This window comes from Rhineura floridana, chromosome 4, assembly GCF_030035675.1.
Source record: "Rhineura floridana isolate rRhiFlo1 chromosome 4, rRhiFlo1.hap2, whole genome shotgun sequence".
Classification (NCBI taxonomy): domain Eukaryota; kingdom Metazoa; phylum Chordata; class Lepidosauria; order Squamata; family Rhineuridae; genus Rhineura; species Rhineura floridana.
The window spans coordinates 92,239,064-92,347,130 of NC_084483.1; the positions used below are offsets into that span (position 1 = coordinate 92,239,064).

At 41.7% G+C, this 108,067-nt stretch overlaps 4 protein-coding genes across 13 annotated transcripts; 2 read left to right on the plus strand and 2 right to left on the minus strand.

Moving 5' to 3' along the window:
• Positions 1-15,684: 15,684 nt before the first annotated feature.
• Positions 15,685-18,625, plus strand: DHRS1 (dehydrogenase/reductase 1). Its single transcript, XM_061623678.1, has one exon. The coding sequence runs from the start codon at positions 16,230-16,232 to the stop codon at positions 17,226-17,228; it is 999 nt and encodes a 332-aa protein (XP_061479662.1). The 5' UTR covers positions 15,685-16,229; the 3' UTR covers positions 17,229-18,625.
• Positions 18,626-21,833: 3,208 nt separating this feature from the next.
• ZUP1 (zinc finger containing ubiquitin peptidase 1) lies at positions 21,834-49,157 on the minus strand. Of its 5 annotated transcripts, none has more exons than XM_061626297.1 (9): positions 48,766-49,157; positions 47,609-47,719; positions 46,057-46,166; positions 32,977-33,145; positions 29,779-29,967; positions 24,824-24,992; positions 23,968-24,119; positions 22,109-22,326; positions 21,834-21,999 (listed from the first exon to the last, which is right to left on the minus strand). In XM_061626297.1, the coding sequence occupies exons 1-9, from the start codon at positions 48,860-48,862 to the stop codon at positions 21,952-21,954; spliced, it is 1,263 nt and encodes a 420-aa protein (XP_061482281.1). In that variant the 5' UTR covers positions 48,863-49,157; the 3' UTR covers positions 21,834-21,951. The 5 variants fall into 5 exon arrangements, with proteins under 5 accessions (XP_061482281.1, XP_061482285.1, XP_061482282.1 ...); XM_061626301.1 differs by lacking the exon at positions 48,766-49,157 and adding an exon at positions 48,593-48,694; XM_061626298.1 differs by lacking the exon at positions 48,766-49,157 and adding an exon at positions 48,447-48,542 and having other exon boundaries at positions 29,779-29,895.
• Positions 49,158-50,108: 951 nt separating this feature from the next.
• On the plus strand, positions 50,109-79,212 carry KPNA5 (karyopherin subunit alpha 5). 6 transcript variants are annotated; one of them, XM_061623679.1, is made up of 14 exons: positions 50,109-50,129; positions 53,767-53,900; positions 55,047-55,148; positions 55,230-55,329; positions 59,998-60,092; positions 61,450-61,581; positions 63,692-63,780; positions 64,190-64,289; positions 64,558-64,721; positions 66,531-66,609; positions 68,259-68,384; positions 72,954-73,081; positions 73,784-73,962; positions 75,600-79,212. In XM_061623679.1, exons 2-14 carry the CDS (start codon positions 53,772-53,774, stop codon positions 75,785-75,787), a joined length of 1,611 nt encoding a protein of 536 aa, XP_061479663.1. In that variant the 5' UTR covers positions 50,109-50,129; positions 53,767-53,771; the 3' UTR covers positions 75,788-79,212. The 6 variants fall into 6 exon arrangements, with proteins under 6 accessions (XP_061479663.1, XP_061479667.1, XP_061479668.1 ...); XM_061623683.1 differs by lacking the exon at positions 50,109-50,129 and adding an exon at positions 50,577-50,808; XM_061623684.1 differs by lacking the exon at positions 50,109-50,129 and adding an exon at positions 50,986-51,151.
• Positions 79,213-87,636: 8,424 nt separating this feature from the next.
• FAM162B (family with sequence similarity 162 member B) lies at positions 87,637-101,104 on the minus strand. The gene is made up of 4 exons (XM_061626302.1): positions 100,891-101,104; positions 98,083-98,194; positions 89,063-89,171; positions 87,637-88,287 (listed from the first exon to the last, which is right to left on the minus strand). Exons 1-4 carry the CDS (start codon positions 101,054-101,056, stop codon positions 88,195-88,197), a joined length of 480 nt encoding a protein of 159 aa, XP_061482286.1. The 5' UTR covers positions 101,057-101,104; the 3' UTR covers positions 87,637-88,194.
• Between the last annotated feature and the right edge of the window lie 6,963 nt (positions 101,105-108,067).

Sequence of the window (108,067 nt, forward strand, 5' to 3'; positions counted from 1 at the left end):
TTCCCCACCGGCTGTAGTAGGACCACTGCCACTGCCTTATCGGATGCATTGGCCTCTACTATGTAAGGTCTGGTGGGGTCAGGTTGTTGAAAGATGGGTTCAGAGGTAAAGGCTTGTTGGAGGCGCTGGAACGCCTGTTGAACGGCCTCTGTCCAAACAAACTTCTCTTTGCATCGGAGCAGGTCCGATATGGGTGCTGTTAATTCCGAGAAGTGGGAAATGAACCGGCGGCAATAGTTGGTGAAGCCCAAGAGGCGCTGCACATCTTTGTGGCTTCGAGGAGCTGCCCATTGGAGGATGGTCTCAATTTTGGCTGGGTCCATCTGGATTCCCGAGGGAGAGATCCGATGGCCTAGGAAATCCACAGTAGTGAGGTCAAATGCACATTTTTCTAGCTTGGCGAATAGGCGGTTCTCCCGCAGGCGCTGCAGCACCACTCGAACGTGTTCCTTATGTTCTGAGGGGTTCTGTGAGTAGATCAGGATGTCATCCAAATAAATCACCAGGAAGCGGTCTAGGAGGTCCCGGAAGATGTTGTTCATGAAGTGCTGAAAGACAGCGGGAGCATTGCACAAGCCAAAAGGCATCACTGTGTACTCAAAATGTCCATAACGGGTGCCAAAGGCCGTCTTCCACTCATCTCCCTCCCGAATACGCACCAGGTTATAGGCCCCCCTCAGGTCCAGTTTGGTGAAAATGCGAGCGCCCCGCAGCCGCTCTAGTAGTTCTGGGATGGGGGAAAGGGTACCGATTCCGAACTGTAATCTGGTTGAGGGCTCGGTAGTCATTACAAAGCCGGAGTTCCCCACATTTCTTTTTTACAAATAGTACAGGGGCGGCTGCAGGTGACGTCGAGGGGCGAATAAACCCTCGGCACAGGTTCTTGTCTAGGAACTCTCTGAGGGCCGCCAGTTTGAGTTTTGACAGGGAGTAAATCCGGCCCACGGGAATCTTGGCTCCGGGGAGCAGGTCAATGGGGCAGTTGTAGGGACGATGGGGCGGCAACTGGTCCGCCTCTTGCTTCCCATAAACATCCTGGAACTCCCGGTACTTTTCCAGTAATTTCTCCAGTTCTGAGCTTGCCTCCCGGGTAGTCAGGACTTGCTCCTTCGGCCCCCAACAGGTGGTTCGGCAATAGGGGGATCCAAGGGACAGTCGGCCCGTGGACCACTGGATGATGGGGTCATGCCACTGTAGCCAGGCCAAGCACTACCGGGAAGTGGGGCGTGGCAGCCAGGTAGAGCTGGAGGCTTTCCCGGTGCTCACCCAGGGCCATGTCTAACGGCACTGTCTCCTGTACTACAGGGCCTGAGGTGAGAAGCCGGCCATCAATAGTCTCCTTGAGGATAGGGCAACAAATGGGTTGACTAGGAGCCTGGTGCAGATTGGCAAAGGACACGTCCATGAAATTGCTGGTGGATCCCAAGTCCAGCATGGCTGGTACTTGTAGGGTACCCCTTCCGGGGACTGTCAGAGAGATCAACATGGTCAGATGCTTGGGTGGTGAGGAACTGAGCTGGTGGGCCCCCTGAACCACAAGGTTGCCCTGGCTCAGGGGCCTGTGGAGGCCGGGGCATGGGAGTTTCCCGAGGTAGTGGCTGTGGGTCGTTTCGCGGAACAATGGGCTGCAAAATGTCCCTAGGCCCCGCAATACAGACAGAGGCCCTGCTGCCTGCGTCTCAGCTTTTTGGCAGCAAAAAGATGTGGCCGAGCCCCTCCCAGCTGCATAGGTTCTTCTGGGGTGTAGGGTCCTTGACGGAGGGCTCCGAGGGCACAGCCACCGGAGCCGAAGCTCTGTAGACTGGCCGGGGTCGGTTGGCAGCACGCCTGCTTTCCAGCCTCCCATCAATCTGGAGACACAGGCGTATTAGGGCTTGCAGGGTTCCAGGGTGCTCCACCCTAGCTAGCTCATCCAGAAGCTCATCGGACAGCCCCTCCTGAAATTGATCCATGAGAGCCGCTTCGTTCCAGCCAAGGTTTTGTTGTAGTAAACGAAAGTCTGTTACATATTTCCCCAAGGGGCATCGGCCTTGCTGCAGCCTGCGTATGCAGCGGTTGGCTGTGGCTGATTTGACTGGGTCCTCAAACATAGCCTTCAGTTCTCTGGTGAAGGCGGCTAGGTCGTTGAGCACGGGGCTATGCTCGAGGAGCAAGGGCATGGCCCATCTGGCTGCAGCCCCGGTGCACAGGTTAATCAAGAATCCCACCCGGGTCTTATCATCTGGGAAGGCCTCTTCCCAGTAACTCCATGAAGAGCTGGGCCTGGGCCAAGAACGCTGAGAGCTGTTCTGAAGCCCCAGTGAATTTCTCTGGAAGGGTCACAGGGCACTTGGCTCTCCCTGTCGGTGGAGTGGGTGGGGCTGCTGACAGCTGGGCTTGCAAGCCTTGGATGGCCAACAGCAGCTGGTCTACTTGTGAGCTCAGGAGCAAGTTTTCCTGCTGGAATTGCTCCATGGTCAGCACTTCCCCCACTCACTCGTTGCTTGCTTCGGTTTAGGCTGACTACAAACTGTCAGCTCTGCACTGAGACAGCAGTGCAGGTGGAGCTCGAAATTCCTGGGTATTTACCAGGGCGGAAAAGTCCTTAGCTGGCAGCTTGGTTGTAAATCTGCCAGGCTAACAAGGATGAAGCGTGATAAGGGCAAGGCCCTTTCCAAGCTTACATGCCAAGCCAGGAGTCCAGAAGCGAGGTCAGTAGAGGTCCGGGTTCAATTGCTAAGGGGTCAGTCTGAGATAAGGTTCAGGGAATCTGGAAACACACGAAGCCACACCTGACGTTGTAGTCAGCAACAAGCTGAAGCCAAGGTTTGTCTTTTAAGGAGCAGGTTTGCCAGCAGGTGTGTGCCATCAGCGTTTTGGCCTTAAGTGGACAGGCCTGCCCCTCTTCTGCCTGACCTTCTGTTGTCTACGTCCTGCAGGTGAGGGGGAGTATCCTGTTCCCTGTCTGCGTCTGGCTGAAGGGCTTCAGCTGTGTCTGGGGTGCTCTGCAGCTGAGGGGGAGAAGGAGCTGGGTTCTCAGGAGTTTCCTCTGTTTCTCCTTCTGGGTCTGCTGCTGTTACTCCCGCGTCATCCTCACCTGATGAGTCCTCCAAAGGGGCCATGACACTAAGAGAGGTCTGTGTTTTCAGTTGTTCGAAAGAATGGCTGGGGCTGCAGGCAGGCAGAGAGGTGATCCCTCTGCACCATGGCTGTAGGATGCCTCCTGCAACCCAGATGGAAAAGCTGGATATTGGACTGCTGATGCTTTGAACCCCCTCCATCTTAAGCTCAGGTTGGAATGTGTGTAAATAAACAAACCATATTTCATAAAGACACCGCAGTCTCCGCTGACCTTCTTCCCAAAGGAAACCAAACCCCGGAGAAGCGCAGGGACCCCTGAAATGTCACCGCTTAGAGATTGGGGAAGCCCGCAATGATATCTTTCCCTTGATTTCATCAGACTTACCCAACTCTGTGGAGCTTAGTCAAATATAAAATGATCATTATGAGCACTGCTTTTTTTGTGATGGTACTCACCAGTACAGAATACTGGCGCCTCTTTTGTTGCTGCCTATGGCAGCTTTTGTGCTGGCACCCATGGCCTTTTTATCAAGATATGAGTACAAAATAAAAAAGCACTGATTATGAGCAACGTTTGGGTAGACAAACAATAATCTTCCCTAGGAAACAGTTATGGATCAGATTGCAGCCTTTCCCAACCCGTGTGCCTCCAGATGTTGTTGGACCACAATTCCCATATTTCCTGACCATTGGCAATGCTGGCTAAGGCTGATGGGAGTTGTGGTCCAACAACATCTGGAGGCACACTGGTTGGGAAAGGTTGGATCAGAAGGACTCTGTTGAAATAGTGCTTTTTTCCACGGGAGTTGCTTACTGAGATTGTTTCCCCTCCAGACAATTAGCAAGTACCTTGACCTCAAGAGTATAGCTGGTGAAAATATTTCTTAAACTAATGCTTGGATCCCCTATATGTCCTACAGTTAAAACAAAGGTGACCAATTAAGGAACAGGTAGGAATGGGGTGATTATTTGAAGCAGGGGTGTTTTAAAAAGTGTGCACTCTTACCTGAATTAAAACATACCCAATACTAGGTGGGCATTGGCCCATTTGAACTTGCTGGCACCCCATCCCCACCATTTCCAGCTTAGTTTGTGCTGTAATAAACAAGTTAGCCTTATAGATGCCAGAAGTCTCTTTGTTAGATATTTTTATTAATATCTCATAATGTCACTTTCTTAAAAACAAAGGGATTTGTGCCTTTGGCAAGAATACCTAATATTTAGTGCCTAACAATGTATTAAACCAAGGTCTTGGCTCCTAGAAGTAACCACAGGCAGCCTGAATGTCCCTATTGTCCTCCTCAATAAGTAATGCAATATTTACAGCAAAATCCTGTCCCTTTCTCCTGAACAGCTGCCATGGAGCAACAGACCTACATGCAGAAGCAGCTGGGGCCACAGGAACTGGTGGAGTAGAGAGGAGATGGAGACAATCTGGTGAGATAGTGGCACATTGGGTGGGATTAATTTAACATACATTAACATATTTTTAAAAATCCTGGCCAGGGGGGTAGCTGGAGGGAGAGAACCAAATCCAGGCAGAAAGGGTCTGGGATGGGGGCTTGGTGAGAGTACAGGGAGAAATCAGGGGAAATAGTTTGGAGTCCAGGTCTAACCTATTGAAAAACAGGAACACTTAGTCACATATAAATGGATCATTATCAGCCACATTGGGGTGGACAAGAAAGGACCTTCCCTAGGAAACAGTTGTGGATCAGAAGAAAACTGTTGAAAGAGTCCTTTTTTTCCACTGGAGACGCTAACTGAAATTGTTTCCCTTCCCGAGAATTACTACAAAGCAAATACCTTTCCCTCTAGAGACAGCTGGGGAAAATGTTTCCATTTATGATTCCCTTTATGTCCCGCAGTTGAAAACAGAGGTGACATTTTGCAGACTTGTGGAGTACTTTTGGACTCCAGGTGCATTTTTCATTGCATAATTTACACATAAGCTGATCTACAGGGATGTCCTAAAATATTGTCCTAAATTTTAATCTACAATGTCCCCAAATTTCAGCCAGTTACCAGTTACCATTTTCCTTCTTGAAACAAAAATAGCCCCACAAAAGGCCTTGAGGATAAATTTCTGCCTCAGGCAAACTTTTATTGTGTAATTAACACAGGAGTAGGCCTACAGGGTTGTCATTCTAAGTCATTGTCACAAACTGTCACCCATACACCATCCCCAAATTTTAGCCAGTTACCACTTACTGTTAAGGTTGTACCAGAATGTCATCTTTTCTCTATATGTGACAGATCATATTTTCTATTTTTTGTTTGTTTGTTTTTAATGAGACAGGGAGGTGGTGCTCTAGACGTGAGGGGTTTCCTGGTGACTACCTTATCATGATCAGAGCATTGCCTAGCAAGATTTAGACTGGCTGTGAACCTGTTCTTCTGTAGAGCCTGGGCTTTACTGACCCATAAGATCAGACCCTGTTTTTATCTGTATGAATAATCCTGTTTTTGTTTTATGCTTCTTTTTTACTGGATTTATGTTGAATTTTTGTTTTAATATTGTTCACTGCTTTTATGTTATACATCATCTGATTTTTAAAGTATTACATGGTTTGTAATGTTTTAAATAAATAAATAAACTCTCTGAGGCCGATGGATCCAGATGTACTCCTGAGAACTATGTTGGAATAGGCTAATATTGCATGGTCACTTTAAGGGATATTTGGGAAATATCCCATGTACCTGTTTACCATGATGTAACTTCCTAATGGGTGGGGTTTAGTTACCTGACTTCCTTCTCCTTTGTCCTGGGGGATTTTTGAGTAATCTCCATTCTTGCTGATTTTCTACCTTTGAGAGAGGCCGCATGGCAAGATGCTGTCTCTGAGAGCATCCATTACCAAACACCAAGATGGACTGAGACTCCTATATTTTCTTTCTTCTAAGCTAAAGCCTATGTTCTTCTAAACATATGACGTCGTGAGTAAACATTCTTTTTCTTTTACCTAAACGATTGTGTCTGTTGTTATTTGTATAGAGAAAGGGGGGCTGGTTTACATTCTCATTCCGCTGCTTGTATTTTTACAACTCTGCTAAGAAATAGGACCAACCAAATTAGTTCCTATTTCTGTGTGTGTATTTTTATAATACCGAACACTAATGGTACAGTTGGTCCTCTTAATGAAATGATCAGTCCCACATATTTTCCACTGGATAGAGCTTGAATGGCTACTTAGTTTTCCAGTTAACAGTGTGCATGAGACAGTAGTATTGCTAGGTTCAAGTAGATCCTACACACCACTCTGGCCACTCTCTGGGAAAGAGCTCTAGTTGAGACTTTGGACAGCCACAGTCAATAAGAGTAAACAATACTGGGATAAATGGGATGGGATCAATTGACCAATGATTTACAAGTATCAGTCATTTCCAGTGTTCATATGACCCATCTCCCTGGGTTGTTGTGAGGTTTACAATGTTGTTACCTACCCTGGAGCCTAAGACAGAATATGCTATACATCATGCAACTCAGTTCTAGTGGTTTAGTGATAAATGGGCATGTGTAATTCATAGAATCATAAAATCATAGAATCATAGAATCATAGAGTTGGAAGGGGCCTTGTAGGCCATCGAGTCCAACCCCCTGCTCACAGCAGGAATCCACAGCTAGAGCATCTCCCGCAGATAGCTGTCCAGCCTCTGCTTGAAGACATCCAGTGAAGGGGATCCCACCACCTCCCTAGGCAGTCGATTCCATTCCCGAACTGCCCTTACTGTCAAGAAGTTCCTTCTAATGTCCAATCTGAATCTACGCTCCTGCAACTTAAAACCATTAGACCTAGTCCTACCCTCTGGGGCAGCAGAGAACAAATCTGTACCCTCCTCTATGTGACAGCCCTTCAGGTACTTAAATAGTGCAATCATGTCACCCCTCAGCCTTCTCTTCACCAGACTGAACATGCCAAGTTCCTTTAACCTTTCCTCATAAGACTTGTTCTCCATACTGGCTATCATCCTCGTCGCCCTCTTCTGGACCCGCTCTAACTTGTCTATATCTTTCTTAAAATGAGGTGCCCAGAACTGAACGCAGTATTCCAGATGAGGCCTGACTAATGCAGAATATAGTGGGACTATTACTTCCCTCAACCTGGAAACTATAGCTCTGTTTATGCATCCCAAAACTACATTTGCCTTTTTTGCCGCAGCATCACACTGCTGGGTCATGTTCAACTTGCGATCCACTACAATTCCAAGGTCCTTCTCACACGCACTACTGCTAAGCCGGGTATTTCCCATCCTGTACCCGTGCATTTTGTTTTTGTGGCCTAAATGCAGAATCCTGCATTTGTCTTTATTGAATGTCATTTTATTAATTTCAGCCCAATTTTCTAGTCTATCCAGGTCCCTTTGGATTTTATTCCTGTCTTCCATTGTGTTAGCTATCCCTCCCAGTTTCGTATCATCCGCAAACTTCATAAGGCTTCCCTCCACCCCATCGTCTAAGTCATTGATAAAAATGTTGAAGAGTATCGGCCCCAGGACAGAACCTTGTGGCACTCCACTCGAGACCTCCTTCCAGTCCGAAGCAGAGCCACCAACGACCACTCTTTGAGTATGGTTTTCCAACCAGTTGTGAATCCACCTGACAGTATTTCCATGTAGTCTGCATTTGACTAGTTTGCTAATCAAAAGGTCGTGGGGGACTTTGTCAAATGCTTTGCTGAAATCTAGATAGATGACATCTACAGCATTTCCACCATCTACTAAGCTAGTGACCCGATCAAAAAAAGAGATGAGATTAGTTTGACAGGATTTTTTCTTGACAAACCCATGCTGGCTCCTTCTAATCACAGCATTGTCATCTAGATAGTTGCCAATGGACTCTTTTATTATCCGTTCTAATATCTTTCCCGGTATTGAAGTCAGACTGACCGGCCTGTAATTCCCCGGATCTTCTTTTTTACCCTTTTTAAAGAGCGGGATGACGTTTGCCCATCTGCAATCCTCTGGCACCTCTCCCGTTCTCCAGGATTTCTCAAAGATGATGGCAAGAGGTTCCGAGAGTACATCCGCTAGTTCCTTCAATACTCTGGGATGCAGTTCATCAGGCCCTGGAGATTTGAACTCATTTAGGTTAACTTGGTATTTCCTGACTATCTCCTTATCAATCTCGAACTGCAGTCCCGACCCCTTACTGAGATTGCTACCGATGCAAGGTTGCACACTGTTCCCTTTTTGGGAGAAAACGGAGGCAAAATAGGTGTTGAGCAGTTCTGCCTTTTCCTCCTTATCTGTCAACATTTTGACATCCTCACTGAGCAGCAGTCCCACTGTTTCCTTGGTCTTTGTCTTGCTTCGAACATATCTGAAAAACCCCTTTTTGTTGTTCTTCGTTTCCCTCGCCAGCGTCAGCTCATTCTGGGTTTTAGCTTTCCTTAGGCTATTCCTGCAAGCCCAAGCCGCTCGTCGGTACTCTTCCTTGGTGATGCGTCCTTCCTTCCATTCTTTATACATGCTCTTTTTTACTTTTACCTCCTCCACCAGACTTCCGTGTAGCCACATTGGCTTTTTCCGATGTCTTCCATTTTTCTTCCTCTTTGGAATTGTTTGCGATTACGCTTTTTGTAATACGTTCTTCATGAACTCCCACGCGTCTTGGGCTCCTTTTTTCTTTAGTCTATCTAGCCACGGGATCCTACCCATCATTTCCCTGAGCTTGCTAAAATCGGCTTTCCTGAAATCCAAAGTCCATGTTTGACTATATTCTTCTTTGGCTTTCCCCAGAATCCCGAATTCCAGCATTACGTGGTCACTTTCCCCCAAGGTACCAACAGCTTTAATTCCCGTGACCAATTCGTCCGTGTTAGTTAAGATCAGGTCCAGCATTGCCGATTCCCTTGTTCCTTCTTCTACTTTTTGAAAGAGGAAATTATCAGCAAGGCCCATCAGGAATTTGTTGGAGGCTTTGTGCTTCGCAGACTTTGTCTCCCAGCAGATATCCGGGTAGTTGAAGTCCCCCATCACTACTACTTCTTGCCTCCTTGAGATTTCGGAGATTTGTTTGTGAAAGGCCTCGTCTACCACCTCTTCCTGGCCAGGGGGTCTGTAGTAGACACCTACTACCATGTCAGTTTTATTTGTTTCTCCATTTATTTTTACCCAAATGGTCTCTACCTGACCCCTTTGTTCACTGTCTTGGATTTCCATAGAGGTGTATTTGTCTTTGACGTATAATGCTACTCTCCCTCCTTTTCTGTTGCTTCTATTCTTTCTGTAGAGTTTATATCCTTGAATGGCTATATTCCAATCATGGGAGTCATCCCACCAAGTTTCTGTTATCCCTATGAAGTCATATTTGCCTTGATGCACTAAGACTTCAAGCTCCCCTTGCTTGTTTCCCAAGCTCCACGCGTTGGTATATAGACACCAGAAGTCTCTTTTGTCCCGATTGGATTCCTCCGTTAATATACCGTGAGCTTTGCCGTGCATCCCTTTCTCCCTCCCAGTGTCCGCTGTACCCTCCAAATCGTTGCGTTTACAACCCGCTGTCTTTGGATCGGTATTTAAGCTATCATCTCCATCCCCCAGAGGCTTTAGTTTAAAGCCCTCTTGATGAGTTTTGCCATACTTCTGCCAAAGAGATTCTTCCCAGTCCTCGTGAGGTGCAGCCCATCTCCTGCCAACAGTCCCCCCTCCAAGAAGCTTAGACCATGGTCCCAGAATCCAAACCTCTCCCGTCGACACCATCTGCGTAACCAGTCGTTGACCTGCAGTATCTTCCTTTCCCTTTGTAGTCCTCTATCCTTCACGGGAAGAATTGACGAGAAGACCACCTGCACCCCCAAATGCTTGACCTTCCTACCCAGAGCCTCATAGTCCGAGGTGATCTGTTCCAAGGTGTTTCTGACCGTGTCGTTTGTGCCCACATGGATGAGGAGAAAGGGGTACCTATCTTGTTTCCCAATGAGCCTTGGCAGGTTGTCAGCGACGTCCCAGATGCGCGCCCCAGGGAGACAACAGACTTCCCAATTCATTTTGTCCGGCTGGCATACCGGCGCCTCTACCCCCCTGTATTAATTAATTCTGTAATTAAGCCTAGGGGCTAGCACGAGGAAGCTGGTGTACTATTTTCATAGAGCGTACTTTCCCCCAGACCTTGCATTGCACAACCACTGATATCTACTGATAGGCAAATCAACCTTGCAGTTTAAGAACATACCTATAGCCAACAGATATTTCTATCATGAGAATGGCTGTATACTATAGCCAGCATAGATTTTTCACATTCTGCAATGTTAAATTGAAAATACCCCCAATGCCATTCTGATGCTTCCCATAAGCTCACTTCAAAACAAAACCTTACAAAACTTATAGTCCTGACCTCAGAAACGCTTGCTTAACAACCCTCTAAATTTTCAGGCTGATACACAAAACAGTCAGAGAGAATCGAGAGTTCAAAATGTAAAAAGAGAGGGGGACAAACCAGACCCCCTTTGGACTTTTTTCAGTCAGGCATCTCCTAGCAACTCTCATAACTCATCACTAACTACACGTCCCAGGATTCTTTGGGGGAAGCCATGACTGTCTAAAGTGAAATAAAAGCCTGGTGTAGATGTGGCCAGGGACAGATTTGGTTTAAATTTGGGTGGGAGACTACATGGGCCTGCTGTAGAATAAAAAAGTGGAAGAAACTCTGGAAAATGATACTGTTCACAATGTTTTCCTTTTGGAAAGGGGCTTCCCCTCTGCCCAGTGCCCACCCGACCAATCTCCTTCCATCCCCCCTTCCTTCTTCCCCCTCCCCTTCCTGCCCTCTTCCTCCCCTCTCTCCATCTTCCCTGAGGTCAGTTTCACCTATTCTAAGAGTGATTGCACAGGAATAAATCCCATTGATCTCAATTGAACTCAATAAGCATGCAAATGATCAGACTTGTCTTTCCCGTCCTTCCCTCCCTTCCTCCTCCCTTCTTCCTTCCCTCTACTCTTCCTTCTTCCTCCTCTCCTGCCCACTCCAGCCCTCCCCCCCAGGGTCAGTTTTACATATGCTAAGCCTGAGTGCACGGGAGTAAATCCCACTGAACTCAATCAGCATGTAAATGATCAAACTTGCCCCCCTCCCCTCCCTCCCCCTCCTGCCTGCTCCCATCCTCCTCCCCTCTGCCCTTCCTCTCCTCCTCTCCCCATCCCCTGTGGTTAGTTTCACCCATCCTAACCATGATTTCATAGGAGTAAATCCTATTGAACTCAATAAGCATGCAAATGATCAATCCATTCTCACCAAACTTGCACAGGGTCCCATTTCTTACCTCCTGGATTAAAAAGCAGAGAAATTCACTAGTAGGTACAAAACCTTGTGGTTTAAGAATATACCTATAGCCAATAGATATTTCTGTTAAACTTTAAAAAGCAGGGAAATTGGGCAGCTATAGTGAATGCACCAGGGGAGCTGGAGATCCGACCTCCTCTCCGAGATACTGTACTGCCCTACACATTTGTCAAAATGCAAACACAATTTGTGTTGGTCTTTCACAGTCCAATCCACTCCCTGTGTAGCTTGGAAGTATTTATTAACATGTGTCTCTGAGCATATGGAGAGTGGTGGCAACACCTCCCATCTCCAAAGATGGAGAATTACATTTTTCTATGTTTGTTGGTGTTCTTTCTTTCCTGTGTTACTACTGTTTCTGCAAGAATCTAACCTAGAAAATTATATTTACCACAAATCGGCAATCTTGACTAAAAACGTGGAGCAACCAGTTGCAAAACATGTTAACACTGACAGCCATAGCCTATTGGACTTAACTATAACAGCTATAGAGACGCCAACAGATCCAACAGCATTGACTAAGAGAGAGAACTTCTGGATGTACTCCCTAGACACATTGGCACCACATGGCCTTAACCTGGAAGACAGTACAAACATAGAATCATAGAATAGTAGAGTTGGAAGGGGCCTATAAGGCCATCAAGTCCAACCCCCTGCGCAATGCAGGAATCCAAATCAAAGCATTCCCGCCAGATGGCTGTCCAGCTGCCTCTTGAATGCCTCCAGTGTCGGAGAGCCCACTACCTCTCTAGGTGATTGGTTCCATTTCCGTATGGCTCTAACAGTTAGGAAGTTTTTCCTGATGTCCAGTCGAAATCTGGCTTCCTGCAACCTGAGCCCATTATTCCATGTCCTGCACTCTGGGACGATCGAGAAGAGATCCAGGGTCTCCTCTATGTGACAATCTTTCATGTACTTGAAGAGTGCTATCATATCTCCCCTCACTTAGCCTCTGTAAATGAAGCCCATCTGAGCATTCCATTCTCAATGTTCTATAACTGCCACCTTGGTAACAGTATATGTATGTGAGCAGCTGATTAAGGCGGAAGCCAAAACGTTTTGGTAGTACAATAAAAGCCTTTGTTTTGTTAATCACAATTACATGTGTGTGTGTGTGTGTGTGTGTTTCTATTCCAACTTTAAGAAAAAATACAATTTTTTTCAATAAAATGATAGTCAGTGTGGTATAGTGGTTTGAGTGGGACTTGGGAGACCAGGGTTCAAATCCCTGCTTGGCCATGAAGCTCACTGGGTGACCTTGGGCCAGTCACTGTCTCACATCCTAATCTACCTCTCAGGATTGTTATGACGCTAAGATCTGGGATGGGGACAACCATGTTTGTACGCCACCTTGAGCTCCTTGGAGGAAAGGTGGGACATAAATGTAAGAATAATAATAAATAAAATCCATAAAACAAGTAAAAATACATCTTGTTGAAACAAGTGTCCTAGGTCTCACATTTTTCCTAATCTGGTGAACATGAGTTTGCAAACAAAAAAAAAAGTGCTACAGTGACTATTTTACATGTATCATATGAAAATAATTGCATGGTCCTGCCCTCAACTTCCCTGTGCTGAATCTGTTCCCAACACCTATATGTTGAGTGGGATTAATAAAAGGAGTGCCTATGTGTGGAAGCCCGACTCAACAGGAAACATTGCCCCTCCCCATTACTTTATGCATGATGGTGTTTATATGAAAGGGGCCTTAGCCCATGAGCAAAACAGAGAGGCTGACCTGATGGCAAATGCTGTTCTGCCTATAATTTTTGAATTACTTTGTACTGTAAACTGATCCTTGCTTCTGGATCCCCTTTATTTACGTATCTTCCTTTTCTCTCTTTTTCCAGGTGTAGGATCTTTTTATTTTGTGTTATTATTCTGTTCCTTTTGGATGGATACATTTGGGTTGAGGTAATACAAAATATTATTATAAATGAATAATATCAATGCTTTTTGTATGGAGTCAATTTTAATGTTTATTTTATTGTACCTGATGCAATCAATAATAGTGGAAGCTGGCAAACCTTCATTTTAAAAAATAATTTCAGTATACGGAGCGAGAAATGCCAAATGTCCAAGCTGGATTTAGAAAGGGAAGTGGTACCAGAGATCATATCACAAACATACGTTGGATAATAGAACGGACCAAAGAATTTCAGAAGGAAATCACCCTGTGCTTTATAGTTTACAGCAAAACCTTTGACTGTGTAGATCATGAAAAACTATGGAATGCTTAAGAGAAATGGGGGTGCCACAGCATCTGATTGTTCTGATGCGCAACCTATACTCTGGACAAGAGCCTACTATAAAGACAGAATATGGAGAAACCGATTGGTTCTCCATTGGAAAGAGTGTGAGACAGGGGTGTATTTATCACCCTGTTTGTTTAATCTATACGCAGAACATATCATACGGAAAGTGGGATTGGACCAAGATGAAGGAGGTGTGAAAATTGGAGAGAGAAATATCAATAATTTAAGATATGCAGACGATACCATACTACTAGCAGAAACCAGTAATGATTTGAAACAAATGCTGATGAAAGTTAAAGAGGAGGAAAGCACCAAAGCAGGACTACAACTGAACATCAAAAAGACTAAAGTGATGACAACAGAAGATTTATGTAGCTTTAAAGTTGACAATGAGGACATTGAACTTGTCAAGGATTATCAATACCTTAGCACAGTCATTAACCAAAATGGGAACAATAGTCAAGAAATCAGAAGGAGGCTAGGACTCGGGAGGGCAGCTATGAGAGAACAAGAAAAGGTCCTCAAATGCAAAGATGTATCACTGAACACTAAAGTCAGGATCATTCGGACCATGGTATTCCTGATCTCTATGTATGGATGTGAAAGTTGGACAGTGAAAAAAAGCTAATAAGAGAAAAATCAACTCATTTGAAATGTGGTGCTGAAGGAGAGCTTTGTGCATACCATGGACTGTGGAAAAGACAAATAATTGGGTGTTAGAACAAATTAAACCAGAGCTATCACTAGAAACTAAAATGATGAAACTGGGGTTATCATACTTTGGACATATAAGACATAATTCACTAGAAAAGACAATAATGCTGGGAAAAACTGAAGGAAGTAGAAAAAGAGGAAGGCCAAACAAGAGTTGGATTGATTCCATACAGGAAGCCACAGACCTTACAAGATCTGAATAGGGTGGTTCATGACAGATGCTATTGGAGGTCGCTGATTCATAGGTTCGCCATAAGTCATAATCGACTTGAAGGCACATAACAAAGTTGAAACTATTTTTTTAAATGAAGGTGAGCCAGTTTTGCTTGATTCTTTCTGATTTTGCCATTCAGAATGCAAGAATATACTTTCCAACTTAACCCTCACCATAAGAAATTTAACACAAAGGGTTTTTGAGGGATGTTTTCTACCCCAAACTACCATCTCAGGGTAGTAAAATGTCCCATAACCAAACCAATGGTATGGTATCAAAAGAAGTCTGATTCTCTGGATCAATTTGTTTGGAAAATGTTATGAAAAATGCATTATCCTAGTACGTTATCATTTGATGAGACATGGGAACATTTGAAGCTGCGTTACACTGAAGTAGACCATTGGTCTATCTAGCTTAGTACTGTCCACACTGGCAATGGCTCTCCAGGATTTCAGGCAAGGAGTCTCTCTCAGCCCTACCTGGAGATGCCGGGGATTGAACCTGGGACCTTCTATATGCAAAACAGATGCTCTACCACTGAGCTACAGCCTTCTCTTGTTGAGACAAAAAAAAGTACACCAGTCACAAACTTTGTGGGATATTTTTGGCACCAGACATAGAAGATCCACGACTGTGTTGTAGATTCTGCAAACGGGCTGTAATTGCAACCTCAAGTATGAAAAAAAACCAGCATATAGTATATAAATCTTTAAAATGTGCTGTGTTCATATTTTTGTCTTAGAGAAATCAATCCTTAGAGAAATCCAGAAATAAGCATCAGTGGTGGACAACATCCAGATTGCCAGGATGTCCTTAGTGTTGGACTTTGATGGAAGTTCAAATCCCATCCGAGCCATGAAACTCACTGGGTGACTTACGGCCAGTCACATTACTACAGGAAATAACCTCAGTGAGGAGAAAATAAATACCAGGAGCTGGAGAGTCATTTCCTGACTGGATTTGGGTCGGTATGTACACTGCTGCTGATCATATGACTGCGGCTGCAAGCGCTGACAATGTCTATCAGTGTTAGGGAAGGCTGTGGGGGTGCGCGAGCGCCCTCTACGCGCTAATTCGAAACATTCCTTTCATCTTCCGTCCCAACGAGTGATCAGCCCTATCCAATCAAACAACCCATTTCCCCACCCCCTTCAGGAAGGTCCTGCCCTGGAAAAACACGCGTGCAGCTGTCTTTTATTTGGACAGCTTGCATTGCGGTTAAACGAGTGCTTTCAAACAGATGTTATAAGTAGCCATTCGGCACCTTTTCCCGGTGTGGAGAATGGCCGGCTGGATTTCCACCTGCAGTGCAACTTTTCACGGCGAGGAGCCTTTGCACCTGAGAAGGGGGGGTGGAGGGAGACAGAAACCCGAAAGCCGGCAGTTCTGAAACGCAAAAGACGCAGAGGATTTGGCTGTGCTGTTTGGGGCTCGAACAGGGGGAGGTACCCTTCCTGGTAAAGGAGTCGTTCCCGAATTCCAAGCTCGGGAGGCGAAGCTCTGGCACGCGCTGATCGAGAAACTCCGGCACTTGAGCCTCATCAGCCTCCGCCCTACTCGTTCGCGGGAGGGGCAACGGGAACGGTATTTAAGCAAGGCGCCTCAACTTGCACTGCTACTGGCCCACCATCCACTGGTCCAACGCAATCCAGGCCTAGAAGTTTGCCAGTTGCCTTTTTTCACCGCCGCCGCCCTCGCCGCCGTAATGGCGGGTATCACTAGGCCTCTGTCGGGGCAAGTGTGCGTGGTGACAGGGGCCTCCCGGGGCATCGGGAAGGGCATTGCACTGCAGCTGTCGGAGGCGGGCGCCACCGTGTACATCACGGCCCGTCGTCTGGAGGCTTTGGAGAAAACGGCGGCCGAAGTACGAGGCCGAGGCGGGAAGTGCGTGCCGGTGGTGTGCGACTCTTCTCGGGAGGAAGAAGTGGCAGCTCTGTTCGACCGCGTGCGGCAAGAGCAGGCCGGCCGTCTGGACCTGTTGGTCAACAACGCCTTCTCCGGGGTGAGTGCCCTCTGTGAAGAGATGGGCATGCCCTTCTGGGAGGCCTCAACCTCCCTCTGGGACCAGGTCAACAACGCAGGCCTGAGAGGCCACTACATCTGCTCAGTCTATGCTGCCCGGCTCATGGTGCCTGCTGGGCGCGGGCTCATTGTCATAATCTCCTCCCCTGGTGGGCTGCGTTACATGTTCGACGTTCCATACGGGGTGGGCAAGGCTGCCTGCGACCGCCTGGCTGCAGACTGTGCCGTGGAGCTACGCCCTTTTAGTGTGGCCTGTGTGGCCCTATGGCCTGGCCTAGTTCGCACCGAAACCGTGCAAAAGGAAGCCGAGCAAAACCCCGAGCCCATCTTCCAGATGATGAAGAAGAAACTGGCCACCATAGGAGAAACCACTGAAGTAAGCGGGAAGTGCATAGTTGGCTTGGCCTCAGATCCCCATGTAATGCGCCACAGTGGTAAGGTTCTCCTCAGTCCAGACCTTGCCCGCCTTTACCAGTTCAAGGATGTGGACGGGAGGGATGTCTTCAACTATGTGTCACTACGAGAAGTCCTTACAGAACTGATGCCCAAATTGGCTGGCCTTCTCCGCCTCATACCTGGATTCATCACCATCCCTAAGTGGGTTCTAGCCCTCTATGCTAGCAAGTTCTCTGTGTATCCGCCCGTTAAGCCTGTTTACACAAAATCAACCAAAAAAGCCTGAGATGTACATTGTACAGAGTTATGGATATACCTTAACATTAGAATTTAGAAATGTTACGTTGGTATTTTCTTGGCTCCTGAATTGTTTTAATTCCTTTGTCATCATTGTTTGCAATGAGAAGTATTTCCAAATTTGATTTGGAAATGTTTTTAGCAAGAGTTTCGGAATTTGCCTCTCATACTAAGGGCTTACTACAAGTACGATTCCTAGAATCCAATCCTTCTGTCTGCACTATTCTCCTTAGTTTGTCAGAAAGCTGTTAACAGTTTCCTTGTAATTCTGTATTCAGTTATTAGTCCAGGTCCTGGGACTTTTGGATGTAACTTTAGTCATTCATGTATTTCAGATGTGATAGAACTAGCCAAGCTAGCTACTCTATTAAATATATTTGTTCTGGAAGATTTTGTAGTAACTGTCTTGACTGTGAAACAGACCTTTTTCTTGGTAGCATCGCTCCATATTTATCAAGGAGGAAATGCCTTTTGGATCTAGAAGATCACCCCAGTGCAAGAAGGGAGGATTCATTTTTGTGATATGAACAACACACACAAACTGCCCAGATAACCTAGAGTCTACAACCCTATGTAATCTGATGACATATTTGGGCAAAAAACCCTTACCAACTTCATAATCTCTTAAGCTCCATTTAAAAAGCTGTGTGATATTTTACAATTTATTTAGAAGACAGATCTAGGCTTGAGAGAAAAGATGTGCTCTGGGATAATGAGTGCTTAACTCTTATAACCTTGCACTTTCAAGCCTCAGCTCACTTCTACCATTACTTTGCAAGGGTAAAATAAGTTACACCAAATCCATCCAAACTATGCAACCTCAGTTAAACTGTAGATACAACACAGCTGTTCAGGTTTTAACCCTACCGATGGCTATGATTTGATTCTCATATTTTGCTTCCAATTACAACAATTAGACTATCCAGGTTTTTTTTTTTAATAACTGCATTAGAAAACATGGTATGAAGTTGCTCATAGCCAGTCCAGGGAAATGAGGCTGGTAAAACTACCTAGGGTATCTCTTTCCACCACCACCTGTTACGAGGCAGGGCCATGGATCCTACTAAACTACAATTCCCACCCCCACCTAAGGGTATGGCTGGTTATGCTTTTCCAAGAGGTTTTGTGCGAAGAGTAACAAGGGCAGTAATTAAGATACAAAACTAAAGCTACGGCATAAATGTTCTGCATAAATGTTATCTTGTTCTTTGGCAAATTTCCCTCACCTACAGTGAATCCCATTGTTTGTTAGGAGCCTTAGTTTTCAGGGTCAGTTAGAGATACACATACACAACATCACCAGACTTTTCTACCCCCCCTTGGCAGGAGGGGGAGAGAGGAAAAAGTCTTTTAAAAACCGAGGCTTGAAGGCAGAAAAAAAAGAAAGAGGAAGGGGGGCTGAGGAACATCAGAGCTCCCACACACGTGTACAACGCTCTCAAGGAATGCATCAAGGACTGCAAGGACAACTAGGGAGAGGGAGTCTCGGTGCAAAACCTTGAGACCAAGAGATTCCTTCCTGCTTTTGGATCAGAGCTCTTCCACACAGCTTCAGCTGTATTCAACCACCCACTCTGGGCATAGGATAGGTAATCTCTCCTACCTTTCACCTCTTATAGTAATAGGGTCCTTTGATTTCTTTAGTTTAAAGTTATGAATGGGTTAGGATATTAATGATTGATGCTGCCACGCACCCAAGTAATTCTGTAATGCTTTTCTACTCTTTCTCTCAATAAAAGAAAGCTTTGCTTTATTTTGGTTTGGACCTGCATTTCTTGGGTAAAATAGATACACCATTTAAGCACATTTCAGGGCAAAGCGCTTGTTTTATCCCTAGCAAAAGATCCCCTCCTCTCAAGGAGGTGTGTTTCATGGGACATGAGGGTGGCAAATTCACACACTCAGGTTCCCAAGAGCAGATGTCGTAACACACCCTTGTTTGGCCTGCCAGGGCATTGATTTCAAGCTGACAGTTCTGGGCTTTAGGAATACAGGTGATAGTAGTGGCAAGGCATCAAGCATAGGAGGACTGATACAAACTCTCCCTTACCTACTGCAGAGCTAGCTAACACGCCATGATGATGTTTTACATACCCTACAGAGATAGCCTTGCCAAATTTAGCACCTAAGACAGCAGCTGACTAGAAAAAGGATAATGAGGAGGGATGGGGATAAGCAGGTTTGATGGTCTTGAGCCTTGTAGCACCTCCAGGCTGCTACTGTCTCCTCTAAGAGAAGGCAGGAAAGAGAGGCTGGGGCAGGTCAAGCACAGTTCACGAGACAATAAATCTGGTCTATTTAAATAACAGCTGAAATCCAAAATGTTCAAGCAATACAATGTAAAAGCTTATAGGTGCATGTGTTAGCATTGTGTGCAACAGAACATTTTAAACAGGGATGCGGAAGTTGTGACCCTCCAGCTGTTGTTGGACTCTCATTTCTGTCAGCCTCAACCAGCATGGTCAGTGGTCAGGAATGATGAGAGTTGTAGTCGTAACAACATCTAGCTGGCTACAGGTTCCTCATCTCTGCTCTAAGGAGGTAACTAAAGAGGCGTTACTGAAGGCTCATTCACATGGTGACTTACTGCAAGATTGGTGCTACTTGTATCCCCATTTAATCTGCATGGATCACTTGATGTTGCAGGCAATCAGCAGCTATCACAGTTTCCTGTATCAACCTATCCAATTCTAATCTGAAAAGGGAAGGTAAAAAAGTCTCTAATTTTATCTCTAGGGTTTGCAGAGGATTGACTCCTATGCTTTTAGGTGGGTATGTCAATCGTTCTCCACACCACTCCCTCCTCCTCCTCCCTTTGTTCATGTCATTTCCTGCTGGTTCCCGTTCTGCAAACCTGCTGCAAACGCTGCTTTATTTTTCTTTCCCCCTAACTTGTGCAAAAAAGCATAACACTGTTCAAACAAATATTTGTATTTCAACTGGATTATAGCAGTGAAAATACAAATAATCGCACTTCAGGGTTTGTTTTTATGAAAGTTTCTCTGGAAGAAACTGAGCATGCTTGGTTGCCAAGGCAACTAAAGGAAGTGGTATTTTGGCCTTAAGAGGGCGTGGTCATTAGGAAGTGGGGTGATTGATCCTTTACCTTCAGTGTGAATGGAAAACAGCAATTGGAAGGTAGGAAGTGTGAACCTTGGAAATTAACACAATAGCAAAAGGTTCGTCTTTAAAATGAAGTTCAGCTCCCATGTGAATGAGCCCCGAATCTACATGGTACCACCAGTTTAAATATTGCAGTAGACATGATGTCCTGCGTGTCTACTTAAGCTACATAGAAAATAGAGATGAAGCAATAACTAGGAAGTTCACCCAAGCAGACTCCAGTTCAGCAGAGTAGGAGTGCACTAGCTCAAACTGCTGGCTCAGTTTAATCTTGAATAACTCCATCCAGACCAGTAATACAAGTTCTAGTTACTCTAGCATCCTACTCAATTATCTTGTACTGATTTTAATGGAACATCCTTGGTAAACAGATGCAGCCTAGCTAATCATTCCAAAGGAATGCAGACAAGTAGCTTTCAAAAAGCATTCCCCCCACATTTTAAGATTGCTTCTGGTCAGAGTGTGGCACTAGCCAAGTCATTGTGTTCTCACATCCTGACCTTTTTAATCCTTTCTTGTTAGCATCAACTCCTTTTAGGATTGATATAGCTTTCAAAGCTTTTTCCAAGTAGAAATGTACTTGGATTAAAAAAAAATCCCACAAATCTCTTGCCACCTTAAGGCCAAACTACATACTAAAACAAAATAAGCTTGATGCTACTAGTTTTATTCTGAAAGAAAAGAGCACCCATTGAACCCTAAATTTAGTGCCATACTTCCAATCCATCTTTGGGCCTATGCCAGTTACTGGCTGCAATCCCCCCCCCCATGCACACAAAGGTGCTGTTTACTGCAAAAAGCACATGTGGGAGCAAAAAGCAGTTGAGGTAGGGGAGGGGATTTGACAGAAAATTGGCACAGGACCCTCTGTGGATCAGTGCTGCTTTTCTTTCAAAATAGAAGTGGTGGCATTAATCAAGCTTTTCAAAAAGGATACTTAATGTAACTTGTAGCTCAGCTGTAAAATCCCTGCAGTTTTTAGAAAATATTGTTCTTACCTCAAGTGGTTGGGAAAACTAAGCACACACTATGCAGTGATGGGCATTGGTTGCAGCACTCAAGGCTTGTTTTAGGATAGTTTACTGGTGTCTCTACCATCCTTTGTAATCCTTGCATGTGTGAATGAATACTGGCTCCACCAACATTTCAGCTATCCTGTGATCTTCATGCCCCGTTGCCTTGGTATGTACAGCATCCCATAATACCAGAGACAAAATGTGCAATTAAGGTAAGTGTGGCCAAGATTACTTTACTGCAATAGGAACATGGGCTGATGCAATTTTAGCACAGATGTTTTTTTCCCTGACACACTGAAAAGAGCAGCACAGATCAGTTTTGTACTGTTAACTTTCATGTAGACCGAACATTTCCTAATCTGAGCACATTTTAATGTACTCTATGGTAATGAGTAATTCAGGATGAGATATTGCACTTTCACAATCTGGAATAATAGAGAGGTCAACGCAGAGACTTAATTTTTCCCCAACATTTATTTTGCTTAAAAAAATGTACTTCGCCCAAGAAGTTGTGTAAATGTACCAAGATCTCTCCTGCAACTTTCTTCTTAATATTCCTCAGCATTCTTTATTTCAGGGAATCCGCTGAGCTGTGAAGAGTTGAGAAGCCTGCCTATGAGCCTTAAGTGGGAGCCAAACAAGAGTTAGAATGTAGCATTATTACTTTTATTTGCACCATAGTAGATCAGTAAGATATTTCATCAGATGGGCTTGTTTTTATAATACTTACAACTTTTTCCTCAGTTGTCAGTACACCATCTACAGCCACTAGCTGGTACTGTTTATGTTTTAAGCTGCCCACAAATCTTCTAAGCAACCTGAGACTGTTTCCATCAATGCCTTTTAAGAGTTTTTGCATTTCCTGTGAGGGGCAACCTGGATCAAATATCAGTAGACACAAAGTTTTGTTCTTCCTTTCTTCTATTCCAAGAATAGTACGACTATGACCTAATTTTAAAAAAGACACAAAAAACACTCATTAAATGTACATACTTTTCTGCTGAACACATGATCTACAAATCCATTAGTGAAACCCTAAACTGGGGATGCTTACATACAGAATTGCAACAGTTATAAAAACAAACTATTTGTATGAATGTCCTTTAACAGTAAGTTTTATTTATAATAAAGTTTCTATCCCACAATTTTCTCTCCCAATGACTTTCAAAACGGCTCACAAAAGCAGACAAAAAAAACAGTTAAAGACACAGAAAACCACATAGCTTTAAAACAGCATAAAACCAGAACCGAGAGAAACCAAGCAGCATGGATTACAGTCTAATTAACAGTAAACTCAAAAACCCTGCTGAAGATATACAGGTTTTCTGACACCAATGAAAAACAGACAAGGAGACATCAAGCTTAATTTCTTGGGGCTCAGAGTTGTAAATACAGAGTGCTGCCACAGAAAAAGCCCTCTTGTGAGTTGTCACTAGCCATGCCTCATAAGTCAATGGAATGTGCTAGAGGCCCTCATCAATAGATATTAAAGGGTGGGCAGATGACCATGGGAGGAGTGGCCTGGTCCCAACCTATTAAGGACCTTAAAAGGTAATAACCAGCACTTTATATTACACTCTGATATGGACAAGCAGTTTTACCTCATTAACAGTGACACAACAGTGTAGCTGCTATAGCCTGAAGTAGAAAATGAACCTTACATAGGTACAAGTTGTCTTGCAAATAAGCTATACCTTTACTGAACATACACAGTATAACGACATACAGAAAAAGAAAAGACAGGGACCCAATGGAAAGAAATCTTCCTCAATTTGATTTTTGGTAGGAAAGTTTGGTGGATGCATTATTACAAAAGTGTTGGAACCTTGGGTAACAAATCTTTGGCATGTAAAATTGTTCCAGGACCGAGACTGTCCTCAGAACCTCTTGATGCAGCCCTTCAGGCAGTACAGATGCCCCTTGTCTACTCTGCTCCCATTCTGGCCCATCGTTTGCAACATTTAACAGGAACACAGTGCAAGGCAAGGCAGGAGATAAAATGAACACTCAAAATTACCAGAAGCTCTTGAGGAATCTTGCTTATAAACCAGCAAATACACAGATCAGTTAGAAGGAAAGCATGAAATATTCAGGGGAAAGCTAAGAAAAATTGCTATTTCCAGAAGAGTTATTCCACCACAAAAAGGTATTCAACTCCTACCTCCATCCCAACAGGGATGGGGCAGCTCAGTAGTAATACACTCTGCCAATAAGCATGGCTTTCCTATAGGGTTCTGCCAAAGGACGGGTATAGGAATGAACACGTTAGGCTCGATTCAAAGCTGCAGTACTCCCAATAGACACATTATATCTCAACTGAGACATAAGTCAGCTCCTAGTCAAACATGGGAGTTGACATAACTGATCTTTTGATAATCCCAAATTAAATATCCAAGCACTAACATTTGAGAATTACATTATATTTGACCATTACAATTAAGTCAAAAAAATTGCTCTGCTCTCCCATGATGAAGTATGATTCATTAAACAAGGAACTGGGCATAGGAACAGCAGTAATGAGAAGAGTAATGCATATTCATACTTAGAATATTTTTTATAAAAGAAAAGGGAGGGGGAAGTTGTGCTGACCTTGGTGCTGAAGATAGATTGGTGGCTTAGAGGTACACACAACTTTTGCACCATTTTCCTTGTCTGATGAGTAATAGTTTAATACCCACTCCAGCAAACGAGGATGTGTTCCTGAAGGGCCAGTTGGCTGGTAAAAGTCAATGACCTGACACCTATGAGGCAGTTAAATGAAGCCTCTATTAATTGTTAGTTTAAAATGTCAAATAGCATCTTTTGTTTAGTGTATTAGTCTCTAAGTTCTACTACTGTTAAAAATCTTACACCCTAGCACATATCAACTGCACATTTCTTAGTTTGTATTTGTATTTACCTCAGGTACTTAGCTCCCCCCAGTGTGAGAATGCAAAGTATAAATACTATGAATTGTTTTTCTTGATTTTTTTTAAAAACCACTTCTGCTATTTTAATCTGTTATGTTATTTTTACAACTTTTTATTTTCTATCTATCCTGGTTTGAAATATTGAGAGATAGGATATACATTTCATAAACAATCAGACATACTAGTTCATACTTTTCCTATGAAGCCCAAGCTATTGAAATGAACATCTGCATTAATAAGAACTTTGCTGCTGTCACAGGTTTTTCACACACAGGTAGACTAAGATAGTAATAGAGCAATCTTTTTTTAAGAAGAACAAGGAAAGATGCTATGAGGAAGGTTCCAGACAATTGATTCGCCAATTGCCCCCACAGATTTTCATTAAAGTATTTCAATATTTTATCCTTTGGGAAATACCATCTCTATATAGAACTTCAGTTTCTGTGAAGTTACATAAAATCACTCACAGAACTGGTGTCCTACGTTCAAACTAGCTCAGAGTTAAAAACTTCCTTCCTTTGATAGGCAGTACTTACTTTAGCCTGAGAGAAGTTAAGAGTGAATAAATTTCACATGCTCCTATCCAAGCCTTAGTTCCCCGTAATGTGCTGTTGAAGTGAGAAGCTCCTTGGGGGTCAAAACCTTCTTTCCATGCATCTTCAATCAATGACTGAATTTTTGGAATACAAGGAATTGATGAATTATCTAAAAAAAAAAAAAAACCCCAGAGGGCAACATTCAAGTTGTAGCTATGAGAAGGAAAAATTGAAGTTACCATAAATTTCTGTTCTATGGTTTTGAAAGTGCAGCAGTTTACTTTTGGGGAATTATCTCCTCTTTGTCATCAGACAAGGCTTCCAGCAAAAATGACACATGCAGAAAGGGCTTCCTCTCAGCTCAAGCATGGGTGAGACCTAAGGAGGTTATTGTCTGGGTGGGAAAGTTTAATCTCTTGCAGACCAATGGGTGCCTTAAACACTACAAGAACTTACATAAATACCCTCAGAGCTGAAAAGAGACAGCAGGAAAACTTCTCCATTGGAAACATTTGTGGAGACTGCTTTTCAAGGATATCCCTGCTATCATTAATTTCTTATGTAGTGAGTGGGCCGCTTCTTACAAAATCTTAAAAGGGCTGGATGTTATCATTCTTAGGTGTTCCATTAATTAATCTCTGACTGGGATGGTTCATCTTGAAGCTCAGCAGTTATCAGAACACAAAAATAATCTGTTAGGTGTTAGGAAGAGAAATCTAATTCTTGGAAATGCAATAAAACTGACTTTGAGTAATTGGGCAAGATGCAGGCCTTGGAGGCAGTTTTCAGCATCCAGTGACAAAATTATGACAGCTGGTGCTGTTGGATGCAACTTATGGCTGATGCAAGCCAATAAATCTGGGGTGGACTGCTGACCTCCATGTGCTGACTGAAGAGATTGCCACTGGTTGCTTCAACTGCAGCATTAAAATTGGTGTCCTCTATTGTGAGACACTGCAGAATGACATGGAGTATGGTTAGGCAGCACACAGAGTAAGTAGATATAACTGAACAGCCACTTTGCTGTGCTCCCACTCTAAATGAACAGCGGTGTCATGGATTTGGCACTGGATGCAAGGGTGGGAAGCCACACAGAAGCTGTACAAGGAAAGGAAGCCTGTTTCTCCTTAGGAATACTTTTCTCAGCTCACTTCCGGGAAGGGTGACTTAGCCTGTGCCTGCTTTTGAGACGGGCTCCTGCCTCAAAAGAAGCTTATTCAGATATATCAGTCAGATTTTTTTTTTTTTGACTGATTAAACTTCTCCCGGGTAGGGAGAAACGAAGAGATTAACCTCAAAGCCTATTTTTGTTGGGACGACCAGATCTCATTAATTTATGGGACGAGGTCCAGCCGACGAAGGTGGGACGGATTTTCAACAACAAGCTCTATCTGATAAAGCGAACGTTCATCTTATCTTCTAAGAGAGAACGCACTAACAGGCAAGCACCCTTCTTTCTATATTTTTCTTTTACTTGACTTAAATTGTTGCTGTTTAAAAGAGATTTGCCAGATTGATCGGTTTTTGACATCTCACTGGGGAGCCATAACTTCTCTCTGCTACTCACTAATTAATAGCTTATCTCTGTTTTTGTTGCAAAAAGCTGTCCTGGATTTGCATTCTAAAGATATACACAGAAGAGGGATTTCTATTCCAGATTTTTATTTTGAAGAATATTATATTGTCTGAGACTACTCTCTTTTTGGTCTATTTTATTTTGACGAATCTGTTTCCTGACGACCGCCATTAATTGTTTCGATCCTGGGAACTGCATTTTGTTTACTTAAGCATGGAGAGATAAGGCTGTCTGCTCTGTTTATACTGTGATGTCACCAAGTTTGGAGTATTAACCCAATTGTTGCTGAAATAAGAAGTGGTTTTCCTATATTTTTCTTTTAAAATGGCAATTAAGAAAGTGGCTGAGAATCTGGAAATAACTATGTTTCAGAAAATAATGGATGAGATTGAGATAACGAAACAAAACCTGCGACAGGGTTGTAAGGAGCTGAAAATTGAATTGAGTAAAATGAAGCAGGAGATTAAAGATATAGGGGTCCCTGTGAGAGAGGTGACCCTGGAAGGGGTCCCTGTGAGAGAGGAGATTGGAACAAACGTGGAACAGGAAAAAGATTTGGAGTCTATGGACTTTAGAAACAAAATCTATTGTTTGGAGACACAGGAGATTAAAGACATAGGGGTCCTTGTGAGAGAGGAGACCCTGGAGACTGGAACAGGGGTCCCTGTGAGAGAGGAGACCCTGGAGACTGGAACAGGGGTCCCTGTGAGAGAGGAGATCCCGGAGATTGGAACAAACGTGGAACAGGAACAAGATTTGGAGTCTATGGACTTTAGAAATAAAATCAATTGTTTGGAACTCAATGTTATCTCTGAAGAAATTAATGAAGATTCTAGAGATAAAGTTATCAATGGCATGGATAATCTTCTGGACTGGAATGATGTGATGGAGCCCAATATAGAGAAAATCTATGGAATTAACTGCAGCCATGTGACAATGGAAAAACTTTCAAGAGATGACCCAGTGTATTTTGAAAAAAAGAACAGAGATATGATTTTACAGCAGTATTTCAGCAACCTATTCAGAATGGATGGCAAGAAAATATTTGGGATAGAGGTAATTCCCATCAGACTCTTACTATATGACTATGGCTTTGACAGCAAGATTATTATGGAATACTGATAATGGAAGATTGGATACTGAAATTACTGGACTTAACAAGACTACTGAAGATGGAAGATGGAAAATGGAACTAATAGGGATAATAGAACAATGGCTACTGAAATTACTGAACCTAACAGATTCTGATGTGATGGATTAATTGAAATGTTTATTTTGACTATGGTTATGACAATAAGATTATCATAATTAGTAATGAGATGGATTAATCGATATGCTTATCTGGAAAAAAAAATTGATAGATATATTTCTTAAAGAATTGAAACCTCTCTTTGACTTTTTGTGGAAAGAATAAAGTAATGTTTATGAGATTTGATGATTAAGTAAGATAACTACTGGAGGAAAGTGATTTTATAATATGACTTAAGAGACAGGATTGTTATATATTATAGACTTATAACTGATTTGATCTTTGACAAATGGGAAGTCAATATTTTACTCTTTATTTTTTATTTTTGTTTTTTTTTCTTTTTTTCTTTTTGTTTAACTATTTTTGATTTTGTTTTTTGTCTTTGAATGTTTTATGATTTCGTCTTGTATGTTTTATGAAAATCTGAATAAAAATTATTGAAAAAAAAAAAAGGAATACTTTTCTCAGCTAAGCATGACCCGAGCCCCTTCTTGAAAAGGTGCTTCTCTTCTTCAAAGTGAATAAGCTGCTGAAGTAAAATTCAAATGATGTCAAAATTGGTTGGGTACGAGCTATGCAAGAAACCTGCTGACTGCTAGCTAGTGCTGGTCTGGGACCAGAAGGGACGCCCTTCCCTCTGGAAGGCTTATTTTGTCCACCAGGAAGAAACAGTTGGCTTAAGTAAAAACTGCTCCACCTCAGAACCACTAGAGAATGCCATATTTAATTTACAATACAATCCTATGATTGTTTACTGAGAAGTCAATCCTGCCAAGTTTAATGCAACTTACTTCAGTGTAAGGTCAATGAAATGAATTGTATCAATATTTTTTAATACATCAGCAGAATGACCTTGACAGTTGGTACAATATAGTGCCCCTGATTCAAATCTTATCTTAGGCATGAATTCACTAAATAGCATTAGACAAGCCACCACTCTCGCCTCAGCCTGCATTACTGGATTAATGCAGCATATAAGGTGATGCCAATAACCAACTAGATGGATCATTGGTCTGAATCTAGCCTAGTTCTCACTGAGGTGGAAAAATGTACAGCTGAAGATCATTTAGGTCTCATCTTGAATCCTGCGTCCAGTTCTGGTCTCTGCACTTCAAGAAGGATGCAGACAAACTGGAACAAATTCAGAGAAGGGCAACAAGGATCATCAGGGGACTGGAAACAAAATCCTATGATGAGAGACTGAAAGAACTGGGCATGTTTAGCGTGGAGAAGAGAAGTCTGAGGGGAGATATGATAGCACTCAAGTACATGAAAGGTTGTCACACAGAGGAGAGCCGGGATCTCTTTTTGATCATCCCAGATTGCAGGACTCGGAATAATGGGCTCAAGTTGCAGGAAGCCAGATTTCAACTGGACATCAGGAAAAACTTCCTAACTGTTAGAGCCATGCGACAATGGAATCAATTACCTAGAGAGGTAGTGGGCTCTCCAACACTGGAGGCATTCAAGAGGCAGCTGGACAGCCATCTGGCGGGAATGCTTTGATCTGGATTCCTGCATTGAGCAGGGGGTTGGACTTGATGGCCTTATAGGTCCCTTCCAACTGAAAACTTCTCCATACAGGTAAATTCCCTAAACATTGAAGACTAGACCAGAGAGAAAAGTTCTATAGCCTAACTGTCTTCCCAACATGTTTCCTACATATCAATTTGTGTGGGAGAGCATTCCATCATACAAGCTTCCACTCAGTCTGACACAGGTTTACCACCTCAGTAGAAGGTACCTTTACATGGCTCACAATAATTATGAAGTGAACACTTCAAGTGATTGTTAACTACTAATAGTACTACTACACAACAACAACAAGAAGATATGCAACTTTGGTATACAAGTCTGTATCATTCAGCTGTTACGTTCAATTCTGTTGACTGCATTCATATGAGTTTTAAAATGAATACTGCTGGTCAGTGACACCCAACATCATTTTCTATCCTATGAAAAAATCTCAGATACTGTTCTTCTATCCACTTATATGATTATTTTAAGCCCACATTATGCAGACATCGCAAAATGAGTTGTAACATAGGTCAACATAGACATACTTTCTTAGCAAGTGTTCAAGCTGACAGATGTGGCACTGGCAACACAATTCTATGTGAAAATGCATACCTTTCAAGCAATCTTCATAGGTGCTGTTTCTCAAGAGAGAAGAAAGCAGCATTTGGAAGTTCCTATAACCGCAGCCCCAACCTCTGTCTCCTAAAGAACAATGGAAGTGGTCCACTCCTGTAGAAAGCCACACATGCTTTATGTCCTTACATTCATTCTGATAGTACTGACACAGTGCTTCAGTAACTCCTGATTTTAAAAAGAGGACAGAGGGAGAGAAATAATATATACATTTATGCACGCCTGTTTACTGATGATACATCAACAACTGTCATGCAATTTACAAGATGCAACCAATATGGGGGAGGGGAATCTTGGCAGCAGGAACCTGCATAGCTGTGGAAAGAACATGGAATAACAAAGTTTAGTAGTTAATAATTTAATACATGCAGATGGAAGACATGAACCTGTTCCTCAGCTACAGATTTACTATATTGCCTTGGACAAGTGATCCAAGGCCTTACAGTGATCAAGAGAGCCTAAGGTACATGCAATTAAGAGTGAAAAATAAGTGGCATACTACGTTCCCCCTTATTTTAGTGAATTTAATAGAATCTCTAAATTTTGAAGCTAAACCAGTGGTGAAAATATTATAAATTCATTTTAAAACATGGCAAAATGCAAAAGAATGATAAAGTAGTCACCATAAGAATTACTGCTTGAAGCCAACAGCTATCATAAATTGTGGCTGGGGTCCCTAATGTGGCACCTGTGGGTACCACAGTGTTCTCAGATATCACCCCCCTATATATGTGTGTGTGTGTGTGTGTGTGTGCGTGCGGTTGGAGGGGGTGGCCTGCTTCTTTTGTCTGTGTTTTGTTTGTTTGGGGAGGTGTAGTGTTTTCTCTGTTTTGGGTGGGTCTGAACATCACCAGTTTTTCTTCAGTGAAATTATTTATTATTATTTTATTTACAACCTGCTATTCATTGAATATTTTTAATCCCAGAGCAGGAAAAAAGTAATAAAGATAAACAGAGAAAAAATGTTCAAAAATTACGAATCATAAAAACAGGTCCAACAAACAAAATAACAATTCTGTCATAAGGCAAACAGGCAAAACTACACCAAGGACAAAAATTAAATTTTCCAATTTAATCAAATACCTAGGTAAAAACAAACATAGGACATTCACAGACATTAAACAACCAATGGTGTTAAGGATATTTTATGGTGCGCACAAGGGTTCTCTCTCTCTCTAAGATATCTAAGTGTGTCCCTGGACCCAAGAAGGTTGGGGACTCCTTTGATATGGTAATGTCAATTTATAAAGGAAGCAGCAAGTATGCAGGGCTGGCAAGGCAAAGAGCCATCTTATGTTCCATAGCTGCCACCACTATACAGCTTTATTTAGCTAGACAAGCAGTATGTTACCTTTAAATCATTCAAGAGATACTTGGTATAATATATTATTTATTTAATTTATATCCCGCCTTTCCTCCCAGGAGGAGCCCAGAGAGGCAAACACCTTTAAAACATCTTTTAAAAACAAAACATTGTTAAAAATAATTTTTAAAACATATATCTAAAAACAATTTCAACACAGATGCAGACTGGGATAAGGTCTCTACTTAAAAGGCTTACTGAAAGAAAGTGCTTCAATAGGTGCTGAAAATGCAACAGAGATGGCACCTAATATTTAAGGGGAGTGAATTCCACAGGATAGGTGCCATGACACTAAAGACCCACATTCTATGTTGTGTGGAACAGACCACCTGATGAGATGGTATCTGCAGGAGGCCCTCACTTGCAGACTGTAGTGATCAACTGGGTATAAAAGGGGTAATGAGATCTTTCAAGTATCCTTCTCCAAAACTGAATAGGGCTTTATACACCAAAATCAGCACCTTGAACTTAGCCCAGTAGCTAACTAGCAGCCACTGCAATTCTTTTAGCAGCCAGGTGATATCCTGCCCCAGTAAATAGTAACACTGCTGCATTTTGCTTCCAGATCAACTTCAAGGGCAGCCCCACATAGAGCGCACTACAGTAATCCAGCCTGGAGGTTACCAGTGCATGGACAACAGTGGTCAGGCTATTATGGTCCAGAAATAGCTGCAGCTATTTTACCAGCTGAAGCTCATACAAGGCACTCCTACCCACTGTGGCCATCTGGGCCTCTAGCAACAACGGTAGATCCAGGAGCACCCCCACACCATGAACATACTCTTTCAGATGGAGTATGACCCCATCCAAAGAAAGCAAGTGACCAATCATCTGGTCTCAGGAACAACCTACCCACAGTGCCTCCGTCTTGCTAGGATTCAGACTCAGTTTATTGGCTCTCATCTAGCCCACCACCAGGTCCAGGCACCAGTCCAGACCTTGCACAGCCTCTCCTGATTCAGATGTTACGAAGAAATAGAGCTGACACCTCAAATCTCCTAATGACTGCTCCTGGTGACTTCATATAAATGTTAAACAGCATGGGGAACAAGATGGTACCCAGATTGCAATGGGCCAAGATAATCTGTTTCATCCAAGAGTGCTTGCAGTACTTGCAGTTGCTGCACCACAACCCTTTGAATCACATTCTCTAAAAAGGGGGCATTAGCTGTCACAAACCAAAGGGTCCAGGCAGTAGTTGTCACAAGCCAATAGGTTCAGGGTGGGTCTTTTCATGAGTGGCCTCTTTCAGGGTAGCTGGGACCACTCCTTCCTGCAAAAACACATTGACCACAACCTGGATCCATTCAGTCATACCCCCTTGGCATATATATTAAGATACCGTGAACCCAAGCAGAAGCAAGACAGCATTTGGTAGGAGTTATTGAGAGAGCTTTATGACATTATTAATCCTTAGGTAGACAGCAAACCTACCATATACACCAGAGAACTATATCATGTCTACTTGCAGAAACAAAATTTAGTGAAGGCAACCAAAAACACCTTGAAGACTGTCAGTTCTCTACTTTAAGCACCATGATTGAAAAATAGATTATAAATTGCCTGATTATTATGTGTAAATCCTGTGACAAAATGTCAATTTACCTTAGCACTATTATTTTAATATGGATTGCAGGAATCACCATTGTTATATCTCAAGGCCATATTTTTATCTTGCAGGGAAAAAAATCCTTTGCAATCTGCAACATGTTATCTGTATGACACAACACACTTAATCAATGGCTTTTCATTAAATAATTTTTAGACATCTCAATCAGACCTTTCAGGAAACTCACATATTCTTAATTACTGACCTGAAGTCTTTGTCTTTCCATCATCAATACCAAAAGCTAAGGATTCCATCATTTCAGCTGTTCTCTTATGATAGTCAGATGGTGACATTTTTCCAAAAGCCACTTCCTTTTCCAAGTTTTTTAGTGACTGCTGCTTGTATCCTCCAGAACCATCCAAACCATATTGCCTCTGTTAAGGATATAAAAAATATTAGTGGCTCTTGGAGGAAAAAGCTTTGTTACTGCATGTAATCCTGCCTCAACCTTGCATAGGAGAGGAAATACAAAAGAGCTATGGAAGCTGGGTAAGGAAAACTAAGCTGCTCATGCAAGACTTAAGTGTAATCTTTGTTTTAGATAATGTTAGGTCAAAACTAAAATTCTGAGCCGTCCCTTTACCTTACTCACCTCACTTCACCCCGGGAAGAGTGCGGAGCTGAGTCTGCATGAACCCACTGCCAGAGACCCAGGAAATAAGACAACAAGTACCTTTGGCAAAGGGAACCCACCCTGTCCAGCAAGATGCCTTCCAGAAATGGGAACCTCGTTTATTGAACGGGGTCAGATTATATACCCTCACAGAGAGGCTACAGGTCAGGGGAATGAACACCATAAAACATAAAGAACTACATATCGGCATATAGGTCATGGCAAGAGGGGGAGAAGGAGAGGAAGGGGAGGGGAGGAATTTGCCAGGGACGTGTTGCCCCTCTTGCAAATCAGTTGTGCGTACTGTTACAGCCTTGAGATAAGGGTTGGTGCCAGAGTGCCTAAAACAACTAAAAACATCAAAACAAAAGGGCAGGAGACAGAGATCATACAGAACGCATTCTTGTGGAGCAAAGTCTTTCATCCTTTGACACATTTCTGCTAAAGCTCAATAAACATGTGAAGGTGTGAATTCAGCTTGCAACCTGAGCCAAGTTCTTTCTGGGAGGAGAGATCAGGTTAGGGGCAAATAAACCGACATCAACTTTATTTCATCCTTAAGTCATTTTAACTCAACAATAACTATAATCAGGATTGGAATGTAGCTCAACCTTCTAGAGGGATCTGCCCAAAGGAGACCTATGCTACTTCCTCACAGCTAAATCAAACCTGGGGAACAATGAAGAATGTGATTGGACGCCAAAGGCTTTTTCCTGATTGCTGGCTGAAATCAGAGAGCTAGTGATAGAAGGCAGCTAGAAGGATGCCTAGGCTGAGAAGTGGATCACTCATCAGGGAAAACTCCCTAAGCTGACAAGCAGATTCTCAAGAGCCAGCAGCAAAAACTGGGGCAACTATCTGCAGAAAGACAACAGAGCCAGAGTAAGTCATTATAAAACAGTTTATAAAAGGAAGATCAACTATTTAAAAAGAAGCTTTGTCCCTAAAGTGGTTTAAGCCCAGGCTGAGCTTTCAAGCACATTTCAGGTTACTCAGAGGGCAAAAAATAGCCAGGCTGCTGAGCTACCACATGTATTACTTCCACTGCTTACTGACAAGAACCAGAGTAAACTTCTGAAGGAGGGCTGTTAGGTGGTTCTAGGTACCACCACTCTCTGTTTAAGACATTGCAAGCTGCCTCAAGACATGTACTCTTTTTAAAGTAAAGATTAAATTAAACCAACCATTTTAACAGAAAGTACAATGTTCAGGTTGGTGAGCATACACATATATTGCAAAAGGAAGAGCTGCCTCCAATGGAGCCTGAGATATTCTGTCCTTCTAGTTGTGTGAAAACACTTCCACAAATGCAGGCAGAGGTGAGAAGCCTTCCATCTTCAGCATCTCTTTGATCCTGCCCTCAGTTTTTGGTGTTAGTAATTTTGAGATGCACACCTTAACGTGGTGAGGGGGTTTGAGAGTGTTGAAGAAGCTGAGAGCAATGCAGTCAGGAGTGTAGACCAAGAGGCTAGACTCCTAGCAGGGGCACCTAAGGTGGATTGGTCAAAGCTGAGACACCAGACTAAGATGCATCCAAACTCAGAGGAAGGCAATGGTAAACCACCTCTGAATACCTCTTAACACGAAAACCCTATGAACAGAGTATCCAAAATGCAACACGAGATAGTGCTGGAAGATGAGACCCCCAGGTCAGAAGACACTCACCGGCTACTGGGGAAGAACAAAGGACAAGTACGAGTAGCGCTGTGACTAATGACGCAGCTGGGTCAAAGCCGAAAGGAAGCCCAGAGACTGATGCGCACAGATGCGAAAGGAGAGTCCGGAGTTGTACAACGCACACAATAGGAACATGGAATGTGACAAGCATGAACCAGGGAAAGTTAGAAATTGTCAAGCAAGAAATGGAACACATCAACATTACAATACTTGGTGTGAGTGAATTAAAATGGATGGGAATGGGACATTTTCAATCAGGCAACTACAAAATATTTTATGCAGGAAATGAGAAATTAAGAAGAAATGGGGTTGCTTTAATAGTGAGAAGTGATGTAGCAAAAGCAATTAAGAGCTACAATGGAAGGTTTGAACGAGTTATATCAATGAGATTAAATGGGAAACCTATCGACATAACCATCATCCAAGTCTAATGCTCCAACGGCAAACCCAGAAGAAGAGGAATTGGAGAGAGTTTATACAGAAGTACAGGAAGAAATTGATCACACACTAAAACAAGATGTGCTGATAATCATGGGGGATTGGACTGCAAAAGTAGGGAACAGAGAAGAATTAGGAATTGTGGGGAAATGGGGCCTAGGAGACAGAAATGAAGCAGGAGAAAGACTTATTGAATTCTGTGAAGCCAATAATTTGTTTCTTGCAAACACATTTTTTGAGCAACCGAAAAGACGACTGTACACATGGACATCACCAAATGGTCAATACAGGAAACAAATTGATTATATAATTGGCAGCAGAAGATGGAGAAGTTCCATACTTTCTGCAAAAACAAGACCAGGAGCAGACTGTGGTACAGATCATGAACTGGTCGTATCGAACATCAGAGTAAAGCTAAAGACCAACAAAGCAATCATAATGCCAAAATCAGAGCTTGGAAACGTTACTTTTTTGAACTACAACTCCCATCAGGCCCAGCCAGCATGGCCACTGGATTGGGCTGATGGGAGTTGTAGTTCAAAAAAGTAACTTTTCCAAGCTCTGACCAAAATACAATTTAAATAACATCCCAGAAGAATATAAAGATCAAATAAAGAACAGGTTTGAGGCTTTAAACTAAGTGACAGAGAACCAGAAGAACTATGGAATGAAGTCAGAGACATTATCAGGGAAGAATGCAAAAAGATAATATCTCTAGTTAAAAAGAGAGAAAGACCTCAATGGATGACTGAAGAAACTCTTAAAATGGTTAAAGAGAGAAGGAAAGCAAAAGCAAAAGGAGACAGAAACACAATCAGAACCCTAAATGCAACAATACAGCGACTAGTATGTAGGGACAAAGAGAACTATTACAATAGTTACTGTATAAAAATAGAAGAGGACAACAAAAAGGGTAGAACAAGAGCCCTGTTCCAAAATATTAGAGAAATGAAAGGGAAATTTAAACCAAGCGTAGGGATGTTGAATAATCAACAGGGGAACACACTGACTGACCAAGATGAAATAAAAGGAAGATGGAAGCAATACTCTGAAGAACTCTATAAAAGAGATGCCAGGATGACAGATTCATTCATGGAGGAACCATATGATGAAGAACCAGAAATTTCAGAATGTGAGGTGAAAGCTGCTCTTAAAATACTTGGAAGAAACAACTCACCAGGAACACACGGCATACCAATAGAGTTGCTACAAGCTACTGAGACTGAATCAGTCCAAATTTTGACTAAAATCTGTCAAGAAATATGGAAAACTAAACAATGGCCCACAGACTGGAAGCGTTCCATATACATCCCAATTCCAAAGAAAGGGGATCCCAGGGAATGCAGTAATTATTGAACTATTGCCTTAATATCCCATGCAAGTAAAGTAATGCCCAAGATTCTACAACAAAGTCTCTTACAATATATGGAGCGAGAAAAGCCAGACGTCCAAGCTGGATTTAGAAAGGGAAGAGGCACCAGAGATCTTATCGCAAACATACGTTGGATAATGAAACAGACCAAGGAATTTCAGAAGAAAATCACCCTGTGCTTTATAGATTACAGCAAAGCCTTTGACTGTGTAGATCATTTAAAAACTATGGAATGCTTTAAAAGAAATGGAGGTGCCACAGCATCTGATTGTTCTGATGCGCAACCTATACTCTGGACAAGAGGCTACTGTAAGGACAGAATATGGAGAAACTGATTGGTTCCCCATCGGAAAGTGTGTGAGACAGGGGTGTATTTTATCACCCTATTTATTTAATCTATACACAGAACATATCATATGGAAAGTGGGATTGGACCAATATGCAGAAGGTGTGAAAATTGGAGGGAGAAACATCAATAATTTAGGATATGCAGACGATACCATACTACTAGCAGAAACCAGTAATGATTTGAAACGAATGCTGATGAAAGTTAAAGAGGAAAGCACAAAAGCAGGACTACAGCTGAACGTCAAAAAGACTAAAGTAATGACAACAGAAGATTTATGTAACTTTACAGTTGACAACGAGGCCATTGAACTTGTCAAGGATTATCAATACCTCGGCTTTCAAGCTGCAAAAAAAAGTAAAAATATTAAAGTTATAAGAACTCATCATAGATGCCATATGAAATTTAAAAGACTTTTTAAGCTCCTAGAAACACCGAAAGACCCAACCAAAAAGAAGAAAAGAAAGAGAAAGAGAAAGAACCGCAAGACAAAGAACAAAATACCCTATGTTCTGGGAAATTCTCAATCAACGCCAACTGAAAACTTACAAGGAATATCAAATACAGATAATAAACCAGTTGAACCTACCCTTATATTGCAAAGTCAAGTTACAAAAACACAGGATCCGATAGCAGAGGTTAAGAAAAATAAAAACTTTTTATCTCCAATTCGAAATAGTAATGCGTGGGATCTAATCCTCAATGTGAAAAAGCTGGCCATAATAAACTATCCAAAGATATTTAACACAGAAAGAGAGAAAACAACATCTGATAAAGATCATGAAGGAAGTATCACCGGGAGCTATCCGGCTGGAAGATATTGTAAACATCAAATATCTTTTTTATAATTATATCAATGCAAGAGCAATAATAACATTCTTGGGGGAGGACAGAACGAGATTCTTTTATGGCAAAAGAGAACTACTATTAGAACATAACTTATACATCGCCCGGGTTTTTGAAAATCAAGCACTGCCGCAAAGATTAATGGCATCTTCCTTCAATATCGGTAATTCCATATCTCAAATGCAAGAAGTGTTTGAGGAGCAGCCGATTAGGGTGGATATAAAAGAAGCGGAAAATAATGATTTGAATAACTTCTTACCGGAAGAGATAACTCTGTTAGATACTTTTGCTACTCTATCTACCAAGGCAAAGACAGAAATATGGACTAAACTTGAAAAGCTAACAATCAAATTAAAAGAAATAGATTATAAAGGAGAATCCCAGAAGTTAACTGTTTCAAGGAATGTGAAAAGAACTAATCAAGAGTCGCACGAGCTGCCTGGAAACGAATTGAACATCAAAAGACCGATAGAAGACTCAACTTTGGCGTCAAATCTCTATCCTCAATGTTCTAAATGACAACATAGAAGCTCAAAACCTCCTTGGCTGAAGATTCTATCATGGAATATGGCCGGATGGTTGAATAAAACCATGGACCCAATGTGCATGAAATTCTTAGAGCAATTTGATATCTTACTTATACAAGAAACCTGGGTATTGGGAGAATTGGGTTTGGATGGCTACTCAGCCTATCAATTACAAGCCATACCTAGTAATAGAGGCGGCCGTCCAAGGGGGGGCATTTGTACGTTTATATCAACCGCAATTAATATTCCTATTATTAGGTGTAAATCTTTACCTGAATTAGCCATGGCTGTAATTTTAAAGCTTCCCAGCCATTCCTTGATTTTACTTAATGTGTACCTGCCGCCAAGTAAAGATAAAAAATCGGGCATGATTAAAATCGCCAAGCTGGAGAGTTACGTAATCAAACTAACTTCACTCCATCCTGAGGCTTCATTAATTGTAGCTGGTGATTTCAATGCCAGAATGGGTCCAACGGATGAAATACTGTTCACCAAATATCAAATAACGGCACCCTGTTTGGATGGTCCAAATAATATACCCACAAGACAATCAAAAGATAGAGGCATTAATTATATAGGCCTCTGTCTAATGCAGATGCTATTTAAATTAAACTTAACCCTTCTAAATGGGCGCACGAATGGTGACCTAGAGGGGGAATATTCATACCTCTCAAGTAGAGGAGCGTCCACTATAGATTTAGGTATTGTCTCTCAAGAATTGTATCAAATCGTCAGTAAATTCAGGATAATAGATCGACCTGAAAGTGACCATTCACCTATAAATATTGTGTTGTCGTTTGAAGAATGCCAAATATTTACAGATCCCCAAACATTCCCTAGCTCTGCATATGAAATTCGCCCAAATAGGATAAAATGGATACCCAAGATAGAAAAGGTGGTCACAGATAGATTAAACGCTCCCGACAGCTTGGCTTTAAAGAACCTTATACTGTCAAATACCCAAGAGATGAACCCCTATCCTCAATTTCAACAGTTAACAAATAAGCTCCAAATGACCTTGATGTCAAATACAAAAAGTAAATTCAACAATAAGATGAAATATTCTAAACCCTGATTTGACCAGGAATGTGTTGGAAAACAACAACAACTAATAATTACTTTTAAAATATACAAACTTAATCGATCTCAAGAGTCATTGCAGGCATACTGTGAAGCAAGGAGACAATATAAACATTTAATAATTAAAAAAAAGAAATTAGGATTGACTGAAATCTGGCGACGTCTCACTTATGCTTCTAAATTAAAGAATTCAACTCTGTTTTCGAGTTTAATTGGGAATAATTGGCCAAAAACATTTACCAATTCAGATTGTTATATCTCCCCGCGGGTATGGGAAAACTATTTTGCCAACATATATAAGAATGACTTGGAATATCAACCTAGATCCATCGGAAATAACCTGAATGTACCTGATTGGGAACCTGTAACTAAAAATGAAATTTTAGATCTGATAGCCAATTTGAAATCAAATAAAGCACCGGGTTCAGATAACTTCCCTGCGGAAATCTTCAAAACCAACGCTGAATGGTGGGCACCAGTACTGGCGACCCTATTTACTTACATCGATCATACTATGCTAATACCTGATGACTGGGGCATGGCCATAATTATCCCAATATACAAAAAAGGATCATTTTCCGACCCGGCCAATTTCAGACCTATAAGTCTGCTAAACATAATTAGTAAAATATATGCGGCCCACTTATATAGTAAATTAAATACCTGGGTAGAAAGTGAGGACATTTTAGCCCAAGAACAAGCAGGCTTCCAGGCGGGCCGTTCAACCATCGACCAGGCCTTGGTTCTTCAATATATGGTTGATAAATATACAGGGAAATCAGGGAGCGCCTTATTTGCAGCTTTCATTGACCTAAAGTCAGCCTTCGACTCAATATCTAGACCCAGATTATGGGAAAAGCTTAGTAACATCAATATGGATGCTCGTTTACTTGCATTAATACAAGGTTTATATGGGAACACATATCTCCGGGTAAGATGTAGTAATAAAGGCCATCTAACAAACCCTATACCCGTATCTAAAGGGGTCAAACAAGGCTGTATTTTGGCACCGCTTTTATTTAACATCTATATAAATGAGATAGTTAATTCCCTAGCTCCAGTTCTCTCCCACCCGCCAAGGGTTGCCGAAATTCCAAGATATATTCTTCTATATGCAGATGACCTTATATTAATTTCGAGAACACCCATAGGCTTAAAACGCCTACTCTCTGAGCTGGCGACATTCTGCTCTAATGAACACCTTAAAATAAATTATGAAAAGACAAAAATTATGATTTAAAAAAAAAACAAAATAGGCTGAATCACCTCTGGCGTCTAAACGGACACCTAATAGACCAAGTAGCAGCCTTTAAATATCTGGGAATAACTTTTCAATCTTCGAACTCTTGGCAACTGCATACGAAGATGGCAATTATAAACGCAAAAAGAACTCTGAAAGCCCTATTATCCTTTTTCTATAACAAAGGGGGACAAATTATACCTGCAATCATTAAAGTCTTTAAGGCAAAAATAATATGGCAGTTGGTATATGGCTCACAAGTTACGACATGCTTGAATTTTTCTGCCTTCGAGGCAGTGCAAACCATCTTCCTTAGAGCTATTTTAGCAGTCCCGCCCTGTGTACCTAACTTTGTTTTAAGACTGGAAACAGGATTACCAACTATTGAATCTCACATTTGGGCCCACAGAATCACTTGCTGGTTAAAATTAATATTTAACCCTACAGCACTGGCCTCTCGCACCCTAATAGATAGCTTCCAGTCTACATGGAAACAGATGTTGGTAGACAAAATATCATCTTTAGGTTTTTCCATCCCAATGATTTTAGATATGGGACATATAAAAGCTAAGGTAACTATCTTGCAGAGAGTCAGGGATATTGACTACGAACAACATTTGATGTTAGTTAGGAAACATAGGTATAACACCAAACCCCTGACTCTCATGTCATATTTATCCGATCTTACGCTACCTAAAAGGCGCAGAGCATTTACTTTGGCAAGATTCAATATTTTACCATCAGCGCTTCTAGAGGGCAGATTTAAAAAAGTACCATATAATGATAGAAAATGTCCCCGTGGAAATGGAGGAATCGAATCAGTCACCCATGTTTTACTACACTGTCCCTTTTACCGTGATCTCAGATCCCAGCTAATTATACCCATTTTAGATTCCTTACCCGGAAGGAATGAAACATTCTATATAGAATATCTGTTAGCTGATCACTTTACAGCTGTTACGGAGAAAGTGGCTAAATATTGTGCTGCAGCCATCCAATGTAGAAAAATTCTGATAAAGTGATTTTAAATATGATTCTTTTTAAATGTTTTTAAACTGTCCATGCCATTCTTAATATATGTATATTGGTGTATATATTTTTCTATGTTTTGCTGGTCTATGACCGTAATAAATGAAATCAATCAAATCAATACCTCGGTACAGTCATTAACCAAAATGGAGACAATAGTCAAGAAATCAGAAGAAGGCTAGGACTGGGTAGGGCAGCTATGAGAGAACTAGAAAAGGTCCTCAAATGCCAAGATGTATCACTGAACACTAAAGTCAGGATCATTCAGACCATGGTATTTCCAATCTGTATGTATGGATGTGAAAGTTAGACAGTAAAAAACGCAGCTGAGAGAAAAATCAACTCATTTGAAATGTGGTGTTGGAGGAGAGCTTTGCGGATACCATGGACTGTGAAAAAGACAAATAAAAGGGGGGTTAGAACAAATCAAACCACAACTATCACTAGAAGGTAAAATGATGAAACTGAGGTTATCATACTTTGGACACATCATGAGAAGACATGATTCATTAGTAAATATAATAATGCTTGGAAAAACAGAAGGAAGTAGAAAAAGAGGAAGGCCAAACAAGAGATGGATTGATTCCATAAAGGAAGCCACAGACCTGAACTTACAAGAGCTGAACAGGGTAGTTCATGACAGATGCTCTTGAAGGTCGCCAATTCATAGGGTCACCATAAGTCGCAGTCGACTTGGAGGCACATAACAATTTTGGGAAATTTTGCTGACATGACCATAATTAAGTCAAAATAATCAGCAGCTGGCTTACAGTCAGTGAAACCAGCTTGATAGAAATCCAGGATATTTTATTTATTATTTATTTATTTATTTGGTTACATTTATATACCGCCCTTAGCAAATAGCTCTCAGGGCGGTAAACAGCATAGGGTAAAATACATACATGGCAATAATAAAATCACAAAAACATATATGACATAAAAACAAATACAGTTAAACAGAAAATAAAAATAAAGACTTAGTATACAAGATTAAAAAGCTAAAAAGATTAGAGTGATTAAAATGCCTGGGAGCATAAAAAGGTCTTTACCTGGCGCCGAAAAGATAATAGTGTAGGTGCCAGGCGTACCTCTTTGGGGAGGCTATTCCACAACTCAGGGGCCACCACGGAAAAGGCCCTAGATCTAGTAACCACCCTCCGGGCTTCACAATGAGTTGGTACCCGGAGGAGGGCCTTCAATGACAAACGAAGCGAACGGGTAGGTTCATAGTGGGAGAGGCGTTCCACCAGGTATTGCGGTCCCACGCCATGTAAGGCTTTATAGGTCATAACCAACACCTTGAATCTCGCCCAGAAGCAAATAGGTAGCCAGTGCAGGCGAGCCAGAACAGGAGTTATATGCGAAGACCGACTGGTCCTCGTCAATAATCTAGCTGCCGCATTCTGCACTAGCTGAAGCTTCCGAACTGTCTTCAAGGGCAGCCCAATGTAGAGTGCATTACAGTAATCCAATCTCGAAGTTACCAGAGCATGGACAACTGAGGCGAGGTCGTCGCCGTCCAGATAGGGGCATAGTTGGGCTACCAAACGGAGATGGTAAAATGCATTCCGTGCCACCGAGGCCACTTGAGCCTCAAGAGACAAGGAAGGGTCAAAAAGAACCCCCAGACTACGGACCTGTTCTTTCAGGGGGAGTGTAACCCCATCCAGAACAGGATCCACATCCACCATCTGAGCGGGGAAGGCGTTCACCAACAGTGTCTCAGTCTTGGAATATAGGAATTTGGAGCCACTGGTTTCACTAGGAATTATTGCAAGTGTGTCTCAAATGAATAAATTTTAGAGTAACTCTCAGGGGAATAGATTCCTCTGTGAGTTGGGTCTTTTAGTGTGAAAGCATCTATGCTTTGAAGCTTCTTGGCTATTAACATTAGGCAGTCACCTTTACTATAGTGTTTTAGATGCTTGCTTAAAACAAAATCAGCAAGCCTATCCAGATATATTTTGTTATGGATACTTAGTTTAAAATTTATGCTGATGTATGTATTATTGATCATTTTGTATTCTTTTAAATACACCCCTTTAATATTATTTTATTATATGGTTTATAAATTTCCTAAATAAATATAGTTTTACAAATTGTATTGCTTCTGAACTAGACTAGTACAATTTAAAAAGCCCATGTATGTGATTCTGATAGTCAATAAGAAATAGCCAGTTATCTACTCGATCATTCTTTGTGATGTAATTTCTCAGAACAGAAATTAACCATGTTTCTATCCATAGCATTTAAAGGCTCTGTACACTTGTTTCTGTGTTTCCTTTCAAAGTGTGAAAACTCCCAGGAGAACTCAAGTCAAAAATTCTAAAAGCCTGTGCACAAGAAAACAAAGCTGCCAAACCGTGAGAAACTTAGGGACAGTTGTATGCTATGATACGATTGGCTTACAAGCAATCCAACTTGCTAGAGGCGGGAAGCAGCAAAGCTGGCGGAGGTGGAAATGGCGGAAGGGGCCACCAGCTGCTGCTCAGATGCCTCTTGGAGGGAAGGATGCTGGCTGCACCAAAGGGCGTAGTGAAAGGAAATAAATACGTATTTCCTTCTGCCACCCCTCTTCTTGGCATACTGGCTGCCACCACACAGGAGAGAGCTGAACGGGACCTGGATATCACATAAATCCCCCCAGCCACTCCTCCAACACACCCTCGGAGTGCCCCTTCTTCAGGCATTCTGCCAGCTTCCCTTATGCTGGGCTTCTCCAGAGGACCTTGGGCTGAGCTAGGATGAGGGACTTATGCCAGCGTAGCCTGACTGAGCAGGGACCCAGACAGCTAAGCCAGAGGTCTGCCACATCTAACTCCCCTCAACCCGGCATAAACAGCAGTTGGATTGGACCCTTACTTACCTTTGTTACAGTTTTGTAGCAAAGAAAGCTATGCCAATCATTAAGTTGTGTGTGTTAATAACAGAGCTTGGAAAAGTTACTTTTTTGGACTACAACTCCCATCAGCCCCAGCCAGCATGTCCACTGGATTGGGCTGATGGGAGTTGTAGTTCAAAAAAAGTAACTTTTCCAAGCTCTGGTTAATAAGGAGCAAGGTGAGAAGATTAAAATAATGAACAAAAATTCATTCAGAATAGCAGTGGTGAAGAAAATGACTCAGAAGATGCAATAGAAGCTTGCTCAGTGAAACATATGCAACTTGGGAATCCACCAGGATGATGGAATCCATGCTAAAGTTCTGCCACAGAGCAAGAAGCTCACTACACACACTAATGTGACTAAAAAAAACCCTAAATCTCCACTTTACATTGTTCCTGAGACGAGAAGGCTTACTGGATATCACATTCTCAAATAACAACTATTTGCTAATTTTTTCCATATTTAAAGAATATTCACTAACGGTACAGACATCTTTTTGGAACCAAATTCCTTTCAGCTGTATCATACAATATAGAAACAACACTGAAGCAATTAGGTTATAGCCACCCAGTGTATAAAATATATCCTGACCAAAAGAACAGGCTCTCTGCTTACGCAATTACTACCAAAAGTCAATTATCTATTACAATTATTTGTATGTGCACAAAATAAGTAGTGTTATATCTCAGTTAACAAAGTAGATGCGTTCCTGAACATTACTTCTTTAACAGAAACTTTGGTACCCGAGGTAGGAATAACATGAAAGAATAGGGATAGGTTCCTACACCTGCTCATAAATAGCGGGGGCAGCTTCTATGAATCATATTGGATTCTTCCCGCCCCAGCCCTGGGAGAAAACAAGAGATCTCTTTAATGCAAACACTCAGGCTTATCAGTTTCACCCTAGCAAAGCAAAGACACAGTCTGGTCAGTTTTAGCTTAAAGCAAAGGCACAAGCTTGAAAGTTTCTCCACAGCAAAGTAAAGACACAGTATGGTCAGTTTCACCCTTAAAGCAAAGGCACAGGCTTGTCAGTTTATCAATAGCTAAACAAAGCTGGTCAGTTTCACCTTAAAAAAGCTGTCCTTAAAAGGAGCTTTGTTCACTGAAGTATTACTGTATATAAACATACTGTACACTTACAAAACATTATCTCTGTATTTATCTACAAACATTATCAATAAGTTGGCAGAAAAGTCTACCAACATTGCAATTAAATCACCAATACCACACCTGTAGCTTTTGGAAATCTTCTCTTTCTTGTTTTGCTGCTGCTTCTCTTCTTTGTCTGTCTTCCTCATTCTGGAGATGCTGTGCCAATTCTAGATCAGTCAAGTTTCTTTCTATTGTTATGCAATATTATATAAAATAAAAGTCTAATGAATATTTCAACGCTCCAACTAACTGGTTATGTAGTACTTTTATGTTGTGCCACAGAAGACCTGCCATATTTGAAAGCATTGAATATTTCTGGAAATTCCAGAATTTTCAACCAAGTGTATGTTCTACACTTGTAGCACAATCGTATGCATGTTTACTGAGAAGTTAAATCCCACTTCTTGGGATTCTTTGGGGCTTTCTTAAATTCATTAATATGAATGCTTTACTTAGCTGTGTATCAACAGGACATTTCTGCCAAGCATTACTGCTTTCTGTTTCATTTCTTCTAATTAGTATATCTGTCATGTCTTGCTCTACATCCATCCTCAGCCCACAAATACACAGTAGTTGTACCCCAGACGCTTTGCTCACTGTCATGCATGTGCATCTTTGTCTGTTTTTTTCAGGATTTTTCAGAAGCAAGGGCTAGTAAATTAATTCCTGGGTAGGGCACTTTATTTTCATAAGATGAAACAAATGGCATTGCTTGCTTAAGGACAGGAAGTATTCATAATTTGAGAACTGAGTAAGTTGTAGAGCTTGGGTAGTTTAAAAATATAACTAAGATGGGCATAGCAAATAATCCTCCTAGTAAAAGGTATGCAATATGGAGCCAAGGGTTCAATCTCAGTGCCTGTGATGACCTACCAACCTTTGTCTTCCAGTATCAAAACCATGATATATATAGAGTACCTGACTCATTGTGTCATTTTTATAATACTTGATCTCAAAAATATATTTCTCCCATTTTAAGGCAGCCTTAACTTAGTGTAGTTGATTGATGATTCAGCTTTAAGGGTTGCTTATGCTTGCATTCAGATTTAACCATGCTATGCTAAAAAAGATGCCATTTTTTAATATGTATTTTTAGATGTTTTCTTTAAGTTATTTGCTTATCCATCTTGTATACAGGTATATGGCTTTTAAATGTTTGCACTGGTATAGTCTCCAGCATCAGAGGAAAAATGGAAATGGACTGCTTTCAAGTCGATCCTGACTTATGGCAACCCTATGAATAAGGTTTTCATGGTAAGCGGTATTCAGAGGTGGTTTACCATCGCCTTCCTCTGAGGCTGAGAGGCAGTGACTGCCCAAGGTCACCAGTGAGCTTCATGGCTGTGTGGGGATTCCAACCCTGGTCTCCCATTCTAACCACACCACATAAGACATGCAAAACAAACTTGGTGTTAATTCTGTAGCATTTTTTCCAGTTTCCGTGCATTATTTTCCATTACTCAGGATATGTAAATATGATATATGTAAGGGAATATGAAATCCTCTGACTTAATTACCTTACATTACTTGGATAAAACCAAGAAAAGCATACATTATCTCCTAAGCAAAACATAAAGTTTTAAATCAATAGACAAAATGTATAGTTCCTATTTTGGAATCTTCCCCTTACCTTCAAAAAAGCTGCATTCCTCCAAGTGCAATTCAATATGTTCCTGCAGTACTGCGTAGTCGGTACAAACAAGGTGACACATTGGGCATTCAAACAGCCCTTGACCATTTTCTGCATTAAAGCAAGGTATTCAGAATAAATGATGAAGTAAATTGTATTCTTCTGTTACAAAAAAATACTTTGTTTTCTAAACTCACATCCAGAGGAGTTCCGGGTTTGGGAGGTCCCTTAGTATAGTGCCTGCTAGTGGCCCCCACATGACATCTGCCAGCATTACCTAGTGGAAAGCAGGAGAAGCAGTGATGCTCATACAAGTGTGGGATGGCTTGGGAGCTGCCACTGACCTACAACACCCCTTATTGTTCCCAACATAGTATTACAGGAATCAGAATAGTGGCTCCAAGCTATCAGGCAGTCATTAGAACATCAAACTAGGAGGATCTTGGGCAGGTATCAGCAGTGCGCCATGCTACAGTCCTGGCAGCTGTCCACAGATGCCAAGTGCTGATACCAATCCTGCTCAAATCAGCATGAAAGAGCTTCTGTGGTCATGGGTTCACCTGTTCAGAGGTTAGAATCCAATTCCAGCACTGAACCAAACATCTGCACCACATGCATTTACAGTTGTTGGAATGACAGAATCACATTCCTCCACTCCCCAGTGAGATTTACAAACCTCCTTCCCAATGAATTTCTTTCTTCTCGAATATACCCTATGTTACTTTAAGCTGTAAACGTCTACTTGGAACCTGTTTTCTTTTTTTTACATTTTCAACCAGTACTCCAAACATGGAGTACATGATAGCCCCAGAAACTGCATACATATAGGGCATGTCACCTAAAGCCTCCTTCTTTGCCTTTTCTTTCTTCCATTTGTCAGGCTGGGTGAGAGAGAGAGAGATTGCGCGTGTGGCCCGACAAACTATAGGCGGAAGCATTCAGAGGGACAAACAGATATTCCGACAAGAGACCATTCCCACATACATATTCATCTAGCGGGCGACTCGCACGCGTGGGCGAGCGGTCTCTCCACAACCACCGCGGAGAGAACTTTCGCCTTGCCTCAAGAGCACAACGCCTTCCGCACTGTGGAGTCACGCAGCGAGGCTGATGCAATGATAATAAGCGAAGCGGCCCTCGAGGTCTCACTCACTCACCGCCGGCAGGAGGAGAAGGAGGTGCGCGGGCACCAGCGGGTGGTCCCCCCTGGAGAAGCCGCTGCTGTCCCTGTTGGGCTCTCACAGACAATTCCATCTCGGCGGGAGAAGCGCAAGAGGCACCAGCCGGGACCCAGGAAACAAAGGAGAGCCACGCCCCCTTGGCACGAAGGACCCAAAAATCTCACTCCGCCACGCCGGAGCAGCTGTTAGAAGGCGAACGCTTTCTTCTCTTTGCTCTCACGTTTCTCTCAGACTTAGAAAAAAAAAATCAAACATGCTCGCGCACGAAAAGATCTCCGCTTTCGTTTCCCAAATAGCAGTGGTGCATTCAGTCTCCTGAGCATGCGCAGTTTTCGTACTCTTCTCCACTTCACACTGGTAGAAAGAACAATTCTTCGTCCATGCTCTGGCAACTTAGATTACTGCAATGCACTCTACGTGGGGCTGCCTTTGAAGATGGTTCCGAAACTGCAGCTTGTGCAAAATGCAGCGGCCAGATTGGCAACAGGGACCAGACAGTTCAAACATATAAAACCGATTCTGGCCCGCTTGCATTGGCTGCCTGTATGTTTCCCAGCTCGATTCAAGGTGCTGGTTTTGACCTATAAAGCCTTACACGGCTTGGGACCACAATACCTGATGCAATGCCTCTCCCGACGCGAACCCACCCGTACACTATGGTCAACATCTAAGGTCCTCCTCCAGGTGCCTACTTGGAGGGAAGCTGGGAGTCTGGCAACAAGGGAGAGGGCCTTCTCAGTGGTGGCCCCCAAATTATGGAATGATTTTGCTGACGAGGTGCGCCTGGCACCAACACTGTTATATTTTTGGCACCAGGTCAAGACTTTCCTCTTCTCCCAGGCATTTTAGCATGTGTTTTTAAATTGCTTTTTTAAAAAACGTGTTTTTAAATTTGTATATTTATTTTTAATGTTTTTAATTGTTGTAAACTGCCCAGAGAGCTTCAGCTATGGGGCAGTATACAAATGCAATCAATCAATCAATCTACGGTCTATGTCATCTTTCACCAATTTAGTGGCCCCGGAGATGCTTTACTGTAACAGTTATCAGGAAGAGGAACTAATTATAAGCAAGCGAGAAAACTTTTCTCCAGATCTTTTCCAGCCTGGTGATCTAGAGATGGATTTAAAAGAGGATTAGAAAAATTCATGGAGGAAAAGGCTGTTAATAGCTATTAGCCATGATGCTATGGTCTGCCTCCATGATTGGAGGCAGTATGTTTCAGAATACTAGTTGCTGTAAACCGCAGGAGGGGATCCTACTCTTTGCACTCAGGTCCTGCTTGCGGGTTTCCATGTGCATCTGCTTGGCAATCGAAAACATCTCCAGCAGGGCTTCAGGTTAGGGAAAACTGAACTGCAGAAAAGTTATCTTTCTTGCTTATATTTAAGTTTCTTCTTCAAGGCCCTCAAGCGTATTGTTTTACAGAACGTAGTAGGCTGCAATCCCATAATAACTTACCTGGAAGTATCATTAAATTCTTGCTTCTGAGTAGACATGGTTAGGACTGCACTGTTAGTTATTATTTAATAGATTTCTAAACTGATTTTTTTGAGGAAAAATTATCTCGGTGTGGCATACAGTACTCCATAAAACAATATTGTGGAATTACATTGAAATAGCAACATTCAAATATTAAAATAACAGCAGCAAATATATAAATAGAGGCGCTGAGCCATCGGGATATAGCAACAAAGAACTGATGAAAGAGCCTTCAACAAAGGCAGGGTACATTTCCCTCACCAGTAGATTCTGCCCACACGTCAAGGATGAGGGGTGTGTGATTCCTCATCCGTGACGTGCTGCATAAAAAACAGCGATTTGTGGCAGCTTAAAAGATAATTTATTGTGGAATAAAGTTTCATGGATTAGAGTGCCGCAGTTTGGCTACGCCCGAGGGAAGAGCGGGCGGGTGGTTTGAAAGGCTTCGGAGCGCCTTCTAAAAGCTCGCACGCTCCCAGCGGGCCTTTCTTTTGGAAAATACTGCGGTACCAGAGAGCTTGACAGGCAATGGGGACGGTAGGTACTTTTTTTTTTTAGAGTAGACACGGCGGTGCACTGCGGACGCTGGATGACCTGCTCTCTCCCCTCGCTTTTCTTTTCTTTACAGCCGAGATGGAGAACTTGGGGCCCGCCAGATGTTGTTGGACTCCAACTCCCATCAGCCCCCAGCGAGCATGCCCAATGGCAGAGACGATGGGAGCTGTAGGCCAGCAATATTTGGAGGGACACAGTTTCTCCATCCGTGAAGAGCTGAAATTGATCAAAGTTTGGTGAAGCAGCCGATTAACCATTTCCCTTCCACAAAAAATTGACCTCCTCCTCTATCCCACTAATGAGAGCCCCTATATCTCCTTTACGGGTAGGCTAGGAGCTGGGAAGAGACATGATTTTGATCGCAAAACAGTTGAGCAATTCAGAACCCAAATGCATGCAAATTATTTTTGCGTTCTTTCTCTGTTTTTGTTGTTGTTTACGGTGGCTGTCGGAGCAAATGACCGACAGCCAAATAATCATTCAAAGCCAACCCGAATGTTAAGAATTGCATGTACCTAGTCTAACCTTTTTTCTAGCTCTATGGGCGTGACTTGTCTGGGCCTCGGGAAAACCCGACCCCATTCTCGTTACAGGCGGCTCGGTTTTTTCCGTGCGCTTGAGTGGTGCTGGGGAGAAAGGAGGGAGAGAGGCGGGGGGTTTCGGTGGGCTGGGAGCCGCCATCTTGAATTGCGAATCTGGCTACTTTACGAGGGGGAAAGCGGCGGTCGGCGGTTAGCGTCGCCCTCAATGGGTGCGTGAGCTTGTCGGGGTGTGAAGTATGGGGGAATGTTGTGGATGCGTGGTTGCTCCTGTCACTGGATGCAGGGTGGGGAGAATGGCTATTAATCCTTGTCATTTGAGGGGGAGCGCTTCTATGTCTCTTTCGCCCTTCCTCAGCACCCAAATACTTACACATTTTTTAAAGGAGGCTTCTCTCTTATCTCCTCCCGACCTGCCGGCACTGTGTGGGGTAGGGCTGCAGACAATCCCAATCTTTTCGGCTTCTGATTTACGTGGAAAGTCGACTGGCCTTTTGGCAAATGACGGCTGCGATCCTCTGCATGTTTGCTTTGGGGGTAATCCGCCCTGAAATTGGTGGGAGTCATTTCCGAATAAATATACATATACAGTGCATATATGTTATATTAATAACATTACAAGCATTATTATTCTTATCTTCCCGAACACACTCTTCTCATAGGAGCTAATCCTGGTCCTCCAGGAGGCGTGAACTTGGTCGTTTGTTTTGACAAGGATTCCCCTGGTACGGGCATTCTTCAGTGCTCTGTCTGACTGCTGTTAGATTTTGTTGATTTGTATTTCTTGATTTGCGTTTATGACAAGATGTAGGTAGGTTCTTGCAGTGAACAACAGAAAGGGGGCTCTGATGACATCTTTCAGACGGTGGAAGAATTCTTGTCTCTGTCTCTCCCCCCCCCTCATTTCTCAAGAGAAAGGCCAGCCCAGAGCATGCTGACAGGCTGTAGACCAATACACCCTTACCTGGGAGCAAATCCTGTTGAACCCAGTGGAGCTTACTTCTGAGTAGATATGTATTGGATTGCATCCTTGGGCATCTCAAGGCCAGAATGGGGTGGGGTTTTTAGATTTTTGTCCTGTGTGACCAAGGGCACCTTTGGTTGCACAGCTGGCAAAAATTTTCAGCTTTCCTTCCAGTTGTGAAGCTGGCAGGGATCACCATGTAACTGCCCAAATAATCTCCACCCACCTTTGCAGCTTCAGAGTTGGAGAGAAGTCTGGCTGCTTGTCACACTTGCCAGAGGGTAGCACCACACTCCCCCTTTTATCCAGTTCCTCTGGACAGTTTTTATCAGCAGCATTCATATAGAAAACCCATGGAAACTAATGGAAATGCATCTATCCTGCACCTATTACTTTTCATCCAAGTGAAAATCTGTTAATATATGCTTGAAAGGCCATTGAGAAAGACACACAAGTCGAAACGCGTCTGGCCATAATATACGCATCTTGCTCCATTGAGATACAGATTTAAAGTCTACAAGCAAGAGTACCAGCAGTTTATATAAAAAGCACTATAGCAGCTATGTATGTATTCATTCATGAGTATGGACTAAAGACTTAGACACTTTTGATTCAGGAGATACTCTTCCTGTCTCTTTACAAACCATATATGTATGAATTTAGTGTTTGTTATTGTATGTATTAAAAAACCTTTTTTTAAAAAAATATTTAAAAAATTGTTTTTGCATAAATTGTAATTGTAATGACCACATACCCTAACTTTCTGTAAGACACAAAGGAATTTTTGCAAACATGCAAGTATTCAGTTTATGATCATACAGATACTGATTATTGGAAAATACTAGTTCTCAAATTGTGTAATTTACTCTCTACTTTGGAGGAAGTTGAAGCATCAGGTTGTATCTGATTTTGAGGATTTTCAGAGGTAGTACATTGCCATCATGACTAGTAGCTGTTGATAGCCTCATTCTCCATGAATTTGCCTAGACCTCTTTAAAAGTTGTCCAAGTTGGTGGCCATCACTACATATTGTGCTAGCGAATTCTATAGTTTAACTGTGTACTTTGTGAAGAAGTACTTCATTTTACCTCTCTGCCTTTCATTGAATGACCTTGGGTTTAGCTATTATATGAAAGGGAGAAAACTACTCTTTCCACACCATGCATAATCGCGTGGTCACTTGCGGGTTTTTTTTTAATGAAAAAGCTCCAGATGTTGCAGTCTTTCACCACAGGAGATTTGCTGCTGTTCCTTGTTCAGGTATTGTAAAAGTGTAGTTGGTAGTAGCTGAAATTACTGTGTCTTCTTACGTATAACATCTTATTCATACATTCTCTCTAGCTTATTTCCTCTTGTTTCCTCAGATGTGACTGGCAATCTAGAGAAGATCATGTAATCAGTTCTGGGTTTGGTGTAAACTCTTGCTCTTTATTGTAGATACCATGGCAAGCCCAGAAAAGGATCGCTACAGAATGAAAAGTTATAAAAACAACGCCCTCAATCCCCAAGAAATGCGACGAAGAAGAGAAGAGGAAGGTATTCAGCTTCGGAAACAAAAAAGAGAAGAACAAGTAAGTCTTTAAATATTCTGGCTGCAGTCCTAGCTACCTTGAAGGCAAATCCCATTGAACTCAGTGGGACTTATTTCTACCTAGGATGCCTAGGATTGTGTTATTAAACAGTTGTGGTGTGTTAGTAGTATGTTAGCTAGTTTGGGAACCTTTTTTTGTCTGAGTTTCAGAACAAAATTTCCATTAATAAATAATGTAATAAATCAAGTAAAATTGTTCAAGTTAGGGGGACTATTTGTGTGGCTATATGTGGAAATATGTGGCCATGGAGCCAATATAACCTCACCTTTTGTGATGTACTGTCAGATACACTGTCAGTTGTTTTTACTGCCCACAGCAAGCATTATTTGCTAATACAACATAGAGCTTTTATCTGAGATACTGCTCTGCTTGTAAAGAGACTGTGTTTACGGTACCTGATTACTATGCATCTCTGTTTGGGTTTAGCTTTCAGAAAAGTGGTGTTAGCTTTTAAAGTATAGGAATTTTGTTTTCACTGTAGTAGAATATATTCTAATAGTTCCATATCTGGTACTCAGAACTGTATAGGGTTGAAAAATGCAATAGGGCACATCAAGACAGTAAATTCTTGTCCCATAATAGATATGCCCTAGCCATTTTTCCAAACAATCTCTAACTCTAGAGACAGAGAAATATTAGTTACTGGATTAAATAACTTCATATTTCTAATGTTGAATACTGCAGTTTATGAAATGCTTCCAAGTTGGAAACCTTATAGGGTCAGTTCAGACATAAAGTGGAAGCCAAGACTGAGATCAGGATCAGGGTGTGAAATTATGTGAGTTGTGTCCCATCTTCCATGCCAGCTTCTCTTCTGCAATTTCCAGCATTGTATATGACCCTTACCAAATTGGGTTAAAATGCAACTGGGTACGTTTCTAAACTTATATTAAAAACTCTGATTATAAAGAGCCTCTCGAAGGAAGTTTAGAAGCACACTTCATCATGGATTGATTTTCATGTTTATACAAGTTGGAAATGGAATAGGTTGATCAAATGGATTTTACAAGTGAGGAACCAACAAAAATAACTGTGGATTATTTATGTAAACAAATTTTAATTATAGTTCTTTCCCTTCCAAAACTGAAAACAAACCTCATGAGTTTATTCATATTTTTTCCCTAGTTATTTAAACGCAGAAACGTTTCTCTACTGGGCAATGAAGAGTCAATGCAAAAAAGTCCAATCCAAGATCCTGATGTGAGCTCTACTGTACCTATTCCTGAGGTAAATGATCCCGAACTGCCATAACGTTTGTTGACAACTGTACCTAAAGTTGCAGAAATGATAATGTCTTTTTATTTTTAGGAAGATGTAATTACATGTGATATGGTGCAGATGGTTTTCTCAGATGATCCTGAGCAACAACTTGCAGCAACCCAGAGATTTAGAAAACTGCTGTCTAAAGGTAAATCATCTTCCTTTTTTTAGAATAGAAGTTGCAATTGTTATTCCCACAGGTTCAAATTGCATTGGGGAAAAACAGGTTTATTTTTATTTTATTTATTTATTTATTTTTACAATAATTTTTATTCAAATTTTCATAAAACATACAAAACAAAATCATAAAACATTCAAAGACAAAAAACAAAACAAAACAAAAATGATTAAACAAAAAAAATAAAATGTTGACTTCCCATTTGTCGCAGATCAAATCAGTTATAGGTCTACAATATATAACAATCCTGTCTCTTAAATTATATTATAAAATCACTTTCCTCCAGTAGTTATCTTAATTAATCATCAAATCTCATAAACATTACTTTATTCTTTCCACAAAAAGTCAAAGAGAGGTTTCAATTCTTTAAGAAATATATCTATCAATTTTTCTCCAAATAAACATGTCGATTAATCCATCTCGTTAATAATAATAATAATCTTATTGTCATAACCATAGTCCAAATAAACATATCGATTAATCCATCTCATCAAAATCTGTTAGGTCCAATAATTTCAATAGCCATTATTCCATTATCCCTATTAATTCCATCTTCCATCTTCAATAGTCCTGTTAAGTCCAGTAATTTCAGTGTCCAATCTTCCATTATCAGTATTCCATAATAATCTTGCTGTCATAGCCATAGTCATATAATAAGAGTCTGATGGGAATTTCCTCTATCCGAAATATTTTCTTGCCATCAATTCTGAATAAGTTGCTGAAATATTGTTGTAAAGTCATATCTCTGTTCTTCTTTTTTACAAAATGCACTGGTTCATCTCTTGAGAGTTTTTCCATTGTCACATGGCTGCTGTTAATTCCATAGATTTTCTCTATATCAAGCTCCATCACGTCATTCCAGTCCAGAAGATTATCCAAGCCATTGATAACTTTATCTCTAATATCTTCATTAATTTCTTCAGAGATAACGTTAAATTCCAAACAGTAGATTTTATTTCTAATATCCATAAACTCCAGATCTTTTTCCAATTCCACATTTGTTCCAATCTCCAGGGCTTGTATCTTCCCTTTATTTTTTCTTTTCTCATCTCTGATCTCATTCTCCTCTCTCACAGGATCCCCTATTTCTTTAAGCTCCTGCGTCATTTTGCTCAGTTCAATTTTCAGCTCCTTACTGCCCTGTCGCAGGGTTTGTTTCGTTATCTCAATCCTATCCATTATTTTCTGAAACATAATTACTTCCAGATTCTCAGCCACTTTCTTGATTGCCATTTTTTAAAACCACGAAAACAAAGCAAAACAAAAATAAAGAAGAACCACTTCTTATTTCAGCAACAATTGGGTTAATATTCCAGGCTTGATGACATCACAGTATAAACAGAGCAGCCTGCCTTATCTCTCTATGTTCAAGAATACAAAACAAATTTAGTTCCCAGCATCAAAACAGTTAGCGGCGTCGTGAAGAAGCAGATTCGTCAAAATAAAATAGACCAAAAAGAGAATAGTCCCAGACAATATAATGTTCCTCGGAATAGAAATCCCTCTTCTGTGTATATCTTTAGAATGCACTTCCAGGACAGCTTTTTGCAATAGAAACAGAGATAAGCTGTTAATTTCGTGAATAACAGAGAAGAGTTATAGCTCACCCAGAAGCTCTTTAAAGCTGATTAAATTGACAAATCTCTTTTTGCTGCAACAATTTAAACCAAGTAAAAAAAATAATAGAAAGAAGGGTGCTTGCCTGTTAGTCTGTTTTCTCTTTGAAGAAAAGATAAACGTATCGCATTAAACAGATAGAGCTTGTTCGGAAGTCCGTCCGGCATTGCTGGCTGGACCTTTTCTCATAAATTAATGAAATCCAGTCCTCCCAACAAAAACAGGCTTTTGAGGTTGATCTCTACGTTTCTCCCTGCCTGGGAGAAATTTCATCAGTCAAAAAAAAAAATGTTCTGACTGATTTATATCTGAATAAGCTTCTTTTGAGGCGGGAGCCCGTCTCAAAAGCAGGCACAAGCGAAGTCACCCTTCCCGGAAGTCAAAAACAGGTTTATTTTTAAAGCAGTTTGTTGAATTGCTTCTGTGTTTCTTCCTCACATGAATGGCTGTAGTCATTCACATATAGTGGCTGAATGCCAAAAATCACTTTGCGGAAACAACAAAACCAAACAAATCAAACAGTAACAGGACAGCAACTACACATTTCACTTAATAGTACACTGTTCTTTGCTGCCCTAGTAATTCATCTAGTTTGTGCTTTTTGTAAGTGTCTTAAAATTAATTCTTTTTATAGAATATATTGAAGGATGTGTGGCCTATTACTGTGATAATTTCATTTCTAGCAACTGTTGAAATTGTTTTCATAAACTGAGCTATTGGCAAAAAGAATTTGGAGTACTACTTGCCCACCTGCACATGCATCCTAACCACGTGATTAAATTGTCAGGCTCCACAGAATATTTATGTTGGGTTTAGGATGGGTGGAGAACCTCTGGCCAGTAGGTCAAACTTGGCCTGCCAAGCCCTTTCATTTGGCCTGTCAGGCTGTTTTAGGGAAGCCACCACCCACCTGTCCTACGCCTGATGTCATGTATGGGGTGGATAAGGGTGGGGCTTCAGAGGAACAAAATTGGAAGCTTGTTCCTGATTGTTTCTTTGCTGGGGCAAGGTGTGCTTCCAACTGCCCATCAGCTGATGGGCAGTAGAATCATAGAATTGTAGAGTTCAAAGGGGCCTATAAGGCCATCAAGTCTAACTCCCTCCTCAATGCAGGAATCCAAAATAAAGTATACCTAACAGGTGGTGGTCCAGCTGCCTGTTGAACGCCTCCAGTGTTGGAGAGCCCGTCATCTCCCTAGGTAATTGGTTCCATTGTCGTACCACTCTAACAGATAGGAAGTTTTTCCTGATGTTCAATCAAAATCTGTCTTCCTGCAGCTTGAGCCCATTATTCCATGTTCTGCGTTCTGGGATGATCAAGAAGAGATCCTGGCCCTCCTCTATGTGGCAACCTTTCGTGTACTTGAAGAGTGCTATCATATCTCCCCTCAGTCTTCTCTTCTCAAGGCTCAACATGCTCAGTTCTTTCAGTCTTTCCTCATAGGGCTTCCAGTCCCCTGATCCTCCTTGTTGCCCTCCTCTGAACCTGTTCCACTTTGTCTGTATCCTTCTTAAAGTGCGGTGTCCAGAACTGTACGCAGTACTCAAGATGAGGCTTAACCATTGCCGAATAAAGGGGAAGTAATATTTCACGCAATTTGGAAACTATACTTCTGTTAATGCAGCCTAAAATAACATTTGTCCTTTTTGCAGCCACATCACACTGTTGGCGTCTTGCTCAAGGAAGGGGAAGCTGTTTCCATTCAGTGGAAACTGCTTCTCCCTCCCAGCTTTGAAGATGCCCGTGCTTCCCCATTTCTACCTCTGACATTAGGGATGGAAAGGAGAAATGTGGGGAGACTTGCAAAAGGCAAGGGATTTTGACAGGTGGGCAGGACGACCACCTGTCAGCCATGTGATGTTATAATGATGTCATGTGATTAACAGGTGGGTTGTCCCACTGATCTGTCAAAATTCCCCACCCCTGTTTCAAAAGAAGAGCATCCCTGGCACAAAATAGTCAAACCCCGAAATGGCTTGACAGACAAAGAGAGGCTGCCAGTACTTCCTCTTCCCTTTTTATTTTCCACGCTATTATTGGAGTTAGTCTTGCGCTTAAGGGCTGAATGCACAGTGCTCCATCCTATGACAGGCATGAGTCAAAAGGGTGGGTTAAACCTATGTCTTCTCCTTTTTGGCCTGGGAGCCATTACGGAGGGGGACTTGTTCTTGGCTGAAGGGAAGCATGTGGTGGGCTGCTTTATTCCTTTTAGACATCCAGATTTCCAGACCCAGCTGTCTAGAAACTTGTACCTACATGCTTCTATCAGCCTATGCCAGTTCTCGGAATTTGGGGAAGCTGTGTCAGTGAGTCTGATTATAAGACTTCTTTTCTAGTCTGCAAAAGCCCCCACTTGAAAACTCTTCTTGCACTGCATAATTAAGTTATGGAATTCACCACCACCTACAGTAATGGCAATTCACTTAGGGTTTAAAAGAGGATTAGGCAAATTAATGGAGGCTAAGTTTACCACCTTCTATTAGTCATGATAGGTAAATAGAACCTCTGAACTCAGTGGTAGTATGCCATAAATGTTAGTGTGGGTATGGAGGGGCAAAAATGGAAGAGAACTGATGCTTATGGGCTTCTTAGAAGCATTTGTCTTGTAACTAAGAAACAGGACTAGAAAGTTCTTTCATCCAATCCATTTGGTCTTTTATATTTTGAACTTTTAGTATACTGTTATCTGTCATCTTTTGAATGATTTGTTTAATCAACCAGATTTTCTTGGTTAACCACAGCAGCTTATTCCTTACACCAACTAGGCAAAATATAGATTATCTGTTATATTTGTACTTTACCATTCTTCCAGGGAGCTCTTAGCAAAATTTTAACTTTACCGTATTCCTACGAGTGACAGAGTGACTTGACTAAGAACATTCATTAATGTGGATTTAAACCTAGAATTCTTAATCCAAACCCAGCTTTCTAGCAACTACACCACGTTTCATCTGTTGCTTGAGTTTTTCTATAACTGCCCTAACTTTGCTTTCATCAGACCAATTCATATTTATTTTCAGAACCCAATCCTCCAATAGATGAAGTCATACAAAAACCAGGAGTTGTGCAGAGATTTGTGACATTTCTAGAAAAGAATGATAATTGCACTCTTCAGGTGAGTTCACTTAATAAAATGTGCTAAGGTATTAGGAAAAAGTCAACATTTGAAGAATTCAGATCCTTCATCATTGAGGTGGTGGCATTTTTCCCTCTCAGCTTCGGCACACATGCAAAACCAATTTATTTATATGCAGAAAGTAAGGGTAACCGTGTTGGCTTATAAGGAAAATTCTAAACTCCATATTAGGTCAGTACCTTTATTAGGCCAACCAAAATGTCACAAAATAGTTTGCAAGCTTTCAAGTTCTGCAGAACTCTTCATCAGGCTAGATGGTAAACAAATCAAGCTGGTGACTTGGTGGTAAAGCCGTGAGTTTGCATCTTGTTAAGATAGAATATGGGAGGAGGTAGCAGACATAAAAATATAGGTGCCATGCAGGTTTCAGATTGCACCTAGGCCTTTTAGGAAGGAGTATTTTGGGGAATAATTTGTTAATAGTTGCAAATATTATATGGGTGTTCACCCATACCATTAGAATATTTTGTAATGGAAAGGTTTGAGGATGGGTGGAGATGTACAAGGCAGCATGAGCATAAAAGAGACTAAGAATGATGTTAAAGGAGCAGACACTAATATATTAATTTTAAGATTTATTATCTTGTACTGAGTTTTTTTGTTATTACTGTGTTTAATTATGTTTGATTCATGATATAATGAATCTATTTTAAAGTTGTTTAACATATGGTTTTAATTGTATATTGGTTGTTTGTCTGTTGTGCACCGCCCAGAGAGCTTCGGCTATGGGGCGGTATATAAATTTAATTAATAATAATAATAATAATATTAATTTTAAGATGGCCCAAATATTTGCAGGATAACCTCTCCCTATTTAAGCCAGACTGGCAATTAAAATCTGTAAGGGGGCCCTTCTTTTGGCTGTGCCTTTGTATGATGCCTGGAGGGCTGTTACTCCATTGTAGCATCCTGCCTCCGAAGTTGCAACATGGACCTATAAGTGGCTCAGTTTATATAAGATGATATTAGAATGTATTCCAATCAATTTACAGGAAATTTAAGAAAATTCTGAAGAGGTGCAGATTTTTCATGTTCTTAAATGAATGAACATCACAACCTAACATCAAAGAGAAAGTGTTCAGTGTTCAAAACACCTCAGATACAAGGCTCTTCCACTTCAAATATTCAGGTGCTAGCCAACATGTGTATAGTGACAGTTGCCAGTGGCTGAAAGAAGAAAATAACTTTCCATAGGCATAAAGTTTGCCACTATGAGAACAGGATGCTGGATTAGATGTGCCGTTAGCCTGATCTAGCAGGCTATTCTTATGTTCTTAAGTATACAGAATCTGTATTGTACAGTGTTTGTTTAGCTAACTATATTTTTGCCTTTTAGTTTGAAGCAGCATGGGCTCTTACAAATATAGCTTCTGGAACATTTCTGCACACCAAAGTAGTAATCGAGACTGGAGCTGTCCCAATTTTTATTAAATTGTTGAACTCTGAACATGAGGATGTCCAAGAACAGGTAACTTAAAAAAATTAAACAAATAGTTCTAAAGTATTGGACTTGAAAGAACCTCAGCAAGAAAGAATAGTGCAGACTTAGAATGAGGTCTAGCACCAACTTACTGATCTGGTTTGGAAGTAATGTTAAACTGTCATCTGGTGTTAATTGCCTGAACCTGGATAGGTGTGGTTTCGATTGTGCTGTTGGTCATAGTTGGAATATCTAAACCCAACAAACCATAATACAAAGCCCATGGTTTATTAGTTTATAGACCGTGGCTGGTTTTAATGATAGTTTAATGATATGTCCTAACCCAACAGTTTTGCTTAACCATGGCTTGTTTTGGCAGCACGGAAGCTTGCCAACTTATTTATTTATAAATACATTTGTATACTGCTATTTCGTTAAAAACATCAAAGCAGTTTACATATTTACAACCACCACCACCATAGAATTTTTTAAAAAACATTAAAAATACAATAAAAAACAAGGGTCAATTGTTGCAAAACAGCATGTTCTTAATTGCCTGCATAACCCTGGTGAAACAGAAAAGTTTTTGGCATGTGCTTATAAGTTAAAACAGAAGGTACCTGCTGAATCTCTGTTGGCAGAGCATTCCACAGAACTGGGCCAATGACACTGAAGGTGCAATTTTGTGTTGATGTTAATTGAGCCTTGCCAACTTGGAGGACAACCAGAGCTACTCCTGCAGAAGATCTCAGTGATTGAGCTATGATATCGGGGTTCAGGTGGTCCCTAAGACACCCTGGATGTAAGTTGTTACAGGGCTTTGTAAAATAATACAAAGACCTTGAACCTTACAGAGGCAAGGGTAGCCAAAAGCCATACCAACCTTTGGAAAAATAAACCTTGGCTTGATTGGTTTGCACATCATGGTAAGCTAAGTCAAACTATGGCTTACTAGGATCACACAAATGTTCTGGCCCCTGGAGAAGAGTTCACATATACTTTGCTCTTCCCTGGTTCTTATAGTACAGGGTTTGGCTTAGTGTGGTGTTCTAACCAGGCATCTTGGTTAAGTACTGTAGCCAAGGTTTGTCCTATGATTACAGATCATGGTTAAGGATGTGTAAACAGGACCTGTGAGATGATTTGTGGTTGGTTTGAACCAACCATGGTAAAAACAAATCATGACTTAGTATTGTGGGAATGCAGCCATTGTAATTCTCTTATTTCAGATACTTAGACTACAATCCCATGCATGCATACGTGCTTGGGAACAAACGTTACTTCTTTGTAAACATGGCAAGGATTCTATTACTAGGACTTACCAATGGGTAATAATAATAATAATGTTAGATTTTGATATGTAATAATATTTAGGATGATCACTTGATAGCAAGCATGTGTGCTTAGTCAAATGAAATAATATTGTCTCTCATGCAGGAATGTTTCAGGCAAAACAAACTAGTTCCTCTCTGGTATCAGAGATCATTAATTGTATATATTGTATGGAGCTTTGGCCACTCCCTATTGACACCTTCCTCCAATAAAATAGGCACATCCTTGACCACTTTAATGGTTATTAGGATGTAGTGTAGGTATTTGAACTGTACTACCCCATAAGATTTCCATATCCTTGGCAAGCTACAGTTATCCATGGCAGGTATAAGCACTGATATATTCATTCTTTCAGTGACTGCTGCTATGCTATTGGGATTGTGTTTGGTCCTGGCATAAAGGTGCTGTTGTTTCTTTTTGCTGGACCTGGTGGTTTTCTGCCTCTTTTATTAATTTCTGTTGTAATATCACAACAGCTTTTATGATTGGGCTGCAAATGTAAACTCTCAGGTAGTGCTTTCCATTCTTTTATAGAAGTAAACTTAATTTAGGTAATAGCTTCTTTTTATGCATTCTTTGTACGTTGTGGATTCTTTAAAAAAATTAACTAGATATGTCCTGATTGATTTGTCCCTACTATGTCCCTGATTCTCCTTTGTTTTTTTACTATTGTTTTCTAACTGATGTTTGTTCTCCTCAGAATTGTAATTAAAACAACTTCACAACAACAAAATTAGCCTATTTTTAAAAGATTGCATTGTACAAGTGTTGCAGATAAAGGACTTTTAAAAATGTATGAATATTAATTTAACACTTTGTTTCTAAGGCCGTGTGGGCTCTTGGTAACATTGCTGGAGACAATGCAGAATGTAGAGATTATGTGTTAAGCTGTGGAATACTTCCCCCACTCTTACAGTAAGTACTGATAATTTCTGCAAATGCAAAGAATTGTATACATGTCTAACTATTGGAAATATCTAGGCTTAATTGCTAGTGTAACTTGAAAACTGTTCAGTTTAACTTGAAATCATTAAGGCTGTAATCATATGCCCACTTTCCTATAAGACCCATTGAACTGAATGGGATTTACTTCTGAGCACACAGGATTGTGCTATAATTTATGTAATTTAGATGCTGTTGTGCTGACACACACAGTTTCTTGCTATTAGAATGTCTGATTTTTTCAAAGGAGATAGAAAGTTATGGCTATAATAAATGTATGGTTCTGTTTGAGAAAGTTTGTGATTTCAGCATGTTAATGTTGGGTCACTTTTATATAAATGAAAAATGTCTATTTGTAATTAATGTTTGCTTTTCTTGGCAGACTCCTAACACATTCAAACAGACTTACGACGACTAGAAATGCTGTTTGGGCACTTTCAAACCTCTGTAGAGGCAAGAATCCACCTCCTGATTTCAACAAGGTAGAGTCTAGTTTTCAGTCTGAAAAGATGCTATAATGATCAAAAGCATAAATTGCTTTAAAATGTGTGTTCTCATGTAAAGTCAATACAAGCCAACCTTTCTGTAGTCTTAATTGTTGGGTCAGTCAAATTTCTTTTGTCGTAGAATGAAATTAAACTAACATCAAGAGAATACTTTCAGTTCTTTAGTATAACATTTGCAACAGATATGACATTTCTAAAAAGAGGAACTATCTGTCTGATCATGTTTCTTTTTTTTTAACTCAAGGTTCGTCCTTGCTTAGGTGTTTTGTCAAGACTGTTGTTTAGCAGTGACCCAGATGTATTAGCAGATGCTTGCTGGGCCCTCTCATACCTTTCAGATGGACCAAATGATAAAATCCAAGCAGTTATTGACTCTGGAGTCTGCCGAAGATTAGTAGAACTTCTGATGTAAGTCTCTTTCAATCAAATAATCATTGTATTAAGGATCTTGAGCCAACAATATTTTACAGTTGTGTTATCAAATCAATATGTCAAGTTGATTTAGCCTCTCTGTACCCTACTCCAAAACATCCCTCTGTCCTTAGAACCTATATGAATTTTTTTTCCGGCAGCCCCACTATCCGCAGTGATTGTCACTGCACTAACCTTTCCTCCTCAGAATTCTAAATCCTGAAAAGACAGGGGTGTTACTTGTTCCAAGTTCTTGAAGCCAGTAAATGGGAAGACAGTCTAGTCTGGATGGGGTTGCCATCCCCTGGAAGGAGCAGGTTTATAGCCTGGAAGTACTCCTGGGTCCAGCATTGTCACTTGAGGCCCAGATGGCTTCAGTGGTTAGGAGCGCCTCTTTCCACCTCCAGTTGGTTTGCCAGCTACAACCTCTTCTGGACAGAGAAGACTTGGCTGCAGTACTCCATGCTCTGGTACTTCCAGATTGGATTATTGCAATGCACTCTGCTTGGGACTGCCTTTGAAGAAGACTTGGAATCTTCAACTGGTCCAAAATGCGATAGCCAGATAAGTCATCTAAGCCCTATTCTAAAACAGTTGCATTGGTTGCCAGTTAGTTTCTGGGCCCAAAGTAATGTGTTCACACTAGTGTTTAAAGCCCTAAATGACTTTGGCCCCAATAAACTGAGAGACCACCTCCTTCCTTACAGACCCCCTTGGGTGTTAAGATCAGCAGAGGGGGTCACCTTGGTAGTTTTGCCACCCTCAGAAGATTGGGGGAGGGTAGCTTTGGAGAGGGCATATTCTGTGGCAGCCCCTAAGTTGTGGAATTCCCTCCCCACAGAGATGTGGCTGGCACCTTTGCTATACAGTTTCTGGTGAATGCTAAAGATGCACCTCTTTACCTTTGGCACTTGAGACGTATGTTTTTAGGATCCACCCTATCCCATGAATGTAATTTGTTTTAATTGTTTTTAACATTGAACTTTTGTAACCAGTCTTGGGACCTGCTGGCGAAGGGCAACTAATACATTTAATAATAATAATATTTCTCTTAAATATCCTGTGATGCATTGGAAGGTCTCCCAGATGCTAAGGAGGGAGCTTGTAGAATATAGGTATTTGGCAGGCGTATAATCAGTTTAGCTTATTTTTATTTATCAGTAAGACTTCTGTTTTGACTTATCTAGCAGGCACATCAGAATTGTAGTACACTTTTAAGGCATCACACTTTGGACTTTAGCTTACCTCTTTAAATTATATTTAAATATCATTAAATAAAATACCACTATTCTCTTGCTTCACCCCATGCCACCTCTCCAGCATGGGGATAATACTGGCCTACCTTTCAAAACTGTACTGAGAAAATGTATGTGATTTAAACACTTGTAACATGCTGCATAAATGTGTAGTAATATTCATAAACAAGGCCATGTGGTTACATCAAGGGGTTATTACATCAGGAACAGTGCTGTTTTTTACCCTGGATGCATGGGGTTAGATCCAAAATGTCCTGTCTGTGAACACAAGGGCTTCCTTCCTTTCACAGAAGGCACTGAGTTCAGGAGAGGCTCCTGCTGGAGGAATGAGGGTGGTATTTTGGCAATTTCCCCTGCAGTTCCACATGTCACCTCTCATGGTGCTCTGGAGGTGCCCCCACCCAAACACTCCGTAACAAATTTACAGGGGGCTGCCAAGGGAAAGAGGAATCAGTGAAAATTGCTTCACTGCCCCCTGCTTCTACTACGAGTGGAAAGCTGCTGAGTGCAAATCTAAATCCAACCCTAATTTTGCACTTTGTTTCTCTAGGCACAATGACTACAAGGTTGTATCTCCTGCATTAAGAGCAGTTGGAAATATTGTGACTGGTGATGATATTCAAACACAGGTCAGTGGAGTTCTTTACTTGCAAAACTTCAGTGACCACATGTAATGCTTTCTCTGTATTTTTTTTGAGAGATTACCTCAGTGTACTTTGTTATATTGCACTATAAAAGCATCAGATACAGTTGGTGCTGATTAAATTGATTCCAGTATTTGTGTTATCCAGAGTTGTGTATAGCTGAGGAGAAATCTGCCTGTCTTGTTGTACCTGAATAACTCTATTGAAACTATCAAAAGGGCCTATTCATCCCAGCAACTGACATTGTTCCACTGTAATGACTGTTTTCTTGCTTCACTAAGTTTGAAATTAAAGAATAGGAAATTAATACAGTTATATGCTAAAGTTACTGTGGTTTACGCCAGAGCACTGTCACTCTGACAGTTTAGCCATTCTTAAAAACAGACCATGGTGGTTTTATGGCAAAGTATGAATTAAGAAGGTGTTGGCACCTGAACAAATTTACAGGAAGATTCTTAAACATAGTTAGGGTCCATTCTCTATCTTAGCCCAGTCTTCTCCTTGGGCTTCTCATATTGTCTGAATCGTGGACACCATTTTTCCTTTTGTATCATTAGCAGGATGCCTTTTGTATTATCAAAACTCGGCTACATACTCTGTATTTCTACCACTTCATAATTGTGCTAGAAATATAGAACTAATTTCTATTTCTTCATATTTCTACTTAGGCCTAACCATATTTTGGACTGAGTCGGAAGGTGCCTTGTCACATGCAGAACATGCCTTCTGTTCACCATAGGGCTGTTTTATAATTTGCTACAAAGAATCATACAAGAAAAGTGAAACTAGATCCAAAGGTGATGATGTTATTGTGTAACTGGAAGCAGGAGAGTGGCTATACAATAGGGGTGGGGAGTATTGGACCTGGGGCTGATTGTGGCTCTGCAGGCCTTTTGGTCTGGCCCCCAAGGCCACATCTCCTCTTCCCACCAGATAGCCCTCACTGGCTCTCCTCCATTGCTTGGCTGGAATGTGTCCTTGAACTGTGCTAAAACTTCTTGCTTGCCTGAATGGAAAGAGGTGGATGCGTGTAAAACCCTTTGACTTTTGTATGTCTTGAATGCAGCCAAGAGTACAAAAGTAAAGGCACATCTGTGGTTCTAGACACATTTGCCTCTGGCCTTGTTCCCTGACAAGTGGCCTCCTGGAAGGTGGCTCACAAGAGAATACAACCCTTGGGCTGAAGAAGGTTCCCCATCCCTGCTGTGCAGCCTTCTTATTACCGTACTGTGCAAACTTCCTTTAGTGCTTGTCGAGCAGGGCTCAAAATATTTTCTTTTTGCTCCCAGTTGGATTCTACTCTTTGAATTTAGATAGCAATGAAACTTCTTCATACTTTTCATTTTGTAATTTTTCTGTTAGAACTGAAACTCCCACTCTGTTTTTGTGTAAATGTTTCCCGTGTATTCCCTCTTGTGCCTTTTATATTAATCTTTTATTGGGATCTTACATAGAACATTTTTCAAAAGCATAAAACTGTCTTATTCTGTACATATATTACAAATAGCGTTATAATATCTATAAATAACTCATGAGATAGTAACGCATAAATTTGAACATTTATTTCAGCTATATGGACTGTATTTGATTATACATTGTTTAGGCAGAACTTTTCATCTTTCAAATTATTTTAGGTAATTCTAAATTGCTCTGCATTACCCTGTCTCTTACATTTGCTGAGTAGTCCCAAGGAATCTATTCGGAAAGAAGCATGCTGGACAGTTTCAAATATCACTGCAGGAAACAGAGGTCAGATTCAGGTAATATACTTGGGTTTTTCTGACAGTGTTGATATAGCACTGAACTATATCATATTTGCCTTTACTTTATTGCTTCTCCATCTGTTCCTACTTTAAGATTTTCATCTTTGAGTGCTCAACATGCTGATTTATACTGAATAGCTGGAATATGCTCCAGAATATTTGGGAGAGTCTGCTGTTTCTGTCTTAGATTGAACATCTTAACCACTGCATTGTATCAGAGGAATGTGTTCATGATTGCCTTTAAACCAGTAGTGACAAACCTGGTGAGATAGAAGGAGAAGTTCCTTTTTCAGTACTGCTGTGGGGTGGAAAAATACTCTGTGTATGTGCTGATTGTGCATTGGCCACACCCACCTCTGGCATGCAGCACTTGTATGGGTGGACAGCCTTCAGTTTGACTCTCAGTCTGAAAAAAGGTTAACCACCCTTGCTTTAAGTGATCATGTTGGCATAGCCCCAGTGCACAGGTATAGTTGTGCAACAAAGAAGCAAGGCTAAACTTGTATACCCCCAATATTCTTCCTTTGGAAGGAAGGGCAGGATAGAAATTGAATAAATTACTTTTGGTAAAGAAAGCAGACAAAAGCAGCAGGAGATTGCAAAGTAGGAAGATGCACCTGATTCTGTATGCGACATTGTCCAGTTCAAGATTAATGCAAATGTTAGGGCCTGGTATACTTGGCTGTTCTCTTGCATAAGCAGTACAGTATTCCCAGCAGAGTCATGACATTCTTGCTTATGTGACAAAAGACATCTTCAGGAGAGGGATAGGAACTGTGTACTCTATGTGGACCCCTCACTGTTACAGGACCTCTGTGTCTAGACCATACTCTCTCCGTGGATGAGATTCTTCCCCCATAATTCTGCAGTTTGTTCTGCTCTGTAGCTGTGTAGCTTTCAGTAGGCTATTTGAGCTGGTGGGCGATGACAAGCATTTGGGTAGAAACAGTTTGCTGCATGTTCTGGGCTTTTTATCTTGTTGCAAGATAACACAAATGAAATCTGTTTCTGCCCAGCTAGTTGACCCACAGTGCAAGCAGTCCAGGTTGGCTGATAGTGCTGGCTGTCCCTTTAAGTATCTTGTGCTAAAATTTGCAGCTTTCTCTCTGCTCATCACCCCCCCTTCCTCTCCTCTTCAGCCTCTGATAGTTATCAAAAGACTGTTCTCCTCTCAAGGCCACACCAGGGCCTCTGCGGAAGTCAAAACATCAGTCAGCTTCTTTTCCTCACAGCTGTCCCATTGCTTTATAGATTTGATAAAAAAGATAATTCCAGGCAATATGGTTGTCCTCCTGCTTGCTTCTGTATGATATGGCAGGATACAAGATGATCAAATTAGCCATTTCATCTCAGGCCTGTGACAGTGATGTGGTATTTGAAGTGGTTCTTAAAGGTCCACAGAAGGCTAACAAGCAGCAAAAAATTCCTGGTGGTCTCTGTGAGTCAGGGAAACATCAATCATACTAAACCCCCAAAGTGGCTTGTTCTGTCCTCTACTTTGTGTCTCATCTCTGTCTGGGGGAAAAGGGTTGATACCTTTTAGTCCAGCTCGTGACCAAACTTTTCTTCAAAGTTAATTACCGGTTAGCTGGAGTTGACAGCAGACAACGTATATATCACTTTTTGCAAACAGTGGGTAAGATATAACTTGCCAAAAGAAATTAAAATTCCCATGCCCTATTATCTAAACAAGATTTGTGTGTAGGGGGACTTCCCGGAAGGATTGCTCCGCCTGTGGCTGCCTCTGAGATGAGCTCTGTCTCAGAGGAAGCTTTTTTCAGTTTAAAATCAGTCAAAAGGGAACTTTGACTGGTGTAAATGTTCTCCCAGGCAAGGGTGAACCGAAGATTATCCACAGAAACTTCGTTAGGCTGTCGGTGGCTGGAATCGATCAGGAATTCCCTGGGAAAGGAGGGCATACCTGGCAGCCGAGGATGGAGTCAGGACTTCCAGCAAGCTGGGCTGAAAAAAGCGAGACGTTTTTTCTTTTAAACGATCCACAACGGGCGAGCTTCCTTCTGTCTAATCTTATCATTTGGCTTAAATTACTACAGTAAAAGAGATTTGTTTAAGAATCCGAAATCAAGATACCTGGATGAGTTACACTTCTCTCTTTTATACAAGGAATTAAGGAGGAGGACAGAAAATTTAAAAAGCTTATCTTATTTTTTATGGCAAAAAGCTGGCCTAAATTTCGAAACTATAAAGATTAAAACGGATGAGGGGCAACTTACCCGAAGAGAAAATCTGATCTAGATGATTATTTGATTGATATATGTCTGGGACTACTTTTTCTTGGACTACTTTCTTTAGACGAATCTGCTGTTTGTGTATGTTACTAATTGTTCGGCGTTGTGAACCAAATTTGTTTTGCATTCTTGGACGTGCGGGAGATAAGAACTGTGCTGGCCAGATGATGTCAACAGGCCTGGAATATTAACCCCCTTATTGCTGGAAAAAGAAGCAAATTACTCTTTGCTTGGGAATTGTGGCTATATTGGAAATTTGAAGGGTTTTTTCTTCGGCTTTAAGAATGACAATCAAAGAAGTGGCAGAGACCCTGGATGTATCCCTGGAAGGGTTTTCCCCTCTGGATATGTTTCAGAAGATAATGGATGAGATTAAGATAACGAAACAACTGGGACAGAGTAGACAAGAGATGGCAACTGAATTTGGTAAAGTGAAACAGGAGTTGAAAGAAATAAAGGATTATATGAGAAAAGGAGCAGATGGACAAGCAATAGAAGATGAAAAAGAAATTAAAGGGAAGGAGCAAATTCTGGAGATCGGATCAGATATATTAAATGTGGAATTGGAAAAAGATTTGGACTTTATGGCAAAAATTAAAGGGAGGATGCAAGTCCTGAAGATTGGAACCTTCTCTCTCAGCAACCTGCGGCATCCAGAAACCAAGAGAGCAACAGCTCCCCCCTTCCTGTGCCATCTCATCAGCCATTACTGGCTGAGTATCAGCTTTGCGTGCAGAAAGTCCCAGGTTCAAGCCCCAGTGGCATCTCCAGGTAGGGCCAGAGAAAGACTCCTGGAGAGCCCTAGATGGACCAATGGTCTGACTTGGTGAAGGGCAGCAGAACTGAAGCTGGAGCAGCGCTCTGTGGGAGCTGCCTGCAGCCTAAGCTACAGGGCATGAAGCCTCCTTATTCCTCTTTGTCTAGTGAGCTGCCTGCCTTCTGCTCTGGCACAGGCCTCTTAAGCAGGTGTGAAGCAGACACCCTGTTGGGGTGGTGCTCACCTCCACCTCCACAACCACCACCACCCACTTTCTGGGGCTTCTTTGCCAGGTTGGTTGGTTGCTGCTTTATCTAGTATAGTATAATTAATTCCTGTTAATTCTAAATTATTATATTTTGATTTTAGACTGTACAGTTTTGTGTACAGTTTTGTGTTATTTTTATTGTATTTTTAATGTTCACCGCCCAGAGAGCTGTTGCTAGTCGGGCGGTATATAAGCTTAATTAATTAATTAATTAATTAATTAATTAATTAAATAAATAAATAAATAAATAAAATATATCAAGTGTGGAACTGGAAAAATATTTGGAGTTTGTGGATCCTGGAGATAAAGATTACTGTTTGGAATTCGGCATTGTCCCTGGAGAAATTGATGAAGATATCAGAGATAAAGTTATCAATGCTTCGATGGAATTTCTGGACTGGAATGATTTGATGGAACTTGAAAAAGAGAAAATTTATAGAATTAATTCCAGATATGTGACAATGGAAAAACTCTCAAGAGATGTGCTAGTGAATTTCGTAAAAAAGAGGAACAGAGATATGACTTTACAACAATATTTCAGCAACACATTCAGAATTGACGGCAAGGAAATATTTGTGATGAAGGAAATTCCCATCAGACTCTTACTATATGACTATGACTATGACAGCAAGATTATTATGGGTGCAAGGATGGAAGTTGGAAGATGGAATTAACACTGATAATGGAAAAATGGCTATTGAAATTACTGGACCTAGCAGACTTGATGAGATGGATTAATTGACATGTTTATTTGGAGAAAAATTGATGGATATATTTCTCAAGGAGTGGAAACGTCTCTTTGACTTTTTGCGGAAAGAATAAAGTGATGTTAATGAGATTTGATGATTAATTAAGATAACTACTGGAGGAAAGTGATTTTGTAATATATTAAGAGACAGGTTTGTTATATATCATAGACCTATAACTGATCTGTGACAAATCGGAAGTCAACATTTTATTTTATTGTTTAATCTGTTTCTTTTTTCTTTTGTTTTGTTTTGTGTTTGAAAATTTGAATAAAATGAATGATTAAAAAAAAAAGATTTGTGTGTAGGGCATTCTGAACTTTCCAGAATTCTGGGAGAAATAAGCAAAGTGTTACTAATTCCTTGCTAAGCATAAATTGCCAATTTTTAGTAAGATATCTAGGATCATTTTTATTTTCCATAAAAATGGATCACAGTGTTTTTTTTCTAATAATCTGTAAAAATGTACTTTACAATTCACTGGTTGGTTAGTTTGTTGACTATAAGTTAGACTTCTGTATTGTTCAACTTTTCTTTTTTTCCTAGGCTGTTATAGATGCAAATATATTTCCAGTATTGATTGAAATTCTTCAGAAAGCTGAATTTCGCACTATAAAAGAAGCAGCATGGGCCATCACTAATGCAACATCAGGAGGGACTCCTGAACAGATTAGGTAATAAATTGTGTTTGATTCAAAGAGTGATTATAGTGAATATTTTGATTTTTTTTTTCAGTTGCTGAACAGTTGTATGATGCCAATACATACTTCTCGGTATTCCTTGTACTTTAAATTATGGTTTATTTATAGTCTTTTCTTTTTAAATATAACAAGTGTAGTTTACAATTTAAAAATAGATATAATTTATATAATACATGTGTGTGTGTGTATGTGTGTGTGCGCACACATCCAGCAATATGTTTAAAAAATGGCTGGATCTGCATGCTAGCACCATAGAGACTCACACTGGGCAATGTACACATGTAAATGTTCTTCCATTAATAGAAACATCACCGTCACCCTTAATTACTAATGTAGAAATGCAAAACCACAGTTTCTCTTGCAAAAAATGGAGATTGATCAATGTATGCATCTTTATGTTAAAGCTTGTTCACCGGAAAGGGAAAACAATGTTCACTAGGCCAATCAGATTAAAAAGATTGTTTTTAAGGTAAAAGTTGGCTGTTCTCTATTTTATGTACTACATTAAGCATGTGTTTTTATAATACATTGTAGACATAATCATGTCCTCTATATCATTTCTGAAAGCATCTTAATGTATGTATCTTGGGACAGTGTTAACATCCAAAAATGTGCTGATCTGAATCTCTTCCTTCTTTTTTTTAAACTTCTTTTTTTAAACTTACTGCACCAAAGTTATTTGGTGGCATTAGGTTGTACCAAGCCTCTCTGTGATCTTCTGACTGTGATGGATTCTAAAATAGTCCAGGTGGCATTAAATGGACTTGAAAACATTCTACGACATGGAGAGCAAGAATCTAAACAAAATGGGATTGGGGTTAATCCTTACTGTGCTCGTATAGAGGAAGCGTACGGTAAGAAATTGTGGTGTTAATGCTGCAGGCAGGTTAACAATACAAAAAATAATTCCACCAAAGCATCAAATTACCACTGCTGAAATCTTTGTTTAGAAATTAGGGCTGCAGTCCTATGCAGTTTTACCTGAGAGTATGCCCCACTGAACACAATGGGGCATACTTCCGAGTAAACATGCATAGAGTTGGTCTACAGAACTCTTAATTTCTATACTGAGGGCATTCCACATTTTGGCCAGAAATGTATTTTAAATAAATTAAGGAAATACCTGATGTGGTTGCAGTTTCAATAATGCAAATACATTTCTGTAAGTAGAATCTGTAGAGGATTGAGTAACTGGAAGGTAAGCAGTAGAACCGCAGGCAGCGTTTAGTATATACATCAAACATTTAAAGCACATTGCAGTTCCCAGAATTCTTTGGGGAAAACAATTTGTTAAGGGTGGGAATTGTGGCTCTGTGAAGGGTAAACTATAGTTCCCAGGATTCTTTGGGGAAATTAATGTGTTTTAAATGTATGGTGTCCATGCAGCCTAAACCTGCTTCCAAATTTGAAGGCTTTGCTAAAATTGCATGGTCCAGCATACTCTGCTCTTTCTTGTAAATCTTAGGGAGAGGATTGCAAATCTCTTAACAAAGCCCTGAAGTGAGTTTTTGGTGTATGTTTGAGCTTACTATTAAAAAGATACAACAATTGAGGTCATAGGTTTTGGCTGGCCTTTCTGATAAAGCCCACAGTTGTGGTTGATAGGACCTGGTTTACTCCTGAATACTAGTGCTCCATCAGCTTTTCCTGCTTGTTGGTCTGGCTGCTCCAGGGCAAGGTGTGCCCGTTCATCACCTTGGAGCAACTTATTTTAGGACAGGTTGGCACGGAAGTGGCTGGTCTGGCTGCTCTGCTACCAAGCCATCCTAGGCAGCTCTGCAACCAAACAAACCCAAGCTTTCCTTGTCAGTCTTCAAGCTGGAGAGTGACGGGGAATGCCACACAACTATCTGTACAGTTCCAAGATTGGGAAGAAGGATGGTTGCATGACACACTTGCCAGAGGGCAGCAGTGCTCTTGCCATGGTGCACAAAAAGATGGAAGCCCAATTGTAATGCACTGCGCACATTAACATTTCAAATTGAGGATTCAGTTTACTGGGTGATATCCAATCTTAGTCATAATCAGAGTAGACCCATTGAGATTGATGGACTTAAGTAACTGACGTCCATTAGTTTCACTGGATCTCCTCTAAGTATGACTTCGTTGAATATCACCCACTGTGTCTGATTGTGCATTGTTCTTTTTATATAATCAGTCAGTAAACATTGCACTTCCCACTTGTCTGCTAGGTAGATATTTAAGAAATGTACTGTTTTGTATGCAGGGGACACACACACTTTCTGAAATACATAACATGCATACTCTGAGCAATCAAGCTAAATTCAGTGAAATTATTTTGGAGTAAGTAAATTGTAAATTGAAGCCTTAGGTTCAGTAAATATTCAAGATGCATTTAAAATTTGGGATTTCTGTCTGCAACCTATTCACATAGTCATTTCTCATGTATTAAAGCCAGTGTATTATTAGCTGTTTGTTCAGTAAGAAAGTATACAGATCTTAAATTGCATGTGTTCTCTCTTAAATTCAGGACTAGATAAAATTGAAATTCTTCAAAGTCATGAAAACCAGGAGATCTACCAAAAAGCTTTTGATCTTATTGAACATTACTTTGGTGTGGAAGAAGAGGATGCAAATATTGTACCACAAGTAGATGAAAGTGAGCAGCAATTTCTGTTTCAGCAACAGGAAGCTCCAATGGAGGGATTCCAGCTGTAATTATTCCGTTTAAAGCAGGATCAGTAGCCCATCATGCTAGCTTGCAGGCCAAAGTCAGGAGAAGTAGGAATGTCTTGCTGAAGATAGATGAAGAAGCAACTCATGCACTTACGTGGTTTCTGTCAGATAAAGTTTTTGTCCATTGTTTTTATACGTGTTTGTTTCCTTTGTCTTATGTGTAGAAAAAACGACTAATCACAACTAAAAGTTATAAAGCTTGAATAATGATCTCAGTAAGACATTCAACACGGATACTGAGTGTTCAAGCAATTGCTAATAAAAATGCATAATTTTGCATAAACAGTTGTTGATATTTCTGAATTTTGGCTGTAGGGTTCAAACTCATTCTACACTAAATCTACCTCTTTACGTTGGAGCAAAAAAGATGTTTCAGAACTGACATATGAGCTCCTAGTAAAAGCTAAACTTAGAATGTGAAAATTATTTATTTAAATAGTGAAAATTTAGTTTTATGCGTGATACTTTGTGATAAACTGGTGAAATATATTTATATATAAAAGCATAACACTGGGGTGCGCTGCTGTCTACATGACATAACGTTACAGTGTAGAAAAATGGTTTTTCTGCTCTGTGAAAAGAGATGGTAGCTTTGTAATTTATATAAGCCGTGCTGCCTAGCCATGTAAACAAAGTTCTCTCATTATTATTTCTTCAGTAGTATTGAAAATAGGGTTACCAATTTTTCAACTGGACACTGCAGCTGTGCCTTTAACAGCAGGCAGCTGTGCCTTCAACAGCAGGTAGATGTGCAGCAGGATTATGTTTATTTCCATGCTGTGAAGTACATTACCTGCTGGCTTTTATGCATCAAGTTGCTATTAAAAGGCACAAGACCAGGCCAGATTAATTTTTGGTCAGTTGGCAACTTGATTACAAATTGATTTAAAAAAAACTTTGTCTTGTAATGAACTCTGCATTCTTGTGAGGATCATGGAAGGGTTCAATCTTATATAGAAAATGGTGAAATAAGACTCCATGCTTAAATTTAATGCTACCAAAGTGTGTGAAACTGCAATATTCCCCTTTTTTGAAACATAGATTATGTGCTTTATTATGTACTGCATTTGACCAAATACACTAATGTATCTCATGCCTTTCTTCGGTAAGATTTTTTGAAGCAGGCCACTGTTACTTCGTAGTTGTGCTATATTGGGAGAACATATTTTCCAGTTAATTGAAAGAAGAAAGAATGGTTTTGCTGTAAATATTATAGTAGGTGTTTTGAGTACACAAATTTCTCTGACAATGTATGCAAAATGTTTGAATTATATAATGCCAGGCAATTTAAAAATAACCTAAGTTGAGACCCTGAGATCATTTTGTTGCTAGGTTTCAATCCATATGGATATTCATTTGTTTGTTTATTTGGTAGCACAATTAAAGTACTCTGATTAATTTTGCTTACTAGAAATGTCTTGATCTTTGTGACTTTTTAAAAAAAGTTGTATATAATTGCAATTGATTACTATGAAAGATGGCATTGTGTAACTTTAAAAAAAACAAGCTGATGCACTCCAACATCTAAGGGGGTATTTATCTTGCATCTACAAACAAATTCAAATGTTAAAAGTTTAATAATCGACCTTTCAGTCTTCTGTTCCAGTACTATGAGAGTGATCTATGCAAGGGCCTGCCATAGCCAGGCTGCAAAGAAGGTGTTGTGTGGAGAAAAAGCTAGCCGTGTATCTGTGCATCTGGCTGTTGGAAAAATATTCCTCATTGTTCAGTGACAGATCAGGACTGTGAGGAATTTTTGCGTGAAGCTGCTCAGAATGCCTGTCATCTGTTATGTAGTTCAGGAGACCTGAGTTCAAGAGCTTCCTACACCAGCCCCACATGAGTGGTTGGGATGCTTTTGCTCTCGGGCCTTAGTTGTGAGAACTGGAAGTGCAGTAATTGGTACATATCTAGCCTTCTGCTATATGTATAGGCCTCTGTGGTAAGGTTGTCGTCTTCACAAAGGCAGTGAAACACAATATATACCTATGAAGTATTATGATTTGCTTGTGAAGATACTATAATAGCTTATGTAAAAATAGTGGAATATAACTGAAGAAAGGCAGGAATGTTTGCTGGAAATCAAATATACCCTAAGGGAAAGCGTTGTGCATAGAAGTGCAGTAAGCTATGATTTCTGTCCGTAGCTTTGAACAGATAACACTGAATGTATGAGTGAATTTGTCCACTTATTAATGGTTTTAATTTGAAATGCTGGTGTTGAGTGTCTTATCATTCATTCCAAACACAGGTTAATGGAAACAGTCAGTAAAAAATGAATTTATCAGAATTATTCTATTATGTAAAAAGACAAAAATATTCAGGATTGACAGGGTATTCCACTGTTTTGCTATATTACAAAAATTACCAGTTGTGCCTGCTCTTAATTTTAGAATCCAGTAGATGCTATCAACTAAACATTTTCATCTGAGCCAAATTCAAGACATTGTACAAACCTTAGAAGAAATAGAAAGATCAGGCAAATGAATTTAAAATGTATTTAATTATTTTGAAAGTATCTTGTGTATACCATGAATATAGAAATTTAGAGTATCATTGCTGAGGATGTGCCATTTAATATGGTTAAATTTGAACTTTTAAATATAGTATTTGATTTAAACTCGAATTCACTCTTACGTATAAAACTGAGGAGGCTTGATGCTTCATAGAGGGATCTTGGAAGTGTAACCTTTTAGCAGAACAGGTGTGGAAGGCATCTCCAGAGTTTTAGTAATCAATCCAAGATTGTTAATTTTGTTTGTTTGAAAAAGCTTTCAGAATTTGTAAAATTGAACCATTTCAGTGTTTTCCTAGCACAGGTTGTGTGATTCTCATATAACTGCCTCATTTTGATGTGATCTCAATCTATGCAACCATGCCAAGTTTGTATTTCAGATACAAAATCATGTCTGGTTTGTTTATGTCACTGCACTTTTATCATTGAATAATATATTCATTTTGCTATTACATGCATAGCATTGCCTTTTCAAGGGGTGGAAAAGAAATAATAGGTTTTCATTCAAATAGGTTTACATTTAGAAATTATTATTAGATGGACTGATATTTAGAAGAAAATTGTTTTTACTTTTACATATGATTTCAGATGGCTTTATTTGCTTGAGTTTTATTTAACCTTCTTTGTTATGTTAATTCCTTGCAAATTTATTTGAAAAATAAAATGCAGATTATGAAACTACTACAAAGATTCACATTTCCTATAAGAAGATGTGTTCTTAGTCTATCTTCTTACTGTGTTTTCAAATGATCGTTTGTAATTTGATTAATACTGCATCTTTAAATACTCACTAGAGGCTCTAACGGAACCAACTTACAAATATGAACAGTATGCAATATTAGGGAATGTTACAACTATAAATGCTACAATACAAACTAATAAACATTTTGCAAAGACATAGTGTGTGTCCTTTGAATTTAGTACTAGCAATGTTTCAAGTAATATAGTTACTTGACACTAGAAGCTTGTACAAACCTTGATAGCACTGTTAAAAATTGTGAATGGTTACTCAGAAGTAGGTTCAACTGTATCATTGCCCTCAGTCACAGGTAAGTATGTAGAACCATTACAGTTTCAGTTTTCCATAGGAAGTGGGCCATCACTGTGGGAAATAGTTCCACCTATCGTGCGAAGGCAAGAATGTTTTTGAAGTCAAGACTAGGGACGTCATGCCCCTCCCACTCTCCAGTTCATTCTTGCCTTCGTACGAACAAGATTGGAATTTCACATAGCATTTAGCTAAGTCTCGTATTTGTTTGTCTTTTTCTCTTCAAAACCTTTTTTTTTTATCGCTTTTGATCGCTTGTGAGGGAAGGGGAATCCCCCTCCCTCCCCCCCGATCGTTGCCGCGGCTGCGGCTGATCCGATCTCAGCGGGAGCTTGCAGCTGCGGCTGATCCGATCTCAGCGGGAGCTTGCAGCTGCGGCTCCCGCCGTTACTACTTTACCGCAGATCGCCCTCGCTACGTGGCTTAAATCCCACTGCGAAGGGCTTTACAGACCGCACGGCGGCTCTCTCTGCGGCGGCTGCCATTTTTTCCTCTACCTGCTCTTCCAGAGTTTTTTCCAACCGCTACTGCGGCTTTCGGCGAGTCCGTGCTGGCCAGCCCTTCCCCCAGTTCGCTTGCGACGGCCGCCATTGCTCCTTCTCCCTCAGCCCCCTTTTGATCGTTTTTTCCCGCCCGTTTTTTTCCGGGCGCCATTTTTTGAAATTCAAAATTCCCGCCTTTTTTGTTACCATCTATTTAGCTTCGGATACCTCCCCTGCAGGCTATCTATCTGTATGTTTGTGTATATGTGCTGCTGACAAACTTACACAAGGCTGATTTACACACATTTTTACTGTGGCTGTAATCATAGTGGCTGAATTGTATTATTAAGGCTGGAGCTCCAATCCTAGTGGGCTGGATTGTATTATCAAGGCTGGAGCTTTAATCCTAGTGGCTGGATTATATTATCAAGGCTGGAGTTTTAATCCTAGTGGCTGGATTACATTATCAAGGCTGGAGCTTTAATCCTAGTGGCTGGATTACATTATCAAGGCTGGAGCTTTAATATCAGTGGCTGACTTGTATTAAATCTGATTTACATTACATATCCTGCCCCCTATGGGGCCATGAACAAGCCAAAAACCCAGCCCACAGCACTAATCTGAGTGTGCCAACTCTAAAACAGCCTATATTATATTAACGTTGATACCTCTGTGCATTCTGCCCCCTCTGTGGCAGTGCATTCGCCATCTGCCAGTGTATCCTACCCCCTCCGTGGTAGTACGCTGTGCCAGTTCGGGTCTTTACATCCTGCCCCCTCCATGGCAGTGTACTGCACCCAGGTTCATATAAGATGGCAGAACAGCCAGGCATGTCACCATCAACACACATGGTGCCAGATCAGCCAGACATGCCACAATCAGCCAAGCCACAACATACTAACACGTCTAAGACCAGACATGCCAAAGCACTGGCTAAGACAAAACATCTTTCCAGCCATAGTAAACCAAAGCGCCCTCGTTATGTCTCTGTGCCAACAACCACCACAGCACAGACACACATAAGTGATATTTTCCATTCTCCTGCTACTGCCTCTGACGAGGAAGAGTTTGTTGGCTTTCCCCCTCACGGTTCGCCTAACGAACCTACCTCTGGCTTACCGCCTCAGACATCTGTTCCAACAGCCCACCAGGCACATACATCTCACACATCTGGTCTGCAGCTGTCTCCTGATTTCCTCTCCCAACTCCAAGCCATGCTGGCTTATTTCACACAAATGCAGTCACTACCACAGGTTCCTGCCATACCCCCACTCAACATGGACCAACGCGCGTTCCATGCTGCTCATCCTTCCTGCTCGCCAGATCCCTTCGATGTAGCCAGAGGCAGATGTACGGACGAAGCCTCGTATGCGGAGGAGTTAACTTTCACTGACCATGTTGAAGGAGACGACTAGAGCGACTATTCAGATCATGAGGAGGATACATCGTATCGCTTGTTCAATACCTCAGATTACCAACCGCTCGCACGTAGGGTACTTCATACCCTTGGTCTCCAGACTGCGCCCTCAACTTCGTCCGCTCCAACTCTCAAAGGGGCCAAGGTCCTCAAATCCCCTGCACCTACTGAACACTACATCCCGGTGCCGGACCCAATTGCCAAATTAGCTTCCGAAGAATGGGCCCACCCGCTCAAAGCTAGACGCTTCAAGAACATGGCTGACAGACTTTACGCCCTAGCCCCAGACTTCGCCACCAAGTTAGATGTCCCTGGCATAGATGAACCGATCGCTCGCCTCGTTTCACGATCTATCTTGCCCAGGGAAGGGGAATCCCACCTAAAAGATACTACTGAACGTCGAATAGACTTCGCCCTCCGCAAGAACCACGAGGCCACTGCCCTAGCCATGCGTGCCTCCGCCTCAGCCTCCATCTTCTCCAGAGCATCTATGATGTGGATGGATGAACTTCTAGAGGATGATAACCCTGATCCTGTCGCCTTCAAAAGAACACTATTGAAATTACGTAAGACAGCAGCCTTTGTGGCCGATGCCACTTTGGATGCCACCCAATTAGGGGCACGAGCCATGACGACTCAAATAGTCGCTCGTCGTACCCTCTGGCTTCGCCACTGGCAAGCTGATTCAGCGGCCAGATTGAACCTGTCCAAGGCTCCTTACTCCGGATCTCTACTCTTCGGCGAGGAAGCTCTAAAGGCAGTTCTGGTTGATCCAAAGGACGCCCATAAACCGGTTCTAGCCACAGTCAAGAACATCGACCACAGGCCCTTCAGGCGATTTCCCTCCTTTCGTTCTAACCAGCCTTTTCGAGGAACGCGGCCAGGAGGACGAGGCCGCGATTTCAGACCCTATGATTCCAACGCATTCAGGGGTTCCTGGAACCGACGCTTCCAGGGCAGAGGTCAGTACCAAGGGCGCAGGGGCAACTCATCGTCCTCATATAGGGGAGGTCCTCGCCTACACAAGTAGTATTAACGCCATCCCCATAGGTGGCAGATTACTTAATTTTGGAGATCGATGGCTGCGCCTTACTAAGGTCTCCTGGATCAGGGACCTCTTCACTTATGGCTATACCATAGAGTTCTGGGCAACCCCATCAGACAGATTCCACCCGTCTCCTTGCCCAAGGGCACCAGCCAGGCACAACATCATGCAGACAGCTATACATCACCTCTTGCACATAGCGGCAATAGAGCCAGTTCCCACAACTGAGAGATCGGAAGGGGTGTACTCCCTCCTATTTGCTGTGCCAAAACGAGATTTATCTTGGAGGGCGGTATTGGATCTCAAGTTTGTCAACCGTTTTGTAACATACCGCAAGTTCAAAATGGAATCTCTCCATTCCATTACCGAGAGTCTGCATGAAGGAGACTTCCTGGCTTCTATCGACCTTAAGGAAGCGTATCTCCATGTACCCATTTGCATAGCCCACAGAAAGTTTCTTCGGTTTGCTTTTGGCCACCAACATTTTCAATATAGAGCGATGCCTTTTGGCCTCTCCTCTGCTCCAAGAGTATTTTCCAAGGTGCTACTCATCCTAGTGGCTTACCTTCGGACCCAAGGGGTTCATATCTATCCATATTTGGATGATCTGCTCATACGGGCCAAATCTGAAGAGCTGGCTCATCACCATTTAATGATCACCCTCAATGTTTTGCAGACCTACGGCTGGCTTGTCAACTTCAACAAAAGCCATCTCCAACCAACCCAACGCCTACTACACCTTGGGGCAATGTTGGACACCCTGCAGGCAATGGTCTTCCTGGCTCCAGATCGCATCACTGCCATCACAAGCATCGCAAGGTCCCTGATGCAACAAACATCCGCAGACGTCATGCTTCTCGCCAGAGCGCTCGGGATGTTTATCTCCACAATCCACATTGTGCCCTGGGCTCGAGCTCACACTCGGCCCCTTCAGTGGACTCTGTTGCCTTTTCAAAAAGACATTGCCAGCTCCAACCATCGCAAAGTTCGTTTGAGCCCCGCTCTGCGCCTCTCCTTCCGCTGGTGGACCAAGGTTCAACACCTCTCCAAGGGCACGTCGTTCAGAGAACCCCGCAGAACCGTCGTGACCACAGACGCCAGCCTCATAGGTTGGGGAGCCCACTGCAACTCCCAGTATGTTCAAGGGGTTTGGCCCAACGCAGAGCAATCTCGAAGCATCAACTGGCTGGAACTAAAGGCTGTCCACTTGGCTCTATGTCATTTTCAGTCTCTGTTCCCTTTGCATCATGTGCTCATTCGAACAGACAACACGTGTGTAAAATCACATTTGAACAGACAGGGGGGCACCAGGTCTCGTCCTCTGCAGGACTTAGCCTCCCTCATCTTTGTCTGGGCAGAACAACATCTACAATCCCTGAAAGCAGAGCACCTCAGAGGGATTTGGAATGTGACAGCAGACTGGCTCAGCAGACAACAGGTCTTCCCGGGAGAATGGAAACTTCATCCAGCCATTTTCCATCGTCTCCAGTGTCGGTTCGGCGCCCTCTCAGTCGACCTGTTTGCTTCCAGTCACAATTGCCAGCTTCCAAGGTACTTTGCTCGATACCTGGACTCAACAGCAGAAGCAGTGGATGCTCTGACAACACCGTGGCCAGACGGTCTATTGTACGCCTTTCCTCCCATACCATTGTTAGCCAAAACCTTGAGGAAGGCGCGAACCAAAAGGGCACAGCTGGTTCTGATAGCACCATTTTGGCCACGCCGACCGTGGTTCTCAGATCTTCTGGCAATGTCAATGATGGATCCTTGGACACTTCCAGTAACGCCAGGCCTCCTATCCCAGGGCCCAGTACTGCACCAGGACCCTACTTGGCTCAATCTAACAGCGTGGCGTTTGAACGGAGACACTTGAGGTCAGCTGGACTGTCTGACGCTGTGATTGATATTATTTTGGCCTCGAGAAGACCATCTACCACTCGCATTTATCAACATACCTGGGTGGCTTTCTCCAAGTGGTGTCAGTCCCACCACCACGATCCATCCCAGGCCAATGTGCACCAGGTGCTCCAATTTCTCCATAGTGGCTTTATGATGGGACTTCGACCCAACACTCTACGTCGACATGCGTCTACTCTGTCATCCATTCTCTCAGTGTCCTCTCCTGGAGATCATATTTCCTCACATCCGTTCATCAAACGTTTTTTGAGGGGAGTCGCCCTACGTTCTCCGGCTGTTGTCCATCGGTTCCCTTCATGGAGTTTGCCGAAAGTCCTGCAGGCTTTGCAACGCCCTCCGTTTGAACCCATCAGGACTGTGCCCCTATGCATACTGTCCTTCAAGGTCCTGTTTCTGATTGCAATCACATCTGCCAGACGCGTTTCGGAGTTGGGCGCATTGTCTTCTGCTAGACACCTCTGCGTCTTCCATAAGGACTCTGTTGTGCTGAAGACTGACCCTTCCTTTCGTCCCAAGGTCGATTCAGTTTTTCATTGCAACCAGGACATTGTGTTGCCTTCCTTTTGCCCGGATCCTACCCATCCTCTTGAAAAGGCTTGGCATTCGTTAGATGTCCGGAGGGCTCTCAAGACCTACCTGTCTAGGACCCAAGAGATTCGACGAACGGAGTCTCTGTTTGTATCCTTTCATCCAGGGTCTATGGGGCTTAAAGTATCCAATCCTACCTTATCCCGTTGGTTAAGGGCATGCATTACCTTAGCATATGAGTCCCTGAAGCTGCCAGTTCCTGCTAGTATAACAGCTCATTCTACTAGGTCAGCTGCCACTTCGGCTGCTTTTGCTACTAATGCTCCTGTTGCTGATATTTGTAGGGCCGCAGTCTGGTCTTCCCCACACTCGTTTATAAGACATTATAAAATTGATCGTTATGCCTCTGCTGATGCTTCTTTTGGCAGACGAGTGTTGCAACAGGTTCTTAATGAGGATTAACATGTGGGTGGTCCCTCCCTATATGGGTTGCTTTGGTACATCCCACAGTGATGGCCCACTTCCTATGGAAAATGTACCATTGGTCTCACCTGAAAGGTGATTTTCATAGGAAGGGGCCATCACGACCCTCCCAGTTGGAGGATAACTAGCGATTTTATCAATGGGTTACATGTTATTGTTTCCATATTATATTTAAATGTAAGAGTGAAGTCAAGACTTTTAGTTCTGTTATGTTATGAAGTTATGTTAGAGTCATGTTGTTATGCATGTGACTATTATGTTATTTTCCTGGCGGGCCTGTTGGCCTTGTTCTTGTATTTTTAGATATCTCTTTTAGACTCGCTACGAATGAACTGGAGAGTGGGAGGGGCATGACGTCCCTAGTCTTGACTTCAAAAACATTCTTGCCTTCGCACGATAGGTGGAACTATTTCCCACAGTGATGGCCCCTTCCTATGAAAATCACCTTTCAGGTGAGACCAATGGTACATTTACTCAGTTTTTAACAGTTCCTTGGGATTGGTAGTATTACAGGAAAATAGGATGGGACAGTGGCAAACAAGTACTGCAAAATATTTAAGAGTTCTTGGGGTGGGGAATCCAATATAGGCCTTATTCCCCTAACAAATGTGTACGCTGACAGGCAAAAAACAGTGTTGCACACAAGATGTAATGTATTTCTAAGAATGTCCCCCAAACTCACAGCACAACAGGTGAGATCCAATTGTGTCAACTTACACAATGAAACTTCTGGTTTCTCTTCGCTCTCCAGCTCCCTGCATGTCCTCCCCTCCCCAAATCTGCTATTCCATCTTGCCCAATCCCATAATAAAGGTTAAGAAACTCAACCCACACTTCCCCATAAATAAGCAATTTGTAGTTATTAATCTAAGGGAAGCCTATTTTAATAAAAGGAAAGGGGACCCTTGAGCAAGGGCTCAGCTTTGTTCAATGAGACTGTTCATAAGAGACTTAGTTTTAATAATAGTTTTCCTAGTTTTAAAATTAACAGAGCTAGTGGCCCAACTGCAATGTAGGAGTTCAGCAAACAGAGGTCATCTTTTCTTTTTTTAGTGTAACTTAGCACAGGGGGGAGGAGAGCCTGGCTGGGGATCCAGAATCTGAGTTCAAATCCCTGCTCGTCTCCTGGGTGTCAAGGGCCAGCTAAAGATCACCCCACAGTGAGTGGCTCAGGTTACGTGTCCCACCACCTGTGCAGCCATGGGTAAGCTGCATAGTCCCCAGTTGCCCCCCAGCTGGCAGTTGCGGCAAACTGAGCAGGCCCTAGCCAGCTGGGGAGGACTAGCCTCAGAGGGAGGCAATGGTAAACCCCCTCTGAATACTGCTTACCATGAAAACTATTCATAGGATAGCCATAAGTTGTGATCGAATTGAAGGCAGTCCATTTCCATTTTTCAACTAAGAAATAAGCTTGATCTAACAGTAGCAAAAGTTTGAAAACACTCTGTTTAGAAAAAGTGGCTCGGTATAAATTGGTCTGTGTAAGAAAGGATGATAACCAGTTTCTTAATCTAGAACTAAAACGTTCATGGAAGGGCAATAAATAGTTTGGTAACTGTTAACATGAATTCTTAATAAAATTGAGAAGGGCAAACAAGGCAAAATCATCTAGAATAATTCTCAAATTGTATGTGAGTCAGTTTTCAAGTGGCTCTGCAGACCCTAGACATACATAGTGTCTTAAGAACACAGGTCTCAAGCTTGTTCATAGTCTTTAAGATGGGTAGCCATTTTAGTGCCCTGCAAATGTTGGACTCTGGTTCCCATCAGCTCCAGCCAGCATGGCCAATGTTCAAGGATAATACAAGTTGTCATCCAGCAATGTCTGGAGAACACCACATTGGCTACTCCTGCTCTAAGACCTTGCATTTCAACATTCAAGTATAAACCCATCTGAAAGGGTTCATTCCAGCTCTTCATGAAAATAAAGCTGGGCGACAGATTGTGCTTACACTTGAAAGGAATGTCAGTGTGCCTGTGAAAATAATGCTATCATTGATAATGTATCTAGTGTTTGCAGCAAATATTCAGGAAAGTATGTTTGGCACCTATCAAGTTTGATGGGGCTTTCACCAAAGACACAATTTTAATTACATTATTTTGAGTTGTTTCTATTCACCTCAGTTCCATTCGCATGCCTCATCTGAGCTATGTGAGAGTGACTCTGAATACAACCTCCATCTGAAAAACACTTGGTGGCTGGAAGTGAAGTATTTTTGTGTTATGGCCTCATGCTAGCAGAATAAACCCTCAGGCAGCATTTTACAGTGTGGGATAATCTCATTTAGTAGTCTGAATTAGGAACCAACTATAGTCTACACTAGGGTCATTAATATCTGACTGCAAACCAGAGATTAATTGGAGGCTGAAGTGGGGGAGGACCTGAAAAGAATCATGTTCTTTCCCTGCTATTCATTTTTTCCCTTTGCAGTCCTTTCCCTGTAAAATGGAAGAGTATAAAAACCAGCTCACAGATAATCCTGCTTTTTATTTAAGAAATAAAACAACTCTTTAGCCTTGGGAAGATGGAAACTTCTCCAGTTTTATCTGATGAATGCTAATATATAACCTGTTGATTTATCGGGATGACATCTGTTGAACAATAAATTCCAATGAGAAAACTTGCTGTTATGGGCGATGGAGTTCTGTGTTCCCAGGTTTTAACTGCATAAACAGTAGCATTGTTCAGTCAAATAGAAGCAAATAGTCAATGAAGCCCTTCAGAGCAACCTTGCAGCTGAACTTGATTCATTTAGTCCCTTAATTAGACACTTGTGACAGAAAAAGACAATCCTATCTCATCCTATATTTGTTACACAAGTGCAAATGTAGCAAAGTTAAGTTGCATGTAACTTCCATGTTTTCCCAGAGGGTAGGTTTTTACTAACTCTGCTAGTTTTGTGTGTTTTATTTCTTCCTTCCCAGCACACCTCAGGTTTCAATAGCAGGCCACTCTATTTTGCCTTTTCCTCTGCAGCCCGTGTGGTAGCCTCTTCATACCTCTTGGCTAGGGTACAGCTTGTTAGGGACTCAGCCCGTTCAACAGCCTGCAAAAGTAGAGCATCGTCTTCATAGTTGGCACAGTGCAATTTCAAAATGGACAACTGAAAGACACACATTATTCTACATTGTGTGGCCATCTACTGGCATTACAAATGTAGCTTCTTCAGAAATTATGTGCCCTAAGAGCCAGTGTGGTACAGGGTGTTGAACAGAGGAGATCCTGGGTTCAAAACACTTTAAAGGTCCACTTGAACCAGACACATTCTACCAAACCCTCACAGGACTAAGCTTTGCATGCTAGCCTGAGCTCCTTGGAGGAAGGACTGGATATAAATATATAGAAAATGAAATACATAATCAAATGTATGAGAAGACTGCAATATCTGTGCCCTTCAGATGTTGTTGGGCTCCAAGGCCCATTGGTGAGAGGCAACATGGCCATCAGTCAAGGATTATGGGAGCTGGAGTCTAGCAAACAACTGAAGGGCAACAGTTCCCCAACCCTGATGTGGGATGGGGCTCTAAGTTTGTGTCAACACTGAAGGTTATGTGGCAGTGACCAAAATGCCTTTGAATTCTGTGCTGCGTTTGCCCAGCTGTGTACCGTATTACAGCTCTGCTGGTTTGCAATAAGTCTTATGGTCATTCTATGGCACGATAGCAAACTGAAGCAAACCAGATCTTTATACAGAGATGACTTGAAAGGTTTTTCAGGGTAAAGCTATTATCATGTTATGTAGAAATCAATTTAATCCTTCCTATTTTCAAAAGAAGCACTTTTTAAAGAAATGAAGAAGTTTCCTATAGGACAATACATACCCTTTTAGCAGAGGCAATCACAGCAAAGCAAGCCACAATTGTGAGGCCAATCATAATGTAACAGGCTTTTACTCGAGCTTTGTTCTTTGCAGCATTCAGTATCTCTGTCCTACAACAGAAATTGGGTTGGAACCAATTAAAGCAGTGCTCATCAACCTTGGGTCCCCAGAAGTTGTTGGACTACAATTCCTATCATTCCTGACTGTTGGCTAAGCTGGCTAGGGATGATGGGAGTTGTAGTTCAACTGTTGGGGTTGAAGAACGCTGAATTAAAGTATGACAGCTTGAAATATCTTCAGTTGCTATGAATATACTTGCAGTTGAAACAAAAGATGCATAAGAACGAAATGTTTGTTTTTTAAAATAATTTGCTAATGTGGACATGCAGTCAGGTCTGGGGGGGACAGAGCAGATGGGGGCCATGGGGACAGGGGAATTGCCCAAAATCGTCTCCTTCTCCCATTCCACTTGTTGGATCGAGCCCTATGTCTCTGATTTGCTGGATTGTGCATCCTACCCATTTCTCCTTGAAAGCAAATGCTATTGAATTCAGTGGGGCTTACTCCTATGTAAGTGGGGGTTAGAATTGCTGCCTTGCTTGGGAGTGAATGCCACTGAATTAACTGAGATTTACTTCTGAGCAAACTATGGCTTTCATCAAAAATTTTCCTGTGAGTAAAAATAATTGCTGTTGTTAACATTACTAACATTTGTTACTTGCTTTGTATAAAAGTCTCAAAGTGAGTTAGCAAGCAACAATTAAAAGCAAATTAAAACTAGAAATAAAATGATGAACAGTACAAAATACATGAAATGCTCATCCAGTAATATATTAATAGGTCCTACCCACCCCACTAAATGATGAGCACACCATAGGAGGTAACTTAATTACCCGAGGCCTGGGTGAATAAAAATGTCTTAGTCTGGTGCTGCCTAAAGACTGACAATGATGGCACCAGGCACCTCTTCCTGGGGAGAGCATGCCATAGACTGAACGAATATGCACATGCTTTTATGTAGGTTGAATTCTCAATAAAGTTTTAGGAGCTGCTGTGTCAACACATCACAAACGAAACTTGCCAAAGCAGGATTGAATATTGGGACTGCCATTTCAGAGTTTCTCCCTTCCCTAAGAGCGGGGGTGGGAGAGAGAGAACGGGTAGCTAAACTGGAGGGCAGCTGGATTTCATAGTATTAAGGACTAAATGCATTTAGAATCACACAAATCAAAGCCAGGCAAGGACATTATAAACCCATTAATCCGTAAGTCACATGCAGTGAGAGAAACACAGCACAAAGTTGTTGGGTCAAATCAGCTAATTGTTATTTCATGACACTAATTGGAGAGTTCTGAAGTGGCAGATCAGTCCCTTAAGCCAGAGGCATAAAGCAAGCAGGAAAACAGACCTCATTACAATTCCCTATAATCTTTCACTAAGTGCAGAATCTGCCAGTTCCAGGACCCTGTGACGTGTTTTTAAGTGGGGTGGGGGAGGCTCAAGGAGGTCCAATATTAAATTCAAAAGATATGCCAACTACTGAAAAGTCAGTTTATGAATATCATAGGAATGGCAGAAGAACTATGAAGGAGATCACTAGATAAAAGAGTGTTTTTTTTAATCTGTGACTGTTTTTAGAGTGTTTCTATTCAAAATTGTTTTTTAGGTTGTTGTTAAAATATTGTGTTGACGTGTTTGCTGCTCTGGGCTCCTTCAGGAAGAAGGGTGGGATATAAATTCAATAAATAAATAAACTAGAAGCTCACTCTTCAGAGCTCAGCCTCTTCACTCTCACCTTTGACCCTGTCTCCCTCAATCTATCTTTAATCTTCTTCAGATGCTACCATGAAGCACTAGGTGAACATGTGAAGGGGGTCAGTGGAGATGAGCCCCTTTGTTGCCATTCCTACCAAGTTGTAGGAGATTGGCTGAAGCAGGGGGTCTTTTCTGGGGGTTCTAAAACATGCAAAGAGCCCCCACAAATACTGGAGGCTCCCTATTTCAAACAGTGACACCTCCTGCAAATTGGAGGACAGCAAGAATGGTGACAAGGGAGGAGAGCTAGTACACTCATCTGCACCAAGGCCCTGACAAACAAGTAGAAAGGGTCCATTTCTACTGGGCCCAGGGCCAGCAGGGGGCCCAGACTATTAGCTTTCATTTTTAAAAAAGCTTCTAACTGCTCTGGAAAAAGTTATAGCCCAAAATGTGAGCCGCCCCACCCCAATTTCTATGAAATGAGCTAGCCAGCTGCTCCAATCTCTGTCCTTTCAGGTTTTTTTGCGAATGAGTAAAGTCAGAGCTGTGATTAACAAAGGGTTTGTTGAACATCAGGAAACAGATTGAAACCTTTGCAAGTGCTGAAAAGACGCATTTTTCTACTTATCTCTGCATATTGGTTAATGGTGTGCATGTATACATCAGGTGAATTGAGTAAGCTTATACCTTTCAGCAACACAGCTGGTATAAGCACAGTGTGGAGGAGAGCCTGGCTGGGAGTCCAGAGTCTGTGAGTTCAAATCTCCACTCGTGTCTCCTGGGTGTCAAGAGCCAGCTAAAGATCACCCCCACAGTGAGTGGCTCAGGGGCTACATGCCCTGCCACCTGTGCAGCCGTGGGTAAGCTGCATAGTCCCAAGGAGCCCAGTTGCCCTCTAGCTGGCAGTTGCAGACAAGCAAGGGGCTGGCTTGTGCAGCTGTGGGAAGCTGAGCAGGCCCTAGACAGCTCGGGAGGACTAGCCTCAGAGGGAGGCAATGGTAAACCCCTTCTGAATACCGCTTACCATGAAAACCTTATTCATAGGGTAGCCATAAGTTGAGATCAACTTGAAGGCAGTCCATTTCCATTTATACCTTTCAGCACATGTGCTTGCCTATCCTCTTTTCTCTCTGTGTGCACATCCAGCACAAGGTCCAGAAGATCAAAGAAACACACATAGGACAGCAGGATCTTGGTAGGAAATCATGCATAGTAAACATTTTCAGTAATGATGATAATAAAAGTATACATACAGTTTTTTTAATTATTTGCAAAAAATAGTATATTGTACTTTTATGTATCAAATAATTTTTGACCAGAAATAAAAAATACTACTTAAGGCAAATAGAGCCTGTTTAGGTGTCACTGCTGTTATTTGGCAGGAAACGGGTTTTTTTTAAAAAAAAATGTTTTGCAGTGAATAACTGGTTTTGACAACAAACTATTATATGGCGTCTGGGTATTTTTACACCTCCAGTGTATGAAGTCTTTCCAACACCTCTGTGAGGTAGGTTAGGCTGAGAATTGGTTCAGTCAAGCTGCACATGGTTAAGAGTATTTTTGTTTGTGTGTGTTGGTATTGTTTTTAATTTGCTATAAATTATCAGGACTGTGGAATGTTGAAGTTAAAACATTGGGGGGGGTGCCTTTGTGCATGCCTTCCCCCCTCACCACATAGTTTGTGAATATGACATGATATATTTGCACCTTTGTATATTTTTATGTTTTTAATGTATTTGTCATGGCCTTTGGCTAGTACAATAAATTGAATTGAATTGAATATTTGCACCTCAATCTTCTTCCTGGGTCCTCCCTCCCACTTTTATCTTTGCAACAACCTTGTGAGGAAAGTTAGGCTGAGAGCTGGTTCAGTCAAGCTACACACTTTTTTTTAGCTGCTCCTATCTTTTAATGTTATTTTAATGTTTAAATGTTATTTAATAATTATATGAAAATAATGCCTTGTGAGGGCAGAAACTCTGAAATGCAGGTTATGTATCCATTAGATAAATACATCTTAAATCAAGACTGTGGATATATAACTGTTCTTTGGTAATATATGTAAATAAGCAGCAGTCCTTGCCAACAGATGGCTGGAGGTGGTCCCCACTGCCCTCCATCAAGATTTACTTCACACTTTGGGGTAATGCCTGAAGAGGGCTTGTCTTTTTTTCTCTCTCCAGACATTGGTTCTCAGCTCTGTTCTTCCCTTTCATTTCCCAGCAAGCCAGTTGGTGCAGTCAGTTGCTGGGTCCTATGGTGCTCCCAAACAGGTGTTCATTGTGGCATGGGTGCCCTCATGCTTGCACATTTTTTGCAGCATCAACAACTCAATGTTGTTGGCATCAAAATGCCAGTCTGCATTTCCCCCTTCCCCATTTAATCTGGGTTTTCCCTTTCCGGGGGGGGGGGAAATAAGCAGTTAAAACTAACTTGCCACCAATGGACTGTTCACAATCTTAAGCCCCCATCTGGCAGCACCCCTAAAAAATAGGCTGCTCCTCCTTCTTTATCAATTAGCCTTGCCTCTGACAGCAGCCTCGATTGCCTCATTGTTCCCAGGGGGAGCTCAGCCCCTCTGCCCAATCTTAAAAGGGGCTCTATTCCACATTGCCCCTCTTTCACTGGGGCCCCTGGCTAATCCCCAAAGGACTCTGAAGAGTATGCTTTCTAGTAAATAGTATCATAACTACTAGATAGGTTCATGTCTACAGCGCCCTCTTCAGGCTTTCGGACTGAAGAAACAAAGACCCACAAGCAGTGCCAAAATATAGGTTATCAGGGTTCTTGATTACAGGGAGGCTTCTCAGCCTGTTTAGCATCTCCCTTGTTTAGGGGAAGGGTCTTAACTCAGTGACAGAGCATCTGCTTTATATGCAGAAGTTCCCAGGTTCAGTCCCTGGAATGATGATATTCCCTGTCTGAAATCCTGGAGAGACTGTGGTTTTCCCCTTACAGAGCTACAAATTCCCAGCACCCAAAATCAACTACATGATTCTTTGGGGCAAGTCATACACTTTAACTGTGCATTGGATGTGCTTTAAAATGAATGCTGTGGACAATATCGATCTAGTCTGACTGCTGCTTTCATTATGTCAGTAGTGCCTTCTAGACTTTCGCCTAAATAAACTGCTTATGGAGAAGGGAGGCAAATCTCCATGACAGTGCGGTTTATCACAAATTTCACGTAACTCATTAATTCTCATAACTACTGTGAAAGAAAGGTTTTGCTAAATGCAGGTGGCTGTGAAATAGCAGCTTTGCGGAAAGCAGTTTGAATGACCTGTTATAGAGACTGCCTCCATACAGAATCTTATTTATATGCAGAAGTTCCAGCCTAAATGAAGCGGTTTATTCCACACTGATGCAACCTCTTGGTTTTGCTTTATGGAGACAAAGCAAAGGCTTCCCAATCCATGTGGTAAATGTGCCATGCACAGCAGCCACATGCGAAAAATACTCCTTCATGTGATGGGTGTTGTGGGTGCCCCACTGGTGTGATCAAATAATTCAAAGAGTAAGTGGTGCTCAGAAGTCTACCCCCAATTCAAGTTACACTCCCATCTGCTTTCTCCTAACTCCATTCTGCCTCCAACTCCTACTGGGAGAAAGGGCGGGATATAAATCTAATAAATAAATAACTCCAATTTCTGCTCACCATTCACTTTGCAACAGTGTCATATTCTGTACATTCTGATATTTACATTGGGGTAACCTGCAGATGGAGGTCAGTGCATGTACAATGTGGATGGGAAATCTATGCCCCTCCAGATGCTATTGGACTATAGTTCCCATCATCCCTGACCATTGGCCATGCTGCCTGGGGCTGATGTGAGTTGATGTCCAACAACATCAAGGTCCACAGGTTTCCCATCCCTGAGATCCTGAATATAAGATCCCATTCTCTGGTATCTGGGGAGAAGCCATGCTTTATGTTCCACCTTTCATCTAAATATGAGCTTACTCATTGGAGTCACATGCTGTGGTGTTCTTTTCCAAAGGAAGTTCATGCAATTAACTACGCCCCTGTTGGTATTCTGCTAGTAGGTGTCATAAGGCTTCTTGTTTCAAAAGACTTATGTGGGTAGTTAAAGTACTGTAGACATAGAACACAGGAAGCTGCCTTATACTGAGCCAGGCCATGGGCCCATCGGGCTTAGTATTATGTCTAGAGTTTGGATGGGAATCTCTCCCAACCATACAATTTTTTGAAAGTAATCATCTGGGTAAATTATGACATTCTTTTCTTTCATGCATGTTCTGATTTCTTCTAATATTCTGACATCTAAAAAATAAAGAATTAGGTCTGGATATACACTCACACACACACATACATATATATAATATTGACTATTATGTTAGCAAAGAAGATCTATTTGTCATTGCATAAGTATTTGCTTGCTTTCTTTTAAAAAACAAAGTCATGGGAACCAGTATGCTACAGCAGTCCTTTGGTATTAAAGGTCATAAAGTTACAGATGATGATCTCTTTATGCAGAGAGTAACACAAACAGATAAAAAGTACAGCACTTGTCACTTATGGCAGGGATGAACAAGCACCAGAAAATGTTACATGAGCTTATAAAATTTTTGCATTTTAACTGCAGGACAGAAACAATGATTTTTCAAGGAATGAATGTGATGATGATTAGCATCCATACATAAATGGCCTAGAAATGGTATTTTATTCTCAGCCACATGAAACACAGGGGAATGCAAGACTTTTATGCTGGTGCTAGCTACAAATAGTTTCCCTAGTATGTCTCTACAAATAGGCTACATTTTTTATTGCTGCTGCTCTGAAGCAAATGGTAGCAGAGAAGACTATAGTCTTAAAGTCTATCTGTGGAGGGGATGCAGGGCTATGCATTCCAATCCCGGCCCCCTGTGGGCTGTCCATGTTGAGTGATGTCTAAAAGGGGATTGTAAGTACATTCTGCTGAACGCACTTACAGTCTTTCTCATGAGTAACCTGTGCCCTTTCCATGGATAAAATTTTAGAATGCCTGAATAAGGGCTTGAATAGTACTTTGTTTTGTACAACTTAGGAGTTTCACGGGGATGGGAATATCCTGCCAGTACTTCTGAAACTGTACCAGTACCAGTTGGGAGATTGCAGCAGAGTTCATCCTGCACAGCTAGCATAGTCCTGTGCATAAGAAGGGACAAGCGAACCTCTCAATTTCAATTTCCTCTCCATTTTTTATTTTTCTGATCTTAAGTTCAATTTTCCATGTTTCTACCTCATTTTGCACTTCAATTTTTTTTTAAAAAAAAGTCATCATGAAAATTCAGCAGAATTTTACTGCACATTTCTCCTAATATACACATTTTTGTATGCTATATTGTACCCTTCAGGAGAAAGGAGTGGCCTATAAATTGAATAAATAAATAAAATAAAATGAATAAATAATATATATATGTTTTTGCCAGCAATTTCCCTACTATAATGCACTTTTGTATGGATTTTCACACTCCCCCCCTCTATGTGCATTTTTTGTACGCATTACTTGGCTGAAAAACGGCACTGCAAAATTTGGAGAAATGATCATTTTGAAGGATGGCTGTGTTTCGGTTTGTATATTGTATATTGTTTTGTGAAGTAAGAATTCAGTAGATTCGTCCTTAAATGCAAACTGAACCAAATTTCTCCCACATCCCTATGCTCAAGACCAACCTAGACACTATGGTAAACATATGACGGGCATTAAAAATGGCCCCCATGCATCTAGTAGTACTTACCTGGCATCATAATGACAGAGGAACACAGAATGTTGTAACATCTTGAGACAAAGTAGCTACAACAAGAAGCACAGAGGCTAAAGGGGAAAGTGAGGGATGCAACAACCATTTTGAGCAGCACTTGCACTTAATGCACTTGCACCAGCTTGCACTTAACTGTCTTTTCTTAAACAATGGATTTGCTCCCCAGGAAACAGTGATGGCCACTACCTTAGATAACTTTAAAAGAGGATTAAGTAAATTCATGGAAGAGAAAGCTATCAACAACTACTAGCCACAAGGCTGTGTTCTACCTCCACTGTCGGAGGCATTATTCCTCTGGAAATCATGGGAAGAGAGTGCTGCTGTTGTGCCCAGGTCCTGCTTGCAGGCTTCCCATAAGTTGGCCACTATGAGAACAGAATGCTGGACTAAATGGGCCACTGGAATGATCTAGCAGGCTCTTCTTCTGTTCTTATCTAGTGTGGCCCTTCCCACACATCACCGTGATGTGATGCACACATCACCGTCAATGTGCATAGCACTTGACAGAGTACAAACCATGAGGTAGTAACCCTGGACATTCATATAAGTACTTGTGTGATCAAAGCTGTCATTTTTTTCAGTAATCGAACATGTTTTGTCAGCTATCATTCCCACACACCCATTCCTTCTCATCTGCTTTTTCCCCTGTAACCAGCATATGAACCTTACTGTCCAATATGTAGTTGATGAGAACACATTGTTTGTGCAGTTTATAAACAAAAACTGTGCCTTTGATCACAGTTTGCATTTCATATTTCCCCTCTCCTCATAAGCAAAATAAAGAAGTTGTCTTGTGTATGTGCAATAAACTAAGTTTCAAAATTCTTAAGGCCATATCCTGATTTTCAATGACTAGAATTTTAATTTTCCTAATGGGCACTCCATATATTCACACATATGCAAAAGCACATCCATGTGGGATGCAACCTGTATGTAGATCAGTGGTAGCAAACATGGTCCCCTCTAGAAGTTGTTGGACTCATATTTCCATCAGCCCTAGATAGCATGGCCAATAGGGATTATGAGAGGTTCAGTCTAGCAACATCTGGAGGGCACCAGGTTGGCTATCCCTGATGTAGATAGTCATGTGTCACAATCCCAATTGTATTTTGCTGTAAGAACAAATGTTGAGAAACTGGATTGGCCACAGATTCTTATCACCTAAAATATAAACATGGAAGCCTGGTGGAAGTTTGATGCAACCAAATGATGGAAACCAGCAATTGTCTTTGTTTTGTAAGTTTTGGTTCCAAGGTTCATCTTCTAGAACAGGGAGAACACAGAGGGGAAACCTTCCAGATATTGTTGGACCAACAGGGATGATGGAAATTGTAGTCCAACAACACCTGCAGGGTACCATGTTGACTACCCCTGAGTTAGGTGGATAGGTTTATTTTCTCAAAAGTCTTTCATTCTCTCCCCCCCCAGTTCTAAAATATGGGGGCAGCTTTTCCTCAACTTAGTGTTTCTAATGATTGGATAAAATGAAGTACATACTGGATCCTTGGAGGAATCTCATCTTCCGTTTTGAAGCGACCAGTCCACAGGAGGATTTTCTTGTCAAATGTTGAGGGTTTATGTCCACCAGGCACTTTGAGCATTTTCTCCGCTTAAAGATCCAATAGATAAAGCATCACATCAATTTGAGTCGAAGAAAGGGGAAGGAAAAACAGACAGACTTTGGTCACTTCCAAACAACCTGTTTGTTGAGTGTTCATCCTGATTTGTTTGTACAAAGTTTGTTGGGAGGTTAGACGCCACCGGATGTTTATTGAGCATTCATTCTGATATGTTTCCAGGGAGGTTACATGGTATTGTGTCAAGCAATAGTTATTCTACCCTTTCCAGGGCATTTCCTCATCACTTTCTTTATCACAAAAAGTCTGATGTTGGGAGGAAGTAGGTTTGTCATGCAAGAGCATCAAATCAGCTTTAACTCTGCAACCTGAATTTGCCAGTGTGTGATTAAAACCCACCTGAAAATAACAACAGCCTGGAAGTGCCCTTTGTTTCCCAAAGCATGGTTAATCTTGTTCCCACCATTTTCATTTAGATCTGTCATCACACACATCTTTCCTTCCCCCGAGTCTGATTTTCCCACTACACTTAACAGATGTATGTAAGAGCTTTGTTGGCTCTCAGTTTATTTCTGGACTTAATTCTAAGTTAAGGAAGGGTCGTAGCTCAGTGGTAGAGCATCTGCTTTGTATGCAGAAGGTCTCAGGTTCAATCCCTCCTGGCATCTCCACATACGGCTGAGAATATACCCAGTCTGGAATACTGGAGAGCTGCTGCAAGTCAGTGTAGACAGTACTGCAATAGATGGACCAATAGTCTGCCTCAATATAAGGCGGCTTCCTATGTTCCTATGTACTGTTGTTAACCTTTAAAGCCCTCTTTCCAGATGTTCAATCAAATAATGGTAGACAGCAATTGTCTTTGAAGTTACTGTGTTGTAAGTTTGATTCTAGGGTTCACCTTCCAGAACTGGGGTGGGAAGCTTTGGCCTTCCAGACGTTGTTGCACTCCAGCTCCCATCAGCCCCAGCCAGGTTGGCCAATAGGCAGGGATGATGGGAGGTGTCGTCCAACAAAAAACTTGTAGGGGGACCACATTTAAGACAGCAAGGTCAGGTCAGGCTGCATAAGGGATTACCTCCCATGTTAACCTATCTGTTCTTCCTCAGAACAGGATGCTGTTCAATACCAGGTCAGACATCTTGTCTATCTAGGCTAGTATTGTCTACCATGACTGGCAGGAACTCTCTGGGGGCTCAGGCAGGAGTTTTCCCCATCACTTTCTACTTGATGCTTTTAACTGGAAAGGCCAGAAAGGAACCTGGGAATGTCTGCATGCAAAGCATGCGCTCTGCTCCTATGCACAGTCCCTCTTCCTCCCTCTGCATAGGCCTGCTGGTGGTGGCCACACGGCTTTTGAAACCTCTTCCCAGAGGTATTTCATTCTTCCCCCTTGCTGTTGCTCTTCCTTCACCACAGTGCAGGCATGGTGACAAGAGCACTGGATTGGCTCCACCACCACGCCCATGCCGAGCTCCTTGTCCCTCCCCCTCTCAGGAGCCAGCAGTGAGGCTTGCCGCTTGGAAGGGAGGTGAGCAACTCCGCCCTGCCTGCATCGCCCTGCTGACCACTACTGGGTATAGCCATGTTATTTCAGAGGATGATTTGGGGCCCTCTGAGCTCAAAGCCAGCACAAGACATTTTGCCGCCTGAGGCAATGGATAAGGCTGCACCAGTCTCCATTCTATGCACAGAAGTCAACTGGACTGGCAGGTGAATCATATTTCAATGGTATAAATAGGGCAGTGTCCTCCAGTATACCTGCGACCAGCAAGCTGGCTTAGGAAAGGCCACTCTGTCCTCTAACATCTTCCCACTGCTCTCTACCCCTCAGCAGCTGCTGCCCTCTGCCTAATGGCAGGAGCGGACCTGTGAAAGGAATCCTCCTCCCTGGTTGCTCTGCTGGGTTTTTTCCCCATCTCCTTCTGTGGGTTTCTTTTTTGCTACTGCGTCTGTGGCAGCACATTGTAGTTATTGTATTGTGTGTTTCCTGGTTTAGTTTCTTGATAATGTGAGCTGTTTGCAGCCCGTTTGCCTCAAAAAGCAGGATCCAAATATTCCAATGCGTATGTATTAATAAAGCATGGATGTAAAATCCAACTACTCTGATATTTTTGTGTTGTTTTTGATTTTTGCAGGTTGTCTTTAGGAACATTGACTGTTCTTAAACATAAGATACTTATGTTGTTTATGTTGTAAGTCACCTTGAACCAATTTTGGGGGAAAAGGCAGGATGCATAGTTTTGGAAATAAAAACAATTATATAAGGTGTATGCTAATAATGAATGGATGCTTGCAGCAGCCCAAAACAGGTATCTATTTGTCGCAGATGGCCTCAACAAGTTTTAAACTGTTGTTGCAACTGAGATGTGCACAGCAATAGAAGCAAAGCTGTTAAAATCCATAAATATAAAGAACAAATAAAAATGTAACGAATATTAACATCAACCAGAACAATACCAGCCAACGTCAAGAAATATACAATATTATATTATATAGCACAATCGAGCCCCACTCCAGATGAAGCCCCCCACACACAAAGCATTTCCATAGGGATCCATAGAATCCGGTTTCTATCTCCCTTCCAGTGCACTTGCAGGCCACACCTCAGACCCATCCCTACCGTTAGGCAAAATGAAGGAGCCATCTTGGGTGGCAGATCCGGGAGAGGGACAGCAGCAGCCCTCCTTATCCACAGGGCCACCATAAGACTTGCCAGCTTACTCACTTGAGCCCATTGCCCTGGGGCTTCTGTTCTGATCAGTGCAGGACAATGCCGTGGAGCCCAGGATACCAGGTCCTAGAGGCCGGTGTACAGGACCACTGAAATGACCCCCTTCAGCCAGAAGCCGTCCAAGCTGGAGTCGGATGCGCATCCCACTAGCAGCCAGCATGGCGAAGGAGCCAGTCCAAGCGCAGAAGGGAATCGAGCAACCTCTTCACTTCCCACGAGTGGTGTCCAAGCTGCCAAAGAACAGAAATAACTTCCAGGCCCTCGGCATCTGCCTTTATCATCTCTGGAACTGCCTCTCCACCCCTGGGAACAGCAGAAGCTTTTTCCCGTCTCCTTGATCGTTTGCCAGCCCTTCCTCCCCCGCTCTTTCTCTCCTGGGTTTCCCCCTCTTACAAAAGAGCTCCCTTGTTAGGATTTCACTGCCCCTTCACTAGAAAAGATATTTCATGCTCCATTTCATTGTCTTTGTTGTTGTATTTTAATTAGCATTTTTGTATTGGAATATTTTATTTTTAGGAACATGGGAAGCGGTCTTCTGCGGAGTCAGACCGTTACTGCCTCTAGCTCGTTGCTGTCTTCTCTGATTGGCAGTAGCACTCCGAGGATTCAGGCATCTCTCCAAGCACTACCTGGAGACCCAGAGGACTGGACCTGGGACCTTCTGCTAGGTGTAGAGGAGAAATTCCATTCAGTTTGCAAGGTGGACTTATGTAATTTGCACTTTCCAAACCAATATGCAAACTGAAACAAAGCCATCCTTCAAAATTCACACTTCTCCAAATTTTGCAATGTAGTTCTCTAACCAAGTAATGTGAACAAAAATACATAACCTAGGGTTCAGTGTGCATACAAATGATTTCATTAGCAAACATAACATAAAATGTGTTATATTAGGGGAGTGTGCTTTGCAAAAATGGGCATATTAGGCAAGATTGCATACAAACATGTGTATATTCAAAGAAATTTGTGCTAAAATTAGATTGAATTTCCTTTTTTAAAAATTGCAAACTGATGTGGAAATGTGAACTCAGCTTAAAACTGGGAAAATGAGAAAGCAAAATGGACAGACACACCCGTTCCTCCCCTATGCATGCACAGCAGATGCTCTTCCGCTGAGCCACAGCCCTTCCCTGAGATTTTTTATTGTCTGTTTTGTAAACCTCCCAAGGAACAAACATGGATGGGTAGCCAATCCAAATGTAGCAAACAAATAAAATAAAATAAAATAGGCCAGAAGAGATTGTGCCTTATGATTTTCTTTCAGCCATCCTCACCTCTGGCTCAAAAGAGGATAATTCTCATAGGCAATCTTACCTGCATTTGACTTCGCTTGAGAGGTTGTTTCCAGATGGGTAACTTTTGAATTCTCTCTCTCTCTCTGAAAGCTGCTCTTCCACCTTTTTCTGAAACAATTTGTGCACTGGAATGTCTCCTGCTAGCCAGTGCTTTTGACTGAAGACCTTTACACTATGTGTGGGGGACCTTTGGCCCTCCAGATGTCACTGAACTACAGCTCCCATCATCCCTCACCACTTGGCCATGCTTGCTGGAGCTGGTGGGAGTTGTTATGCAGCAACATCTGGAGGGCCAAAGGCTCCCCACACCTGCCTTTACACAGCAGGGAGTACGGCCCATGGGATTTGCTTCTGTGAAAGCATGCATAGGAATGCACTCCTATTGTGAAACTGGAAGACTGGGGAGAATCAGATCATGAGGCCCCAGGGTATCACCAGGATGGTTTGATGGTTTCTGTCTCGCCCCCAGATACCGTTCCTGCTATTACCTCCATCTGTCTCTTTGGAAAAACCACCAACATGGGGCTGAGCAGCCAAAGGGATATGGACTGCAGGGATTCAGTGCGCTGATTCCCAAAGAAATCTTGTGCAGATGCACACATGTTCATATTCATTTTTATTTGTATTTGTAGCCCACCTTTTAGGAGAACTCCTTACAAGGTGGCTTCCAAAATCAATCACATAAAAGCAATGAAATCACCACATAAGGGAACACCATAAAACAGCTCAAATAACGTCTATTACTACTATTACTTACAGATGATGTAGACCAGGGATAGTCAACATCTGTATTCAGGGGATGTGGGTCGGTGGGTGGAGAGAAGGTCTGGGACCTAGTGGGCTAAAACTGTCCTACACAGACTGATCTTGCCTCACAAAGGGTGGCTGGAAGGAAAGGGCTGTTTGAACACTGACACGAAATCTAACTGCTTCACAATGGACTTTCCTAAGATGCAGAAGATACATGCAGACTGGGCTAGCCCTGCCATTAGGCAGACTGAAGAGGCTGCCTCAGGTGGCAGATGCTGGTGTGGGAATAGCAGCAGCTGAGCTAGCCATTCTTTCTAAGCCCCATCCCCACTGCAACTGATCCCCTCTACTCAGTAGCTTAGTGGCAAATTCAGAAGTGCAGGGTCCCTTCATGTTAGTCACAGCCATGCCCCTCTTCTCCCTTTTTTGCTGTGGGGTTGAGATTGAGATCCTTATCAATACCTTTTCTGACAACAACAGACACACCTAGGAACCAATGAGCATGAAAGAGGAGAGTGTTAGCTACTGAGAAGAGTCTTCTCAGTGGCTGACTCACCTCCTGTCACTCTGATTGGTTCCAATCAGCAGGAAAGGATAAGGAAGCAGGTTAGAAGACTCTTCTCAGTGGCTAACACACTCCCGTGTCGTGCTGATAAACTCATAGTATGCTGGAGATATAGGGACCCTGCTGCGACCCTGCTCCTAAAAAAGTAAAGGGACTAAGACACCCTGAGCCCCTGTACGACTACACCCTTGCCTCTACTGGATTGTGTCACACAGACTGCCCTGCACCCCCCTAAGGTATCCTGCTGATCTCAGGTGCCATGAAGGATGCTGTCCTTTCGCTAGTGCTGAAGTAAAATTCAGTTGCCACCAGTGTGATTGGGTTCTGTACAAGGAATGTGGGACATCATCTTGTTTTTCACCTCGATCAGCAATGGGACTTGATCCAGCCCTATATGTGCATACACAGATAGACTCACTTTGAAATATGGATGGCAAATCTGTCAATTTCAGTTTTTCCAATTTTGTATTTTTCAGATCTTAAGTTCACTTCTCACATTTCCAAATTAGTTTGCAATTTATTTATTTTTAAAGTCCTCATGAAAATTAATGTGCATGTTAGTGCAAATTTCTCAATATACACATTTTGTATGCAATTTTGCCTAATGTGCACATTTTTGCAAAAGAAATTCCTAATGTAATGCATTTCTAATATTGTTACCCTAAAATATGTATTTATATACAGACTTTAACCTTGTATATGCAGTTTTGTACACATGATTTGACTGGAGGACTACACTGCAAAATCTGGAGAAGTGGGAATTTTAGAAGATGGCTGTGTTTGGGTTCTCATATTGTTTTAGAAAGTCCAGATTATGTAAGTTTGCCTTTACGTGTGAAAGGAATTTAATTTCTCCACCATGCCTGCATTCTGTCTAAACAAAGTTCTTCTTTTGAAGGTACTCAGTGAAACTAAGCATCTCACAAAATAGGCAGGGTTTGGGTGTGTGTGTGCCCAGGCACAGTTCTTGCTGTCACATATAACTTTGATAAGGACCAGTACAGAAAAAGTATTCTTCCAGGCTAGGGCTCTTAGGAGAAGAAAATTAGGGCTTTCCAAAGAGGAGCAAGAATCTCAAGGCTGTGGAAGAGGCAATGTATTGACTGATTTACTCAGTTTCCATAGCTCATCCCAGTAGGGCTTTAGAGGAGTAAACTCAGTTATAGAAATGATATAAGAATATACTACCTTTAAGCTGAGAGCCAGAGTGGCATAGAGGTTAGTGTGTTGCACTACGGCCTGGGAGGGTTCAAATCCCCACACAGCCATGAAGCTCACTGGGTGACCTTGGGCCAGTCACTGCCTCCCAGCCTCAGAGGAAGGCAATGGTAAACCACCTCTGAATACTGCTTACCATGAAAACCCTGTTCATAGGGTCGCCATCAGTCGGGATTGACTTGAAGGCAGTCCATTTCCCATTTTTACCTTTAAGCTGAAAGGGAATAACATCTTTGGGAATTCTTAATGGTAACAGAGACTGCGGGATTGTGGTAGAGGATTGACATTATATAGTACTCAGAATGGACTTTATTGGATCTGTGGTGTCTGAACCAAATGTGCCTGTAGTGGAAGAGGGGCGAAATCACCCTTGCTGAGTGCAGCAAAGTTTCTTCAAGCTGTAGTTTGCTCACATTTAGTGGAGGATCACACCCAGAGTAGCTGCAACTACTGTCTCTGGTCACAAGGAGGCATAGTTCAACATATTTTGTTATTTTCTGGAGCAGTTTTTAAATGACTGTCAGGGACTGCTCAGAGGTCAACCAGGTTTGAAGGGGTTCCAAACAAGGTGTTGTCCTGGGGAGGCAGGAAGAGCTGCCACTTTGGCTACCCCTAACTTGGTGCCAGTACTGCAGCCAGTCAGTTTTGTGTGTGCGTGTTACCTCTGTGGACAACTTCTTCCATTTGCCGGTGCCACCAGTCTTCTTCCCACCACTGCTGCACATTTGGGTCTAGCCATGTAGCAGCTGGGTGAGCGGAACAGAAGGGCAACAGGATAAGGGTACCTATCAGCATACAGCACTCATAGCTCAGACTGTAGCTCCGGCTGCCATTTTAATTTAATTAAATTTCCCCAAAGTAACTAAGAGTGGCAGTGAGCTCAGCCAATCAGGTGACACCTCTGGGGTCATGAGGTCAATGAAATCACCAAAGCAGCAAGGGGGCAGGCCAAGGGGGCTTTGTCCATCCCTTGCTGCTTCAGCACTCTCATTATCCCTGTGACCCCAAAGGTGGCATTCGATTGGCTGAGCTTGTGATCACTCTCATCGCTTTTAGGAAAGCTTAGTTAAATTATAAATTAGTTGAAATTATGGCACTGGGCATCTTCCTAGCTTAACTGTGATTTGCTATTGCCAGATCACTGCCTGCTTAGTGGCCATTTGGATTTCCTGGGTTCTGGGAAGTCCTGGCATATGCATGGAAGTCTGGGGCTAAAGGCACCATTGAGACCACTGTTCTGGTTTGCTTATTCTTTGTAGGCCAGCACTGTCCCTTATATCTCAGGAGCCACATGGAGGCTATGTAAAAGGCTTCCAGATTAAAACTCAGCTCTTTCTACATGCCAATTCATCAATTTGATCACAAAGATAAAAGGGAAACACTGATAGGGAATGGGTTAGTCATAGCATTATCATGCTCCAGTTTTTCACGTTTCAGGAAAGGATGTAGCTGTCTGCGGTCTGGGGAAGTCTCAGAACCCTTACTTTTTTGGGAGCAGGGTCCTTATGTCTCCAGCATCCTATGAGCCAATCAGCATAAAAGGGGAGTGTGTTAGCCACAGAGAAGTGTCTTCTAACTTGCTTCCTTGTCCTTTCCTGATGATTGGAGCCAATCAGAGTGAAAGAAGGTGAGTCAGCCACTGAGAAGCTAACATCCTCCCCTTTCATGCTGATTGGCTCTTAGGAACATCTGTTATGGGAAAAGGTATTAACAAGGATCTCATTATCAACTCAGCAATCCAAAAAAGGGGCATGGATGGAAGGGGGCATCCCTATGACTATCATAAATTTGTCACTACACTACTGGTTCCAAGTCATTAGATGTCTGCAATGCAAGGATAGGCTGCTTCTAGATGGACAGTTCCTAGCACTACTAATCATTGTTCTTGTGCTATAAGCTACAAGCAGAGTTGCTACTGACCTTCTATACTATCACCGATATCAAGTTTTTTCTGTGTTTATACAATCTATCTAGAATGGTGGGTGCGACATACCTGCAATGGGTAGGGAATGGGATGGTCCAGTTCACTCAACTGCTATTACACGACAACATTCCAAGAGATCTTTAAAACCAATGATTTAATTAGCACTAAAACTCATATTTATTTGCCTGATTGCTGCCTATGAAATGTCAAAAAAGTTTGTTTGTTTTGAATTGGAAGTGTTTGTTTAGACAATAACTGAATTGCTAAAATATTTCCATTGGTATGTATGGGGAGAAGTGCAACCTCAAAAATGGCTAGCGAGCGGTAAAAAAACATATCCAGCAACTTGCATCCTGGACCTTTTGGCAGTAACACACACACACACACACACACACACACACACACACACAGAGAGAGAGAGAGAGAGAGAGAGAGATATCCCAATCCTGCCTAGCAAACCAATGGGTATATTGCTGACTCCATTGAGTTGGGAGGGGGGAAGGGTCCACTCCTGAAAACGTCTGGTGAAAAGGCCCACTCCCACAGCAAAGGTTCTTAGGACAACAAAGTCCTTGCTGTATGATGGGCCCTTGTCCCCTATTAGCAGTTTTCAGGGGTGCATTTTTCCCTGCACGCAAATTAATCAAGACAATGATTTTTTTCTTCAAAAATATTTTTCAAAATCATTGCTATATATTTTTTATTTTAAGTGATATTTTGGGTTATTTTGGTGAAGTTCTGAGCAGTGATTCAAAAGTTATTAAGATTTTCCTGTCCTATTAAAGTCAATGGTAGGAACTACTGACACAGTAATACACAGATAGATTTTTGAAGGGAAAATTTCTCAAAGTCTGTAATGTTTGTAAAGGGAGCCACCTAGTGGATGTTATGTGCAAATGCCTATTCATTTAGCCATGGAATATAACAGTGTGCTGCAGCAGCTACATGAGGACCACCAACTTTTTTGGGCCTGTGGGCACATCTGGGAACTTAAGAAATTATTGTGGGTACCCCACAACCACTCTCACACACTGCAACCATACACATAGGTACAATCACCTCCACGACCTTACAGCCACACCCACCTACTGCACCCACACAACCAGAGACATGCACTGCAAGTATGGAGCCACACACACCACCCAACCACAAACACACACAGCCACTCAATTGCACAGGACTCCACAACCACACACACCCTACAATCACCCATACATCCCATCCCATGCAGTCACACAATCACTACATAAAACCCCTGTAACCACACAACACTCTGCAACCACACAATTGCACTCTACAACCACATCACATAATCATGCTCTCAATGACTGCCCTCTCCCACTCATACAAGGAAAAAGAAGATCTGTTGTATCAAATGGGGCCTTTTTTGCAATGCTAGCAGCAGGTGTGAGCCCCTGA

Coding starts and splice junctions, on each gene's coding strand:
- DHRS1 (XM_061623678.1), top strand. CDS start 16,230: ATGGCGGGTATCACTAGGCCTCTGTCGGGGCAAGTGTGCGTGGTGACA.
- ZUP1 (XM_061626297.1), bottom strand. CDS start 48,862: ATGGAATTGTCTGTGAGAGCCCAACAGGGACAGCAGCGGCTTCTCCAG. Junction 46,167..47,608: donor GGAATGCAGCTTTTTTGAAG/GTAAGGGGAAGA, acceptor GCATAACAATAG/AAAGAAACTTGACTGATCTA. Junction 29,968..32,976: donor TGGAAAGACAAAGACTTCAG/GTCAGTAATTAA, acceptor TTTTAAAATCAG/GAGTTACTGAAGCACTGTGT.
- KPNA5 (XM_061623680.1), top strand. Junction 64,722..66,530: donor AGATTAGTAGAACTTCTGAT/GTAAGTCTCTTT, acceptor TTGTTTCTCTAG/GCACAATGACTACAAGGTTG. Junction 73,082..73,783: donor GGGACTCCTGAACAGATTAG/GTAATAAATTGT, acceptor ACTGCACCAAAG/TTATTTGGTGGCATTAGGTT.
- FAM162B (XM_061626302.1), bottom strand. CDS start 101,056: ATGCTGGCTGCTAGTGGGATGCGCATCCGACTCCAGCTTGGACGGCTT. Junction 98,195..100,890: donor CCCCAGGGCAATGGGCTCAA/GTGAGTAAGCTG, acceptor TGGATCTTTAAG/CGGAGAAAATGCTCAAAGTG. Junction 88,288..89,062: donor TGATTGCCTCTGCTAAAAGG/GTATGTATTGTC, acceptor CTACTTTTGCAG/GCTGTTGAACGGGCTGAGTC.